At 45.1% G+C, this 142826-nt stretch overlaps 4 protein-coding genes across 4 annotated transcripts; 2 read left to right on the top strand and 2 right to left on the bottom strand.

The window, feature by feature from the left end:
- Positions 1 to 5467: 5467 nt before the first annotated feature.
- On the bottom strand, positions 5468 to 16486 carry FAM151A (family with sequence similarity 151 member A). Its single transcript, XM_051999617.1, has 6 exons — positions 15240 to 16486; positions 13961 to 14098; positions 10474 to 10626; positions 9372 to 9531; positions 7937 to 8161; positions 5468 to 6031 (listed from the first exon to the last, which is right to left on the bottom strand). The coding sequence occupies exons 1-6, from the start codon at positions 15343 to 15345 to the stop codon at positions 5863 to 5865; spliced, it is 951 nt and encodes a 316-aa protein (XP_051855577.1). The 5' UTR covers positions 15346 to 16486; the 3' UTR covers positions 5468 to 5862.
- A 29190-nt stretch (positions 16487 to 45676) lies between these two features.
- On the top strand, positions 45677 to 102281 carry MROH7 (maestro heat like repeat family member 7). The gene is made up of 24 exons (XM_051999615.1): positions 45677 to 45709; positions 46415 to 47783; positions 51673 to 51749; positions 53644 to 53727; positions 57079 to 57158; positions 59551 to 59680; positions 69981 to 70076; positions 72555 to 72743; positions 74549 to 74684; positions 75228 to 75340; positions 77581 to 77757; positions 78981 to 79135; positions 79977 to 80115; positions 84162 to 84340; positions 85789 to 85926; positions 87796 to 87910; positions 92104 to 92244; positions 92534 to 92599; positions 93000 to 93179; positions 94922 to 95077; positions 95558 to 95680; positions 99578 to 99680; positions 100710 to 100772; positions 101983 to 102281. Exons 2-24 carry the CDS (start codon positions 46493 to 46495, stop codon positions 102222 to 102224), a joined length of 4173 nt encoding a protein of 1390 aa, XP_051855575.1. The 5' UTR covers positions 45677 to 45709; positions 46415 to 46492; the 3' UTR covers positions 102225 to 102281.
- An 813-nt stretch (positions 102282 to 103094) lies between these two features.
- TTC4 (tetratricopeptide repeat domain 4) lies at positions 103095 to 112652 on the top strand. The gene is made up of 10 exons (XM_051999616.1): positions 103095 to 103322; positions 104690 to 104807; positions 105955 to 106116; positions 106471 to 106548; positions 108500 to 108624; positions 110037 to 110123; positions 110897 to 111117; positions 111284 to 111365; positions 111523 to 111605; positions 112232 to 112652. Exons 1-10 carry the CDS (start codon positions 103161 to 103163, stop codon positions 112332 to 112334), a joined length of 1221 nt encoding a protein of 406 aa, XP_051855576.1. The 5' UTR covers positions 103095 to 103160; the 3' UTR covers positions 112335 to 112652.
- Positions 112653 to 129442: 16790 nt separating this feature from the next.
- On the bottom strand, positions 129443 to 137513 carry PARS2 (prolyl-tRNA synthetase 2, mitochondrial). The gene is made up of 2 exons (XM_051999614.1): positions 135975 to 137513; positions 129443 to 134535 (listed from the first exon to the last, which is right to left on the bottom strand). The coding sequence occupies exon 2, from the start codon at positions 134506 to 134508 to the stop codon at positions 133081 to 133083; it is 1428 nt and encodes a 475-aa protein (XP_051855574.1). The 5' UTR covers positions 134509 to 134535; positions 135975 to 137513; the 3' UTR covers positions 129443 to 133080.
- Positions 137514 to 142826: the final 5313 nt, after the last annotated feature.

The following is a 142826-nucleotide window of genomic DNA, read 5'->3' as shown; positions in this document are numbered from 1 at the left end:
CCTGAAGTCAGGAGAACCAGTTCAAATCTGAATTCAGACACTTAATATTTATTAGCTGTGTGACCCTATGCAAGTCACTTAACCCCAGTTGCTTCACTAAAAAAAAGAAAAAAAAAGAGGAAGAGGAATACATAAGGTATAGAGGAAAGGTGGGGAAAATTATTTCTTACAAATGGGTTAGGCAAATATATGTCTATACAACAAGGAGGAAGTAGTGGATGAATGATCAACACCAAAACCTGTGCTAAAAACTGAAAATCCTTTTACACGCATAAAAAAGTCACTGCTCAAAAGGAGCTTACTTTTTAATGGGAGAAAATAATATATAAAAGGAGTTGAAAAGTGGAGATGAGGGTTTGAGGTTGGGGAAAAAGAAGAAGGGACTTGATGAGGGGACATGATAGAGAAATTACTGTGGAGATGAGCCACCTGTGTAACCTGGAGAGGGAGAAAGACATCTTTGATCTAGCTCTCCTCATAATGGAGGTTCTGGGAGGAATCAGCCAATCAGAAGGTGAAGCCTCACAGGTGGTGGCCACTTCCAATGTGAGAAGCAAGCCAGAGGTATAGAGATCTCCATCAGTGAAAATGTTTCCACTGAATACTAGAGAAAGTCTTGTGTGCATAAAATGGCAATGCAGATTAAAGAGGGAAAAAGAAAGGAAAAGAATTAGGGAAAGGGAGAGAAAAGAAGAGAGAAGGTATATTAAGGAAGAGATGAGTCAGAAGTAAAACAAATTCTTAAAGGAAAAGAAGGAAAAGTATGAGAGAATAAGATGGATGGAAATACACAATTAGTAAACATAACTGTGAATGTCAATGGGATATATTCAACTATAAAATAGAAGAGAATAGCAAAGTGACCTAGAAATTAGAAACAATGCATCTTCAATACTAGAAAGAGAAAAAAATATACAAAGAAATAACAGAAGCTGAAGCAGAAACTATTGTACTTTAGCTAAAGTGAAAAAAATGGAAGTAGCAGTAATGATGTCAGACAAAAGAACAGCAAAATAGACCTAATTACAAGAAATAAACAGAGAGATTAATTTTGATGAGAGGTACCTGTTAAGTGCTATTTTCGCACTCAACTACCGCTAATCAATCCTGGTTCCTAGTCTAATCAGAGAGACTCTGGTAAATATTACAAATCTTATCTCTGCTTTGAGGTCTCCAGAATCCTCCAAATGCTATCTCATATGGATGCAGTTGGAGCACAACAGCACTCGAGAGTTTTGGCAGGCAAGCTTAAACTTTATTCACATGGTTTACACCTCACTCTATGACCTCCTGCACTCTCTTCGTATCTCTCCCCAAGGCCGAGCTCCAGGTGGAAAGGAGATGGAATAGGGAGAAAAGAGGTCAAATTCCTCCTCCTCTGAGCTTATATAGGGTCTATGAAGTTACAGGCACAAACCAATCAATGATGGAGATTACATCCTCATTTCATTTACAGCCGTTATTTTAATAATCTTCATTATCTGAGAAGCTTTTGCATCTAAATGAGAAGTTTCCTCTGTAGAACTAACTACTACTAATATCAAAGTGGTTGCCCTCCTCCATACCACACATTTGAGCAACCAGTATTCCTCAAATCTTAAAACAAGAAAGGAAGGAATCGAACCCGAACTTGACTCGAGATCAGAGTAATTAGGATTCTTGCCGTGGCTGGAGGTCCCACTCACGAAGAAAGTCCCTATGTACTCATACCCAATCATATCTTGGGACCTCGAGACCATTGGCCTACTTACATCCCAATTGTGCTTGCCAGACCTCTCTAATGGACCCTTACAGGTACTATAGAAAATGATTGTAGTTAATTAATTGCAATAACATGATATATATGCATATATGCATAGACATATATGCACCCAATGGCATGACATTTAAATGATTTTTTCATTTATTCCCTTGATATTCTTGACTTTTTGTTCTTCCAGATGAATTTTTTTGTTATTTTATCTAGCTCTATAAAATAATTTTTTGGCAGTTTGATTGGTATGGCACTGAATTAAAAGTAGACTAATTTAAGTAGAATTGTCATTTCTATTATATTAGCTTAACCTACTTATGAACAATTTATATTTTCCCCAATTGTTTGGATTTGACTTTATTTGTGTGAAAAGTGTTTTGTAAGTATGTTCATGCAATATTCTTGTTTTATTTTGTCTAATGTTATTTTAAATGGAGTTTCTCTTTCTATCTCTTGCTGTTGGGCTTTGTTAATAGAAAATAGAAATGCTGTTGATTTGTAGGAATTTATTTTATATCTTGCAACTTTGCTAAAGCTGTTGTTTCAAGAATATTTTTTATGGTTCTCTAGGATTCTCTAAGTATATCATCATATCATATACAAAGAGTGATAGTTTTATCTCCTCATTTACTACTCTAATTCCTTTAGTTTCCTTTTCTTTTCTTATCGCTAAAGTCAATACTTCTGGTATAATATTGAATAATAGTGATGTTAATGGGCATCCTTGTTTCCCTACTGATCTTACTGTGAATATGTCTAGCTTCTCCCATTATAAATAATGCTTGATGATGGTTTTAGATGATGCTTATCATTTTAAGGAAAACTCCATTTATTCCTATACTTTCTAGTGTTTTCAATAGGAATGGGTGCTGTGTTTTTAAAAGCTTTTTCTGCATCTATTGAGATTATCATATGATTTCTGTTAGTTTTATTATTGATGTGGTCAATTATGCCAATAGTTTTCCTTATATTGAACCAGCCCTGCATTCCTAGTATAAATCCCACTTGGTCATAGTGTATTATCCTAATGTTAAGTTGTTGTAATGTAATGTTCTCTCTAAAATGTAATGTTCTCTGTTGAGGTTCTCTTGGGGTCTCTAAAGGTTCTGAGAGCTTGAGCTCCTGCCTGCCTTCTCTGGCTTCTGAATCTCCCCGAATTCCAAGGACTTGTCTCCAGCCACAACAAAGGTGGAAGATGGAATGAATCTATCTCAGCCTCTGAGATCTTCTAGTGCTCTTGTCTCTTTTGACCCTGAGAGCTTCTAGCTTACATCCTCTACACTGAGTATATACCAATCATTATATCACTAGGAAACCATTATTTGTTGTAGGATTCAATTAATGCTAAACTAGATTTAACTATTGTCTCCTCAATTCCACTTAGTACCTTGTTTCAAGTTCTGCTCCATAACATCTCCTTGTAGGATTAAATCAATTATACCGAACCATGCTAAATTAGATAACTATTGTCTTAACAATTCCACTGACTTAGTACCTTGTAAGAATCCTTTGTTTCAAGTTCAGAGTTCTGGCCCATAACATTGTAATCTTTTTTTGATAATACTTCATTTAAAAAATTTACATCAATATCCATTAAGGAAATTGGGGTCTGTCATTTTCTTTCTCTGTTTTAGCTTTTCTTGATTTAGGTATCAGGACCATATTTGTGTCGTGGAAGGAATTTGGCAGAGCTCCTTCTTTGCCTATTTTTCCAAATAGTTTGCATAATATTGGAATTCAATGTTTAGTAGAATTCACTTGTAAATCCACATAACTCTGGAGATTTTTTCTTAGGGAGTTCATTGCTGGTATGTTCAATTTCTTTTTCTAAAATGGGGTGTTATTTAAGTAATTTATTTCCTTGTCTTTTAATCTGGGCAATTTATATTTTTGCAAATATACACCCATTTCATAGATCCTCAGATTTGTTGACATACAGTTGGGAAAAATAGCTTCTGATTATTGCTTTAATTTCTTCATTGGTGGTAAGTTTACTCTTTTCATTTTTGATGTTAATTTGTTTTTTTCTTTCCTTTTTCTAATCAAATTAACCAGATATTGATTAATTAACTGGCTGGGGTTTTCATAAACTATCTCTTTGTTTTGTTAATTAGTTCAATAATTTTCTTAGAGTTTCAGAATCTTTCTTTTAATAATTGGGGGTGTTATTCTTTTTCTAACTTTTTTTAGTTGCATGCCCAATTCATTGATGTCCTCTCTATTTTATTCATTATCTATTTAGAGAGATAAAATTTCCCTTAATAACTACTTTGCCTACACCCCAAAGGTTTTCATACATTGTCTCATTATTGTCATTCTCTTGGATGAAATTGTTTCTATGATCTTTTGTTGTTTGACCCACTCATTCTTTAGAATTAGATTATTTAATTTCCAATTGGTTTTTAGTCTACCTTTTCTTGGCCCTTTATTGAATATGATTGTTATTGCTTTGTAAGGTTTTCTTATGCCTTAATACACGGTCACTTTTTGTGTAGGTGCCTGAGAAAGATATATCTCTTTACATCCCTATTCAGTTTTCTCTAGAGGTATATCATATCCAAGCTTTCTAAGATTCTGTTATTTGTTGTTAGTTACCTAATTCTGAGGGGGAGGTTGAGGTTGAGGTTTTCCATTAGTATAGTTTTCTCTTTCTATAATTGACTTAACTTCTTCACTTAAGAATTTGGATGCTGTGCCATTATATATTTAATATCGATACCACTTCATTGTCAAAAAACTAGGAATGGCATATAATATTAAAAGATCCTAATGGGTACATTCTATGGATAAAGTAAGAGTTAATGACCAAATAAAAAATTTTAAAGCTCATAGAATGTAAAATGATCATTTAAATTACATAAAAGTACATAAAAGTTTTTTTCCACAAACAAAATCAATGCAACTAAAATGAGAAGAGAAACAGAAAATGGGGGAGAAACAAGTTTCTCTGATAAAGATTTCATTTCTAAAATCTAAGATCTCTCTATCTAGAGAGAGAGAAAGATGACAAATTTATATGAATAAGAGAATAAGAGCCATTCCCTAAATGATAAATGGTTAAAGAAACAGGCAGTTTTCAGAGAAAGAAATCCAAGATGTTAATAGCCATATAAATTGCTCCAAGTCACTCATAATTTGAGAAATGTGAATTTAAACAACTTTAAGGTACTGCTTCACATCCATCAGATTGGCAAAGTGGACAAAAAAAGGAAAATGATAAATGCTACAATGGCTTGAGAAGAGGTCCATTACATATACTGTTTATGAAGCCTATGAACTAATATATTCACTTTGGAAAGTATTTTGGAACTATGGCCCTGAAGTTATAAAACTCTTCACAACTTTGTCTCAGTGATACTGCTACTAGGTCTATATCCCAAATAGAACAAAGAAAAAGGGAAAAGATCTTTATATAAGGACATATTTATAGCAGCTCTTTTGTAGCTCATCAATTGGCAAATTATAAATGAGATGAAATATTGTGCGGAAGTCTGAAGAAGAAAAGACTCAAGACTAGTTGTGTTCAAACATTTGGATTTAACCGATTCTCTTTAGTCTTGGAGGGTAGAATACTAATTCTATCTGGGAGAAAGAGGTGATGTGTGTGTGTGTGTGTGTGTGTGTGTGTGTGTGTGTGTGAAACATAGTATGCCAGAGGCAGTTAGGATTTCTAAAAGGAATAATTTTTAAATAATGAATGGCATCAAGTCAATAAATCATTCAAAAAATTTTATTAAGTTCTTACTGTGTGCCAGACACTGTGCTAAATACTATGGATACAAAGAAAAGCAAAAATTCCTGCCTTTAAGGAGCTTACACTTCACTGGAGGAGATAAGAAGTTCCATCACTAATTAGAAACAAAATGTATATAAAAAAAGATAGAATGAATAGATGACTGTTGAGCAGGGTCTCTGGAGTAGTGATTCTTATTCTGGGATGGACCAGACTTGATGTCCATTGAGGTCTCTCTTCTAGCTCTGAAGTTCAGTGATCTCTCCTGATTTTCTTGGGAGACGGTAGAGAAGCTCTCCTTGTGATGGGTTGACAAATGATTCTGGAGTCCCAGGACCCATTGTTCTCCAGGCTTTAGATCTTTGCTCATGATAGATCAGCCCCTGCATGAACTAGACCTCTTTTGGGCAAGCTGCTTGAACTGTGACAGTAGAGGCTCAAAAAGATCATAGTAGATTTGGTGTACGGCACTGTGTTTCCGTATGTAAAGAAGGTCATCCACAGTCACGGGGTCTGTGGCACTTTGCCACAGGGTCAGGCTGTACCTAGAGCCGAGAGAGATTCATATCAACCAGGGAGTCCTTTCATCCAGAAGCCCCCCAAAGGAAGCATCTCCTGGCCTATAGAGTGCTGAAGTGGACAGCTCACATTTCTGTTCTCAGCTAGCACCTCCAGGGAAGAAGTATGCTTATTCCCATTTTACAGATGTGGAAACCTAAGCTTAGAAAAAGATGGGGGCTTCCCTATGGGACACATAGCTATGAAAGTAAATCCAGGCCTCCTTCCAATGTATATCTCCGAGTTTCCCCAGCTGGGTTCATCCATTCCACCTGCCTAGTGATTGCTTACAAAGTAAGCAATCTTTTTTCATGGGGAACTATGGAGAACAGTACAGCATATATTATCAGATTGATTCAGTGTGTTAGGGCTTTCTTCACTTTTTCTTTTTATTCTTGGTTACAAGAGAGGGCTTGCTAAGTGGGGAGGAAACACAGAAGGCACCAAATAAACATTAAGAACTATGGATACTGAGATAGAGAGATCTCCATAGACTGGGAGCAGAGCAGGGACTGGGATGCAATGCAGGGCATTTGAGTCAGCATGAGAAGATGGGAGAAATCTGGATGGAAACCAAAAGGGTTCCCATTTCTAAAGCATTGTGAAGTTTACCAATTATTTCCTCACAATTGCGCTGTGAAGTGAGGAGTGCCACATTGGCTAGAGCAGATGGTTGAGGCCCAAAGAGAGGAGGGACTTACTCAGAGCTATAAAGTTGGCAGAGTTGAGCTTAGTAGTCAAATCTCAAGGCAAACTCAGGGCACCTTTTCACAGATATTGATGTAGCAGTGGAAGATTTCCTAGTATGTTCATCCTCAGTGACTGGCCCCGTAGCTGAATGGGACTTGCAAAGTTGCAACAAGTCATCTAGGCTCACTCTCTTTCAAAGCCAAGTGGCAGGACAAAAGTCAAGGTGACTGAGTGGCTTGGGGTGCAGAGGAGGAATACTGCTTAAGGCACTAGATAAATGCTAGCCACAGCAGCAGCAGAACTGATTCATATTGCTCCTTTGTTCAAGAAATCTTAATGGCTTCTTATTGCCTCCAGTATCAAATGTAATCTCCTCCATTTTGCTTTTAACTGTGAGCTCTTTGAGAGCTTTTTTTTTGCCATCTCTATCTTAGTACAATGCCTGGTGTACAGGCGCTTGATAAATGATAATTGACTGACTCCTTACAGCCTCTCATAACTTGGCTCTAATGTTTCACCTCCACTGTATTATCATCATCACTACCATCATTATCCTGACCATCACCACCATCACTACCTTCCTCAGCACCATCATCATAATCCTTACCACCATCATCCTCCTCATTCTTACCATCACCACCATCACCACAACTCTAAGATCATTCTGAGTTAAGACTTGAACCCAGGTTCATACCAGTCCACTATCCCATCCTGGCACAAAATCCCAGCTGTGGGGCTGTCAGCCGGGTACCTTGTTAAAAGAGACTTCCCAGATGCCCATGACAACGGGCCATGGAACCATCCTGGCTGCCTTTCCATGAATCAGAGGAGATTCAGAGAAGCTCTTCCTGTCAAGGCAGTTTTCTGGGGAGTTCCGAGGATGTGGCCACATTCTCTTAGGCTTACCTGGATTTGCCTCTCACTTTACAAACCACCTGGAGATGCCAGGAAGCACCCATATACCTGTGACAGCCAACTTTTTCAATTCCTTGAACGCCAATTTAAACATTGCCCCTATTGGTCAGTGGCGGTAGAGCAATGGGCTGTGGGCTGCTTTGCTACCTCAGCTGGCCACAGAGCTGACTGTGCTAGCCACCGAGAGTTCTGTTGCCAGTGTTTGGCCCAGTGCTTGGCACACTGGCACTTAATGATGCTTATTAACTAAGGTGGTTGATCTTGGTGCTGTATAGAGCATCACTCACCTCTCGGACTGACTCAGGAGCCAGCTGAAATGAGGCCAGGCAGCTCTCACCATGACGGCCCGCACCGGGAAGGTCACCTTCTGGGGCAGGGCCTTCACCAGATTGTGCATGCTCTCAATCATGTGGTGGGTATAGGTTCTGTTGGGAGCGGAGGCGATGTAGAGAGTGGTCCAGCCCAGGGACAGGGTGGTATTGGGGTACTTTTCTTGGACCAAGGCCAGGAACCTAGAAAGAGAAGCAGATAACAATTGCAACTTGGACAAGACTTGAACTTTCTCTGAGCCTTGGGGCCTTCTCGTTATAACTCTTGATCCTTCTTGGCAGCAGCCTTCTATTCCCTATGCGTGGACATCTTGCAGACTGTCCTCTAGAGAAGCTCCCGGCAATCCCAATCAGGCCTGGGGGTTCTCAGGATTGGACACGGGGTCAGGAAATCCTGAGTTCAAATCATACTTTGGATACTTACTGGCTACGGGATCTTGAGCAAGTCACTAAGCTACTCTCAGAATCAGTTTTCCCATGTGTAAAATCTAGATAATAGAACCTCACAGGGGTGTAGGGAAGATCATATGAGTTACCATGTGGGGAAAAAAAAGTAAGGAAGTTAAAAGGAAAAAAAGCTAAGAAGGAAGAAAGGGGACAAAAAAGGAAGATAGACAGAAGGAAGTTAGGAAGGAAGTTTTAAGCATTTATCCATTGTACCTTGCACACAGTAGGTACAGTAGGTACTCCTTCAAACTCTGTGCCTCTGATAGAGAGATGGATGCATGAATGGATGAATAGGTGGAAGCCGGAGAGATGACTAGAAAGACTGACAGATGTAGAGACATATAGGGTTTCACCGATGGATAGATGAATGGATAGATACAGATACAGACAGGACATTTTCTGAGCACTTATACATGCCAGGGACCGTGCAAAGCACTAGATGTACAAACAAAAACAAAAACCAAATGATCTAAACTAAACAATACTAATTAACTAAACTAAAACTAAAAACTAAATTAAATGGAGCAGCTAGGTGGCTCAGTGGCTACAGCATCAACCCTGAAGTCAGGAGGACCCAAGTTCAAATCCGGCCTCAGACATGTAACATTTCCTAGCTGTGTCACCTGGGCAAGTCACTTAACCCCAATTGCCTCAGCAAAAGAAAAAGAAAAAAAATTTTGGTTAATTAAGTAAACTAAATAAAAATAGTCCCTATTTCCAGGGTACTTACATTTTAAGGACACAACATAAAAGGCAGCTGGGGAAGGTTACTCACCAAGGAGGATGGAGCCTTCACCTGAATACTCTGCTCCCATCCAGCCTCCTGAGCCTTCTCCAGGGGCCAGTCAGGTGATGGATCCAGTTGGGGAGAGGAGGGAAGGGGAGAAGAGAGATCCCATCCAGACTCCGGAGCATTCGGAGAGGAGAGGAACCAAGGAGTACTCACTGGGAGGCGTTGACAGCAATCGGGATGGGGACGTTGGGGCCATTCAGGATGTCGGCATTGATCCACACGGGCCTCTGGACTCTGCCCTTCTCTGTCTGTTTCCTCAAGATATCCAGAGAAGGACCGACCGCTTTGATGCTCTTGAAATCCAGCTTGATGCCTGGCAAAGGACGCAGGGAGGTGTGAGAGGGCTGGGAGGTGGGTAAGGAGGGAGGGGACGGGAGACGCTCAAAGAACTTTCAATGCTCCAGACCGGGAGCCGAGAAGTAGAGAGAAAACTGGACCAGGAAGCCAGGAGGACCAGAGCTCAAATCCCTTCTCTGACACCACATAAGAACACGGGCAAGTTACTCTGTGAGCCTCAGTCTTCTTGTTTATAAAGTGGGTGCAACAATACTTGTAGTGACTGTCACTGGGATGAGGATGCAATGAAATATATAGAAGGTGTTATAAACGCTGGATCTCTGTTCCCGGGCTCCCTTCCTGACATTCCCTTTTCTGAGACCCCTCCCAGCTGTGCCATTCCCTGAGCCAAGAACCCTCTGAGCCCTGACAGAGGAGACCCGAGAGGAAGGCTTAAGTAAACATTGTTCATAGGCTGCCAAGAACTTCCTAGAGCAGGACTGTGCTTTATGGCTTATAAATAACTTATAAAGTTATATATATAAATAAGTTATATAATAAAGCTTATAAATAACTCACCAGATCGCTCATTTGTAATGTTATCCCCATGGGGTGCTAAACCCATTTTAAAGATAAAGGAATAAAGGCTAATTCAGAAAGTTAAGGAGGGAACCAAGAATAAAATGCTCTACTGCAGAAAAGCTGCAGCTTCCATTTACTCTGTGTCCCATAATACCACTGGACCCCGATTTTCCTCATCTGCAGAATGGGAAGATTGGTGTCCATGGTTTTGGAGGCCCCTTCCAATTCTTTATGACGTACCTGGGATTCTAGCCTCTCAGCCAGTGAACCACGTGGGGTTGATATCTGAGCACTCAAAAGTCGGGAGGGGGGGCAATCAGTCAATCATCCATCACCCAATCAGGCAACAGGTATGGAGCACCTCCTATACGTCAGACACCGTGTCAAAAGCTGTTACCTTTGTTAGATCTGTTCAAAGCAGCTTCCAGCCACTGTTCCAAGGTGTTGTCACTGTAGATGATGGGAGGGTGGGCCATGATGGGGATCCCCGTCTCATTGGGCGTGTTCAGCCCTTCCACGTTGACGTCTGCTTCCAAGACCATGATATCGCCTAGGGCCCACAGAGAACAGAGTGATGTGAGGAAGCCCAGCTGCCCATCCCCATTCATGCCCCCAATCCCGAATTCCTCCGCTGATGGCCGCACTGGGCCCGGGCAGAATGTGAGGCTGCCCATCATCGTCCGCTTCAAGTTCTGTCGTTGCCACAAATACCTGCTTGGGTGCATTTACTCTTTTTTTGCTGAGGCCGTTGGGATTAAGTGACTTGCCCGGGGTCACACAGCCAGGAAGGGTTAAGTGTCTGAGGCCAGATTTGAATTCGGGTCCTCCTGACATCAGGGCTGGTGCTCTGTCCACTGTGCCCCCTGGCTGCCGCAGTCTAAAATTCTCATATAACACAGCGCCAGATCCAGTGTGATATATGTGGCGAGTCAGATTTGAAGTCAGGAAAACCCGAGTCCAAATTCAGTCTCAGTATTTGGGCGATTCTGAGCAAGTCACTTCCCCCTAATTTCCTCAGTTTCCTCATTTGTAAAACGAGTTAGAAAAGGAAACGGCAAACCACTCTCCTAAGACAACTCCAAAGAGGTCATGGAGAATTGGACGAGACTGGATAACAAGCCTCCCTCCAGAGATACCTTCCTCTCTTTGCTCCCCTGGCTTTCATGACTTGTGTTTCAAGATTCCCACCTGCCCCAAAGGAAAGAGCGGGCATCCCGAGTACAATCACTAGGGTTATAAGGACAAAACCCCTGCCGGCAAGGGGCGCACCTTCTAGGAGACCAAGGCCTTTGGAAGAGGGAAAGAACCCCAGAAAGGCTGGACAGACAAAGGCTTCTGGGAGAAAGGGGATTTGTTTTGGGGAGAGTTAAGTGACTTGCTCAGGGTCACACAGCTAGAAGTTATCAGGTGTCTGATTTGAACTCGGCTCCCCTCTACTCTACCCCTGGGACTAAAACATTCTGAGAGATGGAGAGGGAGCCTTTCCCAGGCACGCTGGGATAGCCCACGTAGTAGAACGGAAGTGGGCAATGGGCTACCCCAGGATCTGGGAAGAATGAGAGAGAAGAGGAATCGGAAATCCCAGGAAGTAGGTTTGCTGGCCCAATAGCCAGGGAGCCCTTTGTGGCAGGAGCCTCAAATCCTTGTACCAAAAACAAAGGACTGGGTGGGATCGAGGTGCCCCCGAGAGATCCAATCCCAGCAACCAGGACGTTCAGGCTGGAGAAGATGAACCCGGGGCCGTTAGCCATGAAGAGGGGAAGCTCCCGCTCTGTGCCCGCTGACGCTGGTATCTCCGCCACAGAAGCGGAGAGACCAGCGTCGATGGTCTCATCTGTGCTACAGAATCCGAGCCTTCAGGGCTCAGGAAAGGAACAGAAATCGCTTCTCTGGAAATGGAGACGGCGCTTTCCCCGGGCAGGTTGGTCCTGGCGCTAGTGCCGGGCAACGCGGGCAGCTTTTCTCAGTTCTAAGCGTCTTGGGGGAGTGGAAGTACAGAAGCTGCTCCCACTGGGGGTTTTCTTGGTGGAAACGTCGGGGCGGTCGGCCATTTCCTGCTCACTTCACAAATGAGGAAACTGAGGCAGGCAGGTGAGGTGACGTGCAGGTAGGAAGTACCTGAAGCCAGGTTTCAACTCTGGCTTTCCTGACCCCAGATGGCCCGGACCATGTAGCTATCCTGCCTACAGAGCACTTCTCACGAGGAGACGGTTCTACTGTGGAGAGCTTCAGAAGCTGCCAGCAGACAGAGGCATCTCAGAGAGAAGTGCGCAGGCCGGCCCGCGGGGCTCCCACGTGCAGCACGGGCTCAGCCGGAGCGGGGGGTGGGAGGGGGCGGGGAATGGGGGCTAACTTCAATGTCAGGAAAGACTCGGGACCCAGGTCGGCCTCTGCTTAACCAAGAGCAGCCTGGAGAAGCCTCCAGAAAGGGGAAGAGAAATTCTGGTTTCATCAGTTTGGCCAGAGGACAGGGTAAGGAACAAAGGTGAAAGGGCAGACGGGCAAATTTGGAAGACGTCAGGAAAAGGCTCTCACTGGCTGGAGTGATCTGGACATGGAATGGGTCGCAGGAGGCTCCTCTCTGAAGGGCGTCAAGCAGGGGGTGGACAACCTTTTGTCAGGTAACACTTGGGGGATGCTTGGTCTCCTGACCTGTGAGACTAGCTGGCCCCTAGGGGCTCTTCCACCTTTGGGTTTAGTCCTTCTGGGAAAATTTCCCCAGCTCTCTCTCTCTTTCTCTCTCTCTGTCTCTATCTCTCCCTGTGTCTCTGTCTTTCTGTCTCTCTTCCCCCATCTCTGTCTTTCTGTGTGTCTCTGTCTCTGCCTCTGTCTCTGTCTCTGTCTTTTTCCCTGCCCTCTCCCCTAGGAGTTCTTATCTCTATTACCTTCCTTGGAGACAATGATAAGATATCCCATGTTATTATCATCCAAGACCCAGAGTCCAAATCCTAGCTATTCCCCTTGGAGGAAACCGAGGACCAAGGACAGGAGACTCCAGGCCCCTGACTCAGGCTAGGGGTGGGTGCCCCCAGAGCACCCTGCACCTTCTCGGGTCCCCGGGTGTGCCTGTTCTGCCTGGTACGAGTGACTTGGGGAAAATGAGGAAAACCGAGTGTGGCCAACCTTCCTCAGCATCCCCTTATCACCACAAGATAAGGCCTTTCAGGAAAGCCAGAGTTCAGGATCAAGGCAGCCTTAGGGCCTCTGGGAGAAACTACCCCCCCTCCTTATCATCTAGGGTGGGGCGGTCCCTCCTGTTATCTGGGGAGATTCTCTGTGTCTGTCACGCTGCCTTGCTCTTCAGATGAAACCTTCGCTGTTCCAAGACCCACCCCCTTCCCCACCCCTAACATTCCCTGTTTTAAAGTCCCTTCTAGCTCTGACCCAAGATATCCCAGGGTTAAGGTATCCCATACCACTACATTACTGACTTTGTATTCTATTTCCTCCTTTCTGATATTGTTCTAATCCCCCTCCCAGCTCTGACATCCCCTGTTCTAAGCCCCCTCCCAGCTCTGACATCCCCTGTTCTAAGCCCTCTCCCAGCCCTTTCATCCCCTGTTCTAAGCTCCCTCCCATCTCTGACACCCCCTGTTCTAAGCCCCCTCCCAGTGCTGACACTCTAGTACATAGGATTCAGAATGAGCTCAGAGCCTTTCCTGAGAGTTGATAGGGAGAGATGAATCCTTCAGAGACTGGGATCTCAAACAGGAGAGGATCCTGGAGGCCCACAAGGAAGCTGCCCTTGGGGCTTTTCCAGGGGAAAGGGGGACAAGGGCCCTGAGCTCCTTATCTTTGTCCTGGGGCTGACAGAAGGAGGTGGCTCTCCCCACCTCCCACCCCCCACCCCCTGCCCTCTGCCCTCCAAGGGCTGCAGCTCTCACTGTTCAGGGCTTTCTCCATCTCACTCCGGTTGTTGGCGGCGTGGTACCAGGTGACCAGCAGGCCGTCCCTGTGGCTGATGTGCCCGGTGTCCAGGAGGTAGTCCATCATGTCACCGTCAGGGCGACAGCTCTCACAACCTGCGAATGGAGGAATCGCCTCTTCTTAATCAGGGGGATGGCATGGAACCCGTTCTGGTGACCCCAAGGAAGGGAGCTGGGCATTGAGGACCCCAAGTTCAAGTCTTAGTTTTGCCATTAAGTCGCTCTTACTTTGGGCTGGGAAGGAACAATCTCGGGGAGAGGGACCTGTGGTTATTTTACTGGGAAGAAGGAAATGAAGTGAATCACTCTTGCCAGAATAACTTGGGAAAGGGAAGAGCAGGGGTCCTCAAACTGCTGCCCGTGGGCCAGATGCGGCAGCTGAGGACGTTTATCCCCCTCACCCAGAGCTATAAAGTTTCTTTATTTAAAGGCCCACAAAACAAAGGTTTTATTTTTACTCTAGTCCGGCCCTCCAACAGTCTGAGGGACAGGGAACTGGCCCCCTAGTTAAAAAGTCTGAGGACCCCTGGAAGAGTTAAGTGAGTTCCCCATCTCTGCAGGTCTTCAAGGGGGGAGGACTCCCCCTCACCGGAGGCCTGCAAGCAGAGGCTGGATGACCCTTTGTCAAGGACCCAGCACGGGGAGCTCTTCCAGGTCATCTATGGATTGGGGTCAGGAGCACCTGGCATCCCAACTCTTGAGATTTTGAGGCTCATGGGAGAAAAAGCTTGGGTGGCAGGGGTCGGGAAGGGGGAGAGGATCATGGAGAAAGTAAAGGGGGAGCTTCATTGAGGAAGAATGGGGGGCAGGCATAAAAAGGTTGATGAGCTGGTCAGAACTTTGGCTGGGAGAGAATCCAGAGGCCCAGAGAGGGGCTTTTTGACACCCAGGAAAAGCTCCAAACTCCACTTGGGCCAAACACATTAAAGATGCCCTCGGTGGGCACGGGACATGGCTGAGGGCACTGCGGGGGAGGTGGCTGCGGTGGGCGAGGGCTGGAAGGGAGGGCCGTGGGCCGAGCTGCCCCTGGCTCCCCAACCCCAGAACGGCCAGTTCTTTTGTTTTCTCTTTATTTGGCACCCTGAGGCAACTCTTGGGCCCTCACGCTTAAAGCCTAGGAACATCATGGAAAGGAAGCAAGGACCTGAGCCAAACAGTTCTCTAGGGGGAGTGAAGGGCAAGAAAAGGATCTGAGCCAATCAGAACCCTTTGGGGGGAAGCGCCCATCTGCACCTACCTGGCTGGAAGCTCAGGCCTTGGCTGAGGGTGACACCAAGGACAATGGCGATCACCGAAAGTGCCCCCACGCATCCCGCGATTATCCAGGCCTTCCTTGGAGCCATGGTTCTCCTCTCGCAGACAGCGTCCCTTCTGGCTGGGGAGTGAATGGACAGGAAATCCAGGGACTGGGGCTGCTGCAGCTTTCAGTAGGAGAGCACTCCCTGCGTCAGGCTGGATGGCTGCCTGGGGAGGGCCCTCCTTCTTCCCAGCCCTTAACTTTCAGGTCAAGCAGAAAATCCAGACTCCCCACCCCTTGCCCTTCCCTCCCCAGGACCGTCCTTTGACCCGCGGTGTGCCAGCCCCTCAGTGCCTCTATCTGGTGCAGGACCTGCAGAGGAGCAATAAACTAGGCTCAGGATGCAGCAGGAGGAAGAGAGGCTGGCCCAGGCTCGGGAAGTTAGCCAGTCCTTTTGAGGAGGTCCCGAATGGTACGCTGGACACAGAGAAGCGGAAGAGCCCCGAGGCAGGCAGGCCAAAGGCTCGGAGAGAGATCAGTTTAGCTCCGGGTCCCACCCATGTCCAAAACCCAAGTTATGTCAGATCCCCGAGACCACCCTCTGTAGAGGGCTTCAGCAGTCTCCCCTTGCCAGCTCCGCTCAGAAATCCCAGTCATGGCTCCGAGTTTGAATTTTCCCTCTGAAATCTATTAATGGACCATCCCATGACTGCTGCCTTCCCTTTCCCCCTTCCCCCATGCTACATGGTATCTCCCCTAACTCCTAGCTTCCCAACCACACTTCTCATAGCTAGCTCGCTCTTTGGGGGAGCTATGTCCTTTTCAGGATTTGAGCCCGCCAGCCAAGGGCACCCCAACCTCATGGCATGTTTCCTTTCTCCTGGCAATCATTAATAATCATTAATTATTAAAACCTTTCTATGCTCTCCCAGTCTTTCCTATTTACCATTCCTGGTGTTTATTGTGTCCCTTCACTTTGTCTGTAACCCCTTCCCCTAAATCTACTTTTTGCCAAAGAGAACGGCCATTGTGAATTCCTCACGTGACTGAACCCCAACTTTTGGTGTCTGTAGCACCCCCATCATTTTGATCTCTAAACCACACTTTCAAAAGACCCCTTGATATAGAAATTCATCCTAACTTTCTTCAGTCAATGTGCACTCCATGAACTTCCCCTCAGAAAGGAACTGAACCCAAGGTTGACAACAGGGTAACCTCTCACCCTCTACATTCCGGTGATTCCCCCTTTTGTACCTCTCCCCTACTTGGAGACCCTTCTAAGGATTAGATTCCCCAGAAGAGAAACATCTCCGAGTCTGTAAGAGGCAATATGGCTCCAAGAGTCCTGGGTCCAAACTGGCAGAAAAAAAGTGTGCAGAATGGCCAGTCATAGAAAGAGTAGGATCTGCCCCAAAAGAAAACCCACTTTAAAATCAATCACCAAGTGTTGGAATCTTTACAAACTGCTAACTCATTAGAGTTGATAGATTATTGATCTAATCTTACAAGGAGATGTTTTAGGCCAGAACCTGAAACAAGGTACTAAGTAGAACTAATTGATACAATGCTCATTGGAATTCACACATTTGGGAGATTGCAGGGTTTAGTATGAGATATCCAAATTCACACCTCCCATGAAGGTAGCTCTCTTAGGGCCAGAGAGCACTATGGGAGAAAACCCATAATCCCATTCTCTCAGAAGAGTCATAAGCCAGTGAAGAGTGATTCATGAGAATATTTTCCACTTGGCTGGCTGGTGGCAGAAGGAGAGTTTTGGGAGGAAGAAGCTACGAGTTGAGAGTTGAGCTGGGAGAGATTGAGAAGGCTGGGCTCCTGCACTTCCCCCCCACTGAGACCAAGCTGGTCTGAAAGACTCGCCAGAAAGCTAGCCGAGCCCCAAGTGAAGGAGACACGACATTCATTCCATCTTTGTGCTGGCTGGTGGCTGAAGAAAGCAGAGGCAGAAGCAAAGGACAATCTGCAAGAGCTCTTGGAACCAAGCAGAGAGATAGCCTCAACTAGCCAGGCTATTTTGGAAGGAGAAAATAAACGTTTGCATTTTACCAGCTGGCTGCATTTGGGTGATTATTTACTCTTTACTGAAACTAAGACTGCCTTCAAGAAAACCTCCCCGAGAAACCTGCCCTCTCCCCCAGAGAGAACCATCATCTTATAGTATACATTTTAAAGAAAAAAGAACACCAACAACCAAGTGCCTCTTATGTTCTAAGTACCATACCATGGGAGATGCGAAGAAATAGCAAAAGTCTCCTGCCCTCCCTGAAGCTTACAGTCTAATAGGGAGACAAATGTATTTATAAGCAACTGACAATCTATTAAATAATTACTATGTGCTAGACACAGTGCTGAGTGCTAGAGATGCAAAAAAAGACCAAAGACAATCCCTTGTCCTCAGAGAGCTTACAATCTAATGAGGAAACTACAGGCAAACTAAGCTGTACTATACATTCTTAAAAGGAGCTCATTAATAGAGGAAAGACTGTCAGATTGGTTAAGAGCTGGCTGGGAAGGCTTCCTAGAGAAGGAAGGATTTTACTAAAAGGCCCTGGATGATACTGCCCTGTACAGTACTAGGGAAATTTGAAAAAGAGGTGGATTTACAGGACATCACTGTACATGGTTATCAGCGACAATCCAATGAATGACTGCTCAGCCAGGACGGTTACAAAGGACTCATGTTGGAAAATGCTATCCACATCCAGAGAAATAGCTGAGGAATATTGACTGCAGATGCAGCATGCTACTTTATTTTTCTCATGCTTTTCCCCCCTTTTGGCCTGTTTCTTCTTTCACAACTGTAACTAATATGGAAATAAGTTTTATATAATTGCACATATATAACCTAGATCAAATTGCTTACCATTTTGGGAAGAGAAGGGAGGCAGAAAAATCTGGAACTTCAAATTTTGTAAAAAAAATACTAAAAATTGTCTTTCCATAGAATTGGGGAAAATACTATTTTATAAAAAGAGGAGGGTTTAGGGTAAAAGATAATAAGATCAGCTTTAAATATATTAAGTTGACAATATCTACTGGATGTCCAGTTCTAAATATATGAAAAGACATTAAAGATGTTAGACTGGAGGTCAGCAGAGGGGTCAGTGCAGGACAGATAGAATTGAGAAGTACAGAGATTGATGAGGTCCTGAATGGTGTTTTGGAAGAAAAATGAAAGAATCGATCCCTGAGGCAAGCAGGCAGAAAGCTCTGATAGAAATCAGTTTAGCTTTGCGATCCCATCCTCTGGGGAGGATGTCCAGTCTGAAATCCAAGTTATGTTGTTGAGGTTGGGAAGCGGAATCCCAAAAGTCTGGGATCACAGACTGGTGTCACTAGGTGACTCAAGAGAATTTGCAGGCTTGCACCCATTTCCTAGTCAAGGGGTTTCATTGTAATTGTAAAGTCAATTACAAGCAGACTCGATTCCAGGAGAATTCAGCAGAAACAGAAGGAGACATATATCCAGCTTTCTATCCTTGATGTGCTAAGACATGGCTCAGAAGAGTGGTCTCAGGAACTTTTTTACCAGTGATCAGATTATCACTGACCAGATTATCAGTCAGCAATGAATTGAGGATCTGTCTAATCAGAATCAGACAGGAGTCTTCCTGAGGCACACTCCAAATCCAGAACCAAAGCCAAAAGATTTAGGATTACTGACTTATTGTTAGAAGTCCCCCTAAAATTAGGGGACCACGAAATCATTACTATATTACATCAATGTCAAACCCCTAAAATCCACCCTTTGCAGAAGTCTCAAATCCCAGGCATTTCCTTGAGGTTAAATCTTCCCTATAAAATCTATTTATGGGCCATCCCATTGATAAGGTACAGCTTCTAGGAGAAATATAGCAGTAATCCTGAGGTCCCCTCAGGCTATATAGAGCGCCATTATTCTAACAATTTGTCAATGATTCTAAAGACTTCTGGCCTTAGGAATATAATAACAGATTTTAGGGAAGATACAACAGTGATCCTGAAATCCTTTGGTAATGCCAGAGAAACTGAGCAAGAGATTAGAGACCAATTTAATAGTTTATTAAATGGAGAGATATACTGGGACCAAATGGATCTTGGTCCCAGAGCTGGACATGACTATCATCTCAAAGAATCCAGTACTAAGTATCAGACAGCAAGCTTTTTTATAGGATAAGAACAAGGACATAATGAGGGAGGTACATGGATGGGGGTAACCTAATGGGGGGAGGCACCTAGGATGATACAATGGTGGGAAGTACTGGAGAGATTCCCAATATTCTAATGATGTCTATCATTAATGAGTAAAGACCTTTATCCCATTAAACATTAAGAGGGAATAAATATAGCCTAAAGTTTAAGATATAAGACCTTTATCCTGTCATACATTAAGGAATGATTATAGCCTAAACATATAAAACCTTTATCTCATCTGAGGCAGAGTAACTAAATTGGAGAAACGGGTCAGGACATTAAAAGGGAACTGTGGCACAATACTCTGACCTTAGAGTGCTATTATTCTAACAATCATCTGTCAATAATTTTAAAGTTTTCTGGCCTTAGATAGTCCTGCAAGTATAGCTGACTGTCAGATAATCTGCTGATCAATGATAACCAAATTCCTGAGACAATAGCGAACAGACCACCCCTCAACCTATGGGTAAGCCATAATATTAGCAAATAAGTAACATGAAACTCTGATCTTGACCAACTTTGTCCTATAAATTTATCTTCTTCCTACTAGTTCTTTGCCAAATCCTTTTGGAATTTAGTCTACTTCAATTGGTGTTACAATTACCAAAAACTCTACCCCTTGACTTGGAGATGGGTTCAAGCCTGAAATTCTTTTGAGACACCCCACAACACCTATCTACAACGCCAATCTTTTGGGCTCTCCTTTTACCTTAATACTATGTTGTCTCTAGAAGCAAAGCAAAGTTTATTATACATCTCTCAAGAAGGGCTTGAAGGGAGGAAGCACCTCCTGTGGGCAGGGTTAACACTTTAATCCTGTCCCACTCCTTCATAGCTGCACCTCTAATTAGTCCCCTCTCCTCTTGTGAGAATTCAAAATAGACCTAAGTTCTCCCCAAGTAAAAAGATTAGGGCCCAAGAATTGATCAAATTGGCCTGCTAGCCCGGGGGGACCTTCTATTAAGGGCCTCATTTCCTCTTAAAGGCCCTGACTTCCGTGGTGCTTAGGGGAGCATTCACATATCCCATGCCTCCCTGAGCCAAGGGAACTTCTCTTAAGGGATAGGATTTAGGACTTGGGGTTTTGGTTTCTGGAAGAGGGTAATTTTGGATAACCCTTGAATTTGCTTCAATTCCTTCCTTAGAGAAGCAAAGGACCCTTTGCAGGGTCTGGGTCGGGTTAATTGAATTAAATGCTCTGAGGCCCCGAGAGCCCTAGAGAGGCTGATGGAATTAAATCCTCTCCTCCCCATTCAGGTACAAATTTAGTTTTTGGCTCACCCAGTCTTCAAGGGAGCCATACTTGGGCCAAATAGTGCCTCCATCAATATCTTTGTCACCCCAGACAAAGCAATAATACCTTATCTTTTTCTTGCTTTTTCCTTATATTTGGCAGTTTGTTTCAATTACTTAAATTTATCTCCCAAGGGACTCTACCAGATCATTTTTCTCATTTCTCTCCTCAAGGGCTGGCTGGGACTGGGCCACCCATTGAATTTGGAGAGAATCAAAATTCCAAAACATGTCAGTTGTTGCCAATAGACCCCAGTCACCCAAGAAGGCCTGGCCTATCCTATACTGTCCAAAACACCCCTCCAGAGAATGTAACTTGACTCAAGGGGCTCACAGGGGGCTTACCTCTGGGTCGCTGCGCAGCTGCTCGACTGATATGTCCTCCACCGATCCGGTCAGAATTTTACTGTGGAGTTTCTCCCTTTGCTGAGTTTCTCCACTTCAGGCCCACTTTACCTTGGGAAGTAAGGAGAAGCCCCTGAATGTTGGCGAGCTGCCTAAATCAGGGCAGGGTGCCGCCCCACCAGCACCCAAGAGTTCACCTACTCACCAAGTAATGTGATCCGGACCAGCCCTCAAAACTGTGGCTCAGAAATGGCGAGGGGTCAGCTAGAAGCAAAGCAAAGCTTATTATAAATTCTCAGGAGAAGGCATCACACACGTGAAGCAGAAAAGTGAAGAGAGGAAGCACCTTCTGGGGCAGGGTTAACACTTTTAAGCCCTAACGCAAATACCCTCCCACCACTGACCCTCATCCCCATTGGCTGAGCATCTTACATTCTAAACTCGGGAACTACCCAAGAAATTGAATTTGACCAATAAGTACATAGTTACCCATATTTGATTGAAATAGGGAGAAAATGATGTCATGGGAGGATAGCAGGAAAGGGACTTAAGTATGCTCTTGATTCAATCTTCAAAGACCTTCAGGCCTACTCAAACTCTGAAGTAGATGAAGCCTTACTCGATTTTTTCAACTGTCTTGAAAGATCTCACCTCATCTCATTCAATACCATGGCTGCTGCCTTCCTTTGTGTCAGTCCACCATGACACTCTGCCTCATGGTATCTTTCCCCTTAACCCTCCACTTCCCCTGTGCCATGTGGTATCTCTCCTAACTCCACTATGCTTTCCAAGCCCACTTCTCCTCACGGCTCACTAAGGTGCTAAGTCCCTTTCAGGATGTAGCTGCCAGCTAAGGACTTGCCCCAGCCTTATGGGGTGCTCCCTTTCTACTGGGTAATTGTGAGTTCCACTGAGGAACTTGTCTCTCATAGGGTCTCCCAACTCTATTTCCTATTTACCGTTCCTGGTCTCTATTATATCCCTTTGTAAGAAACAAAATATTTTACCCCAAACTCCACTAACTCCCTGCTGAATGCAGGAAAGATTTATTTTACATTCTTGTAAAATTGGGGGCCTAGGTGAGTATGTAATGCCGGAGAAACTGAGCAAGACAGAGATTAGAGAACAATTTAATAGTTTATTAAATGGGAAAGATATACCAAATAATCCATGTTTGGTCCCAGGGTTGAAGAGACTATGGTCTCAAAGCCGTGAATATCAGACAGCAAGACTCTTTTACAGGGTAACAAGAACGATTACATAATGGGGGGGGGATACATAATGGGGATAACCTAATGGGGGGAGGCACCTAGGATGACACAATGGAGGGAGGTACTGGAGAAACTCCTGATATTCTAATGATGTCTAAAATGGATAAAGACTTTTATCCTGTCAAACATTAAGAAGGAATGATTATAGTCTAAAGATATAAAACCTTTATCTCATCAAACATTAAAAGGGAATGGTTATAACCTGAGGTAGAGTAACTAAATAGGACAATTAGGGAAACTGGGTCACAAAAAGAGAACTGTGGCACAACAAGTGGACCCACCTTTGAAACTTCAAAGGCAGCATTTTATTTCCCATCCTGAAGACCAAGTCCCTCCCCTGGTTCCCCATTAATTGGATGTTACAGAAGTTACTCAAAAGAATCTCCACATTTCATAGCCAGTCCTTGTCCCCAAGGAGCTTCCATTCTAGAAAGGGGGAAGGTAACAGAGGAGGGATAAGGACAGAGAACAAAAGATTCTTTTCAAATCTCAGGTCACCACCTCCATTACAAAAGTCATTTCCTGCACCCAAGGAACTTACATTCTTTTGAGGGAAGACAACCAACCTCCACCCTTGAGTATTCCTTGATGTCCTTGTGGGTGTCAATTTTCCAATTTAAGTTTCATTTCTCCAATTTAATTTTCACAACTGTGGACACCAAATCCCCATCCATTTCTCACTTTTGTTTCCTTCTTAATAATTTGGTTTCCACTTCCTTTTCTAACCTCTCAGATGTGGCTAATACTTCTTACATCCTGCTTCATAAAACTCCATTGATCCCTGCCCAGGTCTCCTTACACAGGATGGATAATTAACCCTTGAATTCTCTGCTAATTCTTCTGACGGGCTGTACTAGTAGTGAAACTACCTCCAACTAATATATGTTTCTTCCTTTTTGCCTGTAACCTTTCTAGAGTCATTCTATTTTCTCATGCCTTTCTGCTAGTGACATCTAGCTACTCTGCTCTTCCCTTCACTGTCTCTCTGATGTAACTTATTCAATAATATTTAACCCACCAGAGTGGAAATGACCCAAATCCAGAACTAGATTTCTAGCCTTGAATTCATCAGTACTTATCCTTGACTTAATTCTTCTTGATTCAATCTTGCTTTATCAAATGCCCTGGGTAAAAGGAATACCTGATTGGATCAGTGCACAAGTAGCCACTCTGTTCCCGGGCAAAGCAGATTGGAGAAAATCGCCTCCACAATACCATCAAGGTTTGCGTACCGGTATATGCTCACCCCTGAGAAACTGCCAGAGCTCCCCTTAATTACATTCCAGGCTCAGGTGCCTGCCACTATAATCCCTAGATTTGGGAATCTTTCATCCTGTCACTGATTGATCTCCAGAGCTAAGGGACTAGTATAACCTGGTTTATTCCTTCACTGAAGAGAAGATAGAATAAAGCATTGCAATTCTCCCCAGAAATGTTATTTTGGGAACAGGAGGAATTCCCTTTCCTGTTTTCTCATATCCAAAGGGAATGGTGCCATCTGGGCATGGGACAACCATAGCCCAAACATAGAAATTGCTTTTTATTCAAACTCTTTACAGGGTACTTGATTAATTCTTCCTAGGCATTGGTACCTAGCATTTGCCTTAAGTCCTTGATGTGATTCCATCTTCCTAAGAGATCTATACTTATTACATCTTTTCCAACTTACTCTTTGACCTGCATTTTCTAAATGTCCAGCCCATATAGCAAACCAAACATTCCAAATTGGAGAATCCGTCCATAAAATCCTCATTCCTTATTAGGACAACTGCAACTAGTCAAACCTCTACAATTCTATAATTTGACAAGCTCAAACTGAATTGTTTGTGGGGTATATTTTTCAGTAATATTAACCCAAATCTCAACCCAATGTCCCCCATCCTGAGTCCCAAATACTATTGTAGCAGGGGAGTAGCATTAATCCTATGTAACTTTCCCCATTCATAGGATCGATGGACTCCTTACAGGGAATCCATTGAGACACTGGATAGTTTGAGTCCATTTACCAGCCAATTCCAGTTCCTTCCCAAACAAATGGGGCCCAAAGTCTTTTGGAGTATGGGGCAATGATCTCATCTTCTGAAACTACTTCCTCCTGAAACGGGCATTGAGCTGTGTCATCCTATAGAGTCCCATTTGGAGGGGACTTGAGCTCTTTGAAGATCCAGTGAGTTGAGTGACACCCCGAAGCTGGTCAATACAGTGCTGCTCATTTAAAGATGAATTGCTCAGAATCTAGAGGAAAACAAACCTAAGAGAACTAGAGAGAGAGGATAAGAAAGCACGAAGAGCAGAAGCCTGGTTCTTGAGAGGTGTGCTTATACCTTCCTTGGAGATTCTGTAAATAGCTAGTTAAGCATCATTTCTTTTAATAGAGACTACATTATAACCCAAAAACAATTTTCAGAAAGGGGGAATCCCATCAGAATAACAGAGGTATTCAGAAAACCCTTCCTTAATAGATCTCATTTACCCGTCCAAAGCAGGATATTGAGATAGAGAAATTAATCCAAATTTCTACCTCTCTACCAGTATTTAAAAAATAACAACACTCAGAGCAGGGGAAGAAGATATTCCCTCTTTTTTGCTAGGATCTCTTGTAAGATGGATTGGGAGAGATCGATAAAGATTGGCTAGCAGCTTTTCATATAAATTATTCAAAAGAAAACATGTTTGTGCCACAGGATACACGGTATATACAAATGTTATTCCCGCATTAGTAACAAACTTAAATAAAATTGACTTTCTCATTGATGTAACAATATTCCCCAAGTTACATCCCTCTAAGAAAACTTGAATACACTAAAATCTTCTTCTCTAAACCACACTAACGATGTTTCAGCTTTAGTTTCAATAATCAATAAAATAACAGGTCACATAGACTGTGTAGCAATTTAGAGACCTAATTTCATACAGCTATATCTAGTAATAGGTGACTAGGCCAAATAATCATTTATCCAATTATTTAGGATATAATAACCATATATTTTCAGATTAAAAACAGCAAGATCTTTCATACTTGTATTGAGCTCATGGTTTCTACTGACCACTTTCTCTGAGTACAGAAATTTGCTACAAGAGGAAAAAGGACTTGACTAAAATAGCATAAAAACAGGTCCTTCAGGTTTCAGCCTGAGAATAAATGCATGACAGGATAAAGCACCCTTAGTTCTGTTCACAGTTCACAACCAATTATGCAGTAACAATTCCATCTCATAGCCAGACTCAGGGACAATCAGGTGGGAAACAAAGAAACAGAACTGGGGAACCGAGTCAGAAAGATTTGACTTTGAGCAAAGACCAAGGTTGTTCTCTCAGCTCTTGCCCAGATAAATGTTCGCCTGCGACAATTCAGGATGGCACTCTTCTGAGTAACTTATGGCATTTCTCTCAAATGAGGGGTTAATGACTTAATGACCCATCAGGTAATCATACCCAAATTCAAAGCTCAAAGAATATCAGATACAGTCTCCAGAGATTTTATCACTAATAGCAAATTCTACTAATCATAGCTTAGGGCTAGATACATTATTTCTACTCTCATGAAGTTGCAATAAGCAATCAAAGTTTACCAGGAGTCACACACGTTGGAGATTTTGTTTAATATCTTTGATATGTTTTTCTTTTCTTCTTCTTGAGTTTAAACTCATCCTGGGGCAAAGACTAATCATTAGAAAACATTTCTACATATTAAACAAGCTTATAGATTCTTGGTAAACATATTTCTTGTTTGGGAACTATCCATCCCAAACAAGCTCATTTCTCAGGGTTGATGACTTGCTTTATGCTGATGGTTTATTTATTATTATTATTATTTTAATATTTCTCTCTTTTTAAAAATAATTTTTTATTGACAGAACCCATGCAGGGTAATTTTTTACAGCATTATCTCTTGCACTCACTTCTGTTCCGATTTTTCCTCTCCCTCCCTTAACCCCCTCCCCTAGATGGCAAGTAGTCCTATATAGGTTAAATATGTTGCAGTATAGCCTAGATATATGTATGCAGAATCGAACATTTCTCTTGTTGCATAGGGAGAATTGGATTCAGAAGGTAAAAATAACCTGTGAAGAAAAACAAAAATTTATGCTGATGGTTTAAAGAAAATTGGCAAACGTGCATTTCTTTTGAAGATATATTTTTTCGAAGAACTAGAGATCACTATTGACCACAAAATAGAAAATTTTGATTATATCAAATTGAAAAGTTTTTGTACAAACAAAACCAATGCAGACAAGATCAGAAGGGAAACAATAAACTGGGAAAACATTTTTACAATCAAAGGTTCTGATAAAAGCCTCATTTCCAAAATATAGAGAGAATTGACTCTAATTTATAAGAAACCAAGCCATTCTCCAATTGATAAATGGTCAAAGGATATGAACAGATAATTCTCAGATGAAGAAATTGAAACTATTTATAGACATATGAAAATATGCTCCAATTCATTATTAATCAGAGAAATGCAAATTAAGACAACTCTGAGATACCACTGCACACCTGTCAGATTGGCTAGAATGACAGAGAAAGATAATGCGGAATGTTGGAGGGGATGTGGGAAAACAGGGACACTGATACATTGTTGGTGGAATTATGAACACATCCAGCCATTCTGGAGAGCAATTTGGAACTATGCTCAAAAAGTTATCAAACTCTGCATTCCCTTTGATCCAGCAGTGTTTCTACTGGGCTTATACCCCAAAGAGATACTAAAGAAGGGAAAGGGACCTGTATGTGACAAAATGTTTGTAGCAGCCCTGTTTGTAGTGGCTAGAAGCTGGAAAATGAATGGATGCCCATCAATTGGAGAATGGCTGGGTAAATTGTGGTATATGAATGTTATGGAATATTATTGTTCTGTAAGGAATGACCAGCAGGATGAATACAGAGAGGACTGGCGAGACTGACATGAACTGATGCTGCGTGAAATGAGCAGAACCACGAGATCATTATATACCTCAACAACGATACTGTTTGAGGATGTATTCTGATGGAAGTGGATCTCTTCGACAAAGAGATCTAACTCAGTTTCAATTGATCAAGGATGGACAGAAGCAGCTACACCCAAAGAAAGAACACTGGGAAATGAGTGTAAACTGCTTGCATTTTTGTTTTTCTTCCCAATTTTTACCTTCTGAATCCAACTCTCCCTGTGCAACAAGAGAACTGTTTGGGTCTGCACACATATATTGTATCTAGGATATACTGTAATCTATTTAACATGTATAAGATTGCTTACCATCTGGAGAGGGGATGGAGGGAGGGGAAAAATCGGAACAGAAGTGAGTGCAAGGGATAATGCTGTAAAAAATTACCCTGGCATGGGTTCTGTCAATAAAAAAGTTATTTAAAACAACAACAAAAAAGAAGATATATTTTTTCCCCTTGAATATTAGGTATTTTGGAGTGAGTTTAAGGTTAATGGATAGAATGTTATCACTCTATAACGTTATATATCATTTTATTTTGCTCTTTAATTAAAATATCTGATATAACAATAGAACAGCTCCTTTGTCACAAATAACTAGAAAGTCATCTGGCTAACTGGTTAAAAAAAAAAAAAAACCTATTAGTGGTGACTCATGAGCTTTGCCTAGTAGAAGATTCTGACTCACAAAATAAGGTAGCTAAGTAGATGGACCAGAATGAAGGTGCTTACATGAGATATATATGTGAGTGTATATATGTAAGTACACATATGAATACATGTATGTGTATGTATGTGTGTGTAGGCATATATCATTATTTACCCATCAGCCTATCTGACTATCCATTTATCTATCATGAAACTATCTTTTAAGTTTATACCTGTCATGCAATATCAGGTATTTGCAAAAATAAATCTTTGGAAGAAAAAAAAAGAAAATTGGCAAGTTTACAAATTAAGGGGAGCTGACAAAGACTCTAAAGAAAGGGTTGAGCTTGCTGTTGCCCACCCCAACTATTGGCTCCCATGGGCTGTGTTGTTTAATATCTCCTCCCCCCCAATTCTGTGAAGGGGCAAAAAGGGTATAACACACCCTCACACTGGAAGGAGGACTGCTAAGGTTTTCAATCTCATCCTTCATTTTCCACACACAGTAATTACCAATTTTAGGTTTAGCAGGATGACAATAACTCCAAATAACTTGGTTTATAATCTTAGAATTTTCATAAGTATTAGCCAAATAATCTTAGCTGTCATTTTCTAGCAAATTTTACTCAATTCCCTAGCTTACATTTACAAAACATTTATAAAACAGGGTTAGCAAGGTTGATGAAATAAATAAACTTTGCTCCCTCTTTTAATTGTTCGTTTGTTCTCAACTGTCCCCAAGCTGTTGCAGCTTTGGACATTCTCAGGGAGGGTGGTTGTGGCTTCCCCTCCAGTTCCCTTAAACAAGTTTCCCTTTTATTTTAGGGAATAAACAAGACAATTTTAATAATTGTGTGTGTGTGTGTGTGTGTGTGTGTGTGTGTACTTATATAATATAGAATAGAATCTATTGCAAAAGTGAATGGGATTCTCATATAATTTATAGTCAAGTTTCCAATTTTAATATGTACACCAATTGAAAAAATTATTTTAAAAATCAATACTCTAGCTTGTGCGATTCTAACTGGATGTTCCAAACAAATTAAATTACCTTTTATTTGTTTGCAAATTCATACAAGCCAGAAAAAGGTCAAGTGCTGTTTTTTCACCTCAAGATTGTCACCAGCACAGGCCCACACACCTCACTCTTTTTAATGTCAATACAAGCTTCTAATTGCTTTTACAATAGATCTTTATATTTTTAAAATCATCTTTTTTTAAACTTTCTGTAAAATTTCATAAACTCTATGCTTTACATATATTCCTTTGGGAAAAAGCGAGACAAACCTTAAGAGTCACAATATAAATAATATCTAAATAACTTTGGACCAAATTTCACAAAATTTATACCTTAGGTTCAGCAAAACTGACAAAATTTTAAAGCATAGAGCATATAAATTTTTTTTAAACAAATTATCAAATGTGGTGTTTTTTTTCTTTTAAAATAATATAATAATGGTTCTCTTTGGGAGAAAGCAGGTTTCTCAGGGAGGGTTTCTGGAGACAGCCTTAGTATCAGTTGAAAGTAATAATCACCCAAAACGCAGCCAGGTGATAAAAGTTCAGATCTTTTATTGCCTCCAATTTAGCTTTTCTTAGAGGTAGCTCTCTCTCCTTGGTTCTAAGAGCTCTTGCAGCTTTGTCCTTTGCTTCTGCCTCTACCTCTAGCCAACACCAAAGTAAAAGTTGTAATGAATCTTTCTTGTCTCTGAGAGAAGGTTTCTGGCTCTCAATCTCCCAGAGTGCTCCTCTCTGACCCCAGTCAATGTTCCAAAGTAAAACTTCTTACTCAGAGAGGGCTTCTGGCTGAACTCACTTGACGCTCCCCTCCAATGTAATTCAGCTCCACTCTTCATGTAATTCAGCAGAATTCTGTCCGAGAGCCTCTGTCTATTTCTTATATATGAGAGAGAGGAATTGTGGGATACAAGAGAGAGGGATGATGGGTTTCTCCCATAGTGCTCTCTGGCCCTAAAAGCTTCATGGGAGGTGTGAATTCACAAAGTTACACAGTTAACTTTGTGAATCTCCCATACTTGTGAATTCCAATGAGTAAAGGTGTAAACACAAGCATTGTATCAATTAGTTCTACTTAGTACCTTGTTTCAGGTTCTGGCCCAAAATATCTCAACTCTAATGACTTAACAATTTGTAAAGATCCCAACAATCCAATGTACAATTTAGAACACAACATAGTACCTTAAATATAATTTATCTAGTTAGGAGATACTAATATGTGACCTCTTTAGGTAAGTTTCCAGGGAACTGTTTTAATATGCAATTTTTTAAACTTCAAATCAAATCAAATACAGATTTAAATTGCTACTAGCAATACTTCAGTCTTAATGCACACATATTTCTAAAATCATATTCCCAAATGCCTCAACTGAAAGTAATTCTATCATATAATTTTTAAATTTAAACACATAGTTATTTAGGTCATATTTTGGGGAGAAAACCTCTTCCCCCCTCAAAAATTCTACTCTTTTTGATTGCCAGAACAATTTGAAATGGCAGTAAACTATTTAAGATCTGAGAAGGAGACACAGGCCCTGGGTGCAAAATGGCAAGGGCTCCTATCTCCCTCCTAAATTTTGTTCTCTTTCCCATGTGGACTGCTGTATTGGGAAGGGAAAAAGATTTTAACATATAAAGTGGTTTCCCTAGATTTACTTTTTCCCTTTAACAGAATTTAGAATTCCCTGAGAAGAATTGTGGGATTCTGGGGAATTGGGGGACATAGATTCCCCATCTAGAGAGAAACTGAGGCTGCCTTAGAGCACAGGGTGGAGATTTTTGGGGGAGCATAAGTCCACATGCATCACTCCTGGCCATTTCCAGTCCTCTTTAGGGAAAGAAGCTTGAAAGCTTAAGAAAATTTCAGGTTAGTTTGCATCAAGATCCTGACAGGTAAACAAAGACAAGTGCTTTTACGTCCTAAAATGTAAAAATGTAAAAATTTACCTTGTAATTCATCTGACTCACACTTACATAAGCACAAACTGCTTTTAAATTTCTTTTCTTTCTGTCCAGTACAGAGTTGTTCTTCCCTACTTTCTGGAGAAGAACCTCTTCTCTTCTGGGGGTCCCTTTCTTTTCTCTAGTTCTAAGCCATAAAATTAGCATAGAAGTGACACGAAGCATCCAATCTCTTTTTTTCCTATAAATGTTTCTTCTTGCTCCTGTTTTTTTGCTAAATCCTTTTGGAACTTAGTCTGCTTCAATTTCCATTAAAATAAACCCTGGTCTGAAATCCCAACCTTTTGGGGTCTCCTTTGAACCTCAACATTTTACAGAGAGAAAGCTGAGGCAAACAGAGGTTAAGTGATTTGACCAGTGTCACACAGCTAATAAGTATGTGAGGAAGGATTTGAATTCAAATATTCCTGATTCCAGGCCTATCGCTCTAACCACTGTGCGAATAGCTGCCTCAGCATCACCAAGTAGAGTAGAACAGGAGGAGAAGAGAAGGGGACCCAGAATAGAACCCTGTGGGACCCTTATGTTTAGAGGATATGATCTGGAGAAGAATTCAGTGAAGAAGCCAGCGGAAGAGTTGTCAGGGAGGTAGGAGGAGAACCAGGAAGGGGATGGGGGGGAGCATATCCCAAAACTTTAAGAAGAGATTATCAAGGAGAAGAAATTGATTGACAGCATCAGAGACTATAGAGATGGCAAGGAGATTGAGGGTGGAGAAAAGAACATTGGATCTGACCATTAAGAGATGACATAACTTTGAGAGAAATGCTTTGGTGGGATGATAAGGTCAGAAGGCAGAATATGAGGGTTAGGAAGCGAGCAGGGAAAGAGAAAGCAAAGGCGCTGGAAATGACATTTTCTAGGAGTTCAAGGGACAAAAGCAGAGAAAATATAGCATTATGATAATTAGCAGGGATGGGAGAATTAAATGAGGGTTTTTCAGGATGGGGGAGCCATGGGCATGTTTGGAGACAGAGATTGAAGATAGGTGAGAAATTGAGGGAGATAAAGGGAATACGTTATTGGAGGAGACATGATGGAATAGGATCATTTGGCCTTGGAAGGAGTAGGGCTGCCTCTTTGTGTGAGACATAGATGAAAGAGGAGACAGGGGCGGAAGTCGTATGAATGATATGAGATAAGAAGGGGAGAAGAGGGAGCTTATGGGGAATAGCTTCAATTCAATTCCAAGGTTCTGAGCTGAGACCAAGAGGGAGAGTGTGGGAGGCTTAAGGAGGGATGCAAGATTTGGAAGAGCCCTGTGTAGTAAGGGTGATCGAGTAGACAACAGAAGTATAGAAAACTTGCCGAGCCGCAGTGAGGGCCTGGTTGAGGCTGTACAATGCAAATTTGTGATGGGCCCTGTCAGAACGATTGTGGGATTTTACCCACCTCTGTTTAGCCACTCGTGTAGGAGCAAAGGCCACAGAAGGTAGGAGTGAACCAAAGCCAAGGCTTGGAAGGGTGAGATCAGTGACACAATAAGGGGACCAGAGGATGTAGAGTTGAAATGATTCACCAAGGGATGAATATGGATAAGAGAGGAGAGAGTGGCTAGTGTAGGGGAGTTGGCCTGGGAGAAAACTGAGGGATCAAGGGATTGAGGATCATGGTGTGAATGAAGAATAGAGCTTGGTATGGGAAGCCAGAGGGAGAGATGAAAAAACCCAGAGATTATAGTCAGATAATGGGATTTCAAGCTTCTGGCACATGGAGGTAGCGTATTTGTGGGTGATGGCAAGACCAAGAATATGGCCATCCTCATGCGTGGCTGCAATGGACTGAAAAAGATCACAGGAGATGAGTAGGTACAGCAATCGAGTGGTTAGTTTGAGGGAGTAGATATATATTGAGTAGAAGAAAAAAATGTGAGCCAAGTGCCAAACTCATTGAGGAAGATCTGGAGGTCTGTAGATGACAGCTATGAAGATTTTGATTGGAGGGGAGAATAAATTACGTGAACCTCGAAGCAATAGAGATTCCTAAGTAATGGAGGTAGAGGGAGAACCTGGAAGTGTCCATAGGGAGCAAGGAATATCCTAAGTCCCCCACACTGACCAGTGAGCCAAGAAGAATGACTGAATATGAAGCCAGTCCTGGCAAAGGTGGCCAGGGAAGCTCTATCCTCAGCAGGGAGCCATGTCTTGGTGATTGTTAAAAGATGGAAGGGTTGGGAAAAGAAAAGATTCAAGATGGAGATACGTTTGTGCCTATGAAACAAGTATACCAGAGAACATAGTGAGTAGAATGAATTTGGACTTTGGGGTGGGGAAGAGGATAAGAAGTAGGGAATCAAGTGGTAGGGATGAGGAATGGGATTTGGATAACAGGGGTTCAGAATCACTGGGATGTGTTGCTATTGTTTAGTTGGTCAGTCATATCCAACTCTGTATCTTCTTGGACCATAACACTCCAGGCTCTTTTGAAGCTTTTTCCAAGGTCTGTCTGTTGCTTCCATGATATTCTCTCTATCCATCTTCCCCCTGCTATTCCCTTCTTTTGCCTTCATTCTTTCTCAACATCAGGGTCTTTTCTAAGGAGCCCCATCTTCTCATTACGTGGCCAAAGTATTTAAACTGCTTCAGTATTGGACCTTCCAACAAATAGCATGAATCAGTTTGTCTAAGTACTGACTGATTTGATCTCCTTGCTATCCAAGAGACCTTCAGAAGTCTTCTCCAAAAGTGTGGATTCTGAAGTTCTCAGCTTTCCTTATAATCCAACTATTTGGCCCTTTGTTGGCAAGGTGACGTCTCTGCTTTTTAGAACGATGTCCAGATTTGCCACAGCTTTCTTTCCAAGGAGGAAGCATTTTAAATTTCATGGCTGCAGTCACCATCTGCATTGATCTTTGAACCCAAGAAAATCAAATCTGACATTGCTTCCATTTCTTCTCCCTCTATTGGCAGGAAGTGATAGAACAAGTTGCCAAGATCTTAGTTTTTTTGAATGTTATCATTCACTAGAATGTGTAAGTATGGCTGAATGCAAGAATGTTCAGCACTGAGAGGAAAGCAAAATGGAACATCTCAGAGGAGGAAGGCCCATGGTCAGGTAGAAGGGTCTGGGACTCCTCTTCCTTCCTCAGGAAGTAGAAGGGGCAGCAGAAATGGAAGCCCAGATTCCCATTGTCTCCCCTCTTATCCTTCCCTTAGGAAATAGAAGCATCATACGATGGAAGACTTGAGATCCGTAGGAAGGCCACTTCCTCCAGCACAGAGGGTTTCCTCATCACAGAAGGATGGAGATACTGGTGCAGATGGAAGTGACCCTTAGTAGCTTTCCTTCTGGGGATACACACACTAGGAGATGGAAAGCAGATGGTCAGGGAAAGTGAGGGAAGGGAAAGGGAAAGGGGACAGGGAGAGGAAGCATTTATTAAGTACTTGCTATGTGCCAAGCACTTGTAAGAACTCGCTAAACAATGCAATAGGGAGCTTATTGAAGTGGAGAGTAACACGTTCAGATCTGTGTTTTAGGAATATCATTTTGACAACCACATGGAGGAAAGAATGGAATAGGGAGAGACTAAAGGCAACCAATAGGGCTAAACGGGTATTAAAGAAGGCAACCTATTTAACACTTATCCACTGTGATGTTACAAGAAGAATAAGAAAACCTGGTGGTCCCTGCCTTCATAGAACTTGCTGGGTGAGGAGACAAAATTTCCACGTGGGAAGCAGCTGTGCTATACTGGAAAGCGGTGAAGCATCCAGCATTGGTTGTCAGAAGACCTGGGGCAGGCTCCTGTGTTATGCTGAGCAAATCACTTTCCCTAAGACCAGGTTCTTTTGCTATAAATGAAGATACTAGCAATGCTAGGTAGGTCCTACCTCACTGGATTGTTTGGGATAAAGCTTTTGACAAACCTTAAAGCCTTTTATAGGTATTAGATTAAAATCAATCAGAATCAGAATCCAGCATTCAACAATGATTGAAGCACTGTCCCTAAAAGTATTCCTAAAACATAGAGCTTGTTAACCTAAGGCAGTTCCAGAAATGTTTTATTTTTCCATTAAATCTTATTTTCTTAATTATCAACCATTTGCTTTCTCTCCCTCCCACTTCTGCCACCCTAAAGGAAAACCAAAACTTTGTTACAAACATGTATTGTCAAGCAGAATCAAGCATGAGATCGGTCAAATTCCAAAACGCAGGTTTCATCCCGAATTCTGAGTCAGGAGGTGGATGATATTCTTTATCCTCAGCCCTCTGGAATCAGGATCGGGCATGGAGTTGGTCAAAGATCTTGTCTCTTTGCTTTTTACTGTGTTGTTGTAAAAGCATAAATTGCCCTCTGCATTGTTCCCTTCCCTTTTTTTACCGACTCAAACAATCTTCTCAGGGTTCTCTGAAATGTTTCCCTTCATTTTTTGGTGGTACAGAAAGATTCCCTTAAGTGCCATAATTTATTCAGCCATTTCTCAATAGATAAATACCACCTTAATTTTCATTTGTCACCACAAATAAAGCAATGATAAAAAATTAATACTTTTTGCATCCAAAGGAGGAAGAAAATGTTAGAATTCTTATCGAACATGATAGTTAAGAAAAAGCTGACAGAAATACCTTGGAAGAATAAGGCAGCACTTCACCAGGCACTAATAGGGACTGCTGACAGCTTCACACAATTGGTTTGTCCAGTGTCACTGAAAATGGGACCTCTGAATTGAGCCTGTGAAACTACGAGAATCTGAGGTAGGGATCAAAAGGCCCTCTGTGGTTGATATCCGCATGAACTCAGAGAACAATTTGTTGACACAGACGCTTACAATGGCACCACAAACAAAATAGCTTACTCATTTTGTTCGGGGAAAAAAGGAGAGGTTTATTCTGGCAATGAAGAACACCAGAAATTGGAGAAGGGTTATCCTGAAATGATGGACTTAGTGATCAGTGTTGATTATGCAAGGAAATGGTGCGTGCATGGTAACAATGATGCTGCCAATTGTAAGAATGTAGCACTATTGAATACTTAGCAAAACCTGACCTGACCCAGAGTCTCTATTTACTCATCAAGGACTGACAGAGAACAACAAATACGGATCTCCACATATCTTGAAGAACTTAACAGAAAGCCGTTAAAAACACACCATTACTATAAAACTATGTTCTGTGATTCATAAAAACTTAACAGTTCTAGTAATAATGTTTACATACTGCTTTAAGTTTTCCAAAGTGATTTATACATATGTCACTTAAGCTTCACAACAGCCCTGTGAGGTAGGGATATTAGTTTTCCCATTTCACAGATGAGGAACTGAGACTATGAGGAAATAAAGGACTGGCTTTGACTCTAGTAAGTGTCTGAGATAGGATTTGGAATCAGTTCTTTCCAACTCCAGATCCAAAATTGTCCACTGTGCCATCTAGCAGTCTACCTTGGAAAGGGTAGTAAGAAACTTTCAGGAAAAAGCAGATTCATCCCTTGACACCATGTCACCATTGGGATACCATGTCCCAAATACTTGAAACAAAACCCTCTCAAAATCTATCACCTGGCTGAGGAAATCCAAGCCATTTGGAAGTAGAGAAAGTTACTATCACCCCCATTTTCTTGTCTGCTACAAGAAGCATTCTGTGAGCCTACAGACTTCCGAATCTTTTCAGTCAATTACAAAAAGTGGCTCTTTTATCCTTTTTGGCCTCTCCTTGTGCTCCATGAAGCCAGGAATATCAATTGTGGTATCAATTGATGGAAGGATTTTTCTTTCTGGGAATTCCTTAGACCCGTGAAATCACTGATCAAAAATAAGTTCATTGGAGAGAACCAATGAATGTCCAAAGTGATGAGTACATCACCCAAGGAGAATATGGAATCAGATCTTGGAGGAACCTTAGAGCTCAGCCCTCCTTCTTTACAGAGGAGGGAACTTCTAACAAGAGAGCATGGAGGATTAGAGAGGCCCCAGATTCTTCACAGTATTCCCTGCCCTGTCCTCCCCACCCCCGACATGCACCTTGGCCAGGGAGGAATGGGATCCCATTGGCTGGCTGCCCCCATGGATGTCAGCTCCTGATGACATCATAAAGACCTTCAACTGATCCAGTCTCTGGCTGGAGGGAGTCTTAGGTGAGTCTCTGTGGAGGGGATGGGCTTGGGACGGTCTGGAGGTTGAGGGTTGCCACCCTAGATGAGCCTTCATGGTCTCCTGAGGATCTCCCCACACTCTGCTGGCACCCCTAGATCATCTCAGATCTGGTCCCAAAGAGGGGTGATATCTAGATCCATAACACCTTCCTACTGTCGCCCGCAAAGGGAAAAAAGTCAACCTCCAATTTTCTGAATTTCTCCCACTAAAGATTCATATCTTTGGCTCATAATTTTAAGATCAGAGGTCATGTGGTTCAAATCCATCCAAACCAGAAGAGAAAGTGACTTGCCCAAAGTCACATGAATAGGAAATAGCAGAGCTCAAATTTGAACCCAAGCCTTTCTGTTCCAAAGATTAAGCTCTTGATCATTGGCTCTCGGTAATGGATTTATTGGAGAATTTCTACCAAGCAGAGATGGGGGGAGGGGAGGAAGGGGAGGAGAGTGTGTGCTGTATGAGACAAAAGGTGGTTGTAGGAAGTGGGAAACAATTGGGATTAAGCGCTTTGCCCAGAGTCACACGATAAATGTCTGAGACTGGATTTGAACTCAGGTCCTCCTGACTCCAGGACTGATCTATCTCCTACAGTGCCACCTAGTTGTTGTTACTAATGGTTTTAAAGAGGATAATATCATGGCGGGAAGAGGGGCCATGGAAAAAGAGAGGGCTGAACATATTCTTAGTCTCATACTTTCCCTCCCCTTCTTAATCATTGCCCTCAAAAACCTTCCAATCAATATCTGCCCAAGGAAGGCAGCGAGGGGTAGTTGTCTCTCTACCATTTCCCCATCTCTATGATGGGACCAGTCAGAGAGAGAGAGTAAAACTTATAACAGTCACTCCATTCTTCCCCATTGTAGACTCCAGGCTTGTCAACTTGGGGGCAAATCTTGGACTCCTTATATCTTTTTGGCTTTTGCTCCGATCCTAGAGTCTTATTCCAAGGAAGTCTCCTGAATAAAAAAAAAAAAAAACTTCTTTCCTCCTACTGCAAAATACCTCTTGCAGCATTTTATTGTATTTTTATTTTTGAGGCAATCAGGGTTATGTTGACTTACCTATAAGGATCACACAGCTAGTAAATGTCCAAGGCCCTCCTGCCTCTAGGGTAGATGATCACCTAGCTTCCCTCTCTTGCACCATATTAAAGTTTATTCCACTTGCCACGCATGGAAAGTAGGAAGGGCCAGAATCATTTCCCCATTTTAGAGAAACCAACAAAATCGGCCAACTTTGGAAGAGAGGACTGGGCCCAAAGAGCTAGAAGTTCCAGGGAGACCTATTTTAGTTGGGTGGGAGAGAAGAGTTTGCTGACTGAGCTTGTCCAGGATAATGCAGTAATAAATCCTGCCTCTGCCTGTCACTACCTGGGAAGTGTTCATTTGCCTTTCTTTCTTTCATGCTGTATTAAATGAGCTAGATCTTAAGACCTCAAAGGCCCCTCCCAGCTTTAAAGTCATGGTCCTACCAGTTATGAGCTCCCCATCCATAGAAGTGTGCAAACATAGAAGTGTGCAAGTATCTCATTCAGATACACATAGAAGTGTGCAAGTACCCCATTCAGATACACAAAGTGTGCAAGCAGAAAGTGGATGATCCCCTGGCAGGAAAATTGTAGAAAGGACTCTAGAACCGGGGTCAAGGCAGAGAATATATGCACTGTAAGACCCCTGGTAGTCCTGGAATTGCCTTCTATAAGCCTAGGTGAGCCACAATCGTCCTTAAAATGTTTTTTCAAATTTTCAACATTTATTTAAAGGTTTGTGTTCCAAATGCTGTCTCTTCCTCCCTTTCCTCCTTTTTGAGATTGAAAGCAGATATAGGTTATACATGTGCAATTCTGTAAAACATTTCCATATTAGCCCTTTTGCTCAAGAAGATCTGAATAAAAGAAAAAAATGAAAGAAAGTGAAAACTAGCATCCTTCAGTACCTGTATTCAGTCAATCTCAGTTCTTTCTCTGGGGACAGATAGTATACTTCACCATTAGTTCTTTAGGGCTGTCTGGGATCATTGTATTGCCGAGAATAGCTAAGTCATTCACAATTATTCACGGAACAATCTTGCTGTCACCGTGTACAATGTTCTCCTGGTTCTGCTCACTTCACTATGCATCAGCTCATAAAATAAGTTCATCTTCCTTTTTTATTATAGCTTCTTATTGACAGAACATATGCATCAGTAATTTTTCAACATTGTCCCTTGCACTCATTTCTGTTCCAACTTTTCCCTTCCTTCCCTCCATCCCCCTCCCCTAGATGGCAGGCAATCCCATACATGTTAAACATGTTAAAGTATATCTTAAATACAACATACGTGTACACATCTGTACAGTTCTCTTGTTGCATCAGAAAAATCGGATTCAGAAGGTAAAAATAACCTGGGAAGAAAAACAAAAATGCAAACAGTTCACACTCATTTCTCAGTGTTCCTTTTCTGGGCGTAGCTGGTTCTGTTCATCATTGATCCATTGGAACTGAATTTTCCAGGTATTTCTGAAGCCATCCTGCTTAGCATTTCTTGTAATATTCCATTGCATTCATATACCACAACTTGTTTAGCCATTCTCTAATTGATGGGTATTCCCTTGATTTTCAATTCTCAGCCACCACAAAAAGAGTAGCTATAAATGTATATATATTTTTATAAATAGGTCTTTGCCATTGGGGTATAGACCTAATAGTGATATTGTTGGATCAAAGGACATGCTTAGTTTTATATGACCTTTGGGCATAGTTCCAGATTGCTCTCTAGGATGGTTGGATGAGTTCTCAACTCCACCAACAATGCATTTGTGTCCCAGTTTTTCCACATCCCCTCCAATAGCCAACATTTTCCTTTTTTGTCAATCTGCTAAGATCTCAGAGTCTTTTCAATTTGCATTTCTCTAATAGTGATTTAGAGAGTTTTTTCATATGGCAATAGATAGTTCTGATTTCTTTGAAAACTCCCTACTCATATCCTTTAACCATTTATCAATAGGGGAATGATTGTATTTTTATAAATTTGACTCTGTTCTCTATATATCCGAGAAATGAGGCCTTTATCAGAGATACTTGTTGCAAATTTCACACTCCACCCTGTTTTCTGCTTTTTTAAAAATAATTTTGATTGTGTTGGTTTTACACAATCATCTTAATGCCCCATGGACTGCTCTCCACCCCAGGCCCATGTCCTGGCCTTAAAATGTTAATGCCAGGCAGTTCTTGTCAATGATCCTCCCATAGCCTGGGACAGCACAATTTGCTTGATTGCCCAATCTTTGAGTTTCTTAGATAACATCTGTCCTGGGCCAAAGCAGGCGGAGATAACTCTCTGAGGGTGCGAACAACTCATGGGATGTGAATCCTAGCCAAGAGAAGTCCAAGTCCTTCCTTTAATGGCCTTGTTCCCAGGGTCTACAGAGATCTAGTCCAACTTCTTCATTTTGTGAAGAAAAAAGTAAGACTAGAAGGAAAGTGGTAGGTGATGCAAAGTCTAGAACCCTGAGCCCAGCTGGAACTAGGAAGATGTGACTTCAAAATCAGCCTCAGACACTTAACCAGCTGTGTCACTTAATCTCTGCCTGCCTCTATGTTCGTGTCTGTAAAATGGGAGTGTTCATAGCACCTCTTCCCAGGGATGTTGTAAAGGATCAAATGAGATCATTGTAAAGTGTTTTATAATTGTTAGCTGCTATTATTATTCTCATTCAGATACTAAAGGAATCCAGCTAGTATTTGAACTCAGGTGCAGTATACTTTCCATGGTACCACACCAGTTCCCTACAGACCAGCACTGCCCCTTGATGCTAAACCAGCAGTGGGGCCCCTGCTCCTGGATCAAAAGTCTATCACCCCTCAAAAAATCCCAAAAAGCAGAGCTTAAAAGTTAAAAATGAATATATGGCTGGGGGAGGGTATCTTTGATGGTATCTTGAGGAAAACAACTTGATGAAATAAGTAGTAAAAGGATTCAGATTTCCATTTTACAGGGGAGAAAATGGAAACTCAGACAGGTCGAGTTTGCTGTGGAGCACAAGGACAGAAAGACCCTCTGACTTTAAGTTTGTTGCCCTGTTCACCCATGTGACAAAGTTCCTAGAGATTTTACTAAGTGCCTTCCTGTTATTTTTGCTATAATTCAGTCACATCCAGCTTTACATTGACCTTTGGACCATAGCACCAGGCCCTTCTATCCTCCACTAGTTCTCAAAGTCCGTCTAAGCATATATTTATTGATTTATCTATTTCATCACCTGCCATCCCTTTCTCCTTTTTCCTTCAATCTTTCATGCCATCAGGGTCTTTTCCAATGAATCCTGTCTTCTCATTATGTGGCCAAAGTATTTAAGCTTCACTTCAGCATTTAACCTTCCAGTGAAGGGTATGAATTAATCTCATTGATGATCAAGGATGACAATTGTCCAAAGGACTCTCAAAAGTCTTCTCTAGCACCGCAATTCAAAAATGTTGATTCTGCAGTGCTTGGCTTTCCCTGTAATCCAATTCTCACAGCCATATGTTACTTTCCCCTCCCCCGAGCCATATATTACTATTAGAAAAACTAGATAACTTTGACTATTTGAACCTTCATCAGCAAGGTGATGTCTCTGTTTTTTAGTACACGGTCCAGATTTGCCAGAGCTTTCCTTCCAAAGACTAAGCATCTTTAATTTCATAACTGCGGTCGCCATCTGCAGTGATCTTTGGACCCAAGAATATAAAATATGACATCGCTTCCATTTCTTCTCCTTCCATTTGCCAAGAAGTGATAGGATCAGTTGCCAAGATCTTAGTTTTTTTTTAATGTTAGTTTGATGATTTTCCCTATTTTCTTCAATTTAAGCCCAAATTTTGTGATAAGAAACGTATGATCTGAGCACAGGCAGCTCCAGAGCTTATTTTAACTATATAGAACTTCTCCACCTTTGACTGCAAAGCAAATAATCATTCTGATTTTGATATTGACCATCTGGTGGAGTCCACGTGTAGAGTGTCTCTTTGGGTTATTGAAAAAGAGTGTTTTTATGACCAGTGGGTTATGGTGACAAAACTCTCTTAGTCTCTGCCCTCCTTCATTTTGTGCTCTAAAGTTAAACTTGCCTTTTATTCCAATTATCTTTTGATTCCTACTTTAGTATCCCAATCTCTACTGATGAATGTGACATATCTTTTGGTATGATTCTAAATGATTATAAAACTGATCAATTTTGGTCTCTTCAGCTTTCATGGAGACTTGTATTATTGTGGTATTGAATGGTCTACTTTGATTTTGAATAGATATCATTCTGTCATTTGGGGGATTATATTCCAGTACTGCTTTTCTCACCTTTTTATTTTATTGATTACAAGGGCTATTCCATTCCTGTGCGCAATAGTCTATGTGGTGATCATCTGGATGAAACTCACCTATTCCCATCCATTTTCCTTCCCTGATACCCAGATGTTGAGGTTGCATCTTTCCATCTCCTGTTTGACTTCATCCAGCTTGCTTTGGCTTATACATCTTACTATATTCCAGGTTCACATTGAGAACTGGACATTGCTTTGGTTACCGTAAGCATCTTCAGCTGAGTTTCCTTTTGGCCTTGGCCCGGCTGCCTCATTAGTACTGAAGCTACTTGCCATCGTCTTCTGCTGCATCCCCTGCAGTGTACTGTGTCCCTTCCGACATCAGGGGCTTATCTGTCATCTCTTTCATCATTTTACTACATCCATGGGGTTTTCTTGGCAAAGATCCCTGCGTGGTTTGCCATTTCCCGGTCCAGTGGATCTCCTTTGTCAGAACTCTCCACTATGACCTGTCCATGTTGGGTAACCCTACACCATATGGCTCATAGTTTCGTTGAGCTATGGGAGCTTTTCTGCCATAATAAGACATTGATCCAGGAAGGAGGAGCACTTTCCTACCCCTTCTCTAATTTGATTCATGAAGTCATGCTGGAAAAGTAAGTTTTATTAATCCCATTTTATAGACGAGCAAAAGGAAGTCATTTAACCCAAGCCTCATGATGTCTGGAAGAAAAGTGGAGCCTGACCAACCACTCGGTATTTCTGCTCCTCTTATTTCCCTCCTCTTCTCCTTCTTTCATTGAGTCTCCCTCTTCTCCCTTTCTACTCTCTGTTAGTCAAAGAGTCAATCAAACAATTAAAAGCATTTTAAATACCTACCAAGCCATCACCGAGCATTTACAAAGTGCCTACTGTGTGTCAAACACCGTTGGAGATTCAAAAACTAAAAGTGAAACATTTCTGGCCTCAAGGCACTTCCATTCCATCCATGACGACAGCAAGGGTACACAAAAATGGGTACATACAAATTAGATTAATAACAGATACTCATAAAGATTAGAAAAGGAATAACTCACATATGGGCTGATTGAGTAATTATAGTAAATATATGACATGAGAAAAGCTTCAAGGAAACTGGAGAGCTTGAGGGGTAAAGAGATGGAGGGAAGTACCTGGAGCTCAGGCAAGAGATGGGAAATGCTGTCTTACACAGGTGGCTCTTGGGGCAATTTGCCCCCAACTAAGCAGCTGTGATTCTGAGGTTCCTAACCTGTCTTGGTAAAAATTCTATTCACTCAAAGGTGGGCATTCAGGTGAATTCTATTCTGGCCTTGGTTCTTCCCAGAAGGGAACAACTAGTAGCTGGGCATGTGGTGGAGGGGCCCTGGGTGGGGTGGGGTAAGTGAGGATCCCATCTTAGAGTCAGAGAAAGAAAAAAGGAAACCCGGATGTAGCAACAAGCATTCCAAAGTGGATTTCAAAGCATGAAGAGGGAAGATAAGGATCTCATGGACTAAAACATGTCAGGGAAAGCTAGCCCAGGATGGGTGAGAGATGCTCAATAATAATTGTTTTCATTACTATAGCACTTTATGGTTTTCAGAGCTTTTTGTTTTTATCATCTCATTTGATTCCCACAAAAGGTGAATGAGGTAAGTGTTAGTTTTACCTCCATTTTCCAAGAAACTGAGGCTTAGCAAAAGTTGTGACTTGCTTGAGCTCACACATCAGTGAATGTGGGAGGCAGCATGGGGTTGCCTAATTGCCCTGGAAGACAGGAATGGGGCCCCAAGACTGGAGAAGGACAAATGTTGTCCAGACTCTCAAAAAAAGGGAAGTGATCTAAGACTTCGATTTCTGAGGAAATTCATGAGCATCATTCAAGAGATGTTTGGCAAAAATCTAGACAGTGAAGGGCTAAGTCCTAAGGGCCAGCCTGTTTTCATCGAGAAAGCAAGTCTTTTGGCAGAATTATGAAAACTGTAGGTGAGGAAAATGCTGTTTATCTTGAATTTATCTAAATTTTGAAAGCTTTGGGAAAATAGGGAGAGATATGGAGAGACAAGAACAGCATGAGATTGATATAGACTCATCTGGATGGTTGAACACAAAAGAGCTGTTATTCATGGTTTCATGTCAGTGGGACACAAATTCTTTGGGGGAGAACCGCAAGGTCTATGCTTGCTCTGTGCTGTTTTAAGATTTCTCTCAATGACTTGAATAAAGCCAGGTATACTCATTAAATTCTCAATGCTCTAAAGCTGGAAGATCTCACAAACATACTGGATGATAGAGTCCAAATCTGAAGAAATTTAGGCCATAGCGTAGTCTGTATTGAAGATAAAATTCAATAGGGAACAACAAATTCAGCTTTGTGAGTCCAAGATGACGTATAGTTAGACAATTGTTGTTCTGAAAAAGATGGGGGATTTTGGTGGACCCCAAGATCAATGATGTGGCAACTAGACAAGCTTGGGAGACCCTAGGGTTGCTTTCAGAGACAGGGCTTCCCAGCAGAGGGAGGTGATGACTCTGTTGTCCTCTGCTCCGGCCAGTGCATATCGGGAGGACTGTGTCCTGTTCTGAGACAAGCTGGAGGGTGACCAGAGTAGGGCAGTTGGGATTGGGGCAAAGTAATTCAAGCTCATGTCATATGAGACTTGATTAAAAGAAGAGAATAAGGGCAACATGAGAGCTGTCTTTTAAGTACTGGCTGTAATGAGGAGAAGGGAATCAATTTGTTCTTTACAGCCTGAGAGAGTGGAACCAGGAATAATGGGGGAAGTTAAGGAAGAATCCATTTTAAACTTGATGTCCGGAAGGGAAGACCACAGGAGTGGAAAGCTTTGTGCCTAGGAATTTGGCTGAGAAAGGGAAGGAAGATAGGGGAGGAAATGAAGGAAGAAAGGAAAAGAAAAAAGAGGAAAAAGAGAGGAAGGAAGGGAGAGAGAGGAAGAAAGAAGGATGGAAAAGAAAAAATAAAGAATAAAGAAGGATGGGAAAGAAAAAATAAAGAGTAAAGAATGGAAACAAAAAAAAGAAAAAGAAAGAAAGGAAAAAGGGAAGGGAAAAAGGGAGGAAGGAAGGCTTTAGGAAATGATTAGATATAGGCAAAGTTGTTTAAGAGTGGGAAATGCTTGGATCTGTCTATGGGTGGTCTGGAAGATTAGGAAGAAGGGGGTTGGAATGAATAACAGGGTAGCCTGGTGAATTGATGGGTAAAAGTTGAGAGGGGAAAGAATGTATTAGGATTGGTCAACAGGACTGAAATTAACAGTGTCAAATCTTGCATTTGGCCAATGATAAAGAGGAGGCTTGAGAACGGCCTCCCATATTGGGACGAAAGGCTCCTTGTCCGCTCGCCATGACGAGTCCAGGGATTTCTCCTGATGCTCTCTTCTCGCTTGTCCTCAGGGGCTGCTCCAGTTTGAGGACACCATGTGTGCAGGTAAGCTGGCCCACGGCAGCCCCTCTGGGAAGGAGGCACCTGGGATGGAGGAGGGGTGTCTGATCTGACTGGAGCGGTCTTGGGTCGGCCCCGGATTTCTCCGCCACATGTGGACATAGAGTTGAGGGTCACGTGCCAAAAACGAAGTTGAACTAATGTTGTGACCACTCACAGAATGCTTGCTGGAGCATTTCTCCGGCTTGGAACTCAGACTCCCTTTCTGTGCTGCCATGGCCTCCAAAACTTCCGACTTGCTCAGCGGTTAGAACCGTGTCCATCTGAGGAAGCACATGGGCTTGGGGAGACCCCCCCAGGCTTGGTGCTCACCTTAGGGCTACGGAGAAGGGCTGATTCACCCACAACTCCCCATTCCCTATTCTGCTTTTCCTGCCTCGTCTATGAGCTGGTTGGAAATAAGGCACTTTGTGAGGTCCCCGCCCAATCGTTTTGGAAAAAATGAACATTATATCGATGCTCTTCCCACCCCCACCCCCATTGTTGTCTCTTCCGAACGACTCTTCAACACCCACTGCCCGGCTCCCCACGAGAACCCTCCTTTGCCACAGAGAAGTTTTTCAAACACGAGTGCCCGTCGGGCACAGCGGGTGAAAAGTTCTGTGGCTCTGTCCTCGGGGCCCCTCCTCCAGCCCCTCTTTGGCCCAGGAGGGCAGGATGCCCATAGTCTTGACCTTTCTCTTCTTCCAGGGGAGCTGCAGAGTGCTGGACAGTCGGCTCTTGGAGGGAAGAAGGGGACAGGAGCTTTTAGACCCCCAGGGATCAGGCATGGACCTGAATCCAGCCAGCAGCCCAGACCTCAGTAAGAGTGCTGACATGACCCCCGGGCCCAACATGGGCCTTTCCCCAACCTTGGGCGTAACAGCCCTGAGTCTCGGCATGGAGAGCCTGACTCCCAAGGAGGACGAGGGGCCCAAGCTGAACGTGGCCCTGGATCCGGCCGTTGTCCTGGCTCTGGCTCCCCCGGTGGGGAGTGACTCCGAGAAGCCGACCTCAGAGAACGGCTCTCACCTCAGCTCAGAGCCGGCCTCCACCTCGTTCCAGACCCCCCCCTCCAGCAAGGCCGGCAGCGTGGAGTCAAACGGTTATGGTTCCAGTATCATCCCGGCCCCAACCCCGGCCCCCCACATGGCCCTTGTGTCAGGTTTAAATGACCTGAGCGCTCCTGGGTCCAATCAGCCTTCCGGCATCCCCATCGCCCCGACCCCCAGCCCCAACCTTCTCCTAGGCGAAGAGGCCAAAAAGCCCAGTCCCAGTTCCACCATGCCTCTCGCGCCAACCCTCTCTTCCACCCACCTTGTGAATAAAAGTCCCAGCGCCCACAGGACCTTGGACCTGAATTCCAATAGCACCTCCAAGTCTGGCTCAGCCCGGGTCCAGACAGCCAAGCTGAGCCCAAGCCCGAGCCTGAACTCCGGACAAGCCTTGAGTATGAATTTTGACGCTAGCCCCCTGATTGGCCCTCCTGATGCTCACCCAATGAGCCCCGACTTAACCATGAGTCCCACGGTCCCGAGGAACCTGGGCCTGGAAAATTCCCCCAGGCCGAACTCCAACTTGGTCCTCTGGCCCTTCTCCAACACCATCCCCAGTCCCGGCTCCCAGAGGTCCCTGGGGATGGGGGCAGACACCACCTCCAGGTCCAGCTCCAGCGCAGCCCTGTCCCCGGCCTCAAGTCCGAGCTCCGGGAAGACCAGGAACATGGAAATGGGCAACTCCAACGGGACCTTGAATTTTGCCACAGACGACAAAACCCTTTCAGACTCCAACGTCGACAGACCCAACTCGCTCATGGCCCTCGCGCCCATCACCTGCATGTCCCTGGTGGTCGACACCAGACAGGACAAGAGGGCCGACGCGGGCTGCATCCTGACGGATGCTTCCTGCGTGACTCTGACAAGCAGCCAAGACAACCTGGAGGACTTCAGGATGCCCACGGGCTGTGACAGCAGGACAGCAGAATTCAAGCGGAAGATGGAAACCAGTCCATCCAGGACGTTCCAAACCCTGCGCAAGGCCAGCTCGGATGACAACTCCATCTATCACACCATACCTGACGGTATGCCTTTGCACTGGGTCTCGGTATTAGGTCTAACTCCACTGGAAGGACCTCCGGGGTCACCTGGTCCTACTCTCTGATTTTACATGTGGGTAAACTGAGGCCCAGAGAAATGAAGGGAATTAACCCAGATTATGGAGTAAGTTAGTGTCAAAGTTAGCTCCTCTGACTCTGAATTCAACATTCTTTCCCCTGAACCCATAGGGAGCAGACCTGGCCTGAGAACCAGGGAACTCGGGTTCAAGTCTTGTCTCTCCCATCAAATCTCGTTGAGGCCATGGACAAGTCACATCTCCCTCTCAAGGCCTCAATTTCCTCCCCTATGAAATGGTCCCCAAAACACGGGGTCCACACTATGCTACCCAAGTCCTCCCACTCCCGCTACCCTGATCTGAAATCTTTGCCTCGATTGGTAAACATAGGGGAGCGAGGAACACACTCATGGATAAGACAACCCTGTATAGTGGAAGGGGAGGAAAGAGGGAAGAAAAGGAGAAGAAGAAGAGAGGGAGGGAAACAGGGGGAAGGAGGAGAGACAAAGGAGAGAAGAAGAAAGAGAAGGAGAGAAACAGAGGCAAAGACAGAGATAAAGAGAAAGACAAAGAGACAGAGAAATATAAAAAGAGTTAGAGAGACAGAGATAGAGATACCTGAATAGGCTCATTGCCACAAGTCCAGGATAGCGCATGGAAAGGAGCCTCTTGTGAGCATTTAGAAAAGGAGCAGTGTTCTTGGGGAGCCAGCATGGAGTCGGGGAAAACGAGTTAGGCTCTTCTCCCTTTCTTTTCTGACAGTTACTGCACTAGCAGCTAAGGGCAGGATCCCCTTGGCAGAGTAGACTTTCTTGGCCTTGGACAAAGCACAGGACAGTCCTGCTATCCTTGTGGACAAATAGATTGAAACAGGATGCTTGGTGATAGAGTTGGGAAGATAATGGACTTGGCAATAACTGGGGTGGAGGAGGAGTAACTGGCCCAAATCAATCCTCCTTCCCCCAACATCCCAGGCACTCAACATTTCCCCCAACCACAAAGTACGCTCACTCCCAGCTTTGGGCCTGTTGCTTTATTCCTTAATATTCTTTTTGCCTCGTGCTGAGACCACTGGGGGCTCAAAAACTCTAACAATCAGATAGCTAAAAAAGCTACCTTTTGTCATCATGGTCCCCAATGCAGAGATTGTTGGTCCCCCAAATGCTCACATCCCTCATGGAAGGACACGGGGAGCCAGAGCTGGTTTTGAGAGTGTTTTAAAAGATCAGCACTGTACGTACTCTCCTTCCTCCCCCTCCCCCACATCCATCCATTGACTGATGGTTTCATAGGCACCTCTACAGGCCAAGTTTTGATTCCTCCAAACCTCCCCTCATTAGCACCCAGAGCACATCCTGAACCTTTCTTACATCCCAAAGGAATAACAAACATTTTTTTTTGTTGTTGTTGCTGAGGCAATTGGGGTTAAGTGACTTGCCCAGGGTCACACAGCTAGTTAACTATTAAGTGTCTGAGGCCAGATTTGAACTCAGGTCCTGACTTCAGATCTCTCTCCACGGAGCCATCTAGCTGCTCCCTGGTGAATGATTTCTGATGAGACATGGGGATTAATTTGGCTTCCCAGTTGTCTGCCGCCTTTGGGTGTTCTCATACTTTGTTTTTAAAGGCCCAGTGAGGGAGAACGATTTTCTCGTGGCTATACAAGCAGGTTCTAGGCTTCAGACCTTGAGTGTGGAGTTCAGAGCTGGAGGCCCGAGGCTCGCCCCATCAAGACATTAGGTTTTCTCCTGGCAGCGAGTCATAAGACTGTTTCACACCAGGTTCATTCACGTCATTATAATTGGAACCTTGACTTTATGCTTGGATTTGCACTAAGCAACTAATTCCTTTGTACCTGGCACATTTCTTTACATTCCCTTCGCAGTTGAAGAACGTCTGCTTGGCTTAGCTCCCTCATTTAGCTAGACCAGAGGGAGAGCTAACAAGGATAAAAAGAAATAACCGTCTGTATTTCTGCAGAGCTTTAAGATTTACAAAAATACCTGGTTCCTGTCAGTCCTGGGAAGCAGAGAGTGGAAGCTAAGGAGGAAACTGAGGAAGGAGGAAACTTCTCTGATGAGAAGCCGGTAGTGACTTGCTCAGTGTAGAACAGCGTGGAACTTAACACAGAGTAGAGCCCCTAAGTGTAGAGGGCTGAAACTCTGAATCAGACAAGAGAGCACTCAAGGCTACCTATGCGAAGTGAGACAATGGCTCTATTCACATGTATTAGGATGGTGGCTCTCCTCACCATTGGTGCTTGCTGAATGTTTGGTAGTAAGATAATAGGCAAGGATGGGGGGTGGAGGGGGCGGGGTGGAGGGGGAGAAGAATCCAGAATCCAGGATGCAGCTTGCCTGCCTCCTTCACTTCTCCCTCTAAAGACTAAGGACTTTGATTGATCCTGACTCTGGCTGACTCTGAGGCCCTCCAGGGAGCTAGGCCACACTTTTCACCTAAGTCCAGGTGCTCAACGCATTACATTACAGCTCCTCGATTTCCCATCTGGAAAAAATCAGAAACAGCAAATCATGTAATCATGTTGCCACAAAACCACAAGCCTTTTCCTTGCTCCTATCTGAGTCATTTTCCACTCTATCTCCAAGAAGAGAATAATTCCCCCACTCCCAGAAATAAACTCTAGCCCAGCTGAGTTTGAAATTTCAGTGGTTACCACTTCCCTTGGTTTTTTCCTTCTTAAGCTGTTGGTTGTCTTCCAAAGTGAATGAATCCAACCTTACACCAAAACATGTATGTGTCTTTATGTTTGGATGTGTGTTTATAAATAGAAAACTTAATATTTTATCTGAAAGAAAGAGTTAGAGTCACTCTGTAATGGAAGGACTTGGAAGAAATCATAGTCTCTGCCCTGGAGAAACTTATAAAATACACACACACACATCATATTATATATATATAATATATATGATATATAATATATATGATATATATCTTGTATATAATATATAATAGGGATGAGATAGTCACATGTAGAGAAGGTAATTGTGTGATCATCCCATGGTATGAGTTTAGAAAAGTCATTTCTCTGGACCTCTTTTTTTTTCACCTGTAAAGTAAGGAAGTTAGGCTTTCAGCTCTAATGTTTTGTATTTCATCTTCCAGCATTCTACAACATTTAATATTCAAAGGTCCCTTTCAGCTGACATTCAGTGTTCTAAGATGCTTCCTATCTTTGACATTCTATGTTAAAGATCCTTCCCAGCAGGCCTAGCATTCTAATTTTTTTTTGTTCTAAGGTCCCTTCCAGCTTTGACATCCCTTGAATTAAGTTCCTTTCCAGCTTTGACATTCCCTGTTCTAAGTTCCCTCCCAGCTCTGACAGTCCTTGTTCTAAGCTCCCCCCCAGCTCTGACATTCCTTGTTCTAAGCTCCCCCCCAGCTCTGACATTCCTTGTTCTAAGCTCTCTCCCAGCTCTGACATTCCTTGTTCTAAGCTCCCTCCCAGCTCTGACATTCCTTGTTCTAAGCTCTCTCCCAGCTCTGACATTCCTTGTTCTAAGCTCCCTCCCAGATCTGATATCCTGAAATTCTAGGATACTCCATTTTTACAACACTCATGCAGAGATTCAAAATGAAGCTCCATTGATAAGTCAGCTTGGGATTTCCCAAGCCTGGGCATATTCGTGATCCCTCAGGAACTGGCCATCATCATTCTGCTTCCTCGTTGGTTTCCTGGGACATCTCTGGCAGACGCAGGGGACTGTATGAACAGCCTGTGTCCCCCTCGCTCTCACCCCTTATCTCCCTCCACCCCACATTTCTTTCCCTCCTAGAAAGTGATGGGAAGAACTTAACCCTTCTTCTTCTTTCCCATGCTTTGAACTGGTGACGTCCAGAGATCTATGATGAGATCAGTTCGAGCCTCCCTGAGAAGGAGAAGGAGTCGAGAAAGAACCGCAAATATGCAGCGCAAGTATGATAAGCACGGCCATCTCGGCTTTCAGCCAGTCCCTGATAAAAATGTTGAGCAGCGGGGCCAAGGACAGATTCCTCTAGAGACCGGCCTCCAGGCCGCTTTCGATCCATAACTGGCTCCTCTTTGGGTCTCGCCCCTGAGAGCCTCAGGACCCTGGCTCCCTGCTCCATCTGTCTGTACCCTTCTGGGAACGGGAATCCTCCCTGCTCAGTGATCCAGACGGGGCCCTATCCATACATTCTTGGAGAGGATCTTTCACGGGGTTTGTAATCGGATCTAGCCTCCCAGAAGACCCTGGGATTTGGAGCAGCATCCCACTGGACCTGCCTTTCCCAGGAGGGATTCATCCCCTCTTTCCTTTGTTCCCTCATGCCTTTGCTGTGCTCTTTTATCAAATAATCTTTGAATGATAGAATAAGGAGAAGCCTAGAATATGGAATGTTAGAGCCAGAAGGGACCTTAGAACATAGAACATCAGAACTGGGAAAGGACCTGAGAATACAGAACACAGGATGCCAGAACAGAGATTGTTAGAGCTAGAAAAGACCTTAAATATCAAATTGGAAAGGGCCTTAGAATATTAAACACAAAGTCAGAGCTGAAAGGGGCCTTAGGACATAGAACATTAGAGTTAGGAAAGGACCTTAGAATACAGAACCTTCACTCCTATCCCTCAGTTTAAAGAGGAAGATACTAGGGCCCAGACTGGGAAAGCCCTTTAGCCAAGGCTTCAAGAAGCTGATGATCTGGATGGGAAGACCAGACATCCCCTAGCAAGCCCAGAACATCAGGCCTCGGAGGGTCTTTGGAGATCATTTAATCTGAGTCTGACCTTGAGATCCCTAAGTGTTCAGTCCAGGGGTTCTCTGTATCACTGCCTTCCATATGGACTTGGGCAAGCTAAGTCTGTGCTGAAGGCTAAAGGCTAAAGAGAGGAGCACCGTGGGTGAGACAGGCAGGAAGAGCTTCCTGGTAATGAAGGACAGGACGAATTTGGAAGGGCTGAGAGGGAGATAGCCTGCGTCCCATTCTCCCGGGGCCAGGCTTTATTTGGGTGGGAGTGAGAGCGAAGGAATAAATCAGGCAAACGTTTCTCTGCTACTGTGTCAACTAATTGAAACAGCTCCTACGCAACAAAGTGGCTCAGTCCACTTAAAATGCCGTGTCTCCAGAAGGTTCTCAGCAGGGGCTTAAAAAGGAGCTGTATTTTGAAGGGAGCAGAGGAGCGTGGTCCTCTGGGTATAGGGCCAGTCCTTCATCCCTTTCTTTCCCCTTTCTCTCCAGCTACGGTCTCTTTTCTGTCTCCCCCAACTTCTGAGAGTCCCTCAGACTTTAGAAATCTAACCAGAAAGGAAAGGCCGGTGGAACAGGCCTTTTCTTTCTTTTCCAGCCTTGTGGCCTGTTGTGTGTGAGCCCCAGCTTTTCAGCTCTTCCCCTGCTGCCCCTCCCGCTCCCCCGCCACGTCTGAGCACTGATGATTTTGGCCCCTTGAGATGGGGTCCGGGTCTGATCCTGGGAAATAGCACCTCCCTCCCTCACTGTCTAGTAGTGAGACTGAACACCGTTCCCTCTCCACACGTCCTTGCTGGGAGACTGAGCCTTCCTGTTTGGGGCTGGTTCCTGAGCTGAATCCCGACCCTTCTTTTGCTTGAGGGACCTTGAGCAGGTCCCCTGTTTGGGGAGGGGGGAGGGAAGGTTTGGGTTCATTAGATCCTCTGGTCCTTTCAAACTCTCAGGCCGTGAGTCCCTCCCTTGGGCCCGCTGCCTTCTCAAGTCCAAACTTGGTGAGCTGGGGAGGAGGGGGCTCTGTTTTGTCATGTATTTGCCAGATGTCTGTCCCCACGCATAGCTGGGCTCACCCTGTGGCCTTTTCCCTTTTGCCCTCTGGGAGGAAGAGAATAAGACCATCCCTGAGAAAAGCCAAGAGCACCTGGAGCTGGATGAAGACAAGAAAGAGCTGATAAGGAAGATGATGGTGCGAGAGCCTTGTGCTGGTCTGTGGGGCCTGGGGAAGGGAGGGGACGGCACTGAGAAGCTCAATCACCTGTCTGGCCTGCCTTTGTGGGGCAAGGTCATGGAGACTGGGAACATCCTGGGAGGGGCCTGAGAAGAAGAGATGGCAGAGCTGGGAGGGAGCTGAGAATGGAAACGTCAGCTGGGAGGAAACTTAGAGCAGGGGATGTCAGAGCTGGAGGTAACTTAGAACAGGGGGTGTCAGAGCTGGGAAGGGCCTTAGAGCAGGGAATGTCAGGGCTGGGAGGGAGCTTAGAACAGGGGATGTCAGAGCTGGAGGTAACTTAGAACAGGGGATGTCAGAGCTGGGGGGAATATAAGAACTGGAAAGAGTCTTAGAACAGGGGATGTCAGAGCTTGGGGGAATATAAGAATTGGAAAGAGTCTTAGAACAGGGGATGTCAGAGCTGGGAGGGGCCTTAGAGCAGGGAATGTCAGGGCTGGGAGGGAGCTTAGAACAGGGGATGTCAGAGCTGGGAGAGGCCTTAGAACAACATGTCATAACTGGGAGAAGCCCTAGAACAGGAAATGTTGGAGCTTAGAAGAATCTTAGAATTTAGAATGTCAGAACCAGAAAAGTCCTAAGAATACAGATTTTCAGAGATAAAAATTATTTTGGAACCTAGAATTCTAACAATGATTAGGAGACAGAAGGGATCCTGTCCAAGTTTGTAACTGTAAAATATTAGAAATGAAATGAATTTCCTTTTCCCCTAAAGAGGTAGTAGATGTGATCTGTCAGATAGCCAGGGAACTTTCCCAGGATGCTCTGGAATTCAGAAGACCAGTAATTTGCCAGTCCTGTCACTTTGGCCATTTGGCTCTTCTCATTCTCCTTATCTGTACTGTACTAGTGACAGGGGACATCTATGTAGAGCTTTTGGATTTACAAAGTGACTTCTTCACTATGGCCCCTCAAGGTGGGGATGCCCCCATTGTCTTCTTCCATAAGTTCAGGAAACAGGTTCAGAGTGGAAACGCCTTGCCCCAGAAGGTGCAGCTAGAGCGAGCCGGAGATGGAATGCTCAGGCCGGCACTTCTCCAGGATTCCATAGCAGCTTTGCAAGGTTCCCAGACTCAGATGGTTTGATGGGTCTTAGTTTCCTCCTCTGAAAAGTGAGGGGGTCACAGTGAGATGATCTCTAAAGGTTCTGACTGGATTTGCCATTGAAGAGTTCTACCATATTGGATTTCGAAGCCTCAAAGCCATAGGGGAAGGTCACTGGTCTGGGAGTTACAGGAGAGCTGGCTTTGAATCTGCCCTCTGATGCTTAGTCATTTGGCACCTCTGGGCCCCAGACCCCCATTTGTGAGATGGGGGAGGGCTTCTCCTGCAGGAGATCTGGGGACATGAGGGACAGATGGACCCATAGATATGTGGATCCATCTATGGAGATAGTCAAGATCAAGGAGGGCATTCAAGGCTCAGAAGGCATCGGGAATTCCCATGTGCTAGATTTAGGGCTAAATGGGACCTCGAAGGCTGCCGAGTCTCATCCCCTCATTTTACATATGGGAAAATTGAAGCCCGGAAAAGTTGAGTGACTTGCTCAAGAGTCAAGAAGTGCTTGATTAAGTGCTTACTGTGCCCGTTGATTGGTCAATAAGCATTTTTTAAGCACCTACTATATCAGTCACTGTTATAAATGCTAGAGATACAAAAAATAGCCTCCAAGCTCCCAGTTCTCAAGGTTCAGGGTATAATGAAGGAAACAAGTACATATAGTCAAGTTAATATTGAGGAAAATGGGAAATTGTCAACAATGAAGTCTAGAATTAAGGGGGATGAGGAAGGGCTTCCTACTTTGTACTAGGCACTGGATTAAGTGCCAGGAAGACAGATACCCAAGCAAAGAGAAGACAGTTCCTGCTCTATAGTTTGCATTTTAAGGAAGGCAGACAAAATGGGAAAAGCCAGTGAAAAGCCAATGAAGGGACTCGGTTTCCTCATCTGTGAAATGGGGATAGTAATCACACCTACTTACTTAAGAGTCCATGTGAGGATTAAATGAGAGAATGGATGTGAAGCACTTTTTAAGCTTTAAGGGCTTTGTATGTGGCAGACATTTTTGGCTTGTTTTTGAGGCTGGAGACTAGAGAGGATCTAAAAAGGATATTTAGAGTAGGAAGGGCTAGCAGCAGTGGCCACCCAGTCCAGTCCCTCATTGTCTACCACGCCTACTACATTGGGACCAAACAAATGGTCATCCTCCCCCTGCCCCGGTCTCTGCTTGAAGGCCTCCATGGATGGGGACCTCACCACATCCCACTTTGGTAGAAATTTTGTTCTCCTACCAAGTGCTTCTGCTTCTTTCCTCTGGGGCCAAACAGAGCAAAGCTAATCCCGCCATCTTGCCACACTCTTCAGACACCCGGTGACATCTTCCTTGCCTCCCTGACTCCTCCTTCCCACCCCCCAAATTCCTTCAGCTGAGCAGCTAATTGTGGGTAGAGACTCTCCCCCTTTCCAGGGGGATGGAGCAGATGACCTCAGATTACAGGGAGCCCCGAATGCCTGTCTGAATTTCGCTTGACATGGTAGGCAGTGTGAGGCAGTGTTGCCTAATGAGTAGAGAGCCAGCTCTGAAATCAGAAAAACCTGGATTCAATCCTCCTCTGCCACATGTTGGCTATGTGACCCAAGATGAGCCCTTGGGTCCCTTCAGCCTTCAGGCCCCAGCAGCCACAAAATTCTGGCCATAAATTGCCATAAATTTCAGGGAAGGTGCTGATCTGACCAGTAGAGGGAGACCAATGAGATCACAGGTTTTAAGCCCTACCACGATCTTACAGCAAGTAACAGGGAGCCATGAATGATTCTTGAACAGAGCTGGGGACTTGTTATCATTAAGAGATGCCATCATCGTCCCCTTCTTAACAAGGGAAAGGCTGGGCTCTGTGGCCTCCGAGGAGCCTCCCATGTCTGAATCTAAGATTCTGTTATCTCCTGCCTCCTCGGATAGGAGTTCTTTTCTTCACAACCTCCTCTCCCCCATTAAAATCTCACTATAGTTAAATGTATCAGCTTTATCCTGTCCTGTGCCCGTCACCCAGAGATCAGGCCTTGTGGGAGCGCTCAGAGGCCTTCGCACTGTCCAACAGTGGAACGGGGTGTCTCCTTAGGTAGTGATTTGTCCATCCTTGAATGTATTTCAGCAGAGCCTGGATGGCTTCTCCTATTGGAGAGGGGATTCCTGCTGGCTCCAGTGTCTTTTCTAGCTAAGTCTCTGCAATTCCACGGGAGCCCTGGATGGGTGAGATGGGAATTCTGGAGGGAAAGATGTCTCATTTGCTCTGTTCTTCCCTCCTCCAGAAGCAGATCCAGGAGGAACCCACGGATAAGCTCTCCAATTCCAACCAGCAGCAGGCAATGTTAACCCTCGCCCAACTGAGGTATACGGCTCTTCCCTCCTACACTTCTCCCTGCTTCTCCTCTCTCCCATTACTTTGTTCCAACTGGATCTCAGCCTGTGTTCCCCTCCTTTCCTGACCCAATTCTGCCGCTGTTAACAGCAGAGCCGCTCCTGTCCCTGCCTGATAGATCCCCCTCCTGTCCTCTGTAAGCCTTGGTCCTCCATCAATCCTCCTAGTGTGAGGAAGGCAGGAAGGGTTAATTCTACACTGAGAATCAGAAGTCTCCTCCGCCCCACACCCCACCCACCATCCCACCATCAGCCACTTTCTAACTTGGTTAAGCCATTCTTTTGTGCCACAGAAGGGCGAGGAGCCAGGTGACCCAGTCAGGGAGGTGTTGAGAGATGGGAAACAGCCCCAAAGGCAGGACGATGTAGGGGCCGTGTAGAGGATGGGGAATTGGCTAAGGGTTTGTGAGAGAGGGCTGTATGAGGTACCGCTCTAAAGGTAGGAGCCAACCCGGAGGACCTTCTTTAAGGGAGAGAAGTTTAAATGTCCAGAGAGGACATTTATATACATACGGGAAGTCTTTCCATCTCCTCTCAATTCCACCACCTCCCTTATTAATTAATTATTTCCATATATCCTGTAGATAGCTTATTTGCACATTTGTTTGACTGTCTCCTATGTTAGAATGTAAGCTTTTTGAGGATGGGACTATCTGTTGGCTCTTTCTGTATCTAAGAGCTTAGCACAGTGCTTGGCACATAGTAGGAGCTTAATGACTTGTTACTAATTCACTGATGCTCATCTCCATGGTAGGCCCTGGGGAAGATAAACAGTTTAGCCAAGGCCCGCTCTTTTTCCTCAGAGAGCTCTCGGGTTATGTCTCTAGTAAGCTGCCAAAGCAGAAGGGGGATTAGTGCCAAGAAGGCTCAGCAGCTGATAGCTTGGGAAGAGCTTTGGATCTGGAGAGCGGATGATCTTACTACTTGTGCGGCAGCTGGCGGGGACGCTGCTCTCTGGGTCCTCGTCATCATAAAAAACTCAACGGGTTGGAATACAATTGTAAAATTATTATTATTATTGCTGAAAGAGGAAAAAAGTCATCATTTTTAATGTCTTCATTTTATGGATGAGGAAACTGAAGGGAAGGTAAAAATTAGTATTTAGCACCTACTGTCTATAAGGAACAAGCCTTTATTAAGCAGCTACTGTATGACAAGCATTGTACTAAATACTTTACAAAAATGACCTCTCTTTTCCAATTTCCCTTGGGCACTTCCTTTACCTAATTCCGCTGTAGCTCACCTTTTCCTTACTTTATTGGACCCTTCTCCCTGCTGCTTCCATTATTTTAGAAGTTGCTGGAAGGCAAGCCATCCCAAACCCAGCCCAAAGCTTGGAGCTTTGCTTAGAGCAGGTGCCTAATGAATTTGTCAGCAAACCTTTATCAGGTTCACCAGACGCTGTGCTAAGTGGGATACAAGGAAAGGCCTCAAAGAGACCCTGTCCTCAGGGAGCTTTTATTCTAAGGAGTAACACCGCACCTTAATAACATTTGTTACAAGTGATTTTGAAAGAGCTGGGATTCGATTAAGAACATCAGGGCTAGAGTTTGGGGAGAGTTTTTGGCACAGCCTACGTTGCAAGACAATCTGGCTCATCTGGAGAGAGAGTCTATAGTTGATAGCAATCAGTAACTATATAATAAATACTGTGTGCTAAGGGGTAGCTATGGGATGCCATAGTATACAGAGTGCTGGACCCAGAGTCAAGAAGACTCATCTTCCTGAGTTCAGATGCTTTATAGCTGTGTGATCCTGAGCAAGAAACTTCATCTTGTCTGCCTCGGTTTCCTCATCTGTAAAATGAACTGGAGAAGGAAATGGTTTAAAAAAAAAAAGTTCTAGTATCTCTACCAAGAAAATCCCAAATGGGATCCCAGAGCCAGATAGAACTGAAAAGATTAGCCAAAAATATTGTAAAACAATTTGCCTCACATGGAGAGTAGACCTGCAGCTTGTATCAATCAGCAAAACACTATGTGCTAAATGCAGTGCTAGGACGGGGGATGCAAAGGCAAAAAAAGAGGGATCACAGAGATGAAAACAAAGGCATACAGGGAGAGTGCTGTGTATGAGGAACAAAGTGTCAGTTGGTGGAATGTGTTTGGGTTGGGGGTGGGATGCTAATGTGTAATGGGCCCAGAAAGGTAGGAAGTCACCAGGTTGTAAAGAGTTTTTAATGCCCTATTTGACCTTAGAGGTAATAGGGCATTATGGGCAGTTAAGGGAAGAGGTATAATCAGATCCATGTTTTAAATTAATCCCGTTGACAGTTAAATGGAAGCTGGATTGGAAGAGGACACTTCTAGTTCAATGAGGAGGCTGCTGCCATAATCCCCTTCCTCTGTTTTATTCCTCCCTAGTCCCCTCCAACCATACCTGGGAGTAAAGGGGAAGAAGGAGCTGGTGACCATCTGTGTGAAGAGCGTGTTCTCCTTGCCCTCAGTACAGACCATGGAGGAGCAGGACACAAACAACTCTGACTTTGTCCAGGTGAGACTCCGGCTACTCCAGCTGCTTTCTGTTTTCTCCTGACTCTGAAGAGAGTAGGTTTGTTTTTTGTTTTACCTCCCAAGATGCTTGAGGACACCATGCTTTACCCAAGATGCTCTTTTTGTTGTTGTTTTAAATGTTGTTTTTATTTTTCCAAATGCATGCAAAGATAGTTTTCACCATTCACCTTTGCAAAACAATCCAAGATATTCTTAAAGCTACCCTTGAGGGACTGGCAGTGCTGTGGGAATGACCATCTCCTGAGAAAGGTGATCCTTCGCAAAACTGCTAACTTAATCAGGAAGAGATCCAGAATTTCAGGGGCTGGTTAGTTACTCCAAGTGTTAAACTCGGGACCAAGAGGTCATGTGGCCAGTACCACTCCCAAGTACCATATATATTCCATATATATACCTATATACATATACATACGTGTGTGTGTGTGTGTGTGTGTGTGTGTGTGTGTGTGAGAGAGAGAGAGAGATTTGGAGCATGTGACTTTCCAAGACTTCAGAAGGTGAAGCCATGTTGGGACAAGGGCCTGCATCTGTGAACTTGGGAGAAGGGACAGAACCAAATTCTTTTCATCTTCATCCATTCTCTTCGCTGACCACGTTTTCTCCCCACCCACAGTAACTGTACAGAAATGCCATCCCAAATAAAATCCTTTTTGATCCAGAGTGAGATAATGCTTACTACTATAATAGTGTGACACCCATGTGAACAGAAAAAGAGTTTATATTCTAAACACGAGTCCCCTTAAGTCTCCAAGAGGTTCTTTGAATGAGGAAATATAGAATCTCAAAGTCTAGAACTTTAGAACCACAGAATCTTGGTCACATGGAACTCTAGAACAATTAGATTCTAGAGCGCTAAGAAAAAGGAAACTTAAAATACTAGATTGTTGGATTGATGGAACCATAGGACCCAGAATGACAGAATCTTAGAAGCCTAGAACTATAAAATCTGATGGATAAAATCCAAGAAACACTAGATTCTAGAATCATAGAATAAGAGAATCTTAGATTCATAAACTCCTATAATCTTGGGAAATAGAATCCTTGTGCTCTAGAACAACAGAATCTTAGAACCATTGAACTCCTAGAACAATCTTGTCATAGAATTGAACAATAGTTTCTGAAGCTTAGAATGCTAGAACTATAGAACCTTAGATTCTTAAAATAATAGAAACATTGGTTCATGAATCTGAGAATCCTAAAAACGTAGATTCTAAAAGTTCAGTTGGGCCCTTTGCAGTTCTTAAACCTGTTATTCTTCATAAGAGCATCTCACGTAGTCCAAGTTCCTGGGAAGAGCAAGAATCCAATGGAGAGAATGCTGGGTCCATAGCAATGAATCAATAAACATTTATTAATTACCTTCTGTATGCCAGGCATTGTACGAAGCTTGAATATACACAGACAAAAATCAGTTTTTGCCCTCAACAACCTGGCATTCTCTCAGGAAAGACCATATGTACATATATGTTTATAATGGACCCAAGATAATTGAGGGAATCAGGCATTAGACTATGTAAAGAATGTCTGCCATATCCTATATCAGGGCTCCTTAAACTTTTTACACTTGTGATCCCTTTTCACCCAATAAATTTTTACATGATCCTGGGTAAGTGGGTATATAAAATAGGTATACAAACCAAAAGTTTATTGATAACAAATTTTAATTTCATGATGCCCACATTCAGTTACGAGATCCATATGAGATTGCAAATCACAGTTTAAGAAGCTGGGTTGTATAGGATGACATCCAGCATTTGTTTGAAAACCTCTAGCAATTACCTGGTAAGGAAGCCCTTAAATTCAGTCCTAATTGTTAAGACAATTTTTCTTTCTTTGGATCCAAGTCAAGATCATTGAAATTAGTCCTTTCATGTATCAGGGTTACTCCTAGATAATGAAATCTTGAGCATTCAGGGAAATCAGGCCTTCATTTTCAGGTTCAACAGTATCAATAATCAATCAATCAATTAGCATTTACTAAATACTTACTATGTGTCAGATGTGGGGTTAAGTGCGAGAGATACAAATAAGAAAAAAAAAAGAGAAAATAACCCCTGCCATCAAGCGCTAATGGAGGAAGACAATGAACAAAAGAAGCTGAAAAGATGGGGATGGAGGGAGGGGAGAAGCAGGGACATGATGGAAAAATCAGTCTGAGAAATCCCATCATAGTCTGGTAAGAAAGGAGACATCTCTGCTAGATCTCTCCTGAAAGATTTGGAGTTAAAATCTGAAAATATCCAAGGTCTGATAAGTCTAATAAGTATGAAATGGTGCCTCAGAATTATTTTAAATTTATTTAGTTATTAACGATTCAGGGCGTTTTAATCATATGGATTTCTTTCTCTGAAAAATGCCTATTTGAATACTTTGACCATTTATCAATTGGGGAATGGCTTTTAGTCTTACAAATTTGAATCAGTACCATATATATATCTTTGAAATGAGAAAAACTTACTTGCAAAGTTGTTTTTTCCTAATTGTCTGGTTCTCTTCTAATTTTAGCTACATTGGTTTTGTTTATACAAAGCCTTTTTAATTTTATATTATCAAAATTGTTCATTTGACTTCCTATGAATCTCTCTGTTTTGTTTGGACAAGAATGTTTCCTTTTTTTCCCATCGATTCTTTTCTCCTTTAATTTGTTTGTAACAATACAAGAAATACAACAAAACAATAACGGCTAACAATACAAACAAATTAGCCTTTATTTCTAAGTTAAATGAGTATCCATTTAAAGTCAGTCTTGGTATATGATATGAAGTGCTGGCCTATACTTAGTTTTTGACAGACTTGTATTTTCTGGTTTTCCCAACAGTTTTTGTCAAGTAGTGAGTTCTTGCTCTAATAGCTAGTATCTTTGAATTTATCAAACACAAGATTACTGTGCTGATCTGTTTCTGTTTATATGTTTACCTAATCTATCCCACTGATCAACCTTTCTATTTCTTGCCTAGTACCAAACTGTTTTGATGAATAGGATTTTTTTTAGTATAAGATCTAGTATGGCTTCGCTGCCTTCCTTCAATTTTTTTCATTAATTCTCTTGAAATTCTTGATCTTTTTTTTTCTTCCTGATAAATTTTGTTGTTATTTATCTAGCTTTGTAAATAACATACTTTGTTAGTATGATTGCTATTGTACTAAGTAAATAAATTAATTTAAATAGTATTGTCATTTTTATTATGTTAGTTTAGCCTTCATGTGAGCAATTAATGTTTGTATTTATTTACAAACAGTGGATGGTAATTATGTTCATATGGTTCCTATAGATGCTAAAGCAATCTTATTTTGTTTATAGTTTCTCTGTCTTTCCCCTAATCTTTTGTATGACAACTCTCACCATGTCTGTGACCTTCCTTATTGCTGAAATAGCCAAGGACAATCTTATCTATTAGTGTGGAGTTACAGAAAATAGCTAATCTGAAAAAGGGCCTTTCCTATTACAAGTATCCAAAACAGGGATACCACATCCTCTATTCCTTTCCTCAGCAATGGGCCTTATCTAATCTTGTGTTATTCCATATCGATTCATCTCCTGCCTAAATTGAAACTATATAAATTTTGGTCTTTTGTTCCTTTGGAGAGTCTCCACTTATGGAGATGGGATTTCCTTGCTGGAAAACCCAATAAACCCTCATTTGATTTTTTAGTTCTGATTGTAATTTGGTTGTCAGCAGATTTGTGACTAAAATCTAAGTTTTCTATTGTGAATTTTCAAATTATGGTTTGAATATTTTTATAAATTCTAAAAATATCTAAGTGAGTTTGGGCTACCAATTTGTTGAATTTAAGGGAAAATAAGAATAATTTTTTTGTTGGAGAGATTTACATGAACTAATATTAAATGAAATGAACCAGGAGATTGTTGTATGTGGCAACAGCAAGATTATACAACAATCACTTCTGATGGACATGGCTCAAATCAACAATGAGGTGATTCACACTAGTTCCAATGATCTTGTGATAAAGAAAGCCACCCAGAAAGAGGACTGTGGGAACTGAATGTAATCCACAATATAGTATTTTCACTCTTTTTGTTGTTGTTTGCTCTTATTTTGTTTTCTTTCTCAATTTACTTCTTTTTTGATCTGATTTTTCTTGTAGAGCATGATATTTGTGGAGATATGTATAGGCTAACTACATATGTTTAACATATATTAGATCACTTGCTGACTGGGAGAGTGGGGAGGGGAAAGAAAGGGAAAAATTAAAACACAGGGTCTTGTAAGATGAATTTGAAAATTATTATTATATATGTATATATTTTGAAAAATAAAAAGCTTTCATTAAAAAATATGGTAGCTAGAATATATATATGTGGTTGTGTGTATATATATATATAATATTTTGCAAAGTACTAATAAATATACTCTTGTTTTAACATCTCAAAAGAAAAGGATAAATTTTTGTGGAAATTACATGGAAATAGCAACTAAGACTTTTACCACTCTTTCCTTGGAAAGTGACAGATCTGTTGTTTTAGTGCAAGGGAGAAAGGTTATTTCATTAACTGAAAATAAAAAAGGAACTGAAGTAAATTTTAAAGTATTATCAATTAAATTCCAAAGTGGAAAAAAAAGTTTGTAGTCTGCAATTTAAATTTAGTTAATGCTTAAAAATGGCCAATTATTATTTCTTCCCCTTAATTGTGAAAAAATAGAAGCTTGTTTAAATCTGAGAGTAGCTTGAAAAGTAAATAAAATTTAATTCGTAAGAATGTTTTATGTTATCATTGTGTTTTCTTTTACAAATTATCTAACAGGATGTAATTGCTTAGGTAAACTAGAAGCAATGTCACCTAAAGATTATAGAGGAGAGCATATTTGGGTAAATTCTTAAAAATGAAAAAAGGTAACAATATTGCAGCTAAATGATATTATGTAATAAAAACTTGCGCCAAATTGTAAATGAGGAATTCAGTGGATTGAAAATAAATTCTATAGATAGTCTGGGATATGATTGAGGAAATAAAGACTAGGGGAACTTAAAAAAGTAGAAGTGTCTAATCATAATAGGAAAGGAGAACAAGAAAGGTTTAGTTTTGAAGAGCTTTAATCAAAGTAAACTCAGGGGGAAAAAAAGAAAAAGAGAATGTTTAAGCAAGTGAGAATAAGAGGAGAATGGATAGAAATTTAAAGTCAGAATCTCTTTCTACTGAGTTTTAATGGAGGGGTTAAAAGTAAAAATTTGGAAAGAGGCTTGAGGAAGATTTTTGATCTTCTTGATCTTCAAATATTCTATGTTGTAAATACAGTTTTCATCTAATAAAGATTATACTAAAATTCTGTTTTTGAAGTTCTATTATGAGAATATTGGGAATGGAGAATATAAAACTGCTATTTAAAATCTTTAGCAATAGACTAACAAAATAACAAGTCTCATAATGTAAAAGGCTATTTGTAAATGACACTGGAAAATTAAAATTCTATTTGATACCATTTGTACATATACAGAGAATTCTAGTCTAATTTTAAGTGAGATGTGTTCTCTTGGGATAATTGTGACATCTGATCCTTTGTAAGTAAATCAGGACTTGATAGAAAAGACACTTAATATTTGGCAGTATGTTTAGAAATTGAAAATTTAAGCTTTGTTAAAAACATAATTGGATAAAAATTATTCTATATTGGTCTTGAATACCATCAGTATAGAATGCCTAAAGAAATGTTGGTTAAAAGAATGGTGCAACTGTATTATTGGCAAATTTCACTCTTTTGATTGGAATGCTATAAAGTTATTAATTGTTATTAGAAGTTATTGTCATAATGTTAAAACCTATCAAATGTTTTATTGGATATATTTTTAAAAGGAAGAAAAATACTTATTTTGTGAGAAGAGGAAAAAAGGACCTTGTAAAATCTCCTTATCTGTAAACTTGCTAAGTTTCTTGGAACCATCTGCTCAGGCAAGGAGAAAGAACTTGCAAAATGTTGTGAAATTCTAAAATAATGAATTGGTTTACTGAGAAAATGGGGCCTCTGCTTCCAACACAAACACTCCTTGCCAAAGGAGTAGGAATTACAAGTTCATTTATAATATAAAAGTGATTTATGTGATGATTTGTGATCATGAAAATTATGGAATTGTATTTAGAATATGATATTTCGAAGTTACATCTTGAGCTAACAGTCTGAACAGACTCTAATGTTAAAGATTTATTTTTGCTTTAAGGAATTAACAATATACAATACCTTAAGAAACGAATATCTGTTGGCTTGGAGATTTACAGTAGTCAGTGAGTGTTTTTCCTGAGTTTTTCTTTTTCTTTTTCTTTTTTTTTTTTGGCTGAGGCAATTGGGGTTAAGTGACTTGCTCAGGGTCATTTAGGGAATGTTAGGTGTCAGACCAGATTTGAACTCAGGTTCTCCTAATTTCAGGGCTGGTGCTCTAACCATTAAAACACGTAACTGCCCCCTTTCCTGGGTTTTTGAGTGAACTATCACATATTCACTATATATGTAGAATTCCAGAATGTAATTATTTTGATTTCTAATGATTTATTTTTACACCAGGATATGTTTAAACTTGAGGAGAGGAAGAAAAAATAAAGAAAAAGATGTTGGACATTTTTTTTTTGAAAGGCCTGGTAAACTTTTTATTCTTAATTGTAATTGCAATATGAGAAAAATAATAACAATGTCTAGCCCTAAGTTGTGGTTAATGAAACTTGTTTTTTAGATAAAATCTCTTGGGACTGTGCTTTGATATTATTTTGAGTGTTGAATTCATTTATAATTGTCCAAATGATCATCAAGTCAGTAACCCATCATTTGAGGGAAATGCCTTCGTTGAGCTGCTTAAACAGACTGTGATCCAAGTACTGTTACAGGTGGATATCTGTGTCTAGTAAAGTTACCTTGCATTGGTGAAGGCAAAGACTCAGTTTCTCTATTGTGTTATTTCTTGTTGGGCAGTAATGCTTCCCACCTAGCTTATCCTAAAACTGGCTACACCTTGTGAATAATGCAGAACTTTTCTATATGATTGACTGTTCCAAAAAGATAACCATAACTCTTACCTGAAACCAAACAGAATTAAGAATGCTGTATCTTGTTATATTTAGGTTAAATCATTTTAAGCCCTTAGGCTTAAGCCTGGAGGAACAATCTTGGTATTACAATCATATCCTTCCTTTTTTCATTCATAGCAAATCTCTTTAATCATAGTAGGTAAAACGAATTTATATATACAATACATATATATATGTATAGATACACACACATATGCATGTGTGTGCACATATGTATATATACACATGCATACATACATGTATACATACACACACATACTGAATCTTGTTACAATACCCCAGGACCTCTGAATTACTATAATAGGATGTAATTATAAGATACCTTATTGTAAACCTCCTTTAATGTTCTTCCTAGAGTTCTGTTAGTTATAAAATTATCTTCATGAGGTCTGAACTGGTTTTAACCACATAAACCAATTACTGGAAGGAAAGTCTGATTATGTTTGTTGGGTTTTACTAAATTATACTAAATCTTATCACTATCACTAGCAGGTTTTAGCAGCATTACCCAGAGAATCTCTGCAAGTTACCAGAAACTTGGAGATGGTCAAGGAAATGTCTCCACAAATATGCCCTGGTCCATCTATAGTTGCTTGAAAAATGCACGAGAGGTGCTTACCAGACACCTGAATATTATGGACACCGCCAAAGCACTTGTCATCTTTAAAGCTACAGTTATATTAGATTTAATTATTTTCTCTATTGTTGTTTTACTTGTTTTATTAATTCTGCATGTGTTATAGACCTGTTATCTCTTCTTTAAGCTCCTTATCATTTCTGCTTGAATTGATACTGAACTGGGAATTCTTAAAAAATATTGTGAGACTATCAATTATCTCAAAAGGGGGGATCGTGGGTAGCCAATAAAGCTAAAACAACTCCCTTTTTGTCTTCTGTTCATCTATCATGTCCTTGGCCCTGTTTGTATTGCAACACTTATGATATCTGTGACCTTCCTAACTGCTAAAAGAGCAAGGACAGTCCTATCTATTGGGGTGAGGATTATAGGAATTAGCAAATTTAAAGAAGAGCTTTTCCTACCACAGTGTCTCAGCAACAATTCTATCCAATCTTAGAAAAATCCCAGACCCAATTCACCTCCTGCCTAAATCTCAAATCTATATCAACTTTGTGCTTTTGTTTCTTTGGAGAGTTTCCTTTAGTGCAGGTGGAACTCCCTTGTTGGAAAACTCACTAAGTCATTGTTGGTCCCTAAATTTTTGGTTTTGATTTTGGTTTGTTCCAGCACTGACAATTTTACCCATACTATTTTGGCAGGTAGATTCCCAAATGTTATTTTGTTCAGTCTTTTTAGTCAGGTCCAACTCTTTGTGAATCCCATTTGGGATTTTCTTAGCAAAGATGCTGGAATGCGATTTCTTTTTCCAGCCCATTTTGTAGACAAGAAAATTGAGGCCAATGGGGTTAAGTGATTAGTCCAGGATCAAACATGTAGTGAGCATCTGAGTCTAGATTTGAACTCAGTTCTTCTTCTCTCTAGACCCAGTACTTTATCCATTGGTATCATCTAGCTGATCCCAAATGTCTGATACTGTCTATTATACTATTTAAATATTATTTGTCTTTCTGTGTTTTCCTACTGGATTTTATTGATAACAAAAAAATTAACAATTTATCTGATTTTATTTTATATCATGCAACTTTCTGAAAGTAATTAATTATTTAATTAGCTATTTAGTTGAATCTCTAAAGCACTCTAAGTAAGCTATCATATAATATGTAAGAGTTCATTTTGCTTCTTCTTTGTCTATGCGTATTCCTTCAATTTATATTTTCTTGTCTGATAGCTATAATTAACATTTCCACTAATATATTGAATAGTAATGTTGATAATGAGCATCCTTGCTTTGCTACTGATTGTATTAGGAAGGCCTCTAGCTTATCCTCATTATAGATCATATTGGCTCTTAATTTTAGAAAGTTACATTATCATTTTTTTAAAAGCATCATCTATTTGTATATATTCTAATAAAAAAAACAGGAATAGGTATTACATCTTATCAGAAGTTTTATCTTCATTTCTTGATGGAATCATATGGTTTTTGATGTTTTTGTTGTTAACATGGTCAAACATTTTTATAGTTTTCTTAATGTTGAGTCAGCCTAGCATTCCTGATATAAATCCAATCTAGTCAGAATTATGCTGTGGTCTCCCTCTTAATATTTTAATTTTTGCATTAATATTCACTAGGATATTGACTCTTTCTGATTTAGGTATTAAAATCATACTTGTATTGTAGAATGATTATCATTACTTTTTTTTTTTTTTTTGCCAACAGTTTCTGTAGAATTGTAACTAACTATTCTTTAAATGTTTAATAGACTACACTTGTAAATCCAACTGCTTCAGTGAGTTCTTCCCTGCTTTGGGAGTTGCTTTATGGCTTTGTTCAATTTCTTTTTCCAAGATAGAATCATTTAAACCTTCCCTATTCTGTTCCATTAATCTGGGCAGATCTGTGATTTCTTTGGTAAGTAAGTAAGAGAATCTCTTAATTAAGGAAGCTCATCATCTTCACTGCAATGAACAGTCCTAGAGAAACACCTGGGTCAGTGAGCATTTAAATAACTTGCCCAGGTTCACATAGCCTGGATGTGTTAGAGAAAAGATGAATCCAGGATGTATTGGTTTCTTTTGTGACTGATTTGCCCCTCATGGTCTCTTCTCCAGGTGAAAGTTTTTGGGGACTACAGGAAAAAGGAAATGACTCTCCTGCAAGTTGTATTTAGTGGCTTCTATGGGATTCTACACCTCTCTTCATCTCTTTCTGCTGGCTTCTTTTAAGTTAAACTAAAGTCCTACCTTCTATAAGAAGCCTTCCCTGATCCCCCCCAATGCTAGTGCCTTCTCTGTAATCTGTCCTGCAATTGATTTGTTTTTATATGGTTGTTTCCATGTTTTCTCCCCATTATATTGTGAGGTCCTTGAGGGCAGGGATTAGGTTTTTCTTGTTTATCATTCTTAGCCTTAGTGTTTAACACAAGAGTGCTTAATAATTTGATTGAATTTAACACAGTAGGTGATTAATAAATATTTGTTGATTGACCTCAGAGGGCATTCCATCAGCGAGGTTCTATGTTTCTCTTTCTCTTGATTCACAGAAAGTGCTAAACGGGGTATCAGCAACTTGATCCCTCACCCCAAAGATGGCCCATTTTTTGTGGGAGGTCCCCTCATCACTCTCCAGAACTCATAATTGCCTCCCTTTCTTCTCTCCTCCCTCAGATATTGTATTCTCAGACACTGGATGGCCTTCAGACGTTGTTAAACTCTCTCTTCTTAGAAGATCCTACCCCAGCTGGCCTAACTAGCCTTTTGGAGGTGAGCAGAAGGGTTCAAGAAGGTTCTGGAGCTAACATAGGACAAGTTAGAGGTTATACAAATCATAGAGAGAAGTGCTTATGGAGGGGGTTCTGGGCATGTGGTTTGGGAGATTGTGAGACTGGAGAAATGGGCAACAACACAAAGACTTGATGTCAATAGAAATGACCCTTTCTTCCTCCTGCCCCTCAAGCTCTTCCCAACCCTTTCTTCTCCATCCTCAATGTCTCATCCCTTTCTTTTTTCTTCTTTCTTCTTTTCCTTCTTTCCTTCCTTCTTACCTATTTATGTTACCCCAATTCCATCCTATTCCCATCCCTATACCCATCATTTTCCCTTTCATCCAGTCCCACTGTGGGAAAGCCATGGATTTGGAGTCAGAGAGTCCCACATTCCAATACCAATGTCACATGTCCAATGACCAATGTCACACAATTTTAATACTCTTCTCACTATGTATAGGACTTTGAGATAGTCAAACAATAAGGTTGGACCCTTTGACCTCCAATATCTCTTTTCTTATAGCTCTTCTAAGATGGCATTGTTTCATAATTTACACCACACGGCACCACTGAGGGAATATTGATACTCCAAAGATGGACTGTGGTGTCAGGGAATAGCCTGGGACCTAATGAAGGAATAGTGTGGAGTGGAAAGTGGAAAGGGTGCTGTATTTGAAATCAGAGGCTGGATTCATCCACTCACTACTCATGTAACCTTGGACAAACTACTCAACCTCTCATTATGTTTCTGCATCTATAAAATGAGGAGGAGGAATTAGATGGCCTCTGACCCTTTTTCTAGCTCTAGGTGGGCAAGAAAGGCACTAAGCATTTATTAAACACCAGCTTTTTACCAGGCACTGTGTTAAGGATTTAGAGTATAAATTCAAGCAAAAAGAAAGATGGTCCCCACACTCAGGGGGCTTACATTCTGATGGGGGAAGACCCCTTTGGTGCTAAAGTCAGTAGAGTCAGAAGCACAACCCAGAGGCAAATGATTCTTGAATAGAGTAGGCCCATCCCCAAAAAGGAGTCCTAGGAAGCAATCCACCAATGGGAGATCTATGATCTTGTGATCCAGTCTAGTTCTCCTCCCCTTCAAGTCTGGGTCCAGCTTCTTATCCTCTGGCAAGATGGGCTTCATAACTTATAAAGGCTTCTGAAACAACTATGTTATTCTCCATAATAATCTTGTGGACACATTAAGGATAATTTTACAGATGAGGCAGCTAAAGCTCAGAGAATGAAAGATGTTTCCCAATGTCACACTTTGCTCCTAGGGAGTGGGACAGGTCGTGTTCCTATTAAATCATATTTGCTGTTTTTCCTCTATCTTCATGTCCCAATCCCCTTTCTCTTCCATTCTCGAATTATTCCCTCTTTTTTCCCCATCTTCTCCATTGCTTCAATCTCTGTTACTACCATAGGAGACCCTATCATCCCTTTGCCCTCTCCCATCTCACTGCCTCTTCCTAATCACTTCCTCCTTGCTCTATCCCTATTCACTTCTCTTTCCAGATCAGACATTGTGTCCTAAGATTTTTCTCACCCCAAAATTCTATATTCTAAGATCCTTTTAGCTCTAATATTCTGTGCTCTGTGTTCTAGTATAATTCCATATAGAATTACTTTGCTCTAAGGTCTTTTCTAGCACTAACAGTCTATGTTCTATGTTCTAATCTAGCTCCATCATTCCATGTTTTAAGATCTTAAGTTTGACATTCCATGATCTTAAGCCCCTATAAGCTCTCACATTCTGTATTCTAGGTCCTTTTTAGTTTTAAAAATCTCTGTTCTCAGTTCCCTCTCAGCTCTGATACCCTGTGTTCTAGGTTCCCTCTCAGCTCTGACATTCTGCATTCTGGCTTACCTTTCAACTCTGACTTTCTATGTTCTAAGTTCCCTCTCCACCTTGACATTTTGTTTTAGCTTTCCTCCAAGCCTTGACAATCTGTACTCTAATTCCCTCTCAGCTCTGACATTTGATGTTCTTTCCCAGTGCTGATCTTCTGTGTTCTAAGTTTCCCTCTAACTTTGACATTTCCATTCTAATGTGCATTTTCTACATTCTGTGTTCCAAAGTTCTTTCTAACTCTCCCATTCTGGGTCCCAAGATTTCATCTGGCTCTAACATTCTCTGTTCTAATGTATATTTTATGCATTCTATATTCTAAGATTTTTTTTAGTGTTCTGTGCCTTAACACTCTGCATTAGAGGACTTCTTCCTGCACTAACATTCTACATTTTAAGTTGGCCACTAGCTGAGAGGACTCATGCTCAGCAGCAGCCACAGAAACAGCACCTCTGTGCTAGGAAGGACATTCAGAGTCATTCACTTGATGGCCTCACCTGAGAAAGAAGGACATGTGGCTCAGAGAGAGGAAATGGGTCTGTCACACCCCGAGTCAGGCGCCGAGCTGGGATCCAAAGCTGGCTCTCTTGATCCACCTGTCTCAGCTGCTTCTTGTCTCCACAGCCCCTGGGACCCTGGATGACATCTGCAAAATCCCACGAGAGAGCCAGAGCAGTGAAGGAAAGTGTCTTCCTGCTAAACTGCGCACTCCAGACTCAGCCTTTCTTTACCAACTTCGTAGAACAATTCTTGAGCTTCCCTCTGGAGCCTAAGGGAAAGATGAACTTCGAGCACAGCCGAGGAAACTATTTTGTGAGTACCTGCCTCTCAGGAGGGTCTGTGTGTATCCGTTAGCATCCATACATGTCTGCTTGTTTCTGAGTCCCTGAGCTGTGTGTGTGTGTGTGTTGGGATGTTAGACCTAGAGGAACCTGGTGAGATTATCTAGTCTAATCCTGACAAGTCAGGTTGTGGAGAGAACTACTCTACTGAGGAGAAAACTGAGGCTCACTGGGAAATTGAGCAGAAATAGAACTGAGACCGCCTGAGGTCTCACATGGTCTCCAGGTATAGATACCTGTAGCGATACAGAGATTGGTTTTTGTATCTATATCTGGATCAATTCCAATTGGTTCAACAGGCATTTGTTTAGAAAGGGCTGATTGTGTACTGAGCTATTGTCCCTACCTTCCAAGCATACAGCCTGGCTGAGGGAAAAAAGATGTGTACATACACACGCGTACATGCAACACCTAGTTAGTGTACCAGAGAAATAAAGAGCATTAGGTGAGCTGGAGGAAAAGGTCATTTTCTACTCCAAGGGGCAATGAGAGGCAGCTTCCAGAAAGAACTGGTACCTCAGTGGGGCTTTAAAGGATTATGCAAACAAAAGGAAGGGAGGTTTCCATTCTAGGGAATAACAAAGGCTTGGAGCTGAGAAAACTTCCAATGTCCAGGCAGCCAGGTGGTGTAGTGGATAGAGGACCAGCCCTGAAGTCAGGAGGACCTGAGTTCAAATTTGACCTCAGACACTCAGGCATTTCCTAGTTGTGTGAACCTGGGCAACTCAACCCCAATTGCCTCAGCAAAAAAAAAAAGGAAAAAGAAAAGAAAAAAGAAAGAAAACTTCTGGTGTCTTCCTAAAACAGGAATCAGTTTGACTGGAAAGATGGATGGACAAATGGAATAAGAATTTGTTTTCTGGTTGTTCAGTCACGTCCAACTCTTTGCAAGCACATTTGAGGTTTTCTTGACAAAAATAAGAGAGTGGTTTCCTTCTCCAGCTCTTTTTGCAGATGAGGAAACTGAGGCAAATAGGGTGAAGGGTGACCCTTGCTCAAGGTCACACAGCTAGGAAGTGTCTGCACCACCTAGTTGGCCCTGAATTTATTAAGTACCTACTGTATACGGTGAAAATATTTTCCTGGAAACAACTATTATTCTTCTCATTTTATAAACGAGGAAACTGAAACAGAAGTTAAGTGATTTACCCACACAGCTAGTGTCAAGTGTCTGGGGCTGGGTTTGAATTCAGATGCTCCTGACTCAAATCCAGGCTCAGCCCTCTATCTACCCCGCCACCTTGTGGCTGTCCCAGTACAGAATGCCAGCAAGTTAAGCACTGTTAAGGCCACAGTGATAGCGAATGGGGACAGACCTTGAAGGTCAGAAAGTTTAAACTTTATTCCATGGGCACCGGGAGCCTTTGCAGGATTTTGAGGAGAAGAGCAAGGCAGCCAGGTCTAGGCCGAGAAAAGCTGTGTTTGCCAGACACGGGAAGGAGGGATGGGAAGGGGAGATTCCTTGGGAAACAAGGGTTAGCGCCTTCCTCAAGGGGCAGGGTAGGGGTTAGCCAGGCCCACACTGCCGGTTTCCCCGATGTCCCGTTCCTCCACCCGTCACGGGCTTTGCCGCAAGATTGATATTAATTAACATTTGTTAATTAACTGAGACAGACAGCGTGGTGGGTGAATGCCCTGATCTCAAGTCCTCCTCCTGACCCTTGGGAGCTGGGTATGTCTCCGAACCTCTCATTCTCAATTTTTGAATCTGTAAAATGGGTGGATGAAACCCAGGGGTGACTGAGCCCTGACTGTGCTCTGTGATCCTTCCGACAGACAATGTTTGGCTTCCCCATGTTCGGTCTCCTGCTTGGCCGGCTCATTCTTCGCGTCTGCGACCCAGATGAAGAGATCGGCCGGGAAGCCCTGGATGGCATCATCATTCTTTACACGATCCTGGAGCTCCAGAAGAGTAAGTGATGGATCAGAGGCCAGCGCAGAGAGCGCAAGGATCCACTTCTACCCCGGGGCCCCGAGATAGCATTAGCCACTTAGCATTCCTAAGGAATAGGATCTCCTCCATCCCTATGGACACTGGAACTTAGAATGTTAGTACACGCGAGGTCCAAGGTGGAAGAAAAAGAACCTAGAACTTTAGGATCCCAGGGGACCTTAGGACAGAATTAAGACTTTCAGAGCTAGAAGTAGACAAGGGCTTCAAAGGCCTTCTAGCCAAATGCTTCCACTAAAAAATAGTCCCATCCTGCCACTCCCTGACTCAGTTTCCTGCCTGTAAGGTGAGGGTTCTGAACCAAGGATCTTTAAGACCCTTTCTCAGCTCCGACCTCTTGGGCAGCATCTTGAAGCTCCCAGAAAAGATGGCAGTGGGAATGACTCCAATCACGGGCTATTGGGCCCTAGAGGAGGTTGGGTTTTCACCAGGAGGCTGATGTAGCTGGGAGGAAGCGGAGGTGGCCATCAGGGAGCAAAGCCCCGTCTCTCCCTCTTCTTCCAGGGAACATAGACAATGAAGAGACCAACAAGCTTGAGCTGTACGAGAGCAACAAGAGGTTTCTAGGCCCCTACAACCCCGTCAGCCCTTGCCAGAACATCCTGAGAGTGATCGCGGTAACTACTGGCAAGAGGGAGGGAGATGCTTGGTTGTTCACTAGTTGATCAACACTTATTAAGTGCCTGCTGTGGGCGGCTGATGGAATGGGGCCTGTACATTCTATTGATCCAGAGCCTTAATATTAGTAACCAGGGCTTCCCCTCCAGAGGGATGACTTTTGGGACACGTGTGTCTGAACTTCCTCCCCGACCACATATCCCTCCATAAAAATATTCTCTGGACATAGACACTCTCCCTGCACTTCTGATCTCCACGCACAAAAACACACAAAGATCCCCCCTCCACAATATGGAGGGGCTGAGGAGTCAACTATGCTGATAGAAAAAGGGGAAGCTGGTTATTCCCAGGGTGGATTACAAAACAAAATGGAAGAATCCCTGCCTATATAGGAACTATCCTCCCTCCTCACCTTTCCCTTTTGGCTTCTCCTGGCTCCCCTCAAAACTCAGCTCAACTTCCACCTTCTGCAACTGCACTCAGTAAGAACTTCTTGTAACGATGGGGAAGCCACCTAAAGCAAGAACTCCTTCTCCAATATTCCTAGCAAGTAGATAGAGCATTTATTAAGCACCTACTATCTATGCTAAACTATTATAAACTCTGAAAAAATAGATAGAAACTATAGAAGATATAGATACTCTGGAAATATAGAATGATAGTCCCTGCCCTCAAGGAGCTTACATTCTCATGGGGAGATAAAAAGGAGTTGAAAAGTGGAGATAGGTCAAGAAGTAGCCCCAAAGACATGAGTGTGGACCACGCCATAGCACTTCCACTCTTTCTGTTATTGTTTTATTTTTGTTTATTGTTTTATTTCTGTTTTTTTTTCTTCTCAGGTTATTTTTACCTTCTTTCTAAATCTGATCTTTCCTGTGCAACAAGATAACTGTATAAATATGTATACATATATTGTATTTAACATTTACATTAATATATTTAACATGTATTGGACTGCCTACCATCTAGGGGAGGGGGGAGGAGGAAGGAGGGGAAGAAAGTTTTGCAAAGGTTAAGGTTGAAAAAAATTACCCATGCATATGTTTTGTAAATAAAAAGCTATAATAATAAAATAAAAAAGAAGTAGCCTCAGAGACATGGACTGGGCCAGGTTGGGAGTAACTATCCATGCTTTACTGGGCCATTCCCTGTGATAGGAAATTCTCCTTTTAAATTGTCTCTAAGAGCAAGAAAAGGTTTTCTTAAGCAATACTTGAGGCATTCTGGGTCCCGTTGAGAGAATGTTGTTAGCGCTGAGCCTTAAAGCAGCTCTTTGGAGTGTAACCTACTAGAAGCTCAATCTGTCCCACTTCCTGCATCTGGGAATGGGCAACCTCACCTTTCTGTCTCCCAAACCAATAACAACTGGCTTATTACTAGCTGAAGCCAGAGTCCTTGGGCTTCCCTAATGCTCCTGGAGCCTTTTATTTAAAGTCCAGAAAAATAGATCAATTCTTGAAAATACTCATAACTCTGCTAATTTTTTTTTACTTTTTAATTTTTTTCAGTTATGCTGATTTGTTACAAGGGTTTTGCTTTTGTCTCTTTTTCATTGGGGAGAAAAAAGGATTCATTGAAAAATATAATAATCGATAACTCTCTTGGCTTTTGCAGCCACTCACTTAGATGTACTAGTCTTAGTTTTCTTCACTTATCCAGAAAGAATTAAGTCACTTACCAGTGAGGGTAAATGCAGTTATTGTAAAATTGCATAAAAATGAATGTAAAGTAGATGAGGAAGCTCTAAGTTCCAGAATACATAGCCACTCTTGATAGAGCCAGGTGTTCAGCTAGTCTCTCTGTTTTCTGCATTCTGGCCCTCTCTGTCACCCTGAGTATAAATGTTCCCAAAGGCCAGTGGGAGAAGAGTGTTATTAAGCATCAAAGTTATAGGGGAAAAAGGAAGGGAAACAAATCGCTTCATCACACTCCATATTCTTGGTCTCCATGAGCTTTCAGTTGTCTCTCCCCATCCTGTCCTCAGGCTGGTTTTCTATCCGGTTTTCTTTGGTTCTTTCTTTTTGTGGCACAGGAGTGTGTGCACTCAAATAGAGCCAATGCTCTGGTTTTTAATCCTTCCAAGTAAACTTTTATTTCTCTTTGATACCTAAGATATGAAAAAGACCCCAGGAAGGGGGAAATCTGTCTCTTTCCAAAATACACTTCTTGGGTGTAATTCTTCCCACAGGAGCTAAGTGACATAAAGCTAACTGCCTGCATATGGATCTATGCATTTCAGGAATTTGGAGACTTTCTTGGACCCCAGCAGGTGAAAGATCTGCTCCTGGCTGCCTTGGAAGGCCTGAGGGATGATCAGGAGACCCCTGCCAAAGATACAGCCGAGATGATGCAGTTGGCTTCAGAAGTCACCCTGAGCTCCGTTCTGGAGTGGTATAGACACAGGGTATTGGAGGTGGTAAGAAAGCTGCTAGAGAAAGTACTAGAGGCAGGGAGGAGGTCCCCAGGGCAGGGAATTCCAACCTTCCTCATCTTTCTTGGCTCCCCAAAGGGCCAGGAATGGGGAGATGAGAGAGGATTCCTTCCTGGCTGCAATCTGGTGTCAGAGTGATGGGAAGAAGCTCCAAGGGCACCCTCTTCTCCCTTCCCTCTCTTGCTTTGGGCAATGTCCAGAGCAATATCCAGACTGGGGTATCCAGAGCAATATACATGGAGGAGCTGTTCCATGAGAGGAGCCATCTCTGAGGCTGAGACTCAGATTCTGCTTCTTAGAGAAGTCTATGCAGTAACCTCACCTTCTCTTCCCTCTGCTTTCTTCTTTTCTCACCTTCTCTTTTCTCTTTGCTTTCCTCCTCTTCTCTTCTGCCCTTGCCAACTATTCTCTATCATATTTCTTTTGTTTATTTTTTCTGCTTTCCCCCTTCATCATTCTTTGCCCTCTTCCTCTGTTCCTTTCTCTTAACCCTCCTCTTTTTCCTCTTCTTTCTGCCATTTCCTCTTGTTTCCTCTTTGTCCCCTTTTCCTTCTTTCTTTTCTTCTCAACTTGACTTCCATTCTTCTTTTCCATGTGTTCTCTCCATCCCTCTCTACTCATTTCTTTTCATCCTTCTCCTTCTCCTTTCCTCTTTTCTGCTCCATCCTTTTCTCTTTTGTCTCTCTTGTCTTCCTTTGCCCTCTCTTCCCTTCCATTCCTCTTCTTCCCCTCTTCTCTTTCTTTCTTTTCTTTTCTTCCTTTTTGTCCCTTTCCAATCCTTTTTCCCCTTTCTTCCACTTGGTTCCTCTTCCTCCTCCATTCCCCTCTCTTTCTCCCTGTTCCCCATTCTTTCTTCTGACCTTTCTTTATCCTATCCTTCTCTATCCCCTTTCCTCTTCCCCTCTTCTATTTTTCCTCTCCTCACCTCTGTTCCTTTCTCTTAATCCTCCTCTTTTTCCTCTTCTTTCTGCCATTTCCTTCCACTCTAATTTTTCTCTTTTGTTTCCTCTTCTGTTTTCTTTTATACTCTCTTCCTTTCTTTTTGTGCTTTTCTTTCTCTTCCTTCCCTTTTCTTTTTTGCTTTTCTTTCTTTCCCTTTCCTCTCTTTCCTTCTCTTTCTTTCCCTCTTCTCTCTTCGTCTGTGTCCTTCTCTCTCCTCTTTTCTGCCTGCTCCCACTCCTCTATTTCTGGCTCTCATTTTCCTCCAGATACCAGACATCATGAATGGCATCTATGTGCATTTAAGTGCCATTCATGAACCACGAGCCCGGGAAGTTGCCCTCTTGCCTATCTCCCTCCTGGCCAGTTCCTTCATGACTGAAGTGGTCGTCGCTCTGCTCATGTGTCCCCTCCCACTGGACAGGTACCGAACAAAGGGGTTAGGACAGGACCTCCGCCTGAGATGACCCCACAACTTTTATCTGAAAGAATTAGATTTTCTCCCTCCCAGCCTCAGTTGTCTCAATTGTTAAAAAGCTCTACTTCAAAACTATTGTCATGAGAAGTCCATCTGATCAGAGAATTTGCATCTGGGGGGTGGAGACTGTAGGAGCTTTAATCAAACCTCCTCCTTTGACAAGAAAGTTGAGGCCCAATAGGGACTGAATGACTTGTTCTGAGTAATTCATGCAGGTGTTAGGTGGCAGAGATAATGGTTAGAACATGTCCTTCTGACTCCAGCTAAATAGTACCATCTAGATGAGTTATTATGACCCACTGTACTTATTATCCTTGATAATAACTCAGAGAATATTCATAATATTAGTGGTGCCTACTTTCCCTTCCTGCCTTCCCCACTGAATCCCTGGTGATAGGAGAGGCCAGCCAGGAATGGAATTGGATAAAAATTAGAGGAGACCGTCTTTAAACAATCTCACTTCCAGTCCTTTGAGAAGATCACAGACCAAGTAGGAATCCACTTTTGGAATTTTAGATATTGAAGAGACTTGAAAGTTTGCTTGGTCAAACTCCCTGTTTTATGTATATATCCTCCTTTCCCTGAGAAATGGTCACCTAGATGCTGCTTGAAGACCTGCAATAATGGGGAGCTCACTAGCTGTCTTGCAAAGGAGCCCATTCCTATTTATATTGAACTATATCTACCCACTCCCCATTTTGCCCCATTTCATTCCCATCCATCTGGAGTCCATTGACAAGTGGATGGGTTCACACCACTTCTGTAATTTGATTTTGCACTCTCGTAGCAATGGGGCAGAGATGTGGAGGCAGCTAATTCTCCGGAAACCCAGCTGTGACATTCGGGACCTTCTGGAACTGCTCCTGACCAGTCTGAAAGAGAAGCCCATCACCAAGAAGGGTCGGGCCTCCATCGTACCCCTGGCGGTAAGAACCCTGTAAACTCATTCCTCAATCACTTCATCTCTTCTTACATTTACCTGAAGTCGGAAGACTTTTGTTCTACTCCATACTCTCACTAACACTGCACGAGTTTGAACAAGTCACCTTGGCCCCTGCAACAAACAATTTCTAACATTCTTTGTTCTAGGATCTGAACTTCTCCATTCTAAGATCTCTTCAAGTGCTAATGTCATATGAATTTATGGTCAGTTACATACACACATACATGTACATATATTTAAAATGAGATCTACATCAAAGAAATTCACTGCAAAGATTCCCACCCACATCCTCCTGCTTCTTTTTGGACTTTAGATGCATTGATTTTGTTTGTGAAAGGAAAATAAATCAATTACATTTTATGTTACAAAATTATCCCTTTTTATCTTCCAGGAACTTCTCTGTCTCTTGTTAAATCATGAACTCTTTCTCTGTCTGTAGAAATGACTGATGATCTCTTCCATAATCCTCTAATCCTGTCAGTCTTTATGTCTAAATCATGTTTATCTTTATAGTGTATCTTGGTATATGAGATGAAGTGTTGGTCTATACCTAGTTTCTGCCAGATTGCTGCTTTCCAGTTTTTCCAAATGGTTTTTATTGAATTGTGAGTTCTTGTCCTGATAGCTAGTATCTTTGGGCTTATCAAACACGAGGTTACTATGCTTATTTATGTAGTTCTGTATATAATGAACCTAATCTCTTTATTTCTTATGTATTTTAATGCATTTCTTATGTTTGTTTTGACAGTTACAATTTGTTGTATATTTTGATAGATATTGCTAGGTCCTCTTCCTTTCTATTTTTTCATTAATTCCTTTTATATTCTTGACCTTTTGTTTTTCTAGATGAATTTTGTTATTTTTGTCTTGCTCTGTAATGTAACCCTTAAATGATTTGATTGGCATGGCCCTGAATAAATAAATAAATTCATGTTGTCATTTTTATTATGTTGACTTGATCTACTCATGGGTAATTAATATTTTATTTAGATCTATTATTTGTATGAAGAGTGTTTTGTAATAATGTTACCATAGTTTTTGTGTGTGTCTTAGCAGGTTGATTTCCAAATATTTTATATTATTTATAGCTATTTTAAATTGAATTTCTCTTTCTGTCTCTTCACGTTATATTTTCTTGGTAATATACAGGAATGCTGATGATGAGTGGAGGTTTACTTTATATCCTGAAATTTTGCTGAAGTTGCTCATTATTTCATTTAATTTTTTAAATGATTCTCTAGGGTTCTCCAAGTAAACCATCTTATCATCTGCAAAAATATGATAATTTTGCTTCCTCTTTGCCCATGATTTTTTTCTTCAAATTAATTTTTTTATTGCTAAAGATAGCATTTATAGGACTGTATTGAATAGTAATAGGGATAATTGACATCTTTGCTTTGTCTTGATCTTATTGGAAAGACTTATCTCCATAACAGGTAATACTGATTCTTGATTTTAGACAGATACTATTTATCTATCATTTTAAGGAAAGAGCCTATGCTTTCTACTGTTTTTAATCAAAACAGATACTGTTTCTTGTTAAAAGCATTTTCTGCAACTATAGATATAATTTTCATCATTTTTGCTATTGATGTGACCAGTTATGTTTATAATTTCTCCGATATTGAAATGATCCTGCATTCTTAGTATAACTCTAGCTTAGTTGTAACATGTTATATGTTGTTAGTCTCCTTTAAATATTTTATGTAAATTTTTCATCAATTTTTTTTTAATTTTTATTTAATAATTATTTTATGTTGACACTCGTTTCTGTTCCGATTTTTTTTTTCCTCCCTCCCTCCACCCCCTCCCCTAGATGACAAGCAGTCCTTTATATGTTGGATATGTTGCAGTATATCCTAGATACAATATATGTTTGCAGAACCGAACAGTTCTCATGTTGCATAGGGAGAATTGGATTCAGAAGGTATAAATAACCCAGGAAGAAAAACAACATCAATATTTATTAAGGATATTAGCCCATCGTTTTCTTTCTATGATTTGACTCCCCTTCATTTAGGTATCATGAGCACATTTGTGTCATAGAGATCTTTGACATAGACATAGAGATCTCCTTATTGTCCTATTTTTCTCAAACAATTTATGTACTTCTTGTTGTTCAGTTGTACCTAACATAGCACCCTTGTATTTTCCACCATCTCTCAAAGTTTGTTCAAGTTCATGCTCATCACTTCCATGACACTGTCTGTCTCTCTTATCCTCTACTATCCCCTTTTCCTTTTGCCTTCAGTATTTCCTGACTTTCTCATTATGTGGCCATAGTATTTAAGCTTCCTTCAGGATTTGACCTTCCAGTGACTAGCCTGAATTCATTTATTTAAATATTCATTGATTTAATCTCCTTGTTGTCCAAGAAACTCTCAAAAGTCTTCTCAGCACCGCAATTCCAAAGCATCAGTTCTGTGACATTCAGCTTTCCTCATAGTCATACATTGATACCAAAAAACCCAGCTTTGCTCATACAGACGTTTGCTGGCAAGGTGATGTCTCTGCTTTTTAGTCTGCTGTCCAGATTTGCCACAGCTTTCTTCCTAGGAGAAAGTGTCTTTTAATTTCATAGCTGTAGTCACCGTCTGCACTGATCTTTGAGCCCAAAAATATAAAATGTGACACTGCTTCCATTTCTTTTCCTTTTATTTGCCAGGAAGTGATACAACTAGTTGCCAAGATCTTAGTTTTTAAATGTCAAACTTTAAGCCAGCTTTGACACTCTCCTCTTTCACCTTCATCGAGAGACTTAATTTCTTTTCACTTTTTGCCATTAGCGTGATATCATCTGCATATCTCAGATTGTTGATATTTCTCCCGACAACATTATTTTGTGTAGTATTGGAATTAATTCTTTAAATGTTTGATAAAATTTGCTTGGAAATCCATCTGGTCCTAGGGTTTGTTTCTTTGGGAGTTCATTTATAACTTGTTCAATTTTTTAAAAATTATATTTAAAAATTTTTCAATCAGGAAAAATCTGTCTTCTCACCATCTCACATGCTTCTAACTTGAGAATTAAAGAAAAACAAACTTCATTCCAAAAGTATGTAGTCAATAAAAACAAATATCCACATTGGATATTTATCAATATCCAAATATTGTCTGTAGTATTTGTCTATCCAAATATTGTCTGTAGTATTTGTCTCATTCTGTACTATGAATTCTTCCCCTCCCTATCATCATTAGTCCTGTGACATCTTGGTCGGTTATTGTAGTAATAAGAATTTCTAATTCTTTCAAAATTGTTTGCATTGACCATATTGTTGTCATCATATAAATTGTTCTTCTGGTTCTCTATGCTTCGTTACGCATCAGTTCATGCAAGTCTTCCCAGATTTCTCTAAAACCATCCCTCCTCTTCCTCATTTTTTACACCACACTAATATTCTGTCACATTTATATGGATATTCATCCATTCTCTAGCTTATGGGCACCCCCTGCAATTTCCAATTCTTTCTGACCTCCAAAGAACTTATAAATATTTTTGTACATCATTAGTTAAATTGTTTTGCTTGGTATACTCTCTCTCTTATACAACCCTCCTCTTAATTCTTCTTCCCCTTCTTCTCCCTCTTTCCTCCCATTCTACTAATTGAATGAAATATATTTCTGTACCCAACTGTGTGTGTGCATATTCTTCCTTGTTTACTTCATCCTTTGGCCTGCTAGCTGGACTGGTATCAACCAACCAGGTTTGCTTCCATCATATTCAACTTAATGTACTGAATCTTTAGAGAAACAGCAGAAAATTCAGAACATTGTGTGGCCTGTGTTTTTCTCCAGGCTCTCAGAGAGATATTGTAGGTAGGTTCCACAGGCTTCTACACTTTAACCTAGATGAGAAAGGCCGGTGCCATTAACATTTTTGTTCAGTAACTGGCCTCCTCCCAAGGAGGAATAGGGAAAGGGGAGCTACCTGCCGTGCTAGGGAAGAGTGGTTCATCTCTAGTAAACGATGAAAAATAACTTCGGACTTTATATTCTTCCCTTGTCCTCTCTTCCCCGCCCCTACTCTAGGCAGCCAGTGGCCTGTGTGAGCTCCTCTCTGTCAACAGCTGCGTGGGCCGAGTAAGGCGCATCTACCCCCAGTTGCTCCTCGCCCTGTTGGTCCAGGTCCATTACCACATCGGTCTGAATCTGCCCGGCAACAACTGTGGCTTCAGGAATGGCCCAAGTTCCATCTTTATCCCTGTCCGGTAATCCCTACCCCTGTTCCCAGTCCTGAGTTCCAATGAACCATCCATTAAACTTGGCCACAGCAGGGAAACAGAAGCACAGTTGGTGGATTTGCCGATTCTTTACCTCCTTCCTGGGAACATACGTTTTTAAAACATATATTGATTAGGCGAAAGCCAAATTATTGGAGGGGGAGGTAGAGGGCAAAAATTGATCCCAAGATTTAGATTGGGGAAAGATCTTAGAGACCATCTAAGATTACTTTATAGATAAGAAAGCCATAGTCCAGGGAGAAGGTTTTTACTCAACTTTGCACAGATAATAAGTAACAGAGAATTGGAGGCAGCTAGATATACAGGGGATAGAGAACCATCCCTGAAGTCGGAGAACCCAAATATCAGAGAATTGAGAATTGAGACTTGCAAACACTGAGGCATTACTTAAATGTCAATTCTTAATGATTATTCCCATCTACTTAGCTACCTTTCACCCTTAAGTAAGAATAAGTCAACACTTTTTTTTTTTTTTTTTTTTTTTTTAACAATGTGTATGGGCTTGGTAGCAGGAGGAAGTGGTATGAGAGTCAAGTATAGTGACTAACTCAAGGTAGTTTCCTGGGATTTCTGGCCCTGTCCATCTTGGCTAAAGCACCCGTAGGGAACCGGCAAGGGAAGGAGGGCTCCTTCAATGATGGACGGTTGGACTAAATGTCCTACAAAATCCCTTCCAGTTTTGAGATCTGATGAGTTTGTAACCTAGCTCGGCAATTGTATATATTCATTTGGCTCTGAGATGTTCAACTACAGTTACGTTTTCATAAGCGCCTGTCAGGTTTACAAAATATTTTCCCACAACGGCCCTGGCAAGGACGCAATATAAGTGTAGCGTCCCCTTATTACCCTCGCTGATGAGGCCCCGAGAGGATGACTGCTCACTTGGGTTCTTGGGATAGCCCTGTGGGTCTGCGGTGCTATCAGTACATAGCTCATGAGCCCCCAGTGGTGCACTTCTTATTTTACAGACAAGGAACTGTTCTCAGAAAAAAAAGGGACTGGTTCTAGGTCACATGGCCAATAATAAACACTGGGGGTTCAAACATGAGCCAAATGGGAAATCTAATCAAAGATTTAAGCTACGTCTTAATATCTTACCCCATAAATCTAGATGGGCAGACAAAAGAAGGTCTCAAAAGAATAATTGATTTTGCTTCTGTTTATTCTTGAGTTTCCAAGGCAAACTTTTTCCAAAGCTTATTTTTAATGCACTAACACCCCCTAATGGAGACTTCAGTACCTAATACAGCATGAGTAATGGGTTGTAAGGAAATGAGGGCAAGGGGGGCCCCTCCATTGGCATTCTGGATCCCAGAGCCACGATGAGCTGAGGGGGGGGGTTGTTCTGGGGGAATAGGCGGCCTCAGGGTAGGATAAGACCAGGTTTTGACACTGGCTTTCTGCTGTTCCACCAGGTGGGTGGTGAAGGTGGTCAAGACCCTATTGTTAAAAATGGGTTGTTCTTATGAAGCTGCCCTCCTGGAGAGTCAAGGAGGCTGGGAGCTCATGGGCCAGGCCGAACATCACCACCGGGGCGTATCTCTCCTGGCCAGGTAAGCCCCCAGCTGCTCCCGGTGTCTGGGAAGGAAGGCCGGGGAGGGGGAAGCGGACTCGGGTTTGAAGCCTCCCGTACTTTGGCACTTTCCAGCATACAGCAGCATCCTCTTCTCAACAGCTCCTGTATTTTCATACATATTCTTATTCCTTGTTTCCAAAGGAGGAAACTGGGTCTCGGGGAGGGGTCATGTCACGGGTCTCCTGAGTTCTGGTCATTGCCAGGAGTTGTGGGTCTCTCCCGAGGATGGAGCCACTGGAGACTCAGTTGAAAGAATTGAGGAGTATTTAGTCTGGAGAAAAGGAGCGTGGGGGAAACAGGAAACCTATTTTTAGCGTCTGAATATAAGTTCTGGGAGGACATTGTTTGCTTTGTCTTTCTTGTCCGTGGCTCCCTCCGTCCCTGGTCACGGAGTGAAGGCTAATCAATCGGTGCTGATTGATGGACTCGGCCGTTTGAAGGATTTTTATATGAAAACAGGATTAGATTTCTTCTGCTTGGCCCTATTCCTAGGCAGCAGATGACCTTCAAAGAGTCAACTTTGGGTTGGATGGAAAGAAAAAAAAGTCTTAGAACAAGGAGAGCTCTTCTCTGGGCTGGCGGGCTTATTCCACGAGGTGGACATCACCTTTCGGTGCACCCTGTGAGCCCCGGACCGTGGCTGTGGCCATTAAGAGGGCAAGCTTCACTGTGGTTCAGTAGGTAGTGTCCAGGCTGGAAGGAAGGGCCGTGGTTGAGTCTAGGCTGTGTCACTGACAGGATCCTAGAATCTCCCCCACCCCCTACACCGAGAATTCAAAGGAGGTCCCCGGAAGATGAACAGGAGTATCCCCCGATCACTCTCCCCTTCCCTTAAAGACTCCTCTTGTTGGACAGCTCACTAGAGTTCTGGAAGCAGTCTGGTCCACTTTGGACAGTGTTCGTTACCTGGAAGTCTTATTCTACTTATTGAGAGGACAGAGCGTTTCATTCTTTGACTGTCTCCTAACATAGTCCTTGGCGCATAGTAGGACCTTAATAAATGCTTATTGATTGATTGACTCGATCTGCATTTCTGTAGCTTCTCCCCATTTGTGCTTTTTGTGCCAAGCAGGAGAAGGCGGGTCTGAAAGGTCCCTTTCAGATCCGACAATCCTTCAGATCCTTGAACAGACCAGTCATGTCTCTTCTCGCTCCCATTGTGTTGGGCCCCTGCGGGCAGAATCCCATTGTGTGGGGAAGAGGAGGGTAGAGAGGCAGATTTCAGCTCAATGCCATGAAAACTTCTTAACAATTAGAGCTCCATGAATGAGTCGCTGCTCTTGGGAGCCCCCCAAGCTAATGTCTGATGCCTTCTGTTAAGGACATTAAGGGCGAATCGCGAGTTTCCATGCTCCAGGGATCTGGGAACCCCCTCACTCACTTTACAGATGAGCCCTGAGATGTCAAGTCATAAAAATAGTAAATGGCCAAGCCAGGATCTGAACCCAGGCCCTCTGACTCCTTTTCCCATTCTAGTAGCAGAAGAAAGGGTCCCATGGGACCTCAGAGTCCATTCTAGCTTGGAGATTCTTGGTGATAATTAGAGAATCTCTTCTGAAGGCACATGATAAATGGCAGGTGATGGACGGCCAGAATTTAGAGAATCAGAAACCACCGAGGGCTTCCTGGAGGAGATGGTGTTTGAGTTGTACCCAGATCTTATTTAGTGAAAGATGGGGGCTGGAAAACCACAGGGTTATAAGGTCATGGAAGCATCAGATTTAGAGAGTCCTCCGTTTTACAGATGGGGAAATCACTGCTTAAAAAGGGGGGTCCTGGCCTAGCTTCACCCCCTCCCACCAACTGAGGCAGCCCCCCCACCGTGTCCCCCGCTTTCACTCCCCAGGGCCATGGTGCATTATTCCTGCCAAGAACTCTGTCGGGTGCTCTACCTGCTGATTCCACTCCTGGAAAGAGGGGATGAGAAGCACAAGATCACCGCCACGGCCTTCTTTGTGGAGGTAAACCTGGGCCTGGGCTCTAAGAGACAGAAGCTATTTATTAGCACCTACTGTGTGCCAGGGCACCGACCTAGGGCTGGACATGCAGAGAAAGGCGACAGACGGCCCTGTCCTCAAGGAGCTCTCCGGGTAATGACTCAGCGGGGCTGACAGCACCAGGGGAGGCTGGACTCTGAGGAATAGTAATAGCACGATCGGTCCTTGCATAATGCTTCCAGTAGTTAGAAACAAGAACCTCCGATTTCACGGGCGGAGGGAATTGTTCAGTGAGAAAGTGCCTCCCTAATTGCAGGGGAACCCTTTTCTGAATGTTCTTGGAAAGCTTCCCAGAATTCTTCAGATAAGTGACTTGTCCAGGCTCCTACAGCCAGTATAGAGCAAGGTGGTCCCCTGACCCTCCTGGCCCCAAGATCAAGCTGGTTAGAGATCTGTTAATCCACATCGTCGTGTGTGTGTGTGTGTGTGTGTGTGTGTGTGTGTGTGTGTGTGTGTGTCAGAGACAGAGACAGAGACACAGAGAGAGAGAGAGACAGAGACAGAGAGATAGAGAGAGATATTGGCAGTTACAATCACATAGATGAGTTTTACAAATGCTATGCTCCCTCACACACACATATATGTGTCATGGAGAGTTTATATCATTACAAATGTGATTCTTCATCTATAGATAGTCCCATGAGTTTTACACATAAAACAGAGAACCTGCCAGTGGAGCTTATTCATCCCCAGCATGTGCCCATTAGCCAGAACACTGAGAGGTGTATCTCTAGATCTATTTCTATCTCAGTCTCTCTTATCCATTTATCCATCCAGCTACCATGTATCCATCTACCTCTCACTCTATATACGTATATATCTATTTAGCCATCATCCACCAATTCATCCAGCTATCTTTTTCTATATCCCTCTATCATTCATCTATCATTGATACATCCATTTACCTACTCATCGATCTATCCATAATACATCTCTCCATCTATTATTGACATATCCCTTTATATCTATCTACCCATTCATCCATCCATCCATCCATCCATCTAGCCATCCCATCCATCCATCCATCCATCCATCCATCTAGCCATCCATCCATCCCTCCCTCTCTCTCCATCCATTTGTCTTCCCTTTCCTTCTTCATCCATCCATCTATCCATCCCCCTCCCTTTCTACCTACCTACTTAGACACACATCTATATGAGAGTCATCATGGCTTAGTGGACAGAGATCCAGTCTTCCACCGACACCGACAAAGCTATAAGACCCCAAGCGATAAAAGAGGTGTTGACTTTGGCAGAAGGAGTTTCCTTACCTGGGAGCTCCCTGTATGTGCAGATGAGAGAATTTCCAGCCTCATGTTTCTCAGACCCTTCCAAAACATGCCTTTCATACTTGGAAAATGGGGATTTTTCTTTGTTTGTTTGGGGACACTTTATATTGAGACAGTGTCTGGTAATATCCTAATTTGTGTTTGCATCTTTTCCTCTTATTAAACTATGAGTTCCATGAAGGCAGGGACTGTGTTAAGTACACAGTAGGTACTTAATAAATGTTTGAAGGAATGAAGAGATTGAGGCTCAGAGAAATCATAGGATTTCATCATTGAGTGTCAACAGTACTTTAAGGCTTGTCAAGTGCAGATTATAAAAGGACTAGTGAGATTATATAATCCATTTTAGAGAGGAAAAGGACCTAGAAAAGATTTGCCTAAATTCCTTCCTCCTTCTTTTCCTCTCTCCTCCTTCCTTATTTTATTGCATCCTTATTCGCTTCTGTTCTTTCTTTATTCTTTCCTTCCTTTTTAAAAGGAAAAGAGAACACTTATTAACTACCTGCTACATGCCAGACACTGTGCTTAGCACTTTACAAATATCTCCTTTTGTCTTCATAACAATGATATTTATGTTAACATCCCCTTTTATGATCTGGGGAAACTGAGGCAGACAGTTGCTAGCTACTTGTCCAAAGTCACAAGCTCACAACTATCTGAGGTCTTATTTGACCTCGGGTCCTGTAGCATTTTAGCCACTGAACAATCTAGCTTCCTGAGACCTGGATTCTTGTTTGGAATCTATTTCTAAATTGAGGTGACCTTGGTCAAGTAGCTTTCCTATTTCAGCCTCATTTTCCTTCTTTCAAAAATGAGACCTAGAGTCAGGAGTGAGAATTTGGTCTTGAAGACTACCTAGCTAGCTCTTTGACCTTGGGTAAGAACTTAACAGCTGAGGGGGATAGGGAGTGATAACCGAATGTCGGGAGCTGGTGAGATCACCGAGGGAGAAGAGAAGGTCCAGGGAAGAGCTCTGTGGGTGACTTCTGGAGGACATGACCTGACTGAGGATGGTCTAAGAGTAGAAGGCCAAAATCGAGAGAGAAGAGTATCCGGGAGGAGGGCCCCAGGCTGCCGAGAGGTCGAGGAAGAAGCTGGAGAAAAGGTCGTTGGATCGGACAACTGAGAGATCCTTGGAAACTTTGGCCAGAAAAGTTTGGGTGGACTGATGAAGGGGCTGGAAGAGAGGGAGAGGAAAGGCAGAATTCAGCCAGAAAGGCAGAAGAGCTAAGGATGTTCAGCTGGGACGGAAGGATCGAGCAGGGGTACGATCAGAAATGTTGCGGAAAGTAAGTCGATCCATTTAGATTTAGTGAATCCACTAATGGCCTCATTTTAAACCAGTTGCCAGTAGAAATTAAGCCGTGACATGAATAAGTATTTAAGTCACTTATTCAGAAATGTAACTTCTGAGTCACATGGCTGGAAATGAGGAATAGATGAAGACGGCTCTGGGACAGCCAAAATAGCCATGATCCACGTTTATTGGATTGTTGAAAATAGGAAAGAGACGGGACCTCAGAAAACCCACAGCCTCTATTAGCTCTGTATCCACACACGTATAATAATATATAATAATAATAATAATAATAGGTTCCAGAGTGTGGCTGATTACATCTGTCCCTCCGGCCTCTTTGGCCGCCATTGGCTTGGGCCCCCAATATCAAACATGGTTAGCATGTCTCCCATGTCATTGATTAATACCTCAGTATCGATTTAACCAACTGTCATTAATTCCATTTTAGAAAGGGATGTTTGCCAGAAAGGTACCGAAGAAAAACATTCGGCCTGCCCCCCATAAGGGAGCGCATTCTCCCCGATGCTATCTTGGTCCTGGGGGAGAGAGGACCCAAACTCAGAGCAGCTTTTGCGGAGTGTCTGTCTGTCCTGTCTTTTACGGAGTGTCTGTGTGTCCCGAGTTCCCCTCCACATGCTCTACGGCCACTGGACACGTGGATCCCTTGCTGTAGTACATGTGTCTCTAATAGACACACTGGGCCGGACCCAACAAGGGCTCCTCAGCACTGGGCTGCTTAGCCCAGGGCTTGGCAAATAGCCATTTCCTTCTTAATAAATAATACATTTTGATTATTGGCTCTGCTGGAAAACTCTGACCCGGCTCTTTCAAGGTCTCCCAAAGGAAAAAAGACCGTAACAGGAAGTGACTGCATTAGGGACTCGGGCGGACTCAGGGCTGCAGGTTCAGTCGTTACAGACCCAAAGCACTCATGTAGCAGGAAGGGAGGGCCTGGGCTCCAGTTGGGAATCTGAGTGAGGGGCAGGCGTCCAGTTCTGATCTGAAGAAGTCATTTTACTTTCGGAGCCTCAGACTTTTCATCTGTAAAATAGGAATAAAACTACTTGCACTTCTTATCTCATTGATATGTTGTAAAGAGAAGCCATTGTAAATCTTACACTACCATAGTTTTCATCTTCTTCATCATAGTGCGACCTTTTGGTGACGTCAGTGTTCTAATGATTGGGCAGGGGGCTTCCTGTTCCCACCTCTTCCCCTCTCCTACCCCCTCTTCTCTTGTCCCTCCTACTATCCCTCTTTTTTTCCTCCTTCCCTCCCCATCTCTTCTCTCCCTTTCCTTCTTTCTCCTCCCTCACCCCTCCCTTTTCTTTTCTCCCTGTCCATGTCTCCCTCTCCCTCTCCTTCCCTTTATCTCTCATCTTTTTCCCTTCCTCTTCCTCCCCTTCAGACTTTTCCTCTCTCTCCCTTCACCTCTCCTTCCCTCTTTTCCTCTCCTTCCTTGTGTGTCCACCTTCCCTCTACCTTCCTCTTCCCTCTCCTCCTGCCTCTTTCTCTCCTTTTCCTCCCCTCTCCCTCCCATCCCCCACTGGCAATGTCCAATTATCTCCTCAGCTCCTCCGGATGGAGCAAGTAAGGAGGATTCCAGAGGAGTACTCCCTGGGTCGGATGTCCGAGGGTCTGACCAACGAAGACCCCATCATGAAAGTGCTCTGTATCAGGGGCCTGGTCATCCTGGCCCATAGATCAGAAAAGGTGAGAGAGCCAAGGGCGGGGCGTGGGGGGGTAACTGTCAGGATTCAGAGTGTCCTGGGTGAAGGGATTCCCGAGTTCTTTTTACTCTGTTTCCTTCCCATGACCTTGAGCCCGGTCCCTTTCCCTGTTTGGAACTTCCACGTCCCCACCTTGTAAGCTGGGTAGCCCATGGGCCCTGGGGACTCCTCCCTCAATGGCCCCTGGCCTAGTTGGCAATACAAAGCGCCTTACACGGGTAGGGAGGCCCTGGGCAGCGGGCCAGGCAAGGACTTTCATATCTCTTTTCCAGGTGAGGAAAGAGATTAAATTTTCTCCATCATCAACATCCTCAAGGCAAAACACGGACCAATTATGTGTGAGACTTTGGGCTTGGTTGTGGGACACGGGAGGTGTCGGGGCTGGTCTCTGCCCTTCAGGGGGCTTAGAGTCTGCTTGGGGATTGAGAGGGATAGGAAGTCAATACAAGACTGTTATGCCAGTGGCCCTCCATAGCGTATGTGCCACGGGAATTCAGGAGGGCAAGGGCCGGCGTCGTTCAAGTGGCCAGGAAAGCCGGGGCTAGACTTAGATCTGGAGGCAACCTCAGAGGCCATCTGGTCTGACCTCATTTCCGTTTACAAATGGGGAAACTGAGGGCTGGAGAAAGGACCGTAGAGAAGGATAGGAACAGCGACGTGCAGAGAGAGGAGGGGCATTCCGGCCCAGGTGCTCGGACCTCCAGGCGAAGGCTCACTTCTCTCCCTTCTTCCCCACAGAGTGCCAAAATCCAGGCCCTTCTGCCTTCCATGATGAAGGGCCTGCAGTGGGTGGATGGCTTGCTGGCGGTGGAGGCAGTCAGCAATGTCAAGACCATTCTGAAGTGTCAGGATAAGAAGTCAGGGGACATTACCATTTATCTGGAAATCCTGCAGGTTCTCCAGCCCCACTTCAATGATGTAAGGGCAAGGAGGGCGAGGGGGGACGGGCGGATTTGGGGGCGAGATCCTGGCCCGTGGAACTGGCTCAAGAGGCCACAGACGAGCCTTTGGTCGGGCAGGTCAATGGGCTTCTGAATGTGTATTCTACCTAGGGCACTGTGGCGGGGCCTGGAAGTGACCTCTCAACCCCAGACTTAGTCTTCTCTGACTCCTCTCTCATTGCTAGACTCTGCTGGGGGAATCACAGAATCATTTCAGTCCCAGAATCCAGCCCGACATAACAATGACAAGATCGAAACTAGTCCCTGCCCACAAAGAGCTTCCATTCTTCCCCGGGCTAGGACTGGGACAGGAGATGCAATGGGAACTAGTTTAGGGTAAACAGGATAATTTGAAGGGAGGGAAAAGGCTTTAGGAGACTAGGGGGAACAGCAAAGATTTCCCATAGTAAGGTACATCTGAAAGGAACCTTGAAGAAAGCCAAGAATTTTGGAAAGCAAAAGTGAAGAAGGAGAACATGGGACTACAGCCTAAGCAAAGGGAAACCAGGAGTCAGGGGAGGCCTTTGGGTACCCCAGTCTCTGAACGAATCTCTTAAGGACTCCAAGCCTCAGTTGGCTTAGGTGTACATGTAGTCCCTACTCTTGTTGAGTCGGTGAGAATCAAATGAGAGAATCTATGTGCAGGTTTCTGGAGCCTTAAAAAGAGAAAAAGCCTTTATTAAGCTTCTATTTGTGTCAGACACTGTACTGAATGATTGATAATTATCCCCATTTTACAGTTCAGGAAACTGAGGCAGACAGACTTTAAGTGCTATGCCCAAAGTCACATAGCCAGTATATATCTGAGGCTAGATTTGAATTCAGGCTTTCCTAGTCCTCTGTGCATCGTGGGGCCCCTAACTGTCCCAAGATGCCTCAAAATGCCTTGGGTTTATGGACAGCATCTCCATTCCATTTTCTATGTTATTCGTTACATAACCAACTCTGCTTTGCATCAATTGTGTCCCCATTGACTAGAGAAAAAAATCAACATGTCACTGGGAACTTGGGAACCTTTATTTGAGTGGACGTGAATCCATAGGAACTCGAGCCAGGGTTAGCGGGTATTTGGGGGTAATTTCCCAGGGGCTATTACTACAAAAATCTTACAATTTGGAGGTAACCTCAGAGGGTCATATAGGAAAAATCTAAACAAAAACTCTCTAAAATATGTCTGACAAGTAGTCCAGCCTTCTCTTAAAGCCTCCCAGTATTGAGGGAACATGACCTCCCAATACAGCCCGTTCCATTTGGGGACAGCTGCTATTTCTAAGAAATCTGTCTTCATGTCAGGTTAAACTCTGGCTCTGTAAATCTTATGGACAAAGGACTGAGTCCCCAGGACCCTTCAGGAGAGACCTCCCAACACAGTTCCTTGAGTTCAATTTCCCAATAATCTTGTCTGGTTAGACAGGGCCACAAGCCTGCTGGGAAAGATTTAGTGAGATACACTAAGTGATGGCAGGGAAGCCACATTTGTAAGGAAGAAAGCGGGGGAGAGAGAGAGAGCCTTGGGATGGGGACCAGGACCTGCTCTCTGGCTCTCTGGGTGATATTCCATTTGTGGGCTTCAGTTTCCTTATTTGTAAAAGAACAGATGGGACTTGATGATTTCTAAATTTCTTTTGAGCTTGGACGTTATCTGTTCTAAGGTTGCCAGCCACCCCATCCCACACCCCCCAACCCAGACACCCCATGACCCGGTGGTTCCTACTTCAGAACAGGGAAGAAGTGCGTTCGGCGGCCATCACCCTCTTCGGGAAGGTGGTCCGGCTGCTGCGGAGCCCCTGCATGCCTCTCACGGAGCAGCAGCTGGTGAACTGCCTGGTCCCTCTGATCCTGCAGCTTCAGGAGGGGAACCCCATCGTGGGGAAGGCGAGTCCGATCACTGTTCGGTTGGAGCGGCGTCCGGGGCCCGAGAAAGGTGTAAGGGGAGGGCGGCGGGAGATGAAGTTGTTGTACCTCCCTTTTACAAGTCTGCTTTAGCACAGAAATCTCTTAAGTTCCAGGGAGTTTCTTCATCGTGGCCCTCCAGATGCCAGCTGGAGGAAGACCTATCCATGAAGGAGTGCTGCTGGGAGGGAAAAATTACCTTTCTATCCATGTCCCCTTGGGTCTGCTCTCAGTTTGGCTACAGCAGGAGCATGGAGTCCAAGCACCTGTCATTGCCACTCACTAGTGAATGCCTTTGGGGAAGCCATCTCCTTTCTCTTTATCTCTGTTTTCTCATTTTTAAAGCGGAGCATAAAGATATATGCTCTTCCCTCCTACCTCATAGAGTTGCTTTAATAAAGTGCCCTATAAAAACACGGGCCATTTTTCTCTTGGTCCCATTCCCTTCCAAACCATCTGCAGAAATGTAAGAAGACCTTGACCTATTGCTGCTATCACATGGCTTGGGGCCTGCCAAAAATGATGTACAGCAAAAAGCCATGGGACATCAGTCAACAGACCGTGACTAAGATCTGCAAGTACTTGGTGAGTCTTGTGATGTGGGGAACAAAGGCACTGGAACCCAGAAAACCCTAATTAACCATCTCTTATATATCCAAGTTCTAGGTTGGGTGCTGGAATACAAAGGTAAAAGTCCCTGCTTTCAAAGAGCTTCCATTCTATTTGGTAGAAATAACCCAGACACAGAAAATTAAATAATAGATACAAAATTATGCAAAGTAATTTCAACAGGGAGAGAGTCACCAGACATTTGCACTGTGCCTTGTGAGAAGGCAAGGATTACATGAGGCAAAGGAGAGAAGGAAATTCCCTAGACATGAGAGAACATCTGTATAAAGAGATAGATGTGGGAAATGGGACTTCAGGCTTCAAAGGGAAGTCACCTCTTCTCTTTTGAGTCTCATCTATAAATGAAGAGGCTGGATAATAGGACCTCAAATGTCCTTCCCCATTTTAGATGTGCAGGAGTCTTAGGTAGGTGAGTATGATTTCAAGGGAGAGTACATACAGGGAAATAATAAGAAATAAAACCAGAAAGGGACAGCCATGCATTTACAGAATGAAATCCCCAATGACGCCCTGATGCCCAAGTTCCTTTCTTATTAAGTGTTGCAGCTGTACATCATGAGCCTCCCCATTGCCCTCTGGGAAGAGGGAAAAAGAAGAGAATAAGCATTTTTAAGTGCCCATCATGTATCAAGCACTGAGCTAAGTGCTTTACAGATATTATCTCATTTGATCCTTTGAGGGATCCTCCCTTTTAATTCTTCAGAGACTATGATGTTCCATAAATCATAGTCATGAAACAGCTCCAATAAAATATTAATATAAATGCAGGATGTCCCAAAAGTCTTGATGCAGTTTATACTTGTAAAAGCTTTAAATGGCACTGTAACATACAATATTGTATGGTAAGTGCACTGGAGAAGGGCAAATGTGCTACCCGAGGGCAGAGAGGGAAAGGGTCATGGCCTACTGGCAGGGATCAAAAAGGATCTAGTTTAGCTGTCTCATTTTCTAGAGCAGGAAACTGAAGTCCTGATAAGAAAAGAGACTGAAAATACTACAATCTAAGAACTACCTAGAAGAGACCTTGGAAAGCATTTAATACAATTGCATAATTTATTTCTTAAATCTTAATTTTTTCAATCAGCAAAAATTTGCTCCCAGTCCTCATCTCCCATTCCTCTATTGAGAATAAAAGAAAAGACAAACTTCTGTCATGAATATGTATAGTCAAGCAAAACAGATTTCCACATTGGCCATGTCCAAATATATACACATGTTCACATGCATACACATATATGTAGACATGCATATGTACATGCATACGTACCTACAGTTATATAAGATAATTTCCTTTGACTTTCCTCTCCCTTCCTCATTAGCCTATTCCTCTTTCCCTGTCTATTCATTCTATTTAAGATCTCCAATACCTAACAGAACCACTCCCAGACCTACTGTCTAATTAAACTCTTTCTGTCACTTCTGATGATGATATTGTTCAAAAGGGAGACATGCTTAATCTCCCCATATTTGAACATAAACAACTTATTTAGCCCCTTATGATTATTCATTTATTTCTACCTTTTTATGTTTCCATTTGACTTTTATGTTTTGGAGTTACATAATTCTAGCATTTTCGTCAGGAATGCTTGCAAGACTTCTTATTTCATTAAAAGTTCATTTTCCCCTTGTATGATAGGCCCGATTTTGCTGGGTGAATTATTCTTGTTACAGCCTTTGCCTTTTGAAATACCATATTCCAAGCTCTTCATTCTTTTATGAGGTGGTTGCTAAATTGTGTGTAATCTTGACTGTGGCTCCTCAGTACTTGAATTCATTCTTTCTGACAGCTTGCAGAATTTTTCATTTGACCTAAGAACTCCATATTTGGCTATGATATTCCTTGCAATTTTCATTTGGAAGTTTCTTTCAGAAGGTGATGGATTGTTTTTTTTTTTCTATTTCCACTTTGCTTGCTAGTTCTAAGAGATCTCCGTGGTTTTCTTTTATAGTTTCTTGAAATAGGATGGGCTCTGACTTTTTTTTTTTGGGGGGGGCTATTATAGCTTTCTTTTCTTATATTTTTTTTTTCCTTTGGTCTATTTCCAAGTCTTTTTTTTTCCGCAGTGAGTCACTTTATATGTTTTTCTTTTTGTCAGTCTTTTGATTTTATTTTAATATTTCATATTTTCTTATGGAGTCATTGACTTCTATTTGGGAGTTTATTTCTTGGACAATGTTTTGTCCCTGCTGTACAGTTCTTAATTCCCTTTCTTTCATAGTTCTCATTTCTTTTCTAATTTATCTCTCATGCTCTTAATTAATGCATAAATTGAAAATCATTTTTTTTTAAATCCTTGCTTCATTTCTTCATGAATTCTATTTGGGCACAAGCCCAAGCTGTGTTTTAATTTGAGGCTTTGCTCATAAATGCTCTGGAGTCATTCTCTTCATCTAGGCCTGTATATTGAATATATCTGTTACTATAATAGTTTTTCCTTTTATGATGGGGTTATTTATTTGCTTGCTTACTCTACTTTATGACTACAGATTTTATTTTGGTGCAGAGCTTTGTGTCTGGACTAGTCCTGCTGCTACTTTCTTGTGGTATTGTGTGTTGTATTGTTCCAGCATAGCTGGATGGCCAGCATAGGCTTGGGAACTGTGAGCTTTCAGAGCTCCCAAGATGGTGTGATCTAGGCAGTCTGATCGGCAGGTTCCCGACTCTGGGTCAGAGTAACAGTAGATGCTGCTGGACTCTGCCTTTAACAATCAGCTGGAAAATTCTGTTGTTTTCAGTGACAGATCTAAATCCAACTACACCATATTTTCTTTTAGCTAAGGAGAATTAGATGAAAACTGTGGTTCATCCTATTTGTGATAATTCTGTTTGAAAGCTTCCTTTTACCTCTGACATTCTCTCTTCTGATGCTCAAGTGGATGGAGAGCATTGAGTCAGGGAAACTCAAGTTCAAATTTGACCTCGGACAATAGCTGTATGACCCTAAGCGAGCCAATCTCTGCCAAAAATAATGATTAACCGCAGCACCTACCTCTGTGGGTGTCAGAAGGATCCAATGAGATAACACAGAGAGCCCTTTGTAGACCTTATTATGCTGGGTAAATGCTACCCCTTGTATGACGCTCTGATGTCCAAGTTCCTTTCTTGGAAAAGGATCCCCCCGAGGATGCCCCCACGCAGACATCCCAAATTTCAGCCTTCTTCCTTGCAAGGCTCTGCGTCTGGCCCTCTGCTGATTGGATGCCCCACTGCCCGGTATCAGAGCTCCAGATCTCCACCAGTTCTGTTCTGAGCAAGCCTTGTTTCTGGTCCTTCCCATAATAAAACCTCACAAGATCTCACTGGGTGCTGTAAAGCATGGATGACTGCTAGAATAAGTGATCTTAGACTCACCACTCCCGTGGAATCTTGGAACTTCCTTTAAATAATGCTGATTGTGTCCCCATTCTCGCCTACCCATCCACTGAAACTCTCACATGGCCTGCCTCAAATTCACCACAAAGGGTCCTCCCACAATGACTTGGGTTTTTGAACTACGTGGATTTTGTTCCACATTTCTATCACATCTTAAAATTTTTGTTAAAATACATGTTTATCTCATTTTATCCCATTTAAACCATTATTTGTTGTCTTAACACCCTTGTGAGATCAATAGGTTGAATGTTATTAGCCCATTGTATATTGTATGCTTTTTTTTTTTTTTTAAGAGGAGAAAGGAACATGTTCAAAGAGTTTATAGGACATCACAGAGAATAATGTAGAGTCAGCTTTCTTCCAGATGTTAGGGCAGTGGGTAGTAACTGCTTAAAAATCTGGGTGGGGTGGGGACACAGAGGATTGCACGGGGCCATTTCCCCGCTGGCAGACGTTACACTGGGGGGCTTTTGGCCTAGGTGAACACCCACCGAGACAGTGCCCTCGTGTTCCTGACCCAGAGCCTGGAATATACCAAAAGCCCTCGGGCTGCCCTCCGGAGGAGTGCAGTCACTTTTATAGGTAAAGCTGACCCCTAGGTGGCTGGGGCTGGGGTGGAGCTAGGTTCGAGTGGGATTGAATGGGGCTGAGGGTGAGGACCCTGCGTTCCATCAACGTTACCTCACTTCCTGATCTCCCCCGGAACCTACGGCTGGTCTAGAGGTAGACACTTTCCTTCTCCCTTAGCTTCTCCATAGGATGCTGGGACATACCTCACTTCAGACACTTACTTGCCTGTGCCTCAGTCAGGCTCCCTGGGATTGTTTCCTCATCCGTCAACTAAAGGGTTTGAGTGCATGGCCTCCGATTCCCTTAGAACTAGATTTCCACAATCCCTAGAAGGGCAAGAGACATTACTGACATCCCTCCTACAATAGACCGATTCTCTGGAGAGGCCAGAAAACAATCATGAGCCCAGCGTAATGTATTTAATAGAGAGCTGGCCCGGGAGCCAGGAAGACCTGGACAATGTATGGCCTCTGACCCACGCTGGCTGTGTGACTGCACGAGTCACAGTGTCATCCGTTGCTCTGGGAAGCTCTTCGAAACTTTCCGTTGCAGACCTGTGGGGGTGAAGTTCCCCCTCATACCAGGGAAACCCCAGACCCAAATCCTCTACCCCTACACAAGGCTTACAAAGAGCTTTCATTTAGACTTCTCTTCTTGCTGATCCTCACACGCTCCAGTGGGATAAGCAGAGCAATGGGTTATTATCCCATTTTACAGAAGAGGAAGTTGGGACTCATCCAGCTCTCCTTAAATCCAAGTTGGGGGCTTCTTTCCTCTTAGCTAGGTCTCCTCTCTTGTACCTTTTGTGGAGGATTGGCAAAAGGTGTTTGTCCTTTGTTGTTACAGAGGAAGAGATCCCTAGGCCCCCAGATTCCCTTCCTTTGCACATCTTTTTACATTTCCATGGTTGGAGGATTGGGGTGAAACGGGTGAGGGTGAGCGGGGCCGAGATGTGAGCCGAGGTCTTGGGGCTTATTTGGGGGAGAGGGAGAGGAGAGATGAAGAAGCCGCCTGAGTTACCCTTTGGAATTCTTCTTGAAGGGTCCCTCGTACCCTGCATGGAAGGCATGCTGACTGAGGAACTCCTAAATGAAGTAAAGACGGGTAAGTGAAATGCTCTCCCACGCTTCTCGTTTTTTTTTTCCTCTCTCTTTCTTTCTCCTATCATTCTCTCTCTGCCTTTCTCTTTCTGTGTGTGTTTGTCTATCTCTCTCTCTCTCTTTTTCCTCTTAATCTTTTCCTGTCCCTTTCTCTTCTCTTTCATTCTTTTCTCTCATTCACTTTTTTCATATTCTTCATCTCTTATTCTTTCTCCTTTTTTTTATCATTCTCTCTGTCCCTTTTTCCTCTTAATATTTTTCTGTCTCTTTCTCCTATCTTTAATTCTCTCCTCCTCTCATTCCCTTCTTTCATATCCTTTCTCTTTATCTCATTCTCTTTCTCCTCTTTTCCCTATCATTCTACCTCTCTTTCATTCTCTTCTCTTTCATTTTCTTTCTATACCTTTTATTCTTTCTCCTTTTTTTTATCATTCTCTCTGTCCCTTTTTCCTCTTAATATTTTTCTGTCTCTTTCTCCTATCTTTAATTCTCTCCTCCTCTCATTCCCTTCTTTCATATCCTTTCTCTTTATCTCATTCTCTTTCTCCTCTTTTCCCTATCATTCTACCTCTCTTTCATTCTCTTTTCTTTCATTTTCTATGTCTTTTATTCTTTCTCCTCTCTCATTATTTCTCCTTTTTACAATTATTTTTCTCTTTCCTCTCAAGCTCTTTCTGTGTTTCTCCCATTTTTCTTTCATTTTCTTTCTCTCTTATTCTTTCTCTTTTTCCCCATCATTTTCTCTTCTACCTCTTTCATTCCCTCCTCCTCTTCCTGGCCTTCAAAAGAAGGCTGTGACCACTTGTATGCATCGCGATGGGGATTCTTTCTTAAATTCGGGTTGGACTAGATGGAGAATGAGGTTCTATCCAAAAATCCTGTAACCCCGGGCAGATCTCACACTGCGCCCCCACTTTTTCTTCTTTTTATTGGGGTGACACGTATGCTGATAAGTAAATATAGGAGAATTTGAAACGACAGTAATGATGACTGAACATGATATGTTCAGGGAAGTAGCACGAGACAAGAAGAGACAGCGGGTCAGGGGTCAGGGCTTTCAGTGGCCCGCCGGGGAGAGACTTGAATTTAATAGGGAGCCACCGCCGCCTTGGGACCAGAAAGTGCGGGAAGGAGTCGCTCCCTCAGGGTCGCTCTGAGCGGAGTCCTTGGATAACCCCCCACCTCTTTTTCCTTCCCATCCCCCTTCCTGACAGCCCTGGAGGCCCTGAGGCACGACCCGGAAGCGTCAGTGTGCATCTTTGCAGCCCAAGCCCAGGACCATATTTTAGCCAGCTGCTGGCGGAACTCCTGGCCCCTTCCTCGAGGGGACTCTTGGGTCTGTGACCCGGCCTCCAACCACCGATGGAACTCCAGCAAAGAGAACCTCCCTGTTTCCCATCACCGCAGATCCTGGATCCTGGAGTCGCTGAGGGTCTGGAAGAAGACTTTAAAGTAGCAACCAGCAGCTGCCCAGCCTGCCTACTGGCCTATAAATGCTAGATTGGTTACTTTGTGTCGGCGTGTTCTTGCGCAGTTTCTTGGGTCCCCGGGCACAGACCCAGAGCGTACATTGTCCGGGGGAAAGATGTATTCATAAAAGGAAATTTTAAAACGACACGAAGTAAGCATTAAGTAATTTGGAGGAGGGGTCCCTGACAACGGGGGGGGGGGGGGGGGGCTGCATCGGGAAAGGCGTCGTGCCTTGAAGTAAACTGGTGCCTTTGGGAAAAGCGGGGGCGATCCGGGAGTGCGGTGGTGGCGCGGCGCCCCCCACTCCGCAGGCCTCCCCCTCTGTAAGAGGAGACTTGGACTAGCTGGCCTGGGAGGTTCGAAGAATCCCAGTGCTGAAGGAGCCTTAGGAGCCATGAGGATCCCCCGGATCTGTGGTTTGTGATCCCACACGGGGTCTCCTAACCCAAAGTGGGAGTCCCGAAATTGTGATTATCAGTGAATGTTTGAATTACCCATCTTCCATACCCATATGCCAGGAACAAGTAAAACTTTCTCTGGCCGAAAGGGGTCGGGAGTGGGAAAAGTTCGGAAGCCCTGATCCAGACCAAGGTTCTCATTTTACAGAAGGGGAAACTGAGGCAAATGATGTGCTTGCCCAGGGCACAGGGATAAGTGTAGGAGGCCGGATGTGACGCAGGTCCGTCAGGGCTCCCCGCACTTTCCAGTCGCCCACTCTCCAATCCGGGTCTTAGTTCAGACTCTGCCAGCCGCCGTCCGCCCCTTTGCAAGTCCCGCCCAAACTTACCTTACTGTGGGCGGAACTCGAGGGCGGGGCCACGGCTCCGTTCACCGCCGGAAGTGGGGACGGAAGTCGAGGCGGACCGGCCGAGTGAGGGCGGAAGTCGGGCAGGCCGGCGTGGGCAGCGGAGCAGGAGCGCTGATGGAGGCGCAGTCACAGACCCCGGACCGGGGCGAGCCCGGGCCCCGAGAGCAGGGGCAGCAGCAGCAGCAGCAGGAAGAGGAGGACGCCATGGACGCCTTCCTGGACAAGTTCCGCAGCCAGCCGTACCGGGGCCGCCTGCACGAGGACACGTGGGAGCAGGTGCGGCCCTCCGGCCTCAGTTTACCCCCTGACGTCCTCACTGCGCACGTCCGGCCCTGGCTTCTCCCGCCCATTTGTCAGATGGGGAAGCCGAGGCGAGGGAGAGAAGGGCATTCCCCAGTACAGGCGCCGACTCCCTCATGAATGCTTTAGTGGGTGCTCCCCCGTTAGGAGGAGGGGCTGGCGGGTCTCCATTTGACAGAAGAGGAAACTGAGACAGAGCGAGGTTACGTGACCAGGGTCACAAGGCTCTAAATAAATGGCAGACCCCAGCGACCCTGCCCTTGTCCAGAGCCCTTTCTCCTTATGGGAACACAGCGCTCGCACACAGCAGGACTCATCCCCGCCCCCTAGAGGCAGCTGGGTCTGGAGTCGGAAAGAGCTTGGTGCAAATCCAGCCCGGGGCACTTACCAGCCGGGGGATGGGGCAAGTCATTCCGCTCTGCCTCAGTTTCCCCATCCGTAAGATGGAGATAACAGCACCTCCTGCACAGGGCGGTGAGGAGGATCAGATGAGGTAAATGTGTAAAGCACTTGGGGCTTGGCCCCTCTATAAATATCCTATTAGCTCCTGTTTCTCCTTGTCCACAAGGAGCTTGTCTTGTGATTGATGAGCAGTGAGTGCCTCCCCCTGACCCTGCCGGGGTCAGCCAGGACCCAGCCCAAGCCCCTCCTGTGTGGACTGGACTGCCTGGAATGGGGCCTCGGGGGACAAAGATCGGACCCTCTCAGGGCGAGTTGTGGAGACAACAGATGGCTCCGAGCTCCCACCAACCTTCCTCTGCCCTTGGAGCAGCAGGGGGGTAAATGTTTAACAATCTGCTTTCCCACATTTTCAAGTTTAAGCTGCATCATGAAGATTTTCCACATCCCTTTCTCGAGTTTAGACCAATAACGAAACAATAAATGAAATAAATGATTTGTAGCGACTGCTGAATTCCCAGGGATAAACATCCCCGCTGAAAATCGAGCGGTCACCTCGGGGGCCGCTCTGCCCGGACTCCAGCAGCCCCTGCTCTGGGAAATGCTTTGGGGCCTGGATGGATGAGTTGTAGATTTCTAATTTTCAGTCAAATCAGGTCAGAAGTTTTGATGGTTGTCTTTGGCGCTGGCCAGACTTTCGGTGACACTTATCACAGCGTCCCAGAGGCGGGAGGGACCCTAAAGCATCTGTCTAGCGAACAAGTCTGTCAGACTTGTTCTTTGGTTCCCCCCAGAGGTCTTGGCCCATCCGTGTGCGTCCGGCACTTAGCCTGTGCTTGTGGACAGACTGGCCTCTGAAAACAGGGTTTTTCTTGGTTGGAACAAGGCTCTGAGAGGAGGACTTTGCATTTGAAAACTGACTTCCCTTCATTGCTCTCTTCCAGGAGTTGGATAAAATCCCGATGTTCATGAAAAAGGCCCCGTCAGAAATCAACCCCCAAGAGAATCCCGAGTTGGCTTGTCTGCAGTCCCTCATTTTCGACGACGAGAGACCTCCCGAAGGTGCCGGAAATGGGGCGGCTGGCAGGGGAGCGGGGCCGAGGGGCCCCGGATGGGTCCGCGCTTTTGTGCCCGTTTCTGATCTGTTAAAAAGCCATGAGCTTGGGACCAGTTGTGTCACCGGGCTGTTTGGGAGCTCTCCACACGCCGTGGGGTGATGGATGGGGACGTGGAGGACCTGGGTTCTGTCTCCCCTCTACCCGATTCCTCTCTCTGCGTCTCAGTTTCCTCAGCTGTCCAGTGAATGATTGGGGAACTTGCCTCCCGGCTCGAAATCTCTAGTTCTGGAAACTAAGTCAAAGCACTTTATAACCAGAAAGTGCTTCAGGAAAATAAGAATTCACAGGTATCACGTGTCCCGGTTACTAGAGAATCATCACTTGGCTCGATTTCAGCAAATTGTGGCTCCCTGGGAATGATCTAAGGCTTCGTACACTTTTTTCCACTTGTGACCTCTTTTAGCCCGAGAAGTTTTTACACAGCCTTAGGTCAATAGGAATAGAAACCAGGTGTACAAATCAAACATTTACTGATGATGAATCACACGCAAAAATGTATTTTAAAATAATTCTTTGGGGTATATGTAATTTTATCATTTATTCATGACAAAAGCAAATTTGCACATTGAGGAGATGGATGTGTCTGTTTATTTTTTACATAAAGAAGTAAATCTTGGTGGAATATTTGATGCTTTTTACTGTTGCTAAGTTTTTGGTGACCACTCCCCCCTTTCAATTACACGACCCCGGGGGGGCAGAGTTTAAAAAGCTTTGGTCCTGATGATACTAGGAATGGCAGTATGTGATACTTGTAATTATTGGCTTTTCATCTCCCACCACGCCCCCATCCAGAATATCAGCTGTTCCCTAATTGGGACCATTTAATTAATGTTTGTGGATTGGTTGAGGTATCTAGAATTTATTTTAAAATGGAAACCACTACACGAGGACACATGGGAGCAGGTGCGGCCCCTCGGCCTCAGTTTACCCCCTGACCTCACTGCGCACATCTGGTCCTGGCTTGGAAATGAAAAGTGAGGGAGACCTGCCGGAGCTGGCACTAAGGTGGCCCGGCCTTCCAGGGTCCGCTCGCTGCCGGGCCCAGGGACTCTTTGGGAGGGATGGCGAGACGGAACTTTGTGCTTCCACAGAGCAAGCCAGGACCTACAAGGACGAGGGCAACGATTACTTCAAGGACAAAGACTACAAGAAGGCCGTGGCTTCCTACACAGAGGGGCTGAGGAAGAAGTGCTCCGAGCCCGGCCTCAACGCCGTGCTGCTCACCAACCGCGCGGCGGCCCACTTTCACCTGGGTAAGCCGCCCTCAGCTCCGTAGGGTGGGCACAGAAGGGGCGCGAGGTGCCTCAGAGTATCCGCTCTGGGCCGGCCCACCCCCCCAGCCCCAGGGCCGCTCCTTTACCCGTTGCTTGTTCCCCAGGAGTCTGGGGGCCCGGGGCTGAGGCTGGGAGACACGAAGGCTCCAGGGCCCCCGCTTATGGCACGCTTGTCCCAGAGGCCAGGCCTCCAGGCGACCCTCCTCTCCCAGGGATCCATCACCAGGCCCTGGCTCTGACCAGAGAGCAGCTGCTCTGTCCGTTCCCTGGGCCGGCTCTCCGCCCTCTGCCTCATTTGGGACTGATGGGGCCTGTCCTTCTCTTGTTTGTTAGGCAACCTGCGCTCCGCTCTGAATGACGTCACGGCCGCCCGCAAGCTCAAACCAGACCATCTCAAGGCCATCATCAGAGGTGGGTCTCCCACTATGCACTAATGTGTCCAGGACCACCTGCACGCACATGCATGCACCGCACACGTGCACACACATAAACCACATGGTGTGCGCATGCATCACATGTGCAGACACACGTGCACACCACACATGTGCGCGCACCCCACAATACAGATACATGTGCATGCATGCACTGTACATGTGTGCATATGCTGCACATGCATGCACCACATATAGAGACACACATGCACACACATACACTGTACATGTATGCTCACACATGCTTGGATACATATCACACACACACACACACACACACACACACACACACACAGAATCCAGAAGGCCTTTAGCTGTTGGGGAACTTGGGCACCGAAGGGGAGGGGGCTTGGTTTTGGGGGGTGATTGTTATTGCGAAGCTCCTAGATTTAGGAGGAGTCGGGGCCTTTGAGTCCATGCCCCTCTTTTACTGGGCTCAGACACCAGCAGTGACTTGATGGGCCTCCAGGATGAGGGCTCTTGCCACATTACCACTATGCTTTCTTGGGGCCTTGTAGGGGTTGGGAGACCCTGGGCACAGACCAGAGAGGCTGAGGATCCAGAGGGTCTTGTACCATTGGCAACTGGGACCCCTCACTCAGGCTGCAGAGGGAGGCTCCCAGAGTCCTGCCTGCTCCAGCCTTTTGTGCGGGGCAATCTGCATGGGTGGAGGAACCAATGAAAGCTCAGGAGGGATCTGGAGGCTGGTGGGGGGAGGCCGGGCACACTCGAGCAGCTACAAGGCCTCGCTCCCTGGACAGAAGTCTCTGTGTGGCCCCCAGGGTGTGCAGCAGCAAGCACATGGTCAGAAATGCCAGCCTCTAGAGGCTGCTCTAGAATAACGCTTTCTCTGGCCTCTCAGCAGCTTTGAGTGGTAGCTGTCCCATTTTACAGATGAGAAAGCCAAGGTCCACAGGCTTAAGTTTATGAGTATCGGGAAGATTTTAGCCCAGTTCTTCTGAGTCTGTGGCCAGTTCTGTCCCTGATCTTGTTCTGCTTTCAGCAAACACAGTTAAAGTCTGCAGACATTTATTTAGCTCTGAGATAAATGAATGAATGGATGGACAGATCCCCAAATGAACAAATAAAAAACACATTTGTTAAGAGTTTTCTGTGACCTGAGCCTCATGCTCGGTCTTGGGGATATGAATGCAAAAAGCTGGACAATCCTGCTCTCCTTGGGTTTCCCTTCTGGGAGAGGAAGCCCAGGAAGCTTAGGGAGGGGCCCCAGTGTCCTGGGACATTGAGGTCCTCCTCACGCTTATCCCTTCCTGGTTTTGACCAACACAATTAAATTTCACAAGCATTTCCTCTGCACCTGGATGTGTTGCAGACGCAGGGAGGTCACGTGCTAGTAATTGATCTGTGACAAGTCAGTTCTGAGCTTTCCCCCTTTTTCACAATGGGAATGATAACTAACATTTACCCAGAACTTTGTGGTTTGCAAAGCAAACATAAATGAATATAAACCTGTGAAGCAGGGGCTGTTGTCATCCCCATTATACAGATGAGGAAACTGAGGCAGGCAGAGGGGAGGGAAGTGACTTGTCTTGGGTCACTCAGACAGGAAGTGTCTAAGGGTTACGGCTCAGGGCTTCCTGACTGCAGACCTGAGCTCTGTCCACTGCACCACCCTGCCCCTCAGAATTAGCATCACAAGTGGTTTAGAGGCACTTGAGACAATGGGGCAGGAGTGGAAGTGATACGTACCCCCTTTGGGGCCCTCACAGTCTTGGGGCGATAGAAGGGAGGAGTGGGAAAGCTTGGCCCCCGAGTGTGGACCAGCTGCCTGTGGGGGCGGGGGTGCTGGGGCTGGGCCTTGTCTCAGCCTTCTCCCGCCTCAGGGCCCTGGTTTAGGGCTCTTGTTCCAAAGGGACAAGCTCTTTCTGGGTAGTTCGGTCATGGGTTCTAAAGCCCCGGGGCCCCCCCAGGCGCAATCTGTCACCTAGAACTGAAGAACTTCTCAGAGGCCATGAGCTGGTGTGACGAGGGCCTGAGGCTGGACTCCAAGGAGAAGAAGCTGCTGGACACGAGAGCCAAGGCGGACAAGCTGAAGGTCAGTAGCCACACGGGTAGCGAGAGCCCGCCCCGACCTGAGACAAGGGGACGGAACGAACCGAGTGCCCATCCTGGCCCCTGACCCAGACTGGCGGGCCTGCCCCCTTCAGCGCCCCGGGCAGCCTCAGGCGGCGGGCAGAGATGGGGCCGATCCCCCGAAAAAGGAAAAAAATCAACTGATCTTAGGAACCCAGGTCGGGAACTATGCTGGGCACACGGGTCCCCCTCCTTATGATGCCCGCCCCAGCCCCTTTAATACTGGCACCTGCCCTCTGTTAATTATCTGGTTTTACAAAACCCTCAGTTTACCCATCTGGAAAATGGCGAGAATAGCAGCAGCACCGGCCTCCCAGGGGTGGCCCAATTATGGAATAATTAGAAAGTGCCTAGCAGAGCGTCTGGCCCATAGCGGGGCACGTGGACGGTATTTGCTGTTATTAATCCTCAGCATCACAACAGAGTCCCGTCTCCCTCCCCCCCCCCCACCGGGGATCAAAGGGGACGCTCCCTAAAGCACCGCAGACCTCGAGCCCTGGTCAGTACTTAAGTCACATCTTCTGCTCTAAATCTGGGGGTGGAGAATCTGAGCACTTAAAACGTTCACAAGGAGAAGCCAAACGCTGTCCCCCAACTCACGGCTGCATTTTGGGCCGAGGGGCAAACGGAGGCTGCCGGGGAGGGGGCGAGACGGAGGCTGCCGGGGAGGGGGCGAGACGGAGGCTACAGGGGAGGGGGCGAGACGGAGGCTGCGGGGGAGGGGGCGAAGCGGAGGCTGCCGGGGAGGGGGGCAGACGGAGGCTGCCGGGGAGGGGGGCAGACGGAGGCTGCCGGGGAGGGGGGCAGACGGAGGCTACAGGGGAGGGGGCCGAGACGGAGCTGCCGGGGAGGGGGCGAGACGGAGGCTGCAGGGGAGGGGGGCAGACGGAGGCTGCCGGGGAGGGGGGCAGACGGAGGCTACAGGGGAGGGGGCGAGGCGGAGGCTGCCGGGGAGGGGGCGAGAGGGAGGCTGCCGGGGAGGGGGGGGGGGGGGGCCCGAGAGGGAGGCCGCCGGGGAGGGGGCGAGGCGGAGGCTGCCGGGGAGGGGGCGCCAGACGGAGGCTGCCGGGGAGGGGGGGGGGCCAAGACGGAGGCTGCCGGCCATGTGACCTCGCTTTGGCTCAGCACAGACACGTTCGGGAGAATGTCTGTGAGATGAGGCGAGCGCTGGGACAGCGCCCGCTGCAGACCGCGGGGCAGGTGGAGGATGCGGATGATGCCGCAGGATGGCGGCCCTCAGCCCGCGGATCCCCCCTAGCGGAGCCTCTGCCAGCTGCTCTCCCCGGGGACCTCCGATCCCTCTGACGCCCCCAGGCGGGCGGGGGCCCATCTGAGAGACCGGGGGCGGGACTGATGCGCGGCTTTCACTTTCAGCGGGCCGAGCAGCGGGACATCCGGAAGGCCAAGATGAGCCAGAGGAAGGCGGAAGCCCAGAAGGAGGCGCTGCTGCGCGCCATCCAGGTGCGTGCTCCCGATGGCCACGGCGGGGCGGGGCAGCTCCGGCCACAGCGCCCCAATAGGGGGGCGGGGCCTGAGTCAGGTTGGGGAACGGCCCTCCCACAGGGCCCTCGCTCCGGTGCCTTCTGGGGCTGCCCCCACTGCGCAGGCTCCGGGCGCTCTCTGCAAGGCCAGGTGCTGCCGAGGGAGGGGCCCTTGGGTGAGGGGTGGGCCTTCACCCAGAGCTGGTGAAACCGCAAGCCTGGCAGGATCTAACAGGAGACGCAGCCTCATGGCGGCTTCTTGGGCGCGGGGGCACCGGGCCTGGAGTGGGGACACGGCCTACGCTCCGGCGTCCCTGCCAGGAGCTCCAGATTTGTGTCCCAGAAGCCCCTGCGTCCTGCAGAGAGAGGACTGAGCGAGCCCCTGCTGGGCCCTGGGACACATTCCCTGCCCTCTGAGGTTCCCCCTCTTGGGGAGGCAACTGTTGCTTGCCCTTCCTCAGTTGTCCCATCTGTACAATGGGGATACTACGCCTCCCTCCCGGATTGGCTGACCCTGAAGTGCTTTGCAGACCTAACCATGATTGCCCTGCCCCCACCTCCCCCTTCTGCCCCTCCCCCCCACTGGCCCCTCCAAAGCCAGGGGTCACGTGGAGGGAAAAGCGGGAATCGGGACTCTCGGAGAGGGGCCATTTGGTCCTGAAGGAAACCCGGCATCCTAAGAGGTGGCGAGTGTGTGTGTGGGGGGGGAAGGGCCCCCTGGAGCGGCCTTTGAGGGCTCTGTTTGGACACCAGGCGAGAAACGTCCGGCTGGAGCCCCTGGCCCCCAGAAAGGAGGAGGAGGAGGAAGACGAGGAGGAGGAGCCCACGACCCCCCACGGGGGGCTGGGCTCCGAGAACGCCATCGGGGCCAAGGTGTCTCTGGATGACGGCGGGCGGCTCAGCTGGCCCACCCTGCTGCTGTACCCCGAGTACGGCCAGACGGACTTCATCTCGGCCTTCCACGAGGACTCGCGGTAACTTCTGCTGCTCTGGGGTTAAGTGGGGGGGGCGGAGCCTTCCCCTTCTGTCCCCTCTAGAGCCCCCCTGGCCTCTTCCCTAGGACAGCCCCTCCCCTCCCTTTGAGAGCCCCCTCCTCTCCCCTCTAATGCACCCCCCCATGAGAGCTCTCTGGGCCCACAGGTTCATCGACCACTTCATGGTCATGTTTGAGGAGCCGCCCCCGTGGGACCTGGAGCGCAAGTACCGCCCGGCGCACCTGGAGGTGAGGGCTTGGTCTGACCCGGCTCGGGTTCTCCTGCCAGGGCCCTGGGGAGGGGAGGGACCGGGGGAGTGGGGGCGGCAGGGGCCTGAGGAGCCGGAGCCTGGGGGTCAGGGGACTGGGGCAAGGACACCCCCCTCACTCCCCTACCTTTGCCCAGCTCTACTTTGAGGAGGAAGCCCAGCAGGAGGTGCACCAGCTGGACCCAGAGAGCACCTTGCTGCAGGCCCTGCAGCACCCCAGGTGAGCGGGAGCCCCGGGGTGGGTGAGGGGAAGGTTCCTCAGCCCCCAGCCCCTCACAGCCTCAGCACAGGAGCCCCGAGAGTCCGGTCTCTCAGCCACCCCGCTGGGTCAGGATTGCACACCCCCGGGGCCCCCCCGGAAGCACTGATTAAGCGCCTTCTGTGTGCCCACCTGATGGAGCCTTCCTCACAGAGGGCCAGGCCAGGCCAGTTTTGAGCAGACAGTCTGACACCGTCCTCTGCCCTCATCTGGACCCCGGGCTCAGGCCTAGCGCTTTCCTGGCTACGATGAGGAGGCTCTGGTCCCCAAGTCCCCAAACGGAAAGTGCAGCCCCTCCTCCCACCTCCAGGTCCCAGCTGGGAGGGGGATCGGTCCCCCAGTGTAAGCTCAGAATGCTGAGGGTGGGAAGGGGGAGCTCGGGGCCCACGGACACAAAATGAGAAGGCTGCTGTCATGGCCCCGGGGAGACTCCCATCTCTATGCGGGGCCTCCCTCTAAAGCACCACCTAAGGCCTTCCCGGCAAAAGAATGGGCGCACTTGTGATCCCCCCGCCATGGCCTCAGAGGCCGCGGGAAAGACCCCGGGGCTGGGAGCTAAGCCAGAGGCTTCCCCTTGTCACCCCCAGGTACTTGGTCAAAGCTTGGACTCCGGCCTTCCTGGTCTTGGTGAGAGAGTCTCCTTTTTCTAAGAGTTTCCTCCGGGGCAGAAAAGTCCATCGGCTGAAGTGACAGGGACCACCAGCCTTGCCCCCCGGCGTCGCCCAGAGCCCAGGCTCCCCAAGCACTGGCCCGGACCTGCTGCGAGCCGGAGGAAGCTGGCGGGCACCTCCCTGCCCCCACACTGAAGCAGGTGGGCGACAGCCAGGGAAGGGGGCGCAGCCCTGCTCGAGGCATCCGGGGTCCATCCACCGCTGCGATCCGGATCCCTCCCCTTTACTCTACTCCGGGATAATTATCATTTTAAAAATAATTTTATTACCAATTTAATAACTGTCTCCATGAGAACAAAACAATAAACCCCCCTTGGAGCTGTGAACCCTGAACTACTTTCAGCTTTCAGCTTCTGAATGGTCAGAGCAAAGAAATCCTGTTACGTCCCTTCCTCTTGTCTGGCCGGGAGCTGCTGGGTGGCTGCTGGGCGCCCAAGGGCCCTGATGTTGGGAGACTCCTCCCTGGGACCCCCCAGGCTGCTGCCTCGAGGGGGCCATCTCCCCCACTGTGTTCAGGCACTTGTCTCACAACCAGCCTGGGCTGTGGGCAGCAAGAGGGAAGCTGCCTCTGAAAACGGGGTTTGGTAAATGTACACCCCAGGGATAGTGTAGAGCCTGTTGTCCCCACTTTACAGGTGAGGAAACTGAGGCAGGCAGCAGTCCAGGTCACACAGTTATTACCTAAGTTAAGTTTGAATTCAGGAGTTGTTGGCTACAGGTCTGGTGCTCTATCCACTGAGATGCCCAGGGAGCATGAAAGGGATGGAAACCTGGGGCAGGGGGTGTCACAGCTGGGGGAGAGGGGGCTGTAGAACAGGGGGTGTCAGCTGGGGGGGGCCTGAGAACAGGGGGTATCAGGGCTGGGAGGGGAGTCCCATTATCCCCATGACACAGCATGTCAGCACCGGCATTCCCAGCCCAAGGGAGCCCCTCTGCCCCCCAGGAGAGATGAGCCAGCTTCGCATCCAGGAATGCTTACGGGGCCCCCTGCTTAGGGCCCGAGAACAGTAGCAAGCGTTGCAGGTTATTGGGAAGGGGGGCTAACAGATGGGAGAGGGGGCTCCGGCCCTTCAGCAACACAAGGCACAGGTTGGCGGTGGGGCTGGATGGGGAAGGGGCCGAGGTCTTCCCGAGACTCAAGCCTGCCGTGCGTCCTCTCGGGTCTGCACATGGCGTGATCGTTAGTGGGGAATAAGGGCGAGAAGGTGTGTCATCCACAGGAAAGGCTTCCCTTAACCACTGGGAACTGAGCTGCCAGTGGTCCTCGTTCTGCTTGTCCTCCTTAAACACTCAATGTACGCAGCCATCCGTCCGCTTACTTGCCCATCCAGCCACCCATCCGTCATCCAGCCACTCATCCATCCATTATCTATCCACCAACTCATCCGTCCATCTATTCATTTACTTATCTATCCATCCCCCCATTCACCTACCCATTCTTCTGTCCATTTATCCATCCATTGACCCACCTACACACCCATTTACCAATCCATTAGATGGAAACTTACTCATCCTTCCATCCATCTTTTAACCATCCACATATTCATCTCACCACTAACTCCTCCATCCCTCTGTCCACTTACTCATCTCTCCATTCATGTACTCATTCATTCATCCATTTATCCATCCATCGACCCACCTACCACCCATCCACTTATTCATCAACCCATTCATTAGATGGATACCTGCTCATCCATCCATCCTTCAACTATGCACTCATCCATCTATCCATCATCTCTCCACTTACTCAGCTATCCATCTGCCTACTCTTCATCCACCCATTCACTTATCCATCAACCTGTCCATCAGATGGATACCTACTCATCCATCCATCCTTCAACTATCCACTCATCCATCTATCCATCATCTATCCACTAATTCGTCCATCCATCTGTTCGTTCATCCATCTACTCACCTACATATTCATCCGTCCATTTACTCATCCATCCATCCATTCATCTATCCACATGTCCATTTGTTCGTCCGTCCATCCATTATCTATCCGTCCACTTATTCATCCATTCATCGTCCATCCATTGCCCCAGGACACAGGGCTAGTGTCTGAGAGAGGGAGGACTTGAATCCCTTGCTCTGAGACCCCAAACCCTCGCACTATCCACTGTTCCGGTTCCCCCCTCCCCAAGGACTGACCCCCACGCCGGCCCCGCCCCTGTCCCAGGCTGGGCCCGGCCAGACCCCTCTGTCACAAGGTGGAGAGGTGAGTGGCCATGTAGTAGAGGCTGAAGCCGTTACAGGCCAGGCAGCCCAGGTTGCAGAGGGAGGAGAGGAGGCGATAGCGGTTGAGCTGGCCGGACAGCTGCCGGTACTTGGGATTGGACTCGCGCAGCTGCGTGTAGGACTTGCGGGAGAAGAGGCCGATGTCCTGGCCCAGCCCGTAGCTCTGCTCCAGGAGGTGCATGTCGGCCATGATGTCTGAGGTCATCTGGCCGAACCACTGGGCGTTCAGCGCGGACACAATGACGCACACGAAGAAAACGATGAGCTGGGGTGGAGGAGGAATAAGTATGGAGGCCGCCAGCGGGCCTCAAGGGCCCCCAGCCCAGGACCCGGGCACTTCACAAAGGTGCACCCCCGGGGATGGGGAGGGGTGTCTGGCCCTGTGAGCTCGGCCCATGGACTAGCCAGAAGTCGACCAACATTTATTAAGCACCCACTGTGCGCCAGCCTCCGTGCCAAACAGTGGGGACACAGAGAAAAGGAACAGACTTACACAGTCACAGCAGGAGGCAGATGTTGGTCCTCGCCCCTGCTCTCCTGTGACTCTGCCCGCCATGGCCGTAGGCCTTGTGCTGGAGGTACCTGATCATCCTTATGTTGTCTCCCCTTTAGAATATAAGCTTAAAGGCAGGGGACATTTTTGCCTTTTCTTTCTGATCTGGTATACAGTAAGCACTTAATAAATGCTTGCTGACTCATAGCCACCTTGCAAAAGGCAACTGTTTGCTCTGCCCATTTTGAAGAAGGGATGAAGGAGGGGCTACAATGAGAAGAGAGAACGGTGGGAGCACAGGGCGGAACCTGAATTCCCATCTCTGCCATTTGCTCCATGTGCCACGTCAGCCTTGGCGTCGGACCGTCCCTGTAATTGTACAACTTCCAGGCCCACAGAACAGCGCCAGCGCCTGGAAACAGCTGGGGAAGCAGCCACCTAGTCCCGGCCCTCCGGAGCGCCCGGCGCTGGGCACGTGGTCATCTGTCGGGGACCCCTTCTGGAGTGGGGGGAGGGGGAGGCTGGGGCCGGCCACCAGGGGGCAGCTCCTACCTGGGTGGTCTCTTCCTCATTCAGCAGCTCCCGGGGGTGGCACATGGCGAAGATGGTCAGGTTGAAGAAGGCGCAGGCCGAGCCGATGTGGAAATAATACGGGAAAAGCCTGCTCTGGATGAAGCCCAGCGTGTGGCGCGTGAGGTTCCCGCCCATCACGAAGCCTGCGAGACAGACATGGAGGCGGGAGGGGGCCGGGACACAGAGATCGGGGGTGGGGGGTGGGGGGGGTGGGGAGGGGGCCGGGACACAGAGATCCGGGGGGCGGGGGGTGGGGAGGGGGCCGGGACACAGAGATCCGGGGGGCGGGGGGTGGGGAGGAGGCCGGGACACAGAGATCCGGGGGGCGGCGAGGGGGGCCGGGACACAGAGATCCGGCGGGGGAAGGGGAGAGGGGAAGGGGGAAGGGGGGACTAGGGGGAGGAAGCCGGAACACGGAGACCCGGCCAGGGCAACGCAAAGTGCGGCCGCCAGGGGGTGCGGGGGAGCAGCTGGTGCCCTCACAGGCTGCGGCTCCCAGAGCCGGAGGAAGCCTGCCCTCGAGGAGCTGCCGTCTACTACAGCGCAAACTCGGCCAGCGCCTGGCCTGGGCCTCCCGGCCCGCCCCCCCTTCCGCAGTTTTACAGATACTCGTGTTTTCCATTCCCGGGTGTCCCTCCGTGTAAGGTAAAACACGACAACGAGGCAAAACTGCGCAGGGAAGACGCTTCCTGCGCCAAGTCCTGCGTGACTTTCCGAGGCTTCCCAGAATCCTCCAGGGAGCCCGTGCCTGCGCGCCCGCCGCCCCCCGTGGTTCTGAGCCCGCCCCCTTCTGCCTTTTCCCCCAGCTCGCCCGTAGCCGCCCAGCGGCCCCGCCTGTGCCCCTCCCCCCGCCCCGCCCCCCGGGGCAGACACTAAGACCCCGGGGCTCTCCCCGGAGCTTGGGAGAGGGCCGTGCGCCGCTGAAGGGCGGGATGGGGCCCGGAGGAAGGAAAGGTGGCCGGCAGGGATACCCTGATAGAGGGAAGGCCGCTGGGGGATTGTGGGGTCTAGAGAAGGCTGAGCTAAAGGTGGAGGAGACACAGGGGGGAAAGGAAGCAGAAATGGACATTAAACAAATAAAGTTAAGTTTTTAAAAGCTTACTTGTTTTTGTTTCAATTAAGAATTTTAAGGCATTAGGTCTGGAGGGGGGGCGGTGTTCCTGGCCGGAAAGACACCTGGAATCGAGGGGAGGGGGTGATGGTGGGTGACTTCCCACGTGGGATGGGGGAGGGGAGGGCGAGTGCCCTGGACTCAGACTTCGGGTTTCCGGGGTCCCCTGCTAAGAGAGAAGGGGAGATGGAGAGAGTCACCACAAAGCAGGAGGAAGGGGAGGAGGCCCTCCCTAGAGATGGCTACAGGGCTGGGGGATGGGGAGGCCAGGGGGCTGGGGGGGGGAGGGATTGGTCAGAAGTCCTCAGGGAGGAGGCAGGGCCTGCCAGGAGGCCTCCAGATGAGGGAAAAAGGAGACCAGAGAAAGCTCATTTTTGTCTGAGGAAGGGGGCAGCCTTTATTTCCCCCACTCACAAAAGCATACAGGCTGCCAAGGACCACCAGACCCAGTGACCCGAGTCATCACAAACCATCCCTAAGCTCCTCTGGGGACCCAACCTTCCCCATTCACCTAGACCCCAGGTGCCCACCGGGGGAGCAATTCATGGGGAGTTTGGCTGAGGAGTTCCAGGCGGCCCAAATAAAAGGGAGGAGGGAGGGGAGAAGGGACAGGAAAACGGCAACATGGGGCTGGAGGGGAAAGGCCGGGAATGATGGAGAGAGCCTGGGACCTGCCTCGTACACTTACTGGCTGGGTGACCCTGCGTAAGTCACTTAACTGCTCCCAGCCTCCGAGTCCTTGCCTCTAAAATGGGTACAATAAGAACCTCCTTCCCAGGGCTGTCGTGAGGGACGAGGCAGTAAGAGAGGTAAAGCCTGGAGGTCCCTAAGGGCTGAGCTAGGTCTCATTCATGTGGGTATGTGCACTCAGCCCCTGCAGCATGGAGCTTCGACAACAGAATGAAGCTCCTGGAGGACAGGGGCCGTGTTGTTTTTGTCTGCATCCTCTGTGCCCCGACTCAGTGCCTGGCACGGAACGGAATCTCCTCATCCCCCACTTAGTCCTTAGATGGATAAACGCCCGCCACCATGACCGGGTAAAAGCCCTCCCGAGACCCACCTGAAATGAAGGTCACCCAAATCTGCATCCCCCAGAAGGTCGAGAGGAAGACGAGGTGCAGGGTCTTGGCCAGAACGGAGGGCTCCACGTCGGTAGGCATCGTGGACCGCAGGGGCCTGGGCCGGGCGCTCTGTCGTGGAGGGACAGAGACAGTAACCGGGCTGTGCGGCAGGACCCGCAGGTAGTGCGGTTCCGTGCTGGGGCAGGGGGAAGGATAACGAGTTCAGTTGTGGATGCGTTGAGTGGAAGGTGTCTGGCAGACATCCCCATCAAGATATCCAATAGAGTTGGAAAAGTGGAGTCAAGGAGAGATGTTGTCGAGAGAGAGAGAGAGAGAGAGAGAGAGAGAGAGAGAGAGAGAGAGAGAGAGAGAGAGAAATATCAAGGTGCAGTCCCCATTAAATTGTAAATTCCTTGAGGGCAAGGGCATCCTCAAAAAATCCTAACTCGCTCTACCCAAACCAGCTTGCTAGCCTCCTCTGTCTCTTCTTCCTTTCATGGGTAGATTCTTCGGGAAGACCATCTACACTCAAGGTTCCCACTTCTCATTCTCTTCTTAACCCTCCTCTGTCTGGTTCATCATTCAAACTAGCCTCTCCACACTTAGACAGGATCATTTAGGGGCCACATCCCACTTCTCAACCCCATTCTTCCTGACCTCTCTTCAGCCTTTGACGGTCAGTCACCCTCTGGTTTCAGTCGGCTGCTATGTGCTTCTCCTTCCTGGCAGAGGACTTGGGTTTCTTTGCTGGATCTTAATTCAAGTCTAGTTCACTGACCACTTTCACTAACTTTCCCAGGACTGTCCCAAGACCTCTTTTGTTGTTCTTTTATGTTATTTTCTTTGATGTCCTCTTCAACTCCTACGGATTAATTATCATCTTGGCAAATCAATCAGCCAACAAATGAAGCACCTACTATGTGCTAGGCTTGATGCCCTTGCCCTCAAGGAATTTACAATTTAATGGGGACTGCACCTTGATTTCTTTCTCTCTCTCTTTCTCTCTCTCTCTCTCTCTCTCTCTCTCTCTCTCTCTCTCTCTCTCCTCTCTCTCTCTCTCTTTCTCTCTCTCTCTCTCTCTCTCTCTCTCTCTCTCTGTGTCTCCATCTCTCTCTCTCTCTCTCTCTCTCTCTCTCTCTCTCTCTCTCTCTCTCTCTCTCTCTGTCTCCATTTCTCTCTCTCTCTCTCTCCAACATCTCTCCTTGACTCCACTTTTCCAACTCCAACTCTATTGGATATCTTGATGGGGATGTCTAGCAGACACCTTCCACTCAACGCATCCACAACTGAACTCATTATCCTTCCCCCTCTTCTGAATGTCCAGGTTACAGACAAGTCCCGCCCCATCCTCTCATAGCCCAAGGTTTGGGATTCTGCCTTCATCCTGTCTCCTGACCCTGTCCCCCCTCTCCTAACTCCCCCCCAAGCCTGGTGCAGACCCTCACCACTAGTACAGCTGCTGGGGTCCGCCTGCCTCCAGTCTCTCTCCCCTGTAGTTTCCTCCACTCGAGTTCTTAAAGCTGTTTATACGGTAGATCCCAATCTGCTTAACCCCTTCCTTGCCCCCCCAAGCCTCCCTCCCTCTCTCTTGATATCCCCAGTACCAAACACAGCACCTGGCACACAGTAGGTGCTTAATACGTGCTTTTCAGATCAAGGTTTGTTGACTGACATTAGGACAGAAAATCTCAGAGCCGGGAGGGGCCTTACAGCAGATAATGCAGACTTCCAGGGCAGGAAGGGAACATGAGGGAAACGGAGACGTTTTAGACAGGAATAAATAGAAGATAAAGGACAGGTATACTGAAGAGGAACAAGGGAAAGAGGAAGAGGAGGAGGGGGAAGGAGAGAAGCAAAGAAGGGAGGGAGAGAGGAGGGAGGGAAGGGAGGGAGGAAGAGAAAGGAAGGGAGGGAGAGGGGAAGGAGGAAAAAGAGAAAAAGAGGAGGAGGGGGAAGAGAAGAGAAGGAGAGGAGGGGTAAGAAAGGGGGAGAAGGAGAGGGAGCGGGAGAAGAAGGAGGGGGAGGAGGGAAAAGAAGGGAGGGGAAGAGAAGTAAGGAGGGGGTTAAGGGAGAGAAAAAGAGGAGGGGGAGGGGGAGGAAGAAAGGGAAGGAGGAAGGGGAGGAGGTGATTGACAAACTAACTTCTCCGACTTCCTAAGTGTGTCTCGTCCCTCCCCCCACCCCCGTCCGTGCCCGCCCACACGGGGGGTCCCAGCAGAGGGGGCTGCAGACCCCCACCTACCCTCCAGGTCAGTTCCCAGCTGCCCCGGGCCCCCGAGCGGGGCCTCCGAGGCCCAGGCTCCCCCCGCCCGCCCCGCCACGGCACCGAACCTGTGGCCTTTACCTGGCCCTCCTTCCCTCCGCTCGCGGCCGCGGAGCTGCCCGGACACCGGGGGCCGCGCTGGGATGAGGCACGAGTGGGCGTGGGGGCGGGGCGGGTCCCTGGGCCGCGCGCTCTTCCTGGCCCCTCCCCCCGCCCTTGACCGAGGCCCCGGGGACGTCCCTGCCCCCTTCCAGCCCCTCCTTCAATGCCCGAGGGACCCGGAGGGCTGGAGTTCAAGTCCGACTCCCTCCGGGCCTCCGCGTCCAGCGAGGACCCGGGGGTGGGACCCCTCTCGGTGGGGATGGCTCCGGAGCAGTCCCGGAACGCCGCCGCGTGTCCGCGTTTCCGTGCGTGCGCACGTCGCGGGGGGGCCCGCCACAAACCCAACGGGGCTGCTGCGGGAAAAGCGGTTATTAGGCACCTGCTGTGTCCCGGGCCCTGGGCCGTGCGGGGGGGGCCGAGGTGGGCGCTGGGGAGCCCCCAGCTGGGGGCAGCACCGACCAGCACAGGGGGCCCGGGGAAGGCTGGGAAGGAGGCGCGGAGAGACCCCGACCCACCATGAGGACGGCCCCGGCGGTCCCCCACCCCCACCCCCACCCCGCACCCACGTGGCCAGCTTGAACGGGCAAACGGCCATCGCGAGTTTTAGCAGGCCGGCCTCCCTCCCCCCAGAGCGGGCACCCGGGCCTGGCCCCGCGGGCCTCCAGAACCCCGGCCCAGAGCCCCCCACTCGGGGCTAGACTGGGAGCCTCCTGGCCCGCCCCGGGGAGGGGGGGTCCTTCGGAGAGCAGCCGTCGTCGCACCGAGAGGCCAGCCTCCCTCTAAAACGTTGTCAAGGGGGAGTCATCCTTTGCCTTTCTCTCCCTCCCTCTCGGGGCCAAGAGGCAGGTTCTCATTCTCCGTAGTGGAGGGGTCCCGGTTCCGCAGGAAATGGCTCCCCGACAGAGCAGGGGATGGCGGGGGGAGGGGGGAGCGGGGGGGGGGGGATGGTTTCCTTTCCCACTTTGGGCTGCTTAGTTTTTGGAGTAGAAGATGACCAGCAAAAGCAGGATGGACTCTGGCCAGCGGGTGTGTGTGTGTGTGTGTGTGTGTGTATGTGTATGTGTGTGAGTGTGTATATGTGTGTCTGTGTGTGTGCCTGTGATTGTGTGTGTATGAGTATGTGTGTGAGTGCGTGATTGTGTGTTTTGAGTGTGTGTGTGCGAGGGTGTGCGTGTGTATGTGTGCGTGTGTGAGGGTGTGTGTATGTGAGTGTGTCTGTGTGTGTGAATGTGTGTGTGAGTGTGTGTCTGTGTGTGAATGTGTGTATGTGAGTGTGTGTGTGTGAGGGTGTGTGTGTGTGTGAGTGTGTGTGTGTGTGTCTGTGTGTGAGGGTGTGTGTGTATGTGTGTGAGTGTGTGTGAGTGTGCGTGTTGTGTATGAGTGTGTGTGTATGTGTGTGAGTGTCTGTGTGTCTGTGTGTGTGTCTGTGTATGTGAGTGTGTGAGTGCGTGTGTGTATGTGTATGTGAGTGTGTGTATATGTGTGTCTGAGTGAGTGTGTGTGTGTCTGTGTATGTGAGTGCGTGTGTGTATGTGTATGTGAGTGTGTGTATATGTGTGTCTGAGTGAGTGTGTGTGTGTGATGGTATGTGTGTGTGTGAGTGTGTGTCTGTGTGTGTGTGTGTGAGGGTGAGGGTGTGTGTGAGTGTGTATGTCTGTGTGTATGTGTGTGAGGGTATGTGTGTCTGTGTGTGTGAATGAAGTAGCCTGCTCTGAACAAGCCAATGAATGATTTAAAATTTGATTAAACACTGACCATGTGCCAAACACCAGGCTAAGCACTAGGAATACAAATGGAGCACTACACAGCTGGTTTTTACATCTCACACCCTTTGATTGGAAGAAAAAAAATACCATTTATAAAACAATTTAGCTGCAGGCTCAGTGGAGAAGCTCCCCCTCCCAAGTCCTGAAGATGTATCAGCCGGGTTTATGGCAGAGTCCCGGGGTCCATCTTGTTCTCCTGCCTCAAATATGACCAAGTTCAAAGGAAAGGAAGAAGAGGAATAAGGAAATTGTCGACCTTTTCGACTTCTCTTGTTGGGGAAACCTTAGCTAGGAACCAAAACGAGTACTTACTTCCCAAAGCTCTGCAGTGGGGGCTGGGGGTCTAAAGAACCGTAGAGTTGACAACCAGGGCCTTCCCCTTCTTGTTCGTCAGGTTTCCGGGGGGTGGGGGTGGGGGCAGTATGGCTCTAGAGCTAAAGACCCTTCATGGGAGAAGAGGATGTGCATCCAGCAGTGGTTCGATTCTGAGTTGTCACCATTTGCTAATAAAGTAGAAACGAGAAGGTGTATGTTGGTAAATTTAGGCTGCACGCAAGGAAAAAGTGACAACGTTAAAGACAAAACGAGTTAAAAAGCAAGTTCATTGAGAACAAAAGACTGCTTCGCTTTTTTGGAATCACCCGGCCCCAGGGAGGTGTTTAAGAAATGTTTCTTGAATGAATGAATAGTAGATCCTTTATCAATGCTCGCTGACAAACTCCCAAGGAAAATGATTCCAAAATAGAATTGTCTGCGGCTTCCCTGCTCTGGAGATTTTAGCAGAATCCAATGAATGCCCGTTTATCCTGTGGGTATCACAAGACCAAGGTTCAAATCGTGGCTCTGACACGGCCTCTGGAACCCCGGGCAAATGATGCGATTTAGTTTTTTCATGTGTAAAAAGGGATAATATAACTATCTCACAGGCTGAGATCCTGGATATAACACGCTTTGTATGTCTTAAAATGCTCTTCAAAGAAAATATGGCAAACTTGATAGACATCGACAAACGAAACAATTTCCCTAGACTAAGAACAGAACAGAATGACTGCCTATGAACACCTGCCTCTCCATTATATGTAGCTGATTTCCAAGTAGACACTTCAAACATAACAGGATCATTCTATCGCTGCCCTGCTTGTCGATTCCTTTCTGAACTTTCTTCTGTCCTGCTCAGTTTATTTTTTAATCACTCATTGTTATCCTTTTCTTTGTTTTCTTCCTATCTCGTCTCATTCACACAGCCTTTCCTTCCTTTGCCCTACTCACTTCCAAAGAAAAGCCCTCCCTCATCACACAAAACATATTCATTCACTGGCTGTGTTGGTCAATGGAGGGCTCTTTCCTCACATTTAGTTCATCTTCTCGCGGCCAAAAGGTGGGAGACGAGTTTCATCATCAGTGTTCAGGAGTTAGCATTGGTCATCACGCTGATCCCAATTCTGGAAATTTCACAGTTTTCCTTTAGAATTTTTATCATCTTCACTGTTCTGACTCACTTCTCATCTCTTCATCTGATTCCTCTGGAGTTTCTTTGAATTTATCTCTAGGATCGTTCCTCACAGACCAAGCCCACCTCATTAATTCCCATGCCATGCTCTGTTCAGCCTTTCCCCAATCAGTGGGCACGCCCTTGGTTTCCAGTGTTTGCCACCACAAAAACTATGTATATATATATATATATATATATATATTTTTTTTTTTTTTTCTTTTTCTTGGATCTCTGTGGGATAGATCTACTAGTTCTATAGCCGGGCCAAAGGGCAGACACAATTTAGAGATTTGAGATTACTGCTCCAAATTGCTTTTCAGAATGGCTGGACCAATCCATAACTCCACTAACACTTTATATATTTGTATGATTATTTCCATGCAAGCCATCCAACTCTTGTCCTGTCCTCCCGCACCCCATCTTTATTAATCCGATAAGTGTTGAATGAGACCTCTGATTTGTTTTAATTTTCATTTTTCTAGTCATCAGTGATTTGGAATGTTGTTTTCATATTTTTCTTTCTTGAGAACTGCCTGTTCATATCCTTTAACCATTCTTCTGTTGGAGAATACTTTGTAAATCCTAAAACACTATGTAAATGCCAGTCACAGGATCGTTCTTCAGGTTTGATTTGGCCTATCTGGCACCTGAGATTCCTTCTACCTCTGAGATTGGGTAATCCCGAGATAATGGTAGTACCAATTTCACTCTCAAAAAAAGAGTGATGAAATGAGCTCATGAGTATCAGTCCCTTTGCTCTGTACCCTTAGAGTCTGAAGAATATGTGAGCTCTCATTGTTGTATTTACTTCTCTTTAATAATCAGGTCTTTACTGAATCTCTGCTATATTCCTAGCATAGAACTAGGCACAGTCAGGGATAGAAAAGATACTAGCTCTTACTTCTATGGCTCACAAAGCACTTTTCTCACAGTGGTCCTATAAGGCAGGGATTACAAATGATCATTATTCCCATTTCATAGCTAAGGAAAACTGAGGCATAGAAAAGTGATCATTTCTCTTCCCCAAAACAATATAAGTTTCTTGAGGACAGGAACAGCTTTCTTTTTATCTTGTATCTCAATGTCTGGCACTTGGTTGGAGCCTAAAAAATAATTTTTGATTAAGCTGTCCAAGGTCACAACTCTATAGTGACATCATTTCAGGGTTTAGGGGTAACCCCAAATGAACCCTGATACTGCGTGACCAGGCTCCAATCTTCCCCGCCAGTGACTGATATTGGACTGGTACTGTTACTATCTGCTTTGTAACATTAATCTGCTCAATAACATTGATAAGTAATTAAAGTCAATGAACTCTTACTGAGATATTTACTGAGAAAGTCTTATAGGGATTGGGGGTGGGGAGGCATTTCTCATCTCTCTCTACCCCATTTGTTACCTGTGAAGAGAAACATCAGATAAAGTGTTGGCTAGGAAATATTTCTACAATTGTACTGATAAACTCCCCAGAAAAATTACTCCACAATAGAATTGTCTGGGGCTTCCCTTCTCTGGAGATTTTTAGCCGAGGGTGAATGAATGCCCACTTATCCTGTGGGTATCAGAAGACCAGGGTTCAAATCCTGGCTCTGACACATACCGGCTCTGTAATCCTGAACAAACGAGGTGAATGATCCTTATCCCTGACAATTCCTACCAGAGGTATAAAGGGTCCGTGCTAACATCGTCACCACAATACTGGTCTGTTCAGTGAAAGGAATGTCTACGTTTATATGCAAGTTGAACTATGTACACCCATGGTCTCAGCTGTTCCCCAGCCGGTGGGGTGGGAATTATTATAATCTCCATTCCACATATAAGGACAATGAGACTTAGAGAGTTAAGTGACTCATCTAAGATCAGACAGCTAAGTTGTCCAGAAAGTTAACAAATCGTGCCCATTTGGACCCAGTTCTAAGACCTCTACTCCAAGAAATCAAAGAAAGAGGAAAAGAATATGTGCAAAAATCTCTATGGCAGCTCGTTTTATGGCAGTCCAAAGCTGAAAATGAAAGGGGTGCCCTCCTGTTGGAGAAGGCTAACCAAACTGGCATGTGACCATAAGGGATGAAGCAGACAATTTCAGAGGAAGCTGGGAAGACCTTTGTGAACTAATGTGGAGAGAAGTGGGCAGAGCTAGAACAATTTAGGTAATGACAACCGCATTATAGAGAAAAATAACTCGGAAGCCTTTGGAACACTTATCAACGCAACGTGCCGTTTATCTCCTGATAGAGACGAGACAGACCTTTTCGGCCATGACTAATGGGGGACTATGCAGCAGTATGTTGAGGTAGGAACGGATTAATCTTTATATAGCTCCTATTGTGTCCTAAGCACTTTGCAATCATTACCTAATTTGGTCCTTACAAGTGGAGGATCTTGCAAAGTAGGTGCTATTATCCTATGTTTACAATTGAGGAAACTGAGGCACACAGAGGTTAAGTGAGATGCTATTAAAAGGGACTACGATGGTTTGCCATCTTGGAAAGGGAGAGGAGAGAGGAGAAAAATTTGGAACTCAAAATCTTATAAAAATTGAATGTTAAAAACTATCTTTACATGTAATTGGAATAAAATACTATTTTTTTTAAGTGTCTGAGGCTGGATTTGAATTTAGGTCTCAGTGGCAGGAAAGGGAAGAAGGGATAGTGGGAGGAAGAGTAATTTCACAAATCTGAAGCGGGATTTAGCAGTAACTGCTGCTTTGATGGAGCACTATCTGTGACTTCTCTTGTGTGAGAACTCAGATCAGGTCAGCACCTGCTCTATACCTGAGAGTGTTCCCTGGGCCCCAAAAATGGAAGCAGCCATTGTGGCATTCACAGGGCCTGAAGATCCTTGGAGTCTTCCCGATTCCAAGGCCAGCTCTCGTAACACAGTCTTGTAAATTCTAACAGTAAGAATAATAAGACACGCTTCTTCAGTACTTTCAGGTTCTCTTTACAACTCCATAATTAGGAAATAAACCTAGAATTTCCCATATGACAAATGAGGAGACCAAGGCTGAGCTGAAGTGGCTAGCTCACTCTCATACTACCAGTGTGGCCAGTGTTTTTATGACCAGCCACAGAAATGTTCCAGCCATGTCCAGTGACTTAACTTCAGCCCGCCGGAGTGAGCCAGCCTTGGCAAAGGCCACCCTGGAGGTGGCTCCAACCTTGTAGATACACGGGCCTCAGTTCCCCTTAGTTAGGAATCTGCTATCCTACAAACCCTTTTGGCCTTGACACCATTTTAATTAGCTGAGCTCAATTAAGCTTTAACTGTGTGAGCTAATTAGCAGCCATGAACACTGCTGCTTGACAGAGATGTCCATTAATCCCTTAGATAGCAGTTCCTCTGATCACACTCCAAAGAACAGTTGAGTGTCCACAGGTAACCCTTCAATCATCAGGTCTGGGGAGAGATCCTTTCATCCAACCCCCTCATTTTATGGAGCGGGGGAAATTGAGGGTCAGAGAGATTATGTGGGCTGTCCAACGTTCTACAGGGAGTGTGGAGCCCAGCCAAGATTTGAACGTAGGTCCTTGTATCCCAAATCCAATACTTGCTCCTTCACTGCAACTTTGAAAGACTTTAGAACTCCAACTCCAATACCAGAGGGCTGATGATAATGTGGAAATTTCTTTATTTGACTTTGCCTATTTGTTCTAAGGGATTTGGTTTTTGGTTTTTTCCATTGTGGAGGGGGAAGAGAAAATAAATGGCTGTTAACTGGAAAGATAAAATGCAATTTTTAAAAAGATGCTTAAATGACTGGACCCCAAAAATCGCTATTAATGGTTTAATGTCCATTTAGCAGGAGGTCTCTAGTGGAGGAAGATCTGTGCTTGGGGTTTTGTGAATATTTTTATCAGTGACTGAGAGAAACACAAGATAGCATGCTATCCGATTTGCAGATAACTAAGCTGGGAGGGATAGCTAATACATCAAATGACAGAAACAGGACTCAAAATTTTGGCAAGCTAGAATATTGGGCTGAATTTGATAAAATGAAATATGAATAAAGGTAAAGTCTTACACTAGGATTCAGAAAATCAGTCTAATGCACAAGACAGGAAAGATGTATCTAGAAAACAGACCTTCCCTTCTCCCCGCCTCCAAAAATAAAATAAAATAAAAAACCCCACAAATCCAGAGGGAATTCACTGAAGAAAAGCAAAATGTTAATCAAGAGTGATATATGGCAGTAAAGGTGAAGCCCTAAGATCTCCTACTTCTGATTGGTGATTCCTTCTGTTCCTCTTGCTACTTTCCCTTGCTTGAATGAATTAAAAGGCAACAAACAGATCCCTTAATACATCCCTCCATCAAATTAGAAGAACAAAGGATAGTCTGCCTCTCAGATCTGTGAAGAAGGAAGGAATTTGTGGCCAAAGAAGAACTGGAGTACATTATTGAATATAAAATAGGTAATTTTGATTATTTTAAGTTAAAAAAAATTTCATACAAACAAAACCAATGTAGACACGATTAGAAGGGAAGCAATAAACTGGGGGAAATTTTTTAATATTCAAGGGTTCTGATAAGGATTCATTTTTCAGACAGCAGTTATTAAAACCATTTAGTACTGGCTAAGAAATAGAATAGTCAATCAGTGGAATAGGTTAGGCTCATAGAACAAAATGACCAATGATTATAGCAATCTAGTGTTTGACAAACCCAAAGACCCCAGATTTTGGGATAAGGACTCACTATTTGACAAAAACTACTGGAAAAATTGGAAACTAGTATGGAAGAAATTAGGGCTCAACTCACACCTAACACCACATACCAAGATAAGATCTAAATGGGTTCATGATTTAGATATAAAGTGATATTATAAGCAAATTAGAAAAACAAGATAGTTTACCTCTCAGATCTATGGAGAAGGAATTTGTATCCAAAGAACTGGAACTCACAACTGAACACCAGATAGATAATTTTGATTATATTAAGTTAAAAAAAATTTTGTACAAACAAAACCAATGCAGAGAAGATCAAAAGGGAAGCAATAAATTGGGAAATTATTTTTACATTTAAGGGTTCTAATAAAGGCTTCATTTCTAAAATAGAGAACTGACTCAAATTAATAAGAATGCAAGCCATTCTCCAATTGTTAGTCAAAGGATATGAACAATTTTCAGATGAAGAAATTGAGACTATTTCTAGTCATATGAAAAGTGCTCTAAATCAACTCTTGATCAGAGAAATGCAAATTAAGACAACTCTGAGATATCACTATACACGTCTCAAATTGGTTAAGATAGCAGGAAAAGATGATGAATGTTGGAAACTGGGGCACTGATACACTATTGGTGGAGTTATGAACTGATTCAACCATTCTGGAGAGCAATCTGGAACTATGCTCAAAAAGTTATCAAACTGTGCATACCCTTTGATCCAGCAGGGTTACTATTGGGCTTAAATCCCAAAGAGATCATAAAGGAAGGAATGGGACCCCCATGTGCAAAAATGTTTGTGGCAGCCCTTTTCATAGTGGCAAGAAACTGGAAACCGAGTGGATGCCCATCCTGGGGATGCCCCATGCTGGGGAATGGCTAAATAAATTATGGTACATGAATGTTATAGAATATTATTGCTCTGTAAGAAATGACAAGCAAGAGGATTTCAGAAAGGCCTGGAGAGACTTACAGGAACTGATGCTAAGTGAAGTGAGCATAACCAGATCATTATATACAACAAGATTAAATGGATGACCAATTCTGATGGATGTGGCTCTTTCCAACACGGGATGATTCAGATCAGTTTTAATGGTCTTATGATGGAGAAAGCCATTTGCATCCAGAGAGAGATTGTGGGGACCGAGTGTGGATCAAAACACAGCATTTTCACTCTTTCGGTTGTTTTTTGCATTTTATTTTCTTTCTCATTTTTTCCCTTTTGATCTGATTTTTCTTGTGCAGCATGGTAATTATGGAAATATGTATAGAAGAATTGCATATGTTAAACATATGCCATAACATATACTGGATTACTTACCATCTAGGAGAGGGGATGAAGAGAAGGGAGAAAAAAATTTGGAACAAAAGGTTTTGCAAGCGTGAATATTGAAAATTATCCATGCAAATGTTTTGAAAATAAAAAAAAAATTAATAAAAAAAAGCAAAATAAAAAACTATTAAAGTGGAAAAAAAAAATACATCCTTGCATCACAGGCATGACAGTCCCATATGTACCGTGTGAGAAATCTGCATTCCTTTCTGCAATTCCAATTTAACACTTCTCTGTCAGGAGGAGGATGGCGTGCTTCATCTTCATTCTTTTTGATTCCCAGTTCATCATGGGAGCAATCAGAGATTTAGTCCTCAACGCTGGTTTCTCTGTGTTATCACTGACAAACTGCTCTCCCAGTTCTGCCCTTGTTGCTCGGCATCAGTTCATAGAGGTCCGTATCCTTCAGGTTGCCTGGACCATTGTTTTGTGAGGGATCCCAACCATTCTTCACCTCACTCACAGGCCTTTTGGCCTTTGGACAAGCATAGAGTAGGAGCACTGGAAGGGACCACAGCAGCCCTTCCTAATTCTCCCAGTTTGTGCTTCATGGCCTCCCCATCTCCCATTCCCTGCCCCATTACTTTGTATATTTGGTATATTTACTTATTTATGAACATGTGGACCCTAGCAATAGAATGCAAATCTCTCAAGAGCAAGGAGTTTAAAACACACAGAAGGCACTTAACATATGCTAGATATACGAAGAAATCAGGAAGACCCGGGTTCAAATCTCACCTATAACATTTATTAACTTTGTGATACTGGGGAAGGTATTGAACACTCTGGTTCCTGGTTTCTTCCTCTATCAATGGCTTCTAAAAGGCTATTCTAGCTCTAGAAAGAGGACGCTGGAGTCTGTGCTGAGAGGGTGCTACTCCCTTATTCTGTACCCAGGCCAGCCCACATGTAGAGTCCAGCATGCACTCTTGGGCAATATGGTCAAGGACATGATAAACTGCACCAAGATCAAGAGAGTGACCAGGAAGAGGCTGGGATTCAAAACTACATTCCCTGAGACTGGGAATATTTACCTGAAAAGAAGAAATGAGGGGGACAAGATAGTGGTCTTAAAGTAGGTACTCATTCTGCATGATCTAAAAAGGGAAAGTTAGAGTTGAAAGGTGATAATGACAACAAGATGAAGTCAAAAGAACTGTATTTGGGTTTGGAGTCAATCAACCCAAGCTGGAATCTTACCTTGGAAATTTACTACCTGTGTGACCTCGAGTAAATTACTCAAAAATGTGGGCTTCTGTTCCCTCCACCATAAAATGAGGGGGTTGGACCAGATAGGTTCTGCCCTTCTAGGATACGTCCATCACCTTAAACCTCAATACTAAACTATATAACTCAACTACGGACAGCCAACACCTTTCCCCCATTCTCAGCCTCTTTCCACTAGCAAAGCTTGGTTTGAACTCCATGGAAGATGCCCCCCTTTCCAGTTTCCTTTGCAAATTTCTTGAGAGCAGGGATTATCTTTTCTTCTTCTTGTAGCCCCATTGCTTAGCACAGTGCCAGGCACAGAGAGGTGCCTCAGGTTTATGGAATTGAATTGGTCCTTCCTAGTGCTGTGATCACAATTCCTTTTTTTTTTTTTGCCTGAGGCAATTGAGGTTAAGTGACTTGCCCAGGGTCACACAGCTAGGAAAGGTTATGTGTCTGAGACCAGATTTGAAGTCAGGTTCTCCTGACATATGGTGCTCTATCCACTGCGCCACCTAGCTGCCCCTATAAATAATTTCTAAAGTCTAAAACCTCTAATACCAGTTGGCTCCACACAAGGAAGATCTCTCTAACAATTATACTTCACAATTTCCTATTCAACGATGGTATCTTGGACTATTTTTATCAAAAAACTTAACCAAACAAAATCAATTAGGAAAAATAATCCTATATTCCCACACATATTAATAAAACTATTAAGAGCACATTTTAGTTACCAGCACCATTCACTTTTCCATGATATTTTTCCTCAACCATGAGGCTGACTTCCACACATATCTTATACATATTTGTAGAAATATAAAAAGAAGCAGGAGAGAGGAAACAGGATTCTTTTTTGTTGCCTTTTTCCTCTCAGTTAAGCTGCCTCAAGGCTGAACTTAGTCTGCCATATGGGATTGCATGAAGCTCTGGTTGCTCAGTGGTTAAACCTTAAAAATGGTGCCCTTCATCCAGGTGTCCTATAATGGTGTTTGAAGGACCTCCTCATTTGTAGCACGCACCTTCGAGCTTCTCGTAGTCATCAGTTTGTGCTGTAAACCATAAAGGTCAATGGCCCTTTATAAGAGAACAGGAAATTACCTCATTTTCTTTCCAAAACCCTCTACCTGCCTCAGAGATAATAAACCTTCAGGTGTCCTTCACTGATCATTTCAACTACCCACGATGCAAACGAAGGACAGGAGAAGGGACTCCAAGGAGGGGAGGAAAAGGGTCAGCCCTTAAATGGTCAAAAACACACAGAATTTAAAGTAGTTCTGGTCAGGGTCAGGAGATTTGGATTCCAGTCCCAACTCTGACATAATTCATTAGGAGACTGTCCTCTCTGGACCTCAGTTTCTTCATCTCTACATAAGAATATAAATCCTTACACAACCCACATTTCCCAGGGTTGTTGTGAGTTCAGTGCTTTGTAAACCTGAAAGCATCACAGCAACACAAGTTTCATTCCCACTAAAACGCAGAATGAGTCCATCATAATATGTGATAATGCTAGCCAATTTCTGTCCCTTTGTTAATTCTGTTAAATATTCACTCTGCCTCTCCTTTCAGAGGTCCCTCAGGAACAAGGAAGGAATAACAGCCTGTACCTGGTGTTTTGCCAACATCCCCATGCCATCCACTGATGGCAAGAAACAGAGTCGGCAAGTCCAGGACAATGATAGTTTGGGAACACGGTGTATGTGTTCCTCTGACTCCTCCAGGGGAATGGAATCATTTTGCAGAAAGCATCTCATTTGTGGTCACTGCACTCCCCTGAGGTGGGCAGCGAGTCGCCATTACCAAGAGAATGAGATTTGAGGTTTCACAGTAGTAATAAGAGCCGATGGCAGAACTGGGTACGGAGTCAGAAGACTTTGGCTCTCTGATCCTGGCTCCAGATCTTCCCGAGCTATTATTCAGCCTGGCCTATTAACATGGCTAAACATTATGTAGACTAAAAGTGAACATTCTCATATCCCATAAATTTGGCCTCACGAATCAAGAGAAAATGAGCTCAGACTTTTAGTTTAGCCTAATTAGGGCTAAAGTTTCTGGGGGAATTTTCTCATTTGGGCTCCCATCTAATCGTCTCAATCTTCCAGTTGGTTTTGAGTAAGAAGACCAGGCCTTTAAGACTACGAATTGCCTGCCATGAGCATCCTCCTCACAATCCATAAGTTTCTGTTGATTTCAAGTAGAGCAGGCCAGTAGACTGTCAGTGGAAAAAGAAATTAAATTTCTTTCTTTTTATGTGACTGAGTGATGTTGACTAAATGAATGATGAAATCTTGTGGGTTTTTGGCTGAGGCAATTGGGGTTAAGTGACTCGCCCAGGGTCACAGAGAAATCTTGCTCTTTTAACTAACATCCATCTTCTACCAGTTGCACTGCTTCTAGCACTTAAGATCACTGTGAACGGACAGAACGTGGGACCTACAAGGATCAGAGACCGGATATTTAGACCACCTGTACTTTGCGCAGCAAATCCAGCAGCCCCTGTTTAGGGAGGAACACCACCTCCTCAGTGTTCTGACACCAGACCTCAAACTGGCAGGGCTGCTCCAAGGCTCTCTTGCCCGCTATCACCACAAACGGGTAGCCGAGTTTCTTGGCATCTTTCAATCTGTTCCCAATGGTTAAATGTGTCCTGTCATCGAGCAAGACCTCCCCCTGCAGCTGGGGCAAGGCGTCGGCAATGTCGTCATAGAGCGTTTCCATCGGCTCTATCGCCTTCTCTTCCTTGCTGCCCTTTTTTGGTGGAATGAGGCACACCTGGTAAGGCGCGAGCAGCCCGGGCCAGCGCACGCACTCTTCGGTGGAAAGGACTTCGATGGCCGCGGCCAGGATCCGTGTCACGCCTAACCCATAGCACCCCATTTCCACCAGCGAGGGCTTTCCTTGAGCATTAATAAACTCGGTGTTGAATACAGAGGAGTATTTAGTGCCCAGGTAAAAGGTGTGCCCCACTTCAACACCTTGGGTCTCTGCCAACTTCCCCTGGCACACCGGGCAATTTGGCTGCTTGGGGCCCAGCGTCTCCACGTTGGCTGTGAAACCGCAATTGGAGCAGGCTGCAAGCGTATCTTCCCCAACGTTCAAGGGGAGGTGAAACTCGTGAGACATCGTCCCCCCGATGCTCCCCACGGCTGCCTGCACCCGGACAAAGTGAAGCCCGAGCCGGTCAAAGAGCCGGCCGTAAGCGTCGCACACCAGGTCGTAGGTCTGGTGGGCGGCTTCGGCGGAGCAGTCGAAGGTGTACATGTCCTTCATGTAAAACTCCCGGCCCCGCAGGAGGCCGAAGCGGGGCCGGGGCTCGTCTCGGAACTTGCGTGTGACCTGATAGAGGAGGTGGGGGAGCTGCCGGTAGGACAGGGTCTTCTGAGAGGCGATCAGGCTGGTGATGGCTTCCTCGTGCGTTGGGCCCAAGCAGTATTCCTTGTTGTGTCGATCCTGCAGCTGAAAGAGCTCCTTGCCCATGAGCTGCCACCGGCCAGTGGCCCTCCAGAGCTCGGCTGAGCACAGGCTGGGCATGTCGAGCTTCTGCCCGCCGATGGCCTGCATCTCCTGGTCTATCATCCGGATCAGCTTCTCCATGGCTCGCACGGTGAAGGGCAGGTAGTGGTAACAGCCAGAGCCAGCGGGGTGAATCAGCCCAGTCTGCAGCATCAGCCGGTGGCTCTTACAGGTCAGCTCGGCAGCCCTGCTCTCCAGTCCCACCACCTGATCTTCCCTGAGGTTCTGAGGCTGGAAAAACCGGGAGAGGGCCAGGCGTTTCACTCGGCCTGGGGGGTGATGGTAAGCCTTGCAAAGGGGGGGCTGTGACGGTGGGCAGCGGGCCAACAGAGGGCCAGAAAAGCTTCTCCATCTTCTCAGAAGCCTTTCCATGCCAGCCCAGGAAGGAACCACTCAGACCTGTAGGAAAAGGAGGTATATCCATTAAGTGCTCATGCCGTAGGAAAGCGAGGCGGCAGAGGATGGTCCTAGTTCCAGTCTGGCCTCAGGCACTTAGCGTGTGAGCTGTGCCAAATTCACACAACCCTGTTTGCCTCAGTTTCCTCATCAGTAAAATGCACTGGGGAAGGAAAGGGCAAATACTCCAGTATCCCTGCCAAGGAAAAATGGGGATACAAAGACTCGCACACAGCTGAACCGCCACCAGCACCACAGAATCAGATTATCTCCCTCACGGGGCTACAAATCTGGAAATGTGGGCAACTCTTAGCCCCACTAGAACATCTCATTAACCTGATTTTTCTTTCCTTCTAATTCTTGCTGACTCAAGCAGGACTCCCCTCTCTCTCCCGCTATGAGTAATCTCATTTATATTACACCCTTCTAATTTTTTTCCTTTCTCATTTAAACTTAAAATGTTCCCATTGAGAATATGAGGCACCTAAGGAGGGACATCAGCTGGCAAAGCAGGCAGAAGGACGGCCTGAGGTCCGGGACCTTGGTTCCCATACTGGCTTGTTTACCAGCCAGGTGACCCTGCCCAGGTCACCTAAAACCCCCCGGCTTCCGTTAGCTCTCTCAGAGGTAGAACAGCCCCTCCCCCGGAGCTCCCTTCCCTTCACAGACAAAATCATGGGTTCAGGCGCAAAAATGAGCAAAACCCAGCCAATAGTGGTGGGGGAGGGGAGGGTCCAGACAAGTGAAGTCACCATAGGATTCCAGGCGGGAAGGAACCTTCAAGGTGCTCTAGGGCATCCCCGCTTCACCTGACAGCACACATGCCCATCAGGAGTGAGGCGCAGCCTAGAACCCAGTTCTCTGCTCCAGAGCTTTCCCTTGCTCCCAGAAAGGAAAAGTCCCTGGTTTCCGGAAGGCCACAAGCACCGGAAGTCCGGGACCGGTGGGAAGGTGTTAATTTCACTCAGGTCAGTTTCCCCCCAAGATGGCACGGCTTGGGGAAGCTCCCAGCCCTTGTCCCCATGATCTTGGTCGGAGCCTTGGATTCCCTCCCAGGACCGGCGGACGCGCACTCTATGGGCTCATTTCTAGAGGACTCGCTCATCTCCTCTGGACCTCAGTTTCCCCACGGTGAAATGGGGTGAGGGAAGCAGCCCTGTCAGGCTTCCCTCCCAGAAGCTCGGCCCCCGAGACTCCAGGAACGAGCTTTTGTTTGGGCCTCAGCGTCCACATGTAGGAAACGGGAGGGGGCTCCCGAGTCAGGAGCGCTTCACAGCGCGGAATCACGGGAAAACTGGGGCACGGAAGGGGGCGCTCCCGCTAGTCTGACTCCAATCCTAATCCCTCATCCCCGCTCTCTCCCCAGTCAAGGTTCGGTCCCGCCACCAAGGTTGGCCCCGACGCTCCGCCCCACGTGCCCACACTCCCAGCGCTTCACCCACCGAACGCCGCAGACCGCTGTCCCAGCCGGAGGACGCTTGCGCGGGACGTGGAAGGCGGGGCCGTCGAAGCAGGAAAACTTTCCTCCTTTCACGCAGGGTCAACCAATCATAAGACAGATCCTGAGAGATGCCCCGCCCCTTAGCTCTCAGAGGAAAAGCCCGGGGGAAAAGGAGCGAAGGCGGCCCTTTCCGGAACCATAGAGGCGGCGGAGGGAGGAGTTGTACGACAGAATCACCCCCACCTTCCCCGGAAGTTTCTTCTAGGCAGCCGGAGGCCTTTATCTATGCTCCCAATCACCGCCCCGCCCCTTTCAGGACCGTAACTGAGCGGAGGGCGAGCCCCGGGACAATGGCGGGTGACCAGAAAAGCTCGGGGTTCGGGCCCCGCCCCTCATGGAATCGATTTCTTTTTTTCTTTCTGTTGTTAGAAAAACAAAACAAACCCTAACTACAAATCTCACGATTTATACCAAACCCAAAGTGGTCATTAAGATGTGACCCTGACCCCCAGGAGCCCGATCAGGGCCTGAGTTCTTCCCTAGGGGAGGATGACCGTTGTAGGGAGAGCCCGGGTCCGGGACCCCAGGTATCGGAGGTCACCCTCCTCCAGGGCCCGCTGCCGCCTCCGGGACGCCCTGGCCCCTTTGCGGGAGTTTTGTCCGGTCTTTTCTTCTCCCGGGCCGCTCGCCTCATGTTGCAAGGCCGGAGAAACGGAGCGAGACAGAGATCGGAGACAATTTAGGGTTATTAAACGGAGACATTTACAAACACCCCTGTTTGGTCCCGGGCTGGACGAGACTATGGTCCCAAAGCATCGGGCCCTGCGGACCAGACGGCAAGGTTTTTTGTAGGGGAACAAGAACAATCCTGGGGGCGGTACCTGCATGGGGGCAGCCTAACGGGGGAGGCCTGGAGAGGCTCCTGATGTTCTAGTGATGTCTACGATGCACAGACCTCCATCCTGTCCAACGCTGAGAAGGAGCGATTGTAGCCTAAAGATATAAACCCTTCGTCTCATCCAACGTTAAGGGCAGAGTGACTAAACAGGACAATGGGAAACTGGGTCAGGACACTAACGGGAACTGCGGCACAACGAGGTGTGTATGGGCCAGTGCCGGCCCGCGCCGTTCCTCCTTTCTGCGGCTCACACCTGGCTCACCATCTTCTCTTAGCCCTCACCCTTCCCGGCCCTGGCTGCGCCCTTCAGCTCCTGCCTGACCGCCTCCAATGCCGTGACCTTCCCTCCTCCTCAGCCACCTACAGGGCCCCGCGGAGACTTCACTTTCTGATCCCACTCTGCCTTTCCCCGTCTGACCAGTCCCCTATCCTTCCCCTAAGCTCCGCCCCTTTTACGCCTGTTCATCGCCTTCCTCCTTACTCTCCGTTTTTAGACTCTCTCCTTATGTTCTCAGGCCATCGGGCCTATCCCAACTGGATTCATTTGCATAATGGTTTTTTCCCATTGCCCAAAGATAAGAACCTTTTCCCCCCTTTTTTGTAACCCTCTGATAGTACAGGACGCGGTGCATAAAAAATAACAGACGCTTATTGACTGTTGTCGTCATTGTCACTTGTCCTGTGTTCTTGGCGAGGACACTGACGTTGGGGAGGGGATGACATGACATGCAAGGGAACTGGATTTGAATGAGGGAGGCCTGTGCAGGATCCTCTGTCTTACTTTCTCCTCTGGAATCATCTGGGTGCCGTGGCCAGAGAGAGATCAGATGACTGGGGATAACCCTGAAGGCAGTGGGAAATCTTGGTCTTTTTAAACTAAGGACTTAAAGACTGAGGTCACACCCATTCAGTTTTAGCTAGGTAAGAAATGAGGCAAAACATGGCCTTTTTTACTTAGTTAAAAAAAAAAAAAAGGTAATTAATCTGGGAGAGAAAGATCCTCTGGCTTTCATGATGAAAACAGAAACCGGTGCTATTTACAATCACTCAGAGACAATCATCCAAATCAGGACCAAATCCAAGACGACTGACTTATTAAGGAAATGATAAATCCTACACAGGAGGTCCAACCGATCAATGCATTGAGACTCCTTATTTCCCTTATTATTGTATAAATACCAAAATAGCCTTGATTGTCTCAAACTCTTGATACTTGATCAGCCCACTTTGACCTCTTGGATATTATTATAGTTATTCTTCTGTTGTAATGTATTAACAGCCAAATAAGATTCTTTCGGTGACCCTCGATTTTAATTCTTCAATGAATGCTTGTCAGTTTGATCTGACTTGAGTTATTGGCAGAACCAGGGTAAGAACCCAGGCCTCATTACCTTAGCCCAAAGCTGTCCCAACAATATTGCTAAATTGGAGACTCTTTGGAGTTGCGACCATGTCATTAATAATAATAATAATAAATACCACAGTGAGGACAAAATGTCAAATCTGGAAGAGTCTTTAAAACAGGGAAGGATCTTAGAACAGAAAAACTTTAAAGATGGCAGAGACCTTACAGTTACCCTAGATCAATCCCTTCATTTTGCAAATGAAGAAATTAGAGAACAGAAATTACTTACCCAAGATCTTACGGCAATAACCAAATTGGTATGGAGAGAATGACAAAACATACAAAACCATAGATTGTAAAAGCTGGTGAAGATCTTAGAGATCATCAAATCCCGTGCTTTTATTTCATAGATAGGCACTGTGAAGGTCAGGGATTTGGCCAAGTTCACACAACTACCAAGGGGTGGGGCTGGGACCAGAGTCTATGCTCCCTGACTCCTAGGGTTCATCCCCTGTTCCATGCTGTCTCAAGGATAGGAAATTTGGCCTAAAGCTAACTCCAGAAATCACTGGAAAAGTGAAAGAACCTTCTTGCAAACACCTCATAAAAGGCAGCATGTTATTCTCTGCTGCCTCCCAAGGGGGTCATGAGGATTAATTAGTTACCACAGTTAAAGTGCTTTAGAGATGTTAGTATGTATAAACACTCCTCATCCTTAGCTCTCTCCATCCCCTGAACAGTCTATATCCTGTGGATCTGTTACCTGTGCTGAAACAACCATCCTGGGGCACTTAAGAATCATGTATTTCTGGGGATGGGAGGAGGGCATAGGAGGAGAAGAAAGCCAAGGTATCTTTGGCTAGTCTCATTCCCGAGTTCCTTGAAGACAATATACTTCACCATTTATATTCCTGGTGGTTCCATGTCATCCCTTGGCTCTGGACATTTTCACTGACTACCACCCCCTCCCCCACTCTCCATGCCTCGAATGCTCTCCATCCTCTGTTCTGATTAATGACCCTCCCTGGATTCCTTCAAGTCTTAGCTAAAGTTCTGCCATATACAAGAGGCTTTTCCTGGGTCATCTTAATTTGAGCCTCTTCCTTCTGGGATTATGTGCAATTAGCCCGACATATATAAAAATATCTATATCTTTATATATATTGTTTATACCTTGTTATTTTTGGGTTGTCTTCCCACTTGAGATTATGAGTTTCTTGACAAGAGGGACTCTCTTGTGCCTTTCGTGGTCCTCCAGCACTTAGCACAGTGCCTGGCACACAGCAGGGACTTAATCAATGCTTGTGGACTTGACAAAGTGCTTTTTTCTTATGACAGTGTTTTCATGGAGGGAGGGCAAAGATGATTATTCTAATTTCACAGAGGAGAAAATTAAGGCTCAGAGAGAAAAAAAAAATTGCATCAGGGCATCCGTAATCACCTTTCAGTACTTCAATGGCTTTGTGATTGTTGCTCCCTCCAAGGCCCAGAGGCAGTCCAGCACATTCTCAGTTGGGTAATTCTTGTCAATGTTTTTCCATTAGTCCTCCACAGATCATCTACCCAAAGCATGAGAAGCCTTCTTCTGGGTCCTTTTGTATCTCATGCATGGATTCCATTGCCACCCTTGGGCGGTCCATCTGTTATTTTTCATTCTCACTACAAGACTGGCCTGCTTCCTTTCCTAGCTGCAGATGCTTTCGGTGGGAAATCTGATGCCGATTCCCGCATGTGAATCGTGGTTGATAAGAGGACACAACCTCCTAATGCTTGCCATGAATCTCTCCGTTGTTCCGGGACTTGTCTGCCATGTTGAATCTTTTGCGTTTGTGGGGCTTCCTGACTTGTGGCCTTATTTGCGGCCAGGAGAATTTTAGGGGAAAAAAGATGGACTCTTGTATTAGAAAGCAGCTTGGGGTAAGCTTACGTTGTTGTTCAATCATATCAGATTCTTTGTGACCCTGTTTGGAGTTTTCTCGGCAAAGACAGTGGAATGATTTGCCATTTCCTTCTCCAGTGCATTTAACAGAGATGAGGAAAGTGAGGCAAACAGCTAAGTGACTTGAGCAGGGCCACACAGCTGGGAAGTGTCTGAGGTCACATTTGATTTCAGGTCCTGCCTCCAGGGCCAGTGCTCTATCCATTACACCACTTAGCTGCCCAAAAATGCTATAAAGTTTCCCAAATGTAATTCCACCCACTCTTTTCCTTCAACGCAACTCTAGCTCAGCTTACGTCCATTTGTAGGCGCTGAAAATGCAAATACCAGTGGACTAAAACAGTGTCTCCTAACTGCATGTTTTAGTCTGGACAACAGAGACTTCTCATCCACATGATTTTTCTGGTGTGTATTATTAGGCCCATTTATAAAGTAACTGTGTATCTCACTGAGCATATGTTATATTCTGAGACTCAATATCACCCCTTAGGGGAGTATTCGGAGAGATTTGTCATTGATGGGGAAATATCCCTTTCCCATTTGCATTCTGCATATTTCATCAAGACTGAACAATAATGACTCTTTGTCAGTCACAAAGGGAGGATGTTTTCTCTGGTCCTGGAAACCCTGGGTTTCAGCACTATCATCCCCACCGTTCCAACTGCTATGCCCTTATTCTTGTCAATCTGGCCCAAGTTTGTTAGAAACCATCCAAAGACAACAGTATGTTGGTTCTGAAAGTAAGGCTCCTGAGTAAGAGATCCTTAACTTTTTTATGTGTCATGGACCATTATGGTGGCCTATGGGATCCTTCCAAACCATGTTTTGCAGCTCTGAAGTACCACCACACATGATCAGATTGGCTGATGTGACAGAAAAGGAAAATGATAAGTGTTGGAAAAGATGTGAGAAAATCGTTCGTGAAGTTATGAACTGGAGAGTGATTTGGAACGATGCCCAAAGGTGCATATTCTTGGATCCAGCCTTATGACTACTAGGTCTGTATCCCAAAGAAATCATTTTTTAAAAAAGGGAAAAGGACCCACATGTACTAAAATATTTATAGAAACTTTTTTTATGGACAAAGAATTGGAAATTGAGGGGATGTCCATCAATTGGGGGAGAATGGCTGAACAAATTGTGCTGTATGAATATAATGGAATACTATTGTACCATAATTAAATGATGAGTAGGATGATCCCAGAAAAATCTGGAAGCTTTACAGGAACTGATGCTGAATGAAGTGAGCAGAGAGAATCTTGTGAGAGAGAACCAGGAGAATCTTGTGTATGGTAATAGCAACATTGTGCCACGATCAGCTGTGATAGATTTAGCTCTTCTCAGCAATCCAGTGATACAAGATAATTCCAAAAGACTCATGATGGAAAATATCATCCACATCCAGAGAAAGAATTATGGAAACTGAATGCAAATCAAAGCATACTATTTTCACCTTTTTTTCTTTCTTGTGGTTTTTCCCTTTTCTGAGTCTTTTGTTACAATATAACTAATGTGGAATTATGTATCCATGATATCCATGTATAAGCTATATCAAGATTGCTTGCTCTTTTAGATGGGGGAGAAGTAGGAGGGGAAAAATTGAAATTCAAAATCTTATTAAAAAATCAGTGTTGAAAACTATCCTTACATATAATTAGAAAAATAAAATACTATTGTTGCCAAAATAAAAAATTACAATTTTTAAAAAGAGAGAGAAAGAAAACGTGTTAAATGAAAAAAAAAATCAAAGCCATGTTTTGTAGCCTACATTCATAATGGAAGGAAATGGCAATTTTTAGTTAGAATTTAGTGAAAATAAAGATGCAATTTTTAAATTTCCATTTTCATGGACCCATGAAATCTGATGCCGATTCCTGCATGTGAATCATGGTTGGTAACAGGCCACAATCACCTAATGCTTGCCATGCATCTCTCCATTGTTCTGGGACTTGTCTGCCATGTTGAATCTTTTGAGTTTGGAGGGCTTCCTGACTTGCCTGACTATGAAGAGATAGAACCTTGGGGTTTCATGATTGGAAAATAGGGATTCTGCCTGTGTCTCTTTTCCTAGTATACCTGAAATGGGCACTCATTCATTCATCCCTTCTTTCCCGAATGCTAATCTTCCCATATTGATTTCCTATTCATCTTTCCATTTTTTTCTTCTCCATAAAGTTTCCTCTGATTTCCACATTTGGAAGTGATCTCATATTTTGCTTATATCTCTAAATTTTATTTTGTATTACATATAGGTCAGAGAACCAGATTTCAACCTTAAGGATCATCAAATTCAATCCCTGTATTTTACAAATGGGTACACTGAGGCCCAGAAAAGTTATTTGTTCCAAGTCACACAGCTGGTAAATTGTAAGGTTGGAATTTGAACCCAATTCCACTGCCTCTAAATGCCCTTTCCATTGCGTCAAGATGGCTAATGTCTACTTGGATTGTATTAGAATGTGCTGGCTATCTAGGAAGAAGAGGGAAATTCAAAGGCCCCCAGAGCCCCATCCCACCTGTTCGAGACTTTGAGGGGGCAGATCTTAGAAGAGGGAGGGATGTAAGAGAGAGATAAATTCAAGGTGTCATTAATCATCATTACACTAATTACTCTATTATTAGGGGTTTCATAAGGCAACTCCTGGGAGGCTTCTGAGTGCCTAACGAGGCA

Source organism: Antechinus flavipes, chromosome 4, assembly GCF_016432865.1.
Source record: "Antechinus flavipes isolate AdamAnt ecotype Samford, QLD, Australia chromosome 4, AdamAnt_v2, whole genome shotgun sequence".
Classification (NCBI taxonomy): domain Eukaryota; kingdom Metazoa; phylum Chordata; class Mammalia; order Dasyuromorphia; family Dasyuridae; genus Antechinus; species Antechinus flavipes.
Note: the sequence above shows the minus strand (reverse complement) of the source record. Positions and strands in the feature narration are given on the sequence as shown.

What these genes read in the sequence shown, in the direction of transcription:
- FAM151A (XM_051999617.1), bottom strand. Translation starts at nt 15,345, where the DNA reads ATGGCTCCAAGGAAGGCCTGGATAATCGCGGGATGCGTGGGGGCACTT. An exon ending in AGGCCTGAGCTTCCAGCCAG is followed by an intron (nt 14,099 to 15,239) that starts GTAGGTGCAGAT and finishes CTCCATTCGCAG; the next exon opens with GTTGTGAGAGCTGTCGCCCT. An exon ending in TTTGAACAGATCTAACAAAG is followed by an intron (nt 9,532 to 10,473) that starts GTAACAGCTTTT and finishes GTCCTTTGCCAG; the next exon opens with GCATCAAGCTGGATTTCAAG.
- MROH7 (XM_051999615.1), top strand. Translation starts at nt 46,493, where the DNA reads ATGGACCTGAATCCAGCCAGCAGCCCAGACCTCAGTAAGAGTGCTGAC. An exon ending in CCACGGCCTTCTTTGTGGAG is followed by an intron (nt 87,911 to 92,103) that starts GTAAACCTGGGC and finishes TTATCTCCTCAG; the next exon opens with CTCCTCCGGATGGAGCAAGT. An exon ending in CTAAGATCTGCAAGTACTTG is followed by an intron (nt 95,681 to 99,577) that starts GTGAGTCTTGTG and finishes CTTTTGGCCTAG; the next exon opens with GTGAACACCCACCGAGACAG.
- TTC4 (XM_051999616.1), top strand. Translation starts at nt 103,161, where the DNA reads ATGGAGGCGCAGTCACAGACCCCGGACCGGGGCGAGCCCGGGCCCCGA. An exon ending in CCAAGGCGGACAAGCTGAAG is followed by an intron (nt 108,625 to 110,036) that starts GTCAGTAGCCAC and finishes TTTCACTTTCAG; the next exon opens with CGGGCCGAGCAGCGGGACAT. An exon ending in CAGGCCCTGCAGCACCCCAG is followed by an intron (nt 111,606 to 112,231) that starts GTGAGCGGGAGC and finishes TGTCACCCCCAG; the next exon opens with GTACTTGGTCAAAGCTTGGA.
- PARS2 (XM_051999614.1), bottom strand. Translation starts at nt 134,508, where the DNA reads ATGGAAAGGCTTCTGAGAAGATGGAGAAGCTTTTCTGGCCCTCTGTTG.